Source organism: Nycticebus coucang, chromosome 14 (genome assembly GCF_027406575.1).
Source record: "Nycticebus coucang isolate mNycCou1 chromosome 14, mNycCou1.pri, whole genome shotgun sequence".
In the NCBI taxonomy this organism is placed as follows: Eukaryota; Metazoa; Chordata; class Mammalia; order Primates; family Lorisidae; genus Nycticebus; species Nycticebus coucang.
This window is the reverse complement of record NC_069793.1, coordinates 9847036-9971841: the sequence shown is the minus strand read 5'-3', so window position 1 is coordinate 9971841 and position 124806 is coordinate 9847036. Positions and strand designations below refer to the sequence as shown.

Genomic DNA, 124806 nt, shown 5'->3' with positions numbered 1-124806 from the left:
ATGAAGGGGCTGTCCTGCAGTTCCTGATTTTGGGCTAAACTGCTCATTGCAGCTGCCTTAGAAGGTTTCTATGAGTTGGGGGACTCCAACAGTGTCCAGTGGCTGGTATTGAATACCAGGTAGGTGAATCTCTCATTAGCTTGACTGCTATCTGGGCACTGCCATTATGGGAAGACCATGTGGGGAAAAAACAGTCCCCAGGGTCCTAGTGCACAGCTGGTTTTGGTGAACTTGTTGAGCTCAGGCAACCACCCTTGATGAGCTAAGTGGCCATGGGAATTGTCAGGGAGCACTGTGTGATATGCATCCTAGAAAGTAGCAATAACAGATTAGATCATGGAGAAGAAAGAATCTCAGAGCTAAAGGAAAAGGCTCTCAAGATAACCTAGGTAGTTAAAGAGGCAGAAAAGAGAGACAAAGCAGAACATTCACTCAGATAATCATGGTATTTAATGAAGAATTCAAATACAAATTTTAGGTATCCTTGAAGGGGAAGGAAAACATCCCAAAGGAATGGAAGCCCTAGTGGAGTATATCATAAATAAAAATTTCCCAAGTTTTGTTAAAGATTCCAAAACACTCCTTTTTGAGGAATATTGAACACTGGGGTCATCTCAACACAAACATAGGCTCTCCAAGACACATTGTAATGAACCTATCCAAAGTCAAGACAAAAGAGAAAATTCTACAAGCAGCCAGGAGTAAGCAACAATTCACCTACAAGGGCAGATCCTTTAAAGTGATAGTAGACTTTTCAGGTGAAACTTTTCAAGCCAGAAGAGAATGATCATCTAATTGTAATGCTCCTAAACAAACTTTTCAGCCCAGAATCTCTCTCCTGCTAAACTAAGCTTCAAAATTGATGGAGAAATCACATCTGTTGGTGATATGCAAACACTGAGGAAATTTGCCACAAGGAGACCATCCCTCTCAAAAATTCTTAGACTTATTCTACACAATGACCATCACAATGGACCACCAGCAAACTAAATACCCAGAAACTAAAGAACAAAACCTAGCTCCCACAATGGCACAAAGGATAAAACTAAACAATTGACATTCATAAAATAAGATAAATAGAACTCTATCACACTTTTCAATCCTCTCAATAAATGTTAATGGCTTGAATTCCCCACTAAAGAGGCACAGGATGGCTGATTGGCTAAAAAAAAGCACAAGCCATTCATAAGCAATCTCCAGGAAACATGCCTAACTTTGTAGGATAAATCAAGACTCAGGGTAAAGGGACGGAAAACATAATTTCAAGCACATGGAAATCAGAAGAAAGGAGGGGTTGCAATTTTATTTTCAGATACAAGTGGACTTAAAGCAACCGAAGTCAAAAAGGACAAGATGGTCATTACATACTGGTCAAGGGAACAATACAAGAAGAGGACATTGCAATTATAAATATATACACACAACTTAAATGCCCCAGATTTACAAAACAGACCTTAATTGGTTTGAGCAGTATGGTATTCTATAATACCATAACAGCTGGGGGCTTTAACACCCCTCTGACAAAACTGGACAGATCCTCTAAACAGAAACTAAACAAAGATACAAGGGACGTCAATGCAACCCTAGAACAAATGGGCTTAATAGACATACAGAAAACACACCATCCAAAAGCTGAGGAATATATATTCTTCTTGTCACCCCAAGAAACATTCTCCAAAATAAATTATATCCAAGGACACAAATGAAACCTCAACAAAATTTGAAAAAATTGAAATTATACCTTGTATCTTCTCAAACCACAAGACAATAAAGGTGAAACTAAACTCTAACACAAAGGCATGAAAATTAAACAACCTTATGCTGAATGATAGTTGGGTCAAAAAAGAGGTAAGTGAGGAAATTATTAAATTTCTCTAACATAACAACAATGAAGCTACAAAGTACTAAAACTGTGGGATACCACAAAAGCAGTCATTACACAGAAATTCATTGCATTAGATACCTACAGCCAAAAACCAGAAAGTGAACACATCAACAACCTAATAAATCATCTCAAGAAAATGGAAAAGGAAGAACAATCCCAAACCTAGTGGAAGAAAAGAAATAACCAAAACTAGATCAGAAATAAATGAAATTAAAAACAGAAGAATCATTCAGAAAATCATTCAAACAGAGCTTGGTTCTTCAAAAAGATAAATAACATCAATAAAAGTTTGGCCAGAGTAACAAGATACAGAAAGGTAAAATCTCTAATAACCTCAAATGGAAATGAAAAAGGGGAAATAATAACAGACACCACAGAGAAGAGATTATCTCTGACTACTATAAGAATCTCTTTGCCCAGAAATTTGACAATGTGGAGCAATTGGACCTATACCTGCAATGACACCATCTTCCTAGACTTAACTAGGAAGAAATAGATCTCTTAAACAGACCAGTATCAAGCATTGAGATTGAAGAAACAATAAAAAATATTCCAACAACAACAACAAAAAATCTCTGGACCAGGAGGCTTCACACAAGAATTATATCAAACTTTCAAAGAAGAGCTTGTACCTGTACTGAAGAATCTATTCCAAAACATTGACAAGAAACAAACCTTCAGACAGAGATAAAGGAAGATAAATGAAAAGAAGAAAACAGTAAAGAAGGAAACTAATAATGAGATAGAAATGAAAGAAAAATATACATAGCTGAAGTTAATGTAATCCTGTTTGGTGCTCTAGAAGTGATAATGAAAGTAAAAGAGAAGAAAAGCAAAGAATAAAATCAATTTAAAATGTAATCTTTACATAGGGTGTGTAGCACAGTATGGGGAAGACTTCCGTGGCAATTGCAACAACAACAAAAATAAACAAATGGGACTAAATGAAACTGAAAAGCTTCTGTACAGCTAAGAAGACAATAACAAAAGCAAATAGACAATCTACACATTGGGAAAGGATATTTGCGTATTTTAAATAAGACAAAAGCTTGATAACTAGGATCTACAGGAAACTCAAATCAATCAACATAAAAAGAGCCAACAATCCCTTATATCGCTGGGCAAGAGACATGAATAGAACCTTTTCTAAAGAAAACAGATGAATGGCTAACAAACATATGAAAAAAATGTTCATCATCCCTAATTATTAAAGAAATGCAAATCAAAAACACCCTTACATCATCTAACCCCAGTGAGAATGACCCACATCACAAAATCTCAAAATTGCAGATGCTGGCATAGATGCAGAGAGAAGGGAACACTTTTACACTGCTGGTGGGACTGTAAATTGCAATCCCGTTACTGGGCATCTATCCAGAAGGAAAAAGAACCTTTTATCATAAGGACACTTGCACTAGATTGTTTATTGCAGCTCAATTGACAATCGCCAAAATGTGGAAACAGTCTACATGCCCTTCAACCCAGGAATGGATTAACAAGCTGTGGTATATGTATACCATGGAATACTATTCAGCCATTAAAAAAAAGGGAGACTTTACATCCTTTGTATTAACCTGGATGGAAGTGGTACACTTATTCTTAATAAAGCATCACAAGAATGGAGAAGCATGAATCCTATGTACTCAATTTTGGTATGAGGACAATTAATGAGAATTAATGACATGGTGGGGATGGGGGAAGGGGAGAGTAGAGAGAGAAAGGAGGAAGGGGGTGGGGGAAAGGAAGAGCAGAGAAAGGGAAGGAGGTAGGGGGGTGAGTTCTAAGTGTGTGACACTTCTTGTACCCTCAATGAATCCCCAACAATAAAAAAAAAATCAAGAGACCTTAGGAAAAAATAAAATAAAATAAAATAAAATATAAGATCCCCTCACCAAAAAACAGTAATAGTCAATACAACCTCTGATCACATTAATTCTAGCTAGAAATACCCTCAAATATGTATAAAAACATTAAATTTTTGGCACCAAATCACTTATATTTTGAAAAGTTATGCAATTATGTTATTAATTACCTCTTTGGAAATAGAATTAAAAATAAGATAATGATTTTCTTTTTATACTATAATTCTACTGTTTTTTTTCTTTGTATTCTTTCTGGCTTCACATTTTAAACTAAGATGAATCATTCAAAAATATTACAAATATTAAAGGAGAATTGGCATGACAAATGATTTCAACGTGTATATGTGTGTGTCAATATTTATCATTTGGATAAAATTAAACTTCAATACAAAAAAGGCCAAAGAGCAAGAACAAGTATTTCTCCAGGGCAAAAATCCACATAAACATATAAATATATAAAGTAAATGAAAAGATTTTTGCATTAAATGGTGATCATGGAAATATACAATATAGTGATAAAATCTTCTTTTGCCAAGGCAACAATGATTTTAAAATATATGTGTACTTTTTCATATGTCTGTAGTCTGTGTGCCTGTCTTCTTCAGAGAAGATTCTCTTCAAATCCCTTGCCCAGCCTGCGATGGGATCCCTTGTTCTTTTCTTGCTAATGCGTTTGAGTTCTCTGTGGATTCTGGTAATTAAACCTTTGTCGGAGACATAACCTGCAAATATCTTTTCCCATTCTGAGGGCAGTTTACTTGCTTTACTTACTGTGTTCTTGGCTGTGCAGAAGCTTTTTAGTTTGATCAGGTCCCAGTAGTGTATTTTTGAAGCTGCTTCAATTGCCCGGGGAGTCCTCCTCATAAAATATTCGCCCAGACCGATTTGTTCAAGGGTTTTCCCTGGACTCTCCTGTAGTATTTTTATAGTTTCATGTCTTAAGTTTAAATCTTTAATCCAATGAGAGTCTATCTTAGTTAATGGTGAAAGGTGTGGGTCCAGTTTCAGTCTTCTGCAGGTTGCCATCCAGTTCATCCAGCACCATTTGTTAAATAGGGAATCTTTTCCCCACTGAATGTTATTAATTGGCTTGTCAAAGATTAAATAATGGTAAGTAGCTGGATTCATCTCTTGTTTCTCTATTTAATTCCAGACATCTACTTCTCTGTTTTTGTGCCAATACCATGCTGTTTTGATCACTATCGATTTGTAGTAAAGTCTGAGGTCTGGTAGCGTGATTCCTCCTGCTTTGTTTTTATTTCTGAGTAATGTCTTGGCTATTTGAGTTTTTTTCTGATTCCGTATGAAATGAAGTATTATTTTTTCAAGATCTTTAAAGTATGACAGTGGAGCTTTAATAGGGATTGCGTTGAAATTATATATTGCTTTGGGTAGTATGGACATTTTAACGATGTTGATTCTTCCCAGCCATGAGCATGGTATGTTTTTCCATTTGTTAACATTTTCAGCTATTTCTTTTCTCAGAGTTTCATAGTTCTCTTTATAGAGATCTTTCACGTCCTTTGTTAGATAACATATGAAAAAAGGGTCACCATCTTTAATCATCAGAGAAATGCAAATCAAAACTACTTTGAGATATCATCTAACTCCAGTGAGACTAGCCTATATCACAAAATCTCAAGACCAGAGATGTTGGCGTGGATGTGGAGAAAAGGGAACACTTTTGCACTGCTTTTGGGAATGCAAATTAATACATACCTTTGGAAAGATATATGGAGAACACTTAGAGATCTAAAAATAGATCTGCCATTCAATCCTGTAATTCCTCTGCTGGGCATATACCCAGAAGACCAAAAATCACATCATAACAAAGGTATTTGTACCAGAATGTTTATTGCAGCCCTATTCATGATTGCTAAGTCTTGGAAAAAGCCCAAGTGCCCATCGATCCATGAATGGATTAACAAATTGTGGTATATGTACACCATGGAATATTATGCAGCCCTAAAGAAAGATGGAGACTTTACCTCTTTCATGTTTACATGGATGGAGCTGGAACATATCCTTCTTAGTAAAGTATTTCAAGAATGGAAGAAAAAATACCCAATGTACTCAGCCCTACTATGAAACTAATTTAGGGCTTTCACATGAAAACTATAAGCCAGTTACAACCCAAGAATAGGGGGAAGGGGGAAAGGAAGGGGAGGGAGGGGGCAGGTAGGGGGATTGGTGGGATTACACGTGTGGTGCATTTTACAAGGTTATATGCGAAACTTAGTAAATGTGGAATGTAAATGTCTCAGCACAATAATTAAGAAAATGCCAGGAAGGCTATGTTAACCATTCTGATAAAAATGTGTCAAACGGTCTATGAAACTAGTGTATGATGCCCCATGATCATATCAATGTACACAGCTATGATTTAATAAAAAATGTGGCTCAGTGAGTAGGGCGCCGGCCCCATATGCCGAGGGTGGTGGGTTCAAACCCAGCCCCGGCCAAACTGCAACAAAAAGATAGCCGGGCGTTGTGGCGGGCGCCTGTAGTCCCAGCTGCTCGGGAGGCTGAGGCAAGAGAATCGCGTAAGCCCAAGAGTTAGAGGTTGCTGTGAGCCGTGTGATGCCATGGCACTCTACCCGAGGGCAGTACAGTGAGACTCTGTCTCTACAAAAAAAATAAAAATAAAAATAAAAAAAATTTAGACATAGAAAATAAAAGATCAAAAAAGAAAATAAAAGATTATATAAATAATAACATAATAAAGTGAAAACATCATAATGTAACATACAACATTAAAATAACAAAATATAAAATAAAATAAAATATATGTGTACTATTCATTCTCAGTAAGACAGAGATATAGTAGCATAGGTATTCAGACAATGCTGGGGAATCAGGAAATAAAGCATGTTTTAAAGCTGCTAAAAAATCAATGTGCCAGACTTATGAAGAGTTTCAATTTAATTTTTATTCATTCATTAACCACTTACAGAGCTTGCACAACCAACTGTACTAGGGCTTGCTATGTACCAACAAACCCTCCTTTCCAACCCACATTCCTCCCTTTTTTGTTACCTACTTTGCTTTTATATATCTTAAATCAAAGTTCTAAGTGTGTCCTTCACCCAGAAAGTGTGTGATGTACCTGTTCAGTGTGAATTTACCCATCCCCATCCCACCTATTTGAATTCCATTGAGTTTTGCTTCCATATGTGCACATTAGTTCCGATTTTGTATTGAGTGCATTTGGTATTTGCTTTTCCATTCTTGTGATACTTAAAATGGTCTCCAATTCCATCCAAGTTGTTACAAAAAATACTAGATCACCATTTTTTTCTTTTTTTTGAGACAGGGTTTCGCTTTGTCACCTTGGTTGAGTGCTCTGGTGTCATAGCTCACAGCAACCTCCAACTCTTGGGCTCAAGTGTTTCCTCTTGCCTCAGCCTCCCAAGTAGCTGGGACTACAGGTGCCTGCCACAACACCCTGCTATTTTAGAGATGAGGTCTCACTCTGGCCTAGACTGGTCTTGAACCTGTGAGCTCAGGCATTCCACCCACCTCGGCCTCCCAAGTGCTGGGATTACAAGTGTGAGCTCCTGCACCCAGCCCTATCACCATATTTTTTATGGCTGAATATTACTCCATTGTTTACATATACCACATTTTATTAATTTATTCATAGATTGTTGGGCAATTGGGTTGTTTCCACATATTTGTGACTGTGAATTGTACTTTCAAGTGCAAGTGTCTTTATGATGAAATGTCTTTTTTCTCTTTGGGTAAATACTGTAGTGGAATTGCAGGATCAAAAGGTAGGTTTACTTTTAGTTTTTTGAGGTATCACCATTACACTTTCCATAGGTGTTGTACTAGTTTTCATTCCCACCAACAGTGTAAGAGTGTTCTGTATCCTCACCAGCATCTGTTGCTTTAGGACTTTTTGACATCCCCAACCCCCACTTTTTTTTTTTTTAACCTTGCCATATTGAACTGGTGAGAAACACAAGCACAGCATAGAACAGAAATGATGGGCTTGGCGTCTGTGGCTCAAGCAGCTAAGGTACCAGCCACCTACGCCTGAGCTGGCAGGTTCGAATCCAGCCTGGGCCCACCAAGCTGCAGTGATGGCTGCAACAAAAAATAGCTGGGTGTTGTGGCAGGCGCCTGTAGTCCCAGCTACTTGGGAGGTGGAGGCAGGAGACTTGCTTGAGCCCAGGAGTTAGAGGTTGCTGTAAACTGTGATGCCACAGCACTCTACCCAGGGCAACAGCTTGAGGCTCTGTCTAAAAAAAAGAAAAGAAAAAAGAATAGAAGTGATGAGGACAAAAATCCTTGCCTTATACTTGATCTTCGGTGGGGAAAATGTTAAGGATTTTGGTATTAACTATGATGCAATTGATAGGTGTTCTATAGATTTCCTTTGTCAGTTTGAAGAAATCTCCTTCAATCCTAAAATAGCTAAAGTTTTGTTAAGAACACATGTTGTAATTTATTTTTCTTTTTAATCTCTTAAACTAGGAAATTGTAGTGATTAATTTTCAAATGTTTAAGTGCTCTTTAATTACACAATACTGTCAAGTTGGTCATAATGTATTATTTTCAGACTATATGGATAGATTTTTGCCCTAGTCAGTTTGGGCTGCCATAACAGAATACCACGGATTATGTGGCTTAAATAGTAAACATCTATTTCTCACAATGCTGGAAGCTGTGAAGCCCGAGATCAACCTTGATGTTTCATGAAAACTTTTTTTCAGGTTTACAAACAGATGTTTTCTCCTTGTATCTTCAATGAAGGACACAGAGAGAGAGAAAGGTCTTCTGTCTCTTATAAGGATACTAACCCCAGGTGAGAGCCAAGCTCTCAGGATAAAGTTACTTCTCAAAGGTTACCCCAACCTATTGCCATCACATCAGGAGTTAGGGTTTTGACAGATGAATGTGGGTGACACACAAACATTAAGTCCATACCAGTTTTTTTCAAAGGATATTGACATTTTTTCATCTGTAGCACAGAGCTTTTGGTCTAGGGTGTCCTTTTTATTGCAATATTTTCATCTCATTTTTGTATCAGTAATTCTGGCCTCAAAGAATTAGTTTCAAAGGACTTTCTACCCTGAAAAATATGTATGTAAAATTGAAATTGTTTCTTCTTTAAATATTGTATAGAATTCACCAATGAATATATCTGGCCCTGTAGTTTATTGTATTGTTTTGTTTGTTATTTTTCCCCTTTCACTAAAAATTTCATTTCTTTAGTAGATATGTAAGGCTAGTTACCTATTTCTTCTTCAGTGATTATTCTCCTCTTTAGGGGTCATGTATTCCTGCTTATCCAAAGATTACATAACAAAATTTTATTGCAATTTTTATAGCTCAGAACCAAGAGAAGTCTCTCTGAATGAAAAGAACCATTCTATGTTGTAAAACAGAAAACAATTTGGAAATTAGTTTGTACTGTGGACTTTCTAATGTTTCTTGTGAGTTCCACTCAAAAGTGTAAGGTAAAAGATTACTTACAAGTGAATTTTACACTACTCTAATGTTACTCCCATGACAGCTAACATTCGTTGACTCAAAGTACTGTCAGCTGCTTTATATACTTCCTGTTCTGACAAATGCGACACAAGAAGCAAGAATATTAATAAAAAAAAAAGAAAAAAAGGTTATAAAATAAAAAGAACCCCAAACAAACAAACAAAAAAAAGAAGTCAGATTTCAAATATGCATGCTAGGAAAAAGTTCTTCACCAAGATAAATTTGAATAAAGTTAGTTTAAATGCAAAAAAAAAGAAGCAAGAACCATATTTTCACACTAACTCTCAGAAAATGTATTGTTCAACTTCAAATTTTAGCTAGGCATATGGGACAATTCAAAGACTTATATTCTGGAGCCTGGAGGTAGGCTCACCTCACCTAAGGCCACTAAGGGTCACCCCTGCACCCACGTCTGCTATAGTGGAGAACAAGCAATCCCTGCAGAGATTCAGGGCATCACCCATCATCAAGAAGCAGTTAAATGCTTCTTTTGAGGGGCTAGAGACAATTACAGGTACCAAAGAACAATTCTGCAATTCACTCTTTCCTACAAGCAACAATTCCTGCCAGGGGAAAAAAACTGTACAGCCTACTACACCTCTACTGACTTGATCAAACAAGATGTCAGTGATTCTTATTCACAAGCACCACCAACCATCTCAGAGATTAACGTGGATGATCCCAAAAAACAATTCATACAGCTGTGGGGGAGGAAGACCAGCAGAATAGAAGTAGTCCAAAGGGGAACTGCTTTGTATGAGAGGAACAAAAATTTCAGGTGCTAGAGGTTTGAGCATCTTTGCCACTGAAGACCTCTGGGCTGCTGAGAATTTGTTCAGAATCAGTACAGAGACATTGCACAAGAAGACAGGCCCTGCAGAGATCCAGGGGCTGCAAATCCATGATTTCTGCAGCCAGTGACATCATGATAGCCCTGGTGCTTGAGGTCAGCTCTGCTCAGGACCCAGCTTTCTAGCAGTAGCCTGCAGCTATTGTGAATGATGTTGAATCTTTGATTTGACACTCAGCTTGACTGTTACTGGTGTACAGAAGTGCTGCGGATTTATGTACCTTCATTTTGTATCCTGAGACTCTGATGAATTTATTTATCAATTCCTCAAGTCTATTTGTGGAGTCTTTGGGGTTTTCAAAATGGAAAATCACATCATCATCAAAAAGCAATAGTTTGACCTCTTCTCTCCCAATTTGGATTCCAGTACTATGTTTAATACACATGATACTGGGCATTCTTGTCTTATTCTAATCTTAGAAGCCCAATTTCTGGGTCATCCTGTCCACCAGACAGAAAGTCTGGAGTGAAATGAACAGAAATGGGAAACTCATAGGATACAGCCAGCTACTTGCAGTTGGGTGCTCCTTTCTGCAGAGTGCACATGATTCTGGGTGTGCAATCTGGTTAACAGTGAACCTGACTGCCTGAAAGACACCGGGGAGACAACTTCCTGCCACTTTACTTGAGTGACGTTAAGTGGTCACAAGGATGGTGTTAAGGCCCTGAAATGGTTAATGCCAGCTTGAGCCCAGCTTCCCCCTGCTTTCCAGGAACCAAAGTCAGGTCACAGGGCTAGCTTTGGTTCTGCCTCCCAGGCTTAGGCAGCCATCTTTGGGCTAGTTCCATAGCATCTCAGATCAGATCGGGGAGGTCCTACCTTCCCGTGATCCCCCTTTTAATCTCCAGGTAGCATTTGGATCACTGACACATGAGCTCAGAAAAACTACATAGTGCCCAGACTGATCACAGAACTGGGATACATTGCCCTGGAGCATTCAGTGTATTCCTCAGGCCTGTGACCACACCCCTCCCCAAGCATCAACACTCAGGCAGCAAACTTGGAAATCCAGACCTGATTTCCATTGCAACCAGCTGAAAAAAAACCACAATTACAAAATCCACCCAGACCATCTCATTTAGAAGTTTCCATCTCATCTAGTGGCTGTTTTTTCATGACACTAGTGCACCACCTAGTGTTCTTGCTAATTTTTTTTAATTAATTAATTAATTTTTTTATTGTTGAGGATTCATCAAGGGTACAAAGAACCAGGTTACATTGATTGCATTTGTTAGATAAAGACCCTTTTATACTTGTGTCCCTCCCCCAAAAGGTGTACCACACCCTGTGACCCCCCATTCCTTTTCCCTTTCTCTGCTTTCCATCCCCCCATCATGTACTAGGTCATTAATTGTCCTCATATCAGAACTGAGTACATAGGATTCTTGCTTCTCCATTCTTGTAATGTTTTACTAAGAATGTGTTTCACTTCCATTCAGGTTAATACAAAAGATGTAAAGTCTCCATCTTTTTAAATGGCTGAATAGTATTCCATGGTGTACATATACCACAGCTTGTTAATCCATTCTGGGGTTGGTGGGCATTTAGGCTGTTTCCACATTTTGGCGATTGTAAATTGAGCTGCAGTAAACAGTCTAGTGCAAGTGTCCTTATGGTAAAAAGATTTTTTTCTTCAGGGTAGATGCCCAGTAATGGGATTGCAGGATCAAATGGGAGGTCTAGCTTGAGTTCTTAGAGGATTCTCCATACTTCCTTCCAAAAAGTTTGTACTAGTTTGCAGTCCCACCAGCAGTGTAAAAGTGTTCCCTTCTCTCTGCATCTATGCCAGCATCTGCAATTTTGAGATTTTGTGATGTGGGTCATTCTCACTGGGGTTAGATGATGTAAGGGTGTTTTTGATTTGCATTTCAAAAAAAAAAAATGTTACCACATGTGACAGGCCTTCCCTATGCATTCTCCTTAAATATTAATCCAGACACTATCTCTCATGAACCATCTTTATATCTTGCTTATTTTTTTGCACACTACTTAGCACCACCAGCCATATATTTTTTTTTCTATTTCCTCACTATATAAATACAAGTCTAGTAAAGTAACACAGTCTTCTTTGTTCATGTGCTTCCTCGTGATCTTGAAGAATCCTTCGAAAATGTTTTTTTTTTTTTTATTAAACCATAGCTGTGTACATTAGTATGATCGTGGGGCACCATACACCTGGTTCATAGATCGTTTGACACATTTTCATCACATTAGTTAACATAGCTAAGTGCCAAATTAATAATAGTGGAACATTGAACAAAGAAACAGTGAACAGTCCAGTTAATTAGTGTCTAATGATAAAAACTACATGGTACTTCGTATTCAGCAGAGAGAATTTAATATGGGGAATTAAGTTACATAGGTTCAAACTAGTAATGATATGACAACTGAGACATCAGCAATAGCAAGAAGGTGTTACCACAAGAACTGAAGAATAAATCTAGGAATTGGTGCTACCTGTGCTCAGCTTCAGAGGCACCCAGAGGAATCTAGAAGGAATGGGCTAGATGGTGGGAGCTATAACAACAGAGGAGACACTGTCACTGAGGAAGGTGCTGCCTAAAGCTGTGGGGGCTTCTCCCATCTTCTGCTCCCCAATCTTCCATCATTTCCTTCCTATTGCTTGAATCTAGCCACAATCTACTTGGCAAGGGAATCTGGAAATACACAGCATGATGGTTAATTTATGTGTCAACTTGACCAGATTAAAGAAAACCTAGAAAGAGGGCATGTGTGGAAGAGATGAGTGCATGAGTCTGAAAGGACTAGATGAGGAAGATTTACCCTCAGTGTGGGTAGGGACCATCCAGTCAGCTGGGGTCCTGTTAGAACAAAAACAGAGAAAAGGCCCATTTCTCTCTCTCTATAGGAACTGGGGAACACTTTTCTTCTCTTGCCTTGGATGTCAGAACTCCAGAGTCTTTGGACATTGATCTCTGAAATTCATACCACAAGATCTCTTGGATCTCAGGCTTTCACCCTCAGATTGAGTGTAACACCCTGGTCTTCCCTGGCTCTGAGGCCTTTAGAATTGGACTGAGCAAGGACATTGCTGGTATTAAGAGCATAGTGTAGTTTAGGCCAGGCATTCCAAAGGGGCAAATCTTTGGCAAAGATTTTGGTTCTCTTTGGCAAAATCCAGGTTCCCTCAGACTTCCTTGTGCTGACACAATGCACATAGGCTAATTTTCGAGTTATGATAGATTCTTGATATCAGCCCTTTAGCAAATGTTTTGCAAATATTTTCTCCCATTCTACAGGCTGCCTGTTCACTCTGTTATTTCCTTTGCTGTACAGACGCTTTTTAATTTAGCAATTCAACTATTTATTTTTTATTGTTGTCATGTTTGTTTTTGGGGTTTTAGTCATAAATTTTTTGACTATGTCTGCTTCCGGAAGAGTTTTTGCTATGTTTTCTTCTAGAATTTTTTAGTTTGATGCTTTAGATTTAAATCTTTTATCCATCTTAAATTAGTTTTTGTAGAGATAGGTGTCCTGTTTTATTCTTCTACATGTGGCTATCCAATTTTCAGAGTGGCTTTCTTTTCCCACGGTATGTTTTTGTCTACTTAACCTGAGATCATTCAGTTGTAAGAAGATGGTATTATTTCTGGGGTCTCTATTCTGTTCCATTAGCCTATGTCTCTACTTTTAAACCAATCTCATGCTGGTTTTGGTTACCATAGCCTTGTAGTATAATTTGAAGTCAGGTAATGCAGTAATTCCAGATTTGTTCTTTTTGCTTTAGAATACTTTGGCTATTCAGGCTTATTTTAGGTTCCAGATGAAGCCTAGTGATAGGATGGCCCTCCTAATAAACTAATAGGAAATAATCAATTATCTAACATATAGTTTTTTAAGTAATGGCATGAACTAACTCTTTGTTTTAAGATTATTCACATGAGCAGAAGGAGGGGCAAGATGGCTGACTAGAGGCAGCTCTCATCACACTGTCCCTGCTAGAAGGAGGAATATTGGACTTAAGTGAACTGGGAGCAATTGAAATTGGGGGGTGAGGGTAAATCACAGGGAGAAGAAATAGACATTCAGCAACCCCACTGATAGAAACTATAAGGACCAAGATGAGAAAGAGGAAGAGAGAGAGCAGAGAAAAGTTATGGAGTGGATCAGATTTGGAAGAGCCCAGAGGTAAATAGAAGGGTAAAGGGGAGCCCTCCCTCCACTGGGAGCTTTCCATGAGCGCAAACAATAGGATCTCTAACTCCACAGATAAGTTCCATGAGGGACCAGAGACCCAGCTTTCCTACACCTTGGTGTTTCCTCCTCTGGAATCCCCTTCCTGCCTGGCAGAATAGAAAGACATTTGACTCCAACCAGCTTGCAGCCACAGCCCATCCCCCCTTTCCTTATAAACTAGAGTACCCCCTCCTTAGGCCTGCTTCCTTATCCACACATGTGTTGGGAACACTAGCCTGGCTCAGATAGCCTGGAGCTGCTCATAATCAGGACCCAGAGCATAAAAATTAAATATGGCATTATGCATGCCCAACTTTTGTAAAACCTATTGCAGTTCCAAATATGACTGTCACTTGCTTAGTGATCCAGGCAGGTCTCTGTCATTGACCCACACTATGCAGACCCACAGCCATCACCTAATCTAATTAAGTGGGTGCCCTGACCATACCAGCAGCTATTTTGGAGATGCTGCTGCAAAGAAGGGTGGGTAGTCACTGAAGCCAACTTTTCCATTTCTTTCTCATCTAAAACAATAGCATCCACTCCCAAGTTCCACAACCACAACATCCAGGCAGCTAGCTTCTCATTAGGCTTTTGTCTGAAGTGTTTCTCCAATCCCACCAATTCCATCTATGTATATAATATGGACAGAAGGAGAAAGATTCCACCTGAGGGGCAAAGTGGGGCATCCTCCCAGACCCTAGATTGATGGGTTTTCACCTTCTGGGTGACCACCAGTCACACCCCAAAATGCAGAACTTCATTTCCTTCCTCTTCTTTAGAGGCATCTACCATCAGGATAGCCAAAGATTCCACACAACTCCAGGTCTTGCTGCACCATTGCCATTTCAACTGTTCCCCAACCAAGAGGTGATTAGTCTCTTCCAGTACCAGATGGTGCTGTCACTCCTCCACCAATTCTTCTTAGAGCTCACAAACATGAGCTGCCTCATGGAGAGTTACTTCTGTCTCTGCTCACAGGGCTGTAAGAAACACCCGACCCACAGCCCCAACAGCCACATAGGCACTCTTTTTCTCAAAAATCTCCCCAAAGGTATGGAGAATTCAGATACCTACTATGGAGTCCCATCCATTTCAGTCCATTCCTGGAAGTGAAACCCAGGCAGACAATAGGTTCACCACTGAGTACCACACACTCAATGTAGGCCACCCTTCTATCTCACTCTTGGGAGTACAGAAAGCTTCATACTTGCCTGAGACATATACTGCTAACTACACCAATTGTAATGGAAGAGGTCAATACCTGGTAGGTCTGCACCATATGTATTAAAGCCAAAGAACTGAGGAGCCAAAGGCAGGTATAATTTACCTTGATATAGCTCTCTGCACTGCTGAGCAGGCATAGGACGTCTATGAAAGTGGAAAGTCCTGTACATTTGTATTTCCAAGGGAACAACAGTGGCAAAGCACCAAACAGTAGTTTGGCATCATTGACATCATTATGTAGTTATGGCTATATAAGGAAAACATAGGACCTTCTGGCAAAATCCTGTGTGAGGAAGCCTAAGGACTCTATCTTACCCCACAGCTATCTTCCTCTCACTCTAGCTGTTTGAATTGTTTTGGACCGTCCACTTTAATATCTGAGATGGTGGGTGTTGCCTGTAAGAATCAGTGACACTCCATTTGACTGAATAAGTAAATGGTACTATAATGGACTGTCCAGTTGTTCTCCCTGTCAGAAGTTGGTGTTTGCAGGAAAGAGCTAACTGCAGAGTTGTTCTTTTGTGCCTATAATAGGCTTTGGCTGGTCAGAAGACGCTCTTGACTGCCCTGGACAGTGTTGAGGGCCCCTGAAGTTCACAGGATAATGTTTGTTTTCCACTGCACAAATGAATGATTGGGGCAAAGCTGAGGAAGGCAGAAAAAGTGAACCTGCCTCCAGGCTCCAGAGACAGAAGTCACAGAACCATGTCAGTAAGGATCGCAGATCACCTCCAAGGCAGATGGAGAAAACCTTGGGGAAGGATGATAGAGAAGCCCTACAAAACCAGAAAGTCTGCTAGTAAGGAAGGGCCTATCTGCAAATTAGTGAATGATTATGGGAAGTGATTTTTGCCACCCTCTCACTTCCCCTGACTTTAGAGATTCCTTCCAGTGTCTGAATGTAAACGGGTTCCAGAATTTGCAGTGCTCAGCAGCAATGGGGCCCCTGGCTGGAAATTGCCTCACTCATGGACCAGCCACAGTCCCAAGGTGTGGTCTTCCGGCAGGAAGATGAGTACTCTACCAGCTCAATGCAACTCTGATCTACAGTGCACATTCTTGTCTGTTCTTCCTATGTGTGCCTCTCCACATCTCCAGTTTATCTCTCAATTCATTCCTTTTTGCCCTCAAGCAACCCCATTGAGTACTTGTGGAACAGGAGCCAACGCCCTGCCTGTCTCATTCTCTGGCGTTCCTAGGGAGTGTTAGAGGGCAAGAAACTTCCAGACCTAGCACCCATAGATCCACTGCAGGTCCTCAAGAGGAAATGTGTGACCCTTCTCTCTGTGGGAAACTCACACTGGATGGCACACCATACAAGTGCATGAGGCCACTTTTGAAAGTCTTGGCTCAAGGGCCCCTCTCACCTATAGTGGGCAGGAGAGGAGTTGGTAAGGAAAAGACCCTGAATTCAAAAAAAAGGTTATGCCATTTCTTCTGATCTCTCTCCCTAGAAAGAAGCCCAAATGAAATGTCTGAGCTCTGGGATCACACAAGCTATCTAAGCAGGAATAGGGAGCTGTCTGTGTACAAACAGGTGATGTGAAAACTGTAGGGCTGGAGCTCCCTGGGTGGACAGAGGGGTAATATAAGTGGGATGAACTATGAAAGTCCAGTGCTTTATTTTCAAGAGTGTCCCAAGTCAATGACTGCAGCTGAGTTGGAGCCTCAAGCAGTCCACTGAGAATTTGAAACAAAACCCCCAACTACTGCTTTCACTGGGTTCTGAGCTTCTCCAAGTTAGATTTCTGTCAATACCTTTTTTTCTTGTTGTTCAACTTTGCTATTCCTTTCCCTGAAGTCACCAGCAGGCTCCAGAATCTTTCTCCCCTGAACTAACACCAGAGCTGTTTCCATTTTCACCTCTCCTCTATAGGAAATTTTTTCTTCCCTCTGGTACAATATGGCAACTGATATCTGTAGTCAGTCATCTTCTGCAGCTCTCCATGTTTAATCTTTGAAATTGTCTTTTCAAACAGGCACGACCTACTAAATACTAATCTTAATTCAAAATTCTATGCATTGCTTAGAAAACAAAGTTGTATTACAGTGTTATCTTGATATTAGATGAGATGGAAGCTCTTCAATAGCACAATTCAAATATAGAAATCTTCTTTGTGTTCCATTGAGACATAAAAATGAGACAAGAAAAATGCCTCGGTGTAGTTAAAAAATATATCTGTAGGAAATTAATGTGGAAATGTGGTTTTTGCTTCTTACTTTTACATTTTTCAGAACAGGAAGTGTACAAACCAGCCTATAGTACTTCGATTCAACAAATGTTAGCTGTCATTGGATTGATTTTAGAGTGTGTGAGATTCACTTTTAAGTGATGTTTGACCTTAAAATTTTAGGTGGAACTCATAAAGAAACATTACCAAGTCCATAGCACAAGCTAATTTCTGAATCACAATAGGGAAGCTTAAAAAAAGAAGGGAATGTGGATTGGAAAGGAAGCTTTATTGGTAGATGACAGGAACTAGTACAGTAGGTTGTACAAGTTCTATATTTAGTGAATGAATAAAAATTAAATTTAAACTTTTGATAAATATGGCACATTGATTTTTTAACAGCTTTTTATCATGCTTTCTTTCATACTACCCCCAGCATTGTATGTATATCTTTGCCACTGCATCTTTGCCTTATGAGAATGAATAGAACATTTCAAAATCACTGTTGCTTTGACAAATGAAAATTGGTATTTCACTTTAGTATATATTATTTTGCTCACCATTAAATATGAATATACTTTCATTTTCTTATATATTTATTATTTATGTGGTTTTTGCCCCTGAAACATACTTGTTCTTGCTCTTTGCCCATTTTTGTATTGAAGTATAATTTTCTATGATTAATATGTATTAAATAGGCACACAAATCTATGTATACATTTAGAAATCATTTAACATGTCAATTGTCCTTTAATATTTTATATTTATACTTTTAAATGATTTGTATTAGTTTAAAATATGAAGTCAGAAATAACATGAAGAAAAAAACATAATTTTGCCCTTAACAGAAAACCATTCTCATAAACTTTTTATTTCCAAAGAGATAATTAATAATGTTAATTGTATAATCTATCATGATATATAAGTAATTCTTGGTGCCAAAACTTTGATAAATAAATGTTTATACATACTTATGTGTGTTTCTGGAATGGCTATAATTGGAGGATGTATTGGCTTTTACTGTTTAGGTGACTGTAGTTTTATAATAGCATCCAGCATATGCTTCACCATACCTGAGTCAGCCCCATCATCACTCCACGATGCTCTTTTTTCATAAATCATCTTGGTTTTTAATAATATCTAGATGAATTTTGAAATTTGAAACTTCTTACTGAAAGCAAACTATCACTTAGTGGAATTACTATCCATTATATTTTAGAATAGTTACGTAGATTTATATTAGTTATCTTGATTTTTCCTCCTTATTTTTCTCTGCTTTGGATCAAGTCTTGAGAGCTCCTTAAAATTGTGTAATCTTCATGTAAGTGTCTTCCTGCTCTACATTTCTTGTTTCTTTTCTGCTGAAAAATAAAAAGCCAAAATAAAAATCAAGAAACAAAAAAGAAAGAATAAGTATATACATCCTGCATGCCTAAGAACAAACTAAAACTCTATCCACCAACTTTGTAACGCAAAACCTTCTGGATTTTGACACTATTCTGCTGGAAAAGACTCTGACACCCCTTGGTGTATGTCACACTTTATGGGGACAAGACATGATTGCAAGAGGGACTTTACCTAACAATTGCAATCAGTGTAACCTGGCTTATTGTACCCTCAATGAATCCCCAACAATAAAAAAATAAATAAATAAAATAAAAATAAAAAATAAAAAAAGAAAAGACTCTGACACCAGGGCACACTTGAATATTGCTTTTCTCACCATTGTCTCTTTAGACTTATGAACAGTAACATTTTTTGGAAATCAAAGTATGAAGTAAAATTCTTAAAGCTATTTTCTTATTTTTCTACACTTTTAATTGTTTTCTTCTTTTCTTAATTACTCTCTCCTTGAAATTTCTATTGCCTGTGGCACCAAATTTGACAAAAGTCTCTCATTTATCTCTCAATTTTCCCAACAAGAGCTACACCCTCTTGATACATTGTTTTCTTTGCATAGAAGATCTTGCTGCATGCTCCAGTGCCACAATTCTTCCTTCACTGAAGCAATAATCTATGGTTATCTATGAAGCAATCCCAACAATATATCCACCACCTACTGGGACAATGTGTAATAAAATCAGAGGATGAGAATGAGGCATTTATGTTAGCAGATTTATGAAAAAGCCAATAGGACTGTGTGCTTCCCATAAGGGCAAGAGTATGTGCCATTAAACAATAGGGCTATCTTAGACCTTTTTACCACTAAAGCTGATTGTGTGAAATGGTCTGTGAGCCTCAAGGGGAGCCAGCCATGTGGATAGGGATGAGGCTGCCACTGAACTAAAGGGTATGGGTCCAAATATAAAACAGCCAGGTTTGAGCCTATATGGACAGAGGGCCCCAAATGATCCTGACCTTCATTATCACAGAACTATAGCACACAGCCACTCCCCACTCAGATTACAGGTGAAGGATTTACTCACTCATTTTCCACATCTTCTATGGTGTTAGGAAGAGGCAAGTTCCTGGTTTCTGGGAGGAGGAGGACAATGAGGCCAGCAACAATAGGGAAGACTCCATAGGTAATCCAGGGTAGGTGGGGAGAATACCTCATTAGGATCATCAGCAAAGGAGACAGTGCTGCCCCAATTCTACTGAACACTATACTGATCCCTCCAACTGTTGACCTTCGGTTGAAAATAAAAGACAAAAAGATCTTCTGCACATCTGTACACATAAATTTGTCATCTTTAGTCACTATGGGAGCAATACAACACAGTAATTAAACACATGGGCTTTAACAATGAGCTCTTAATTGTGACATTCAACTTTATTGGTCTCAACTGTTTAAAGGTACTATGTTGGTAACTACTCTAACCCCCCATTTCATCATTATTGAAATAGAGATACCCATAGCACCAATTCAGTGGTGGTTAAGATTAAATGAGATGATGCAGGCTTGGTGCAAATGGCACAGGGGTTATGAAGCCAGCCACATACACCAACACCGGCAGGTTCGAACCTGGCCCGGGCCAGTTAAACAACAATGACAACTGCAATAAAAAAATAGCCGGGTGTTGTGGTGGACACCTGTAGTCTCAGCTTTTTAGGAGGCTGAGGCAAGAGAATTGCTTAAGCCCAAGAATTTGAGGCTGCTGTGAGCTGTAGTACCACAGCACTCTACCAAGGGCAATATAGTGAGACTCTGTCTCAAAAAAAAAAAAAAAAAAAAATGAGATGATGTAGTAAAGGACTTGGTATATAGCGAGGAATGAACTTAGTTTTAAGTATTGCTGGTTATTGGTTGCTATCTTTATTTCTTTTATAATTCATTCCTTTGACATCTAAATCATGTCAGTTTTTCTCTACAGTAAATGTTAATGTGTTCACAAAGTGCTGTTTTGAAACCAGACTGTTGCTCTTGTACCTGACTATGGTGGGGATGAGCTCACAGCTGTGGACACCAAAGCTGGTAAGAGCAGCAGAAAGAGTACCAGCTCCCAAAGTCCCTAGAGCCACACGTAGCATCTGCATTTCTACAGAGAGAAAGACATTAAGAGTCAGGAGATCTTGGCTGAAGATATCAACCCCTAAGTACTTACAGAAAGATTCTGTTGCAGGACTTTGCAAGTGTGGAATATGTGGAAGACAAACTGCAACATACCTGAGTTGGGGGTGGTGGATAAAGTAAGAATTGCAGGCTGTAGAATTCTAGAGCTTAAACATTACATGAGAATCTCTAAATCAGTTGCTTCAACTACCCCTGCATATTTGAGTATTGCTAATGAAGATGGGCATATGAGTTGTGAAGTATTTGTTTTCTTTTTCTGGATAATACTTTCTCTGCACTTTCTATACAGCCTAGAACAAAACATGTATTATAAGGGAAAATTTTATAAGGCACATGTGGGAAGAAATTATGATATAGGACAGATATTGCACCTTATAGAAACAAAAGGATGGGGTGGATTTGGGAATGAACAAGGTGAACAGACAGAAGTTCTAGAGTGATGAGTCAGGATTACCAACCTAATAATTCTCCTAGTTGGAAGCAATGTCATATTGAGAACCACTGACAGTGATAATTCCAAAAGGCACTCAAATAATAATAATAATAACCAAAATAGGATTAAAACAAAGGAAAGGGCTTCCTTATAAGGCAACAACATTGCATAAGAACTAGTAGAGCCCACCAGTCTGGGGTCCTACAAAATATGTCCCAGCTTCCCATGGGAGATAGGTAGAGCATGGTAACCACTGAAGTTTCTGTTATCACTGAATAAGGTCATTCTATTAGTTTGGGAAAACAAATTGTAGGAGAGGCTGGATCAGTTACTTAATCTGATTCTTGTTTAGGGACATACTATAAAAAAGATTAAGACACGTATTAAGATGAGACTCATCCCTTGTTCCTTCCATACACTTCTTTTCTGCTTGAGAACAAGGGATTTTCATTTCATGGAAGTCAAGAATCCTCTTCTACAAGTTCACAGCCCCTAGTTCAGTGAGTAGGGTGCAGCCACATACACCAAGGCTGGTGGATTCAAGCCCGGCTCCAGCCTGCTAAACAACAATGACAACAGCAACCAAAAATATCCAGGCATTGTGGCAGGCACCTGTAGTTCCAGCTACTTGGGAGGCTGAGGCAAGAGAATCGCTTAAGCCCAAGAGTTGGAGGTGGCTGTGAGCTGTGACACCACGGCACTCTACTGAGGGCAACATAATGAGATAGTATCTCAAATAAAGAAAAAAAGGAATCCTCTTCTACAAAAGCATTACCTTTATGGTGATTTCATATAAAACCCAAAAGTGAAAACATGGGAATGAGAAATGGACAAGTTAGGAAGGCCTTAAAAATTGCAAAAAGTCCAAAGATAGAAGAGGTAAGAGCATCATGTTTCTACTCTGGGATACAATCACAGTGCCTAGCTCCTCCATGGTTGTTGGTAAAATGATGAGTAGACGAACACTATGTGTTTAGTTATTCTTGTAAAGAAATTGTTAAGCATAATTGGAGCTGATACCTAGAATCATCTTGGATGAAGTTAACCCTGTGTGTGAACCACTCCTTGCTGATGTTGGTTCAGTGAGAGCCCATGTCCTACCAACGACTTGTCAGATTCAGTTCCACACCCTCATTTTAACTTCAGGGGACATTTTGGCTTTCAATGGCATGGCCATTGTTTTGGCATCAGGTAATTAAGACCAATGCAACTCCTGAGGACCAGGGAAACACACTCCTTCTCCAAATCCCCGTCTCTCTTACCTTGAGACAAAAAGGTGTTGACCAGAATGGACAGTCCTACTAGGAACATAAGCAACATCTGGCTTAGTCGACGACCCATATGATTTAGTGTCCAAAGGGCAAAAAATCTGCCTATGAGTGTGACAGCACCAAAGAGAACCTGGAACAGGTAGACATTTCTTCCCAAGTGCTCCACATTGAGTATCAGGCCATAATAGGGCACAATCGTCATCAAACTGAAGGAGTAAAGGCATATTTAATGAGATTTAGCCTAAAAACCGCTTGCAAGACCTTGAAAGTAATTCCTACATTCACTATTATTACCAATTGATGATAATATTGGCCAAGGTGACATTTGATCAGTGTTGAAGAAATAGGTTTATTCTGTATCAGACAATATTTCTTTTTAAGACAATGACTTTAAATTCACATAAAATTACTGTGAAACAATGTTAAAATGGACTGTTCATTGTCATGATCTTTTCCTGAGGCTCTGAGAAAGAGTTTACAAATACATACATACTCTAGTGAAAGTTACACACACAGCCTTGTAGAATAAGTAATATGAAATCTGAGTTCATCACTTCCCTGAAGAATTGGACATAGGATTAGATTATACCAATCTATAATCTAAATCTAATTTTGTGTAGCAGTTCAGCACTGTGTGGGTCTTTTTTCTCAGCTCCTGTTTTGAAACTTCATCTTAATCCTAGTGAGTGAGACTGCCAGGACAGACACTAACAGGGAAGAGTTTGCCATGTGTTTTCTGGATTTGAGTATAGTAGTGGCCTAACATTTTTTAAGTACTCTAAGAGCAAGAAGCAGTTAGTTATTTGCCTGAATCATAGGAGTTGAAATAATGAAACTGGCAACCGAGTATACCTCCAGAAATACAAGGCAAGGATTCATGGATATATTTATAATATATGCTCTTGAAGAGAGAGGTGATCTGGATTCACTTTAATTCCTCTTTGGAAAGAGGGAAGGAGAAAATAAGGTTGGGGAGAGAAAAGTGGCCAAAATTAGGGCAATATACAAACAAATGTGCAAGTTCTGGATGGAAAATGCCTGCAGGAGCTAGAAGAAATGCAAAAATAGAGTGAGAGGCAAAAGGATTCCAGTAAAAATAGAGTGAGAGGCAAAAGGATTCCAGTAAAGCCTCCAGAGGATTTACACAGAAGCACCCAGGGAAAGGAGCCTGCTTTTTCAACTACACGTCCAGCTTCCTCATTTACCAAGGCTCAGACCTTCCCATCCAGTTAGGTCTTCTCCTTCCCCTACTCTGAGTGTGTAGAATCTGGAAACCTAAAAAAAAAAAGAATCTGGAAACCTGGCCCACAGCCTAGAGGAGTGAAGACGAAGCACAACCTGACCAGATGGAGGAACAGCCCACAATACCTTCTTGCTTTATCCACCCCCAGTGCTTCCAAGATCAGCTCAAACTAGGGACACAGAGAAGCTCCAACTCTGAATGAAGATCTGAGGTATAATTTTTTTACTTAACTGAAATATATTCATCACTAAATGAGGCTATTCTTGTGTGTGCAAAGATGGGAGGTTTTTTTTACTGACAAGGAAAGTATATGTTTGTGGCTTGTTAGAGGTTTCACCTGGGGATAGGGAACGAACCACAGCACAGGTTCAATAGAAGGGTGAGAAGGGCTGAGGAAAGTTTTTTCTTCTTTTATGATCAGACCCCATGTGCTCTCATTATTCAATGTTAATTATTCTGATAAAGCTGACAGAAAAAAGAAAATTCATATTTTAAACAAATATGCAAGAATTGCCAAATCCTCCCAGAAGGAAGGAGGGGTTTCAGATAGGGGAGAGGAGAAATAGGAAGAGCGAAGGTGTAGTTCAGTGGGGAAAGGTGCTGGAGGACAGAAACATAATTTGGATAAGCTCATAGACCAATGTAGGTGATAGACAGGTGTTCTATTTATCCTTCTCATTCTCCTCTGGTGGCTGGTGGGCTGCCAAGCTGCTCAGTACCTTACAAAGCCCCATAAGCCCAAATGCACCTGCAACCAATGATCAGTGGTCCACTTGAAAATAAAGCATCATGCATCCAACACTGGGGTTTGAGCCATGTTTCCACAGCCATGAGCAAAGAGATAGGATATCATACTGCATCCCATCCATACCACTCTTCTCTCCACCCCAAGGAGCTCTCGCCCTGTAATTTTCACATCGCTTGTTCCCACAAAGATGCTTTCCAACTCAGATTGTATTGAACCCCAGAGAACTTGTATATCCCAGAGTTTGGACATTTTGTGGGGGATTCCTTCCAGGGAAAACGACTGGGATAACTGGAGTGCCATTTTTCTTCCATTTCAACTCTTCTTCTCCTGCTCTCCCACTCAGTGAAGCTAAGAGGAGCCATTGAACCAAAACTTTCAAGCAGCCATGTGCAGCCCGCTGGTGCACCCTCAGTGTGAGATTTCCACAGAGAAAGTGGCCCACACCTTTCCCCTTGAGGATCTGTAGTGGACCTAAGGGTGGCAGGTCTGGGAGTTCCCTTCCCACCAACACTCCCCAGAGACACCTGGCAGCAAGCTATACATAGGGATAGATCCTTTTCCCCCAAGACTCAATGGGGATTCTTGTGAGAACCTTAGGGAAAATTGAGAGCTAAACTCAAGAGACAGAGGGACCCACATGGGCAGAACAAACTGGGGAAATCACTGTATGTTCCAGCTGCAACAAACTGGTGGAGCACCCATCCCCTAGAGGAAAACCATACCTTTGAACTGAGGTAGGTCCATGCACAAGGATGTTCCCAGCCTGATGTTCCATTGCTGGTGAGCATGGCGAATGTGTGTGCCTATTTACAACCAAGTACAGCAGGAGTCTCTCCAAGTAGGGGAAGAATGAAGGAAGCATAAATCACTCCTAGAACCAGTCAGTGATTGGCAATGGCCCCTTCCTCACTAGAAGACTTTCAGGTGGATGGGGCTGCTATATGCCCCTCCCCTGAAGCCTTCTCCAGAGGCCTGAGAGCTGAATTTTCATCTTTGCCAGACAGTTCTAAGACTTATGTCTGTGGACCCTGGAGGCAGACTTGCCTGATCTACCCCACTCAGGATCACCCCACCACCCACCTCTTTTGTAGTGGAGAACAAGTTATCACTTGGGAGCTTCAGGGCCCCACTCACTGCCTGGGGCATTCAAGTCCTTCTTCTGAGAGGCTAATGCCTAATTATATGCACCAAAGAACAGCTCTATAGTTGTCTCTTTCCTGCAAGCAAGAACTAACAGGAAGAACAACTGTACAGCCCATTGCACCATCAACTGACCCAATCAAAGAGGGTGTCACTGATTCTTACACACAAGCACCAATTACCATCTCAGATGTTAAGTTGTGGGTCCCAACATAATTCACACAGCTGGAGGGAAAGGAAGACAGCAGCATAGAAGCAGCCCAAGGGGCACTACCTTGCAGGAAAAGAATAAAAGTTGCCGGTGGCTCAAGTTTCAGAGGAAACTTAATGATAAAGAAGAGAGCGGTCACCTGTCTTTACTCTTCTCAAACAACTTTCAGCCTAAAATTATGTCTCCTGTTAAATTAAATTTCATATTTGATGGTGAAATCAAATCATTTTCTGACAAGAAAACATTGAGGAAATTTGCCACTACAAGACCAGCAGAAAGCCCTCAGAACCATACTACACATAGATCATCACAATTGACCACTATCACAGAAAACACCCCTGGACACTAAAGGATAAAGCCTATCTACCACAGTACCCAAATGATAAAACTAGGCAACAGACCTCCACAAAACAAGATGAACAGAATCCAATCATACCTGTCAGTTCTCTCAATGAATGGGAATGGCTTGAATTCCCTATTGAATAGGCACAAGTTGGCTGACTGGTTAAAAAGGCACAAACCAAGTATATTCTGTCTTCAGGAAACACATTTAACCTTGAAAGACAAGACTCAGGGTGAAGAATTGGAAAACAATATTTCAGACAAATGAAAATCAGAAGAAACCAGGAGTCACAATCCTATTTGCAGATACAATTGATTTAAAGCAGCAAAAGTAAAGAAAGACAAAGGTAGATACTATATACTGGTCAAGGGAACAATACAACAAAAAGACATTTCAATCCTAATATTTATGCAACCAACTTAAATGCTCCTAGATGTGTAAAATGAACACCAGTATGAACCATATGATATCCTACAGTAGATAATAGCCTAGGACTTCAAAACCCCACTAACAGAAGTGGACAAATACTCCAAACAGAAACTAAACAAAGAAATAGTGGAGTTAAACAATGACTCTAGAACAAATGGGCTTAACAAGCATATACAGAACATTCCACCCCAAGAATACTGAACATATGTCCTTTTTGTCTGCTCGTGGATCATACTCCAAAGTTGATCATATCCTAGGATACAAATCAAACCTCAACAAATATAAAAGAATAAGAACTAAAACATAGAGGAAATAGACCAACACTTAGAATCACACTACCTTCCTACACTTAATCAGGAAGAAATAGAACTTTTAAACAGACCAATATCAAGCACCAAATTTGCAACAAAAAGCTTTCCAACAAAAAAAGTCCTGGACCTGTTTTATACTAGAAATGTACCAATCTCTCAAAGCGGAGCTATATTGCAGAACCTATTTCAAAACATTGAGAAAAAAGGAACCCTCTTCCTCCATAGAAACAGGAAACTCTTTCTATAAAGCAAATATCACCCTGATACCAAAACCAGGAAAGGAGCCAACAAAAAAAGGAAAAGTACACATCAATTTAATGAATGAATATAGACACATAAGTATTCAATAAAATCCTAGTCCACAGAATATGGGTACCCATTTTAAAAATTATACATCATGATCAGGTGGGCTTCATTTGGTATGTGAGCCTGGTTAAACATATACAAACCATACATGTAAATTAACCACATAAGTGGAAACAGAAACAAAGACCATATGATCCTTTCGATAGATGCAGAAAAAGCATTTGACAAAATTCAACATCCTTTTCTCATAAGAACACTTAAGAAAATAGGCATAAATGGGACATTTCTTAAACTGATAAAAAACTATCTATAACAAACCCACACCCAATATCATACTGAATGGAGTAAAACTGAAAGCTTTCTCACTAGAACTGGAACCAGATAAGGATGCCCACTATTGCACTACTATCCAACATGCTGCTCAAAGTTCTAGCCGGTGCAATCAGACAAGAGAATAATATGAAAGGCATCCAAATGGGGGCAGAGGAAGTCAAACTTTTGCTCTATGCCAATTTTATGATCTTATACTTAGAAAACCCCAGGGAATTCAACCATAAGACTCCTGGAAGTGATCAAGAAATAGAGTAACATCCCAAGATATAAATTCAATGCCCACAAATCAGTAGTCTTCATATACGCCAACAACAGTCAAGCTGAGACTCAAATCAAAGACATAATACCCTTCTCAGTAGCTTGAAAGAAACTGATATACCTTAGAACATACTTAGCAAAGGATGTGAAGAATCTCTGCAGAAAGAACTATGAAACCCTGAGAAAAGAAATAGCAGATGTTAACATATGGAAGAACATAACCAGCTCATGGGGAAGAATCAACATTGGTAAAATGTCTGGACTGCCCAAAGCAACCTACAGATTTAATGCAGTTCCCATAAAAACACCACCATCATGCTTTGAAGAATGTGAAAAAATAGTTCTTTGATTCATATGGAATCAAAAAAAAACCAAATACCCAGTGCAATTCTAAGAAATAAAAACCAATCTTGAGGCATCATATTACCAGACTTGGGGTTATACTACAAGGCTTTAGTAATCAAAACAGCATGGTACTGGCATAAAAATAGAGACATAGATCTATGCAGCAGAATCGAGAACCTACAGATGCAATCAGCTTCCTATCACCATCTTGTCTTCAACAAACTAAACAAAAGTTTACACTAGGGAAAAAGAATCCCTATTTAATAAATGATGCTGAGAGAACTGGGTACCACATGTAAAAGGCTAACACTGGACCTGCCACTTTAAAAATTAACTCTCTCTGGATACAAGATTTAAATCTAGTATATGAAATGCTAAAAACCCTAGAGGAATGTGTGAGCTCTTAACAATATCAACCTTGGAAAAGAATTCATGAAGAAGACTCCATTAACAAATGCAGCAACAACAAAAATATATAAATGAGACCCGACCAAGTTAAAATACTTCATGCAATGAAGGACACAATAAATAAAACAAATAGACAACCTCCAGAATAGGAGAAAGTAATCATATGTGACAAATCTAACAAAGGACTAGTGACCAGAATAGAAAAACTCAAGCAAATCAATAAGAAAAGAGCAAGCAATCCCATCAATCAATGGCAAGAGATGTGAATGGAACCTTTCCCAAGAAGACTGAGAAATACATGAAACACTGCTCATCATCCCATCATTCCTAATCATAAGTGAGTTACAAATTAAAACCACTTTGAGATTTCACCTAACCCCAGTGAGAGTAACCTACATCACAAGATCCCCAAGCTACAGGTGGTAACAAGGGTGTAGAGAGAGGGGTACACTGATGCACTATTGGTCAGATTACAAACTAGTGCAGACTTTGGGGAAAAAATATGGAGAATCCTTAAAGAACTTAAAGTAGACCTCCCCTTTGATCCCACAATCCCATTACTAGGTGTCTACCCAGAAGAAAATAAAATCATCATATCATAAGGACATTTGTACTGAAATATTTATAGCAGCTCAGTTCACTATTGCAAAGATGCAGAAGTAACCCAAGTGCCCCTCAACCCATGAATAGATTAATAACCTGTGGTATGTGTATACCATGGAACACTATTCAAGTGTAAAACATGATGAAGACCTTGAATCTTTTGTATTTACCTGGATGGATTTGGAGAGCATTCTCCTAAGTAAAGTATCTCATGAATTGGAAAGAAAGCATCCCCTGTACTTGTACTAATCTGAAAACAGTAGACCAATAACTACACTCCATAGGAGAAGAAAAAAAAAACAAATACAAGAAGAGGGATGTGGAAAGTGAGTTCAGTAACTTCTTACCTATTGGGTACAATGTAGAAGTACATGGCCCACCTCCTGGGTGAAGACTAAACTACAACTCAGACTTTGGACTTTCCCTTACAAATGCAAATAATGTAACCTAATTGAATGTACCCTCATATCAACCCAATATAAAAAATAAAGGAAGAAATAATTTTTAAAAAGAAATCACAGAGGAGCAAGACGGCAGCCGAGTAACAGCTTCTTTGCAACCAGGCGTGGTAAGATTGGGGAGAGAAGACTCCGGGCACCTCTGGCTTGTGGGCTCTGCCCAGAAACATCCCTCTGGGGACACAAGGAGATAGCAAGAGACTTCTGGACCCTAGGGGGAGAACAAAAGCAATGGAGAAGTGGCAAGTGGTTGCGTTTGGTCTGAGGCTGTGTGTGCAGCTGCCACAACAATAGCTATAACAGCAGTGAGATTGCAGACAGGGAGGGCCTTCCCTATGGGTTATGTTTTTTTTTTTTTTTGGACTTGGGCACTCGGTTGAATTACCTTAGGAGACCTTGGGTGAGAGTGCCGGCAACTTTAATCATGCTCCAGGGTCCAGGACTGAGCCACTGGGCCAGAACAGAGCCATCATTATTTGGCTGTGGGTCACACGCAGTCATTGTGGGACAGCTGCCCTGCAGGCTCCACCCTCAGAGTCCCAGAGTGAGACCCAGGCTGGGAGACCTCAGGTGAGTGATCTAGTGACTGTGAACAGCGCCAAAAGCAGGGACTGAGACAGATTCAATGCCATTCCTATTAAAATACCAACATCAAAAAATTAATTAATTAAAAAATAAATTACCAACATTGTTCTTTCAAGTCTTGGAAAAAATAATTCTTCATTTTGTATGGAACCAGAAAAAACTCATATAGCTAAGGCAGTTCTTAGTAATAAAAACAAAGCTGGCGGCATCAGCATAGCAGACTTTAGGCTGTACTACAAGGCTATAGTGGTCAAAACAGCATGGTACCGGCACAAAAATAGAGATACAGATATTTGGAATAGAATAGAAAATCAGGAAATGAAACTGATATTTTACAGCCACCTAATCTTCAATAAACCAGACAAGAACATACACTGGGGGAGAGAATCCCTATTCAATAAATGGTGCTGAGAGGGTGGCACCTGTGGCTCAGGGAGTAGGGCACTGGCCCCATATACCAAGGGTGGTGGGTTCCAACCCCAGCCCCAGCCAAACTGCAACAAAAAAATAGCCTGGTGTTGTGGCAAGAGCCTGTAGTCCCAGCTATTCAGGAGGCTACGGCAAGAGAATCACCTAAGCCCAAGAGCTGGAGGTTGCTGTGAGCTGTGATGCCACCGGCACTCTACGAAAGGCAACAAAGTGAGACTCTGTCTCTAAAAAGAATTAAATAAATGGTGCTGGGAGAACTGGATAACCATATGTAAGAGAATGAAACTGGACCCATACCTTCTCCACTCACAAAAATTGATTCAAGATGGATAAAAGACCTAAATTTAAGGTGTGAAATGATAAAAATCCTTCAAGAAAGCATAGGAAAAACACTTGAGATATAGGCCTGGGGAAAGACTTTATGAAGAAGATGTCCATGGCAATTGCAACATCAACAAAAATAAATAAATGGGACTTCATTAAACTGAAAAGCTTCTGTACAGCTAAGGAGACAATAACCAAAGTAAACAGACCACCTACACAATGGGAAAGGATATTTGCATATTTTCAATCAGACAAAAGCGTGATAACCAGGACCTATATACAATTCAAATTAATCCACATGAAAAAAGCCAACAATCCCATATATCAATGGGCAAAAGAGATGAATAGAACCTTCTCTAAAGAAGACAGACGAATAGCTAGCAAACATGAAAAAATGTTCATCATCCCTAATTATTAGAAAAATGCAAATCCAAACCACCCTGAGATACCATCTAACCCCAGCAAGAATGGCTGACATCACAAAATCTCAAAACTGCAGATGCTGGTGTGGATGTGGAGAGAAGGGAACACTTTTACACTGCTGGTGGGACTGCAAACTAATACAACCTTTTTGGAAGGAAATATAGAGAACCCTCCAAGAACTGAAGCTAGACCTCCCATTTGATCCTGCAATCCCATTCCTGGGCATTTACCCAGAAGAAAAAAAATGCTTTTATCATAAGGACACTTATACTAGACTGTTTATTGCAGCTTAATTTACAATTGCCAAAATGTGGAAACAGCCTAAATGCCCACCAACCCAGGAATGGATTAACACGGTGTGGTATATGTATACCATGGAATACTATTCAGCCATTAAAAAAAATGGAGACTTTACATCCTTTGTATTAACCTGGATGGAAGTGGAAGACATTATTCTTAGTAAAGCATCACAAGAATGGAGACGCATGAATCCTATGTACTCAATTATGATCTGAGGACAATTAATGACAATTAAGGTCATGGTGGGGGTGGTGGAAGGGGACAGCAGAGAGAGAAAGAAGGAGGGGGGGTGGGGAAAGGAAGAGCAGAGAGAGGGAAGGAGGGAGGGGATAGGGCCTTGGTGCGTGCCACAGCTTTGGGGGGCAAGACACGACTGCAAGAGGGACTTTACCTAACAAATGCAATCAGTGTAACCTGGCTTATTGTACCCTCAATGAATCCCCAACAATAAAAAAAAAAAAAAGAAGTAGTTCAAAAACAACTGATGCTGATGTTGATGCAGAGAGAAGGGAATACCTCTAAGATTCCAAATTCTTACCACCTCTATGCAAAACAGTTTAGAAATTACTCAAAGACCTAAAATAGACCTACCATTCATTCCACCAATCCCACTACTGGGCTTCTAGCCAAAGGAAAAAAAGTAATTTTATTAAAAAGTCTCATGCACTGGAATATTTATCACAACATTTCACAATTGCAAAGATGTGAAATCAATCCGAGTACAAATCAGTTCATGAGTGGATTAACAAAATGTGTTATCTGTGTACTTCAGAGCACTACTCAGCCCTAAGAAAAGGATAAACTTATGCTTTTTTCAGAAAATTGGAATGAAACTGGAGACAATTATCCTTCTGAAGTGTCCCCAAAATGAAAAGGATCTTCATTCAAAGTATCCCTCAAAATGGAAAAACAAACTGCACATATATTTGCTATTAAACTGGAACTAACTGAAGAGCATACATGTGCACAGGGGAATATAAAACTTAGTGGTCTTACTAAAGACTTGCAGCCAAGATTGGCTGGCAAGAGGACAGTAGTCACTACCAAGATGCTGCTTTTCTTTCCATGAAAACAAAAGGGGCGTAGAGGAAGTGGGGGGGACATCATGTACAGAGAGGAGGGCGACAGGGCCTTTTGGTGGCCCTTCAAGGCTGCTGAAGTGGTGGCATTTGGAGGAGAAGAAAAACCAGGGCAGCGGCAGGTGGAACTGCCAGGGCAATTCCTCAGAACAACCTGACTCCCTCAGAGGGAGAAGCCCTCTGCATGTTGCCATGCTTTTTAGCTATTTAATTGCTATTAGCTTAAAGCTTACAGGGTATATTTAATTGCCATTAGCTTAAATGTCAAAACATTTTCCAAGGGATTTTCTAATAATTAAAATACCAGCTAGATTGCTAGCTCCCGCCTAAAGTGTATGAAGAGAAACATGTTGCTCTTTGTTGGAAGCTCACTGTAAGTTCAACAAAACCAATTACCATATTCCAGGGTATTATTTTGATACTGATACTGTTCTTGCTTTCTAAAGTTACACTTTTAACACATAAAAATAAATAAAAGAATTAAAAGCATTTATATGTTTATGGAATTAGTACTACCCATGTATAATACACATTCTTATTATTCCCTCAAAAATTGGGGCAAAAAGGTTTGCATTACACATGGCAAAATATGATAACTAGATTGTCCACAGGTATTTGGAAATGAACAAGAATATTTATAATAAACCAATGAGTCATACAGGATCCAAATCATAAATTAGAAATTATTTTGAACTGATTTAGATTTAAGATACAGTATCTCAAAACACATGGGAATGGTTAACTGTATGAGTTGATGGATATGTGCATTTGTTTTACTATAATAACTATTTATCTTTTAATGTACCTCAGAACATCATGTTATATGCCTTAAATATACATAATAAAATTTATTTAAATATAAAGGATACAGGTTTGTTAATGCTAACAGGGAACTTTATATTTCCTTCATACTTACAAGTATTTATCACAAAAGATCATAGCTTGAAAAGAAGTGAATTAAGCTCTTTTACCTGAAAGACACACAACACACGCCGCTATGCACACAGAAACTCGAGTAAATTGAAACAAAAGAAATAATAAAGACCAGAAATCAATGAAATACAAAGAATACAACAGTGTATATAAAGTTATTTCTTTGAAAAGATTATTGAATTTCAGAAACTTCTAGCAAGACAAATCCATAAAAATATGTAAACATGGCTCGGCGCCTATAGCTCAAGCAACTAAGGTGCCAGCCACATACACCAGAGTTGTTGGGTTTGAATCCAGCCCGGGCGCACCAAACAACAATGACAACGACAACCAAAGAAATAGCCAGGCATTGTGGTGAGCACCTGTAGTCCCAGCTACTTGGGAGGCTGAGGCAAGAGGATCACTTAAGCCCAAGAGTTTCAGATTGCTATGAGCTGTGACGCCACAGCACTCTACCCGGGGTGACAGCTTGAGACTTTGTCTCCAAAAACAAACAAACAAACAAAAATATATATATATGTAAACATTAGTTATCTATATCAGTTTTAAGAAAGAGAAACTGCTTTATATTTCACAATCACCTAATAAAGAGAATATTGTGAATAATATTATGCTAAAAATGTTAGACAAGTTAGAAGAAGTGGGCAATTTTCTGGAAAACAACTTGGAAAAACACAAATAGAAGTAGAAATTCTCAGTAGTCCTACATCTAGTATAGAAACTGAATATATAATTAACAATTTTTCCCCTGAAATTTTCAGACCTAAATACATTTTCTCTTAAACAACTAAAACATTTCAGGCAAAAATAGAAATAAAGAGAACAGAAAGTCCAAAAGTATATATATTCATATACAGTTGGCTGGTTAATAACAACATTACCTCTGAAACCAAATAGGGAAACGATGGTCTTTCACTAACTGGTGGTGAGCAAATTAACAATGCATCTGAAAAATAAAAACCTTGACCCCAATCTCAAACCCTCTGCAAAAAATTAATTTGACATAGGTCATTGACAGCACAAACATGATAGATGAATAAATGTTTAAGAAGAAAACAAGAAAATATCTTTATACATGTGGTGTAGCAAAGATTTCTGAAATAGGATACCTGAATTACTCATCTTAAAAGAAAAAATACTGATTGGTAAACTTCATGAAAATTGAGAAATAGTTCATCAAAACACAACATCAAGCATTATGTAAAGAAGACATGAATAAAAAAGTGACAATCTAATAAAAATGGGCAAAGTCCAGTCAAGACAGGAAAGTCTGCATCATCAGTCATCAGGAAAATGCAAATTTATATCTTCTTCTATTAGTATATACAGACTGTGCTAATATGTGCCAGTATGAGATGACCAAAGCTCTTATACTTGATAATGGGAGTGTATAATTGTACAACCATTTTGGAATATTCTTTGGTAGGTTACTATAGAGAAGATACATACTCATGCCTTAATCCCAGGAATTCATAATTGTCTCCATGTAAGAAGTCCATACTCATCAGAAATACTAGATAAATAAATTTTGGTATATTTATATAAAGGAAAATAACCTATACTCAAAAAATAAAATTAAAGCTATACAAAACAAAATTTGTGAATTTCTTATATATAAAAGGTATATAAATAGTATGATTCAGACGGGCAGAGCAAGATGGCAGCCGAGTAACAGCTTCCTTGCATCTGGGCACCGTGAGTCTGGGGAGATAGGACTCCAGGCATCTCTGGCTGGTGGGAACTGCCTATCATGACTCCTATGAGGATACAGGGAGTCAGCGAGAGACTTCTGGACCCCAAGAGGAGGACTAAAACAGTGGAAAACCGGCAAGTGGTCGCGTGTGTTCAATCCGTCTAAACCCGCCCACAACTGTAAGTTCAGTAGCAGCGAGACTGCAAACCAGAAAGGCCTTACCTGTGAACTGTTTTGATGTCCTTGGACTTGGCACTGAGTTGAACTGCCTTGGGGAAGGCCTGAGCGGGAGTGCGGAGAACTTTGGCCGTTGTCTAGGGCCCCAGTCTGAGCCGCTGAGCCAGACGGAGCTAATAGGGTTTGGCGGTGGGTCACACGGAACCATTGTCAGTGATCTGCCCCAGCAAGCTCCGCCCTCAGGGTCGCAGAGCTAGAAACGGGTGGGAGCTTGTAAATCAGCAACCAAGTAGCCTAAGGGTGGGGACTGAGCCGCCTTGCAGCCCTAACCCTCAGGGGCAGAGTGAGACCGGTTTTGGCACACTGGGTAAGTGGATAGCCACTTCAGCAGTGATTCCAGCGAGAAAGCTGGGAAAGCTTCTGCTCAGCAAGTTTACAAGTTCAAAGTGCCTTTGAAGTGGGCTGAAGAGAGATTTAGGGTGTCTATCTGCTGGGGTTTGAGAAATCAGCAGCCTCCAGTCGTATCAGAACTGTGACTAACATCTCATATCCCAGAAGACCACGTGTTGCCCAGACAATATTCAATAACATATACAAACTGCTTTGTTTTTGGCTGTGTATTTTTTTCTTTTTTTTTTGTTTGGTTGTTTTTTTTTGTTTGTTTATTTTGACGTTGTTGATGTTCTTTTGTTTTTTAATTTCAATCTTTTCCATACAGATCCCTTTTTCTTTCTCAATTTTTCTAGTTTAATTATAATTTCCCATTGCTGCCTTTTTTAATAACTACAACTTCATTTTTGCTAGTGTTTCTACCGCTATCATTTGGTTTTTCACCCAATTTTATCCCCATAAAGTTTTCTGTTTGCTTGTTTTGGTTTGATTTATAGCATTTTTGTCTTTCCTCTCTACTTGGTGGAGGTGGGGTACTGTGTCTGATCAGGTTAGCAAAGAGCTGCTGACCTCAAGGAAACCACCCAACTGGGCACCCCCAGAAGGTGGGGTTTTTTAAGGTTGTGTCAAAGTACCCTACTGTACACCTATATTGCCCTGTCTCCCTCTTTCTGTGCCTCTCTTCTTTTTGTCAATATTCCTTATCCCCACCCCCTCTCCTTTCTCTATCTTTCTTTTTTTTCTTATCACTCGGTCCTCCTTTCGTTCATCCCTTTTTTGCTCTTCAACCTTCTCACCCTTCTGGTCCTGTAAACCTTAGTCCACAGGCACAAGAACTTAAAGAGCAAGAGGAAGTGAAAGGAAAATTAGGGCAAGGAAACAGATAAAAGAAATCACTCATGAGGAAGAATCAGCAGAAAACTCCAGGCAACATGAAGAACCAGTCCAGAACAACCCCGCCAAGGGACCATGAGGTAGCTACTGCAGAGGATTCCACCTATACAGAAATGTTAGGAATGACAGAAAGGGAATTTAGAATACACATGTTGAAAACAATGAAAGAAATGATGGAAACAATGAAGGAAACTGCTAATAAAGTGGAAAATAACCAAAAGGAAATCCAAAAACAGAATCAAATCAGAGATGAACGATATGAAGAATATAAAAAGGATATAGCAGAGCTGAAGGAAATGAAACAGTCAATTAGGGAACTTAAAGATGCAATGGAAAGTATCAGCAACAGGTTAGACCATGCAGAAGAAAGAATTTCAGAGGTAGAAGACAAAGTTTTTGAGATAACTCAGATAGTAAAAGAGGCAGAAAAGAAGAGAGAGAAAGCAGAACGTTCACTGTGAGAATTATGGGACTTTATGCAGCGTTCCAACATACGAGTTATAGGAATTCCAGAAGGGGAAGAAGAATGCCCCAGAGGAATGGAAGCCATACTAGAGAATATTATAAAAGAAAATTTCCCAAACATCACCAAAGATTCTGACACACTGCTTTCAGAGGGCTATCGGACCCCAGGTTGCCTCAACTCTAACCAAGCTTCTCCAAGACACATTGTGATGAACCTGTCCAAATCAAGACAAAAGAAAAGATTCTGCAAGCTGCCAGGAGTAAGCGCCAGTTGACCTACAGGGGCAAATCCATCAGAGTGACTGCAGACTTCTCTAATGAAACTTTCCAAGCAAGAAGACAATGGTCATCTATCTTTAATCTACTTAAACAGAACAATTTCCAGCCCAGAATTCTGTACCCTGCTAAGCTAAGCTTCAAAATTGATGGAGAAATCAAATCATTTACGGATATACAAACATTGAGGAAATTCGCCACAACAAGACCAGCTCTACAGGAAATACTTCAACCTGTTCTGCACACTGACCACCACAATGGATCAGCAGCAAAGTAAGAACTCAAAAATTAAAGGACAGAACCAAACCTCCACACTGATGCAAAAGATAAAACTAAGCAATGGGCTCTCACAAAATAAGACAAATAGAATACTACCACACTTATCAATTATCTCAATAAATGTTAATGGCTTGAATTCCCCACTGAAGAGACATAGATTGGTTGACTGGATTAAAAAACACAAGCCATCCATTTGCTGTCTGCAAGAAACACACCTGGCTTCAAAAGACAAATTAAAGCTCCGAGTCAAGGGTTGGAAGACAATTTTTCAGGCAAATGGAATTCAGAAGAAAAGAGGAGTTGCAATCTTATTTTCAGATACATGTGGATTTAAAGCAACTAAAGTCAAAAAAGACAAAGATGGTCACTTTATATTGGTCAAGAGAAAACTACAAGAAGACATTTCAATTCTAAATATTTATGCACCCAATTTAAATGTTCCCAGATTCTTGAAGCAGACCTTACTCAGTCTGAGCAATATGATATCTGATAATACCATCATAACAAGGGACTTTAACACACCTCTTACAGAGCTGGACAGATCCTCTAAACAGAAATTAAACAAAGATATAAGAGATTTAAATGAGACCCTAGAACAACTATGCTTGATAGATGCATATACAACACTCCACCCCAAAGATAAAGAATATACATTCTTCTCATCACCCCATGGAACGTTCTCCAAAATTGATCATATCCTGGGACACAAAACAAATATCAACAGAATCAAAAGAATTGAAATTTTACCTTGTATCTTTTCAGACCATAAGGCACTAAAGGTGGAACTCAACTCTAACAAAAATGCTCGACCCCACCCAAAAGCATGGAAATTAAACAATCTTCTGTTGAATAACAGATGGGTGCAGGAAGAAATAAAACAGGAAATCATTAACTTCCTTGAGCATAACAACAATGAAGACACAAGCTACCAAAACCTGTGGGATACTGCAAAAGCAGTTTTGAGAGGAAAATTCATCGCTTTAGATGCCTACATTCGAAAAACAGAAAGAGAGCACATCAACAATCTCACAAGAGATCTTATGGAATTGGAAAAAGAAGAACAATCTAAGCCTAAACTCAGTAGAAGAAAAGAAATATCCAAAATCAAATCAGAGATCAATGAAATTGAAAACAAAAGAATCATTCAGAAAATTAATGAAACAAGGAGTTGGTTTTTTGAAAAAATAAATAAAATAGATAAACCATTGGCCAGACTAACTAGAAATAGAAAAGTAAAATCTCTAGTAACCTCAATCAGAAACGATAAAGGGGAAATAACAACTGATCCCACAGAGATACAAGAGATCATCTCTGAATACTACCAGAAACTCTATGCCCAGAAATTTGACAATGTGAAGGAAATGGATCAATATTTGGAATCACACCCTCTCCCTAGACTTAGCCAGGAAGAAATAGACCTCCTGAATAGACCAATTTCAAGTACTGAGATCAAAGAAACAATAAAAAAGCTTCCAACTAAAAAATGCCCTGGTCCAGATGGCTTCACTCCAGAATTCTATCAAACATTCAAGGAAGAGCTTATTCCTGTACTGCAGAAATTATTCCAAAAAACTGAGGAAGAAGGAATCTTCCCCAACACATTCTAGGAAGCAAACATCACCCTGATACCAAAACCAGGAAAAGACCCAAACAAAAAGGAGAATTTCAGACCAATCTCACTCATGAATATAGATGGAAAAATTCTCAACAAAATCCTAGCCAATAGATTACAGCTTATCATCAAAAAAAGTCATTCATCATGATCAAGTAGGCTTCATCCCAGGGATGCAAGCCTGATTTAACATATGCAAGTCCATAAACGTTATCCACCATATTAACAGAGGCAAAAATAAAGATCACATGATCCTCTCAATAGATGCAGAAAAAGCATTTGATAAAATCCAGCATCCTTTTCTAATTAGAACACTGAAGAGTATAGGCATAGGTGGCACATTTCTAAAACTGATTGAAATTATCTATGACAAACCCACAGCCAATATTTTACTGAATGGAATAAAACTGAAAGCTTTTCCTCTTAGAACTGGAACCAGACAAGGTTGTCCTCTGTCACCTTTACTATTCAACATAGTGCTGGAAGTTCTAGCCAATACAATTAGGCAAGACAAGGAAATAAAGGGAATCCAAATGGGAGCAGAGGAGGTCAAACTCTCCCTCTTTGCTGACGACATGATCTTATACTTAGAGAACCCCAAAGACTCAACCACAAGACTCCTAGAAGTCATCAAAAAATACAGTAATGTTTCAGGATATAAAATCAATGTCCACAAGTCAGTAGCCTTTGTATACACCAATAACAGTCAAGATGAGAAGCTAATTAAGGACACAACTCCCTTCACCATAGTTTCAAAGAAAATGAAATACCTAGGAATATACCTAACGAAGGAGGTGAAGGACCTCTATAAAGAAAACTATGAAATCCTCAGAAAGGAAATAGCAGAGGATATTAACAAATGGAAGAACATACCATGCTCATGGATGGGAAGAATCAACATTGTTAAAATGTCTATACTTCCCAAAGCAATTTACCTATTCAATGCCATTCCTATCAAAGTACCTACATCGTACTTTCAAGATTTGGAAAAAATGATTCTGCGTTTTGTATGGAACCGGAAAAAACCCCGTATAGCTAAGGCAGTTCTCTGTAACAAAAATAAAGCTGGGGGCATCAGCATACCAGATTTTAGTCTGTACTACAAAGCCATAGTGGTCAAGACAGCATGGTACTGGCACAAAAACAGAGACATAGACACTTGGAATCGAATTGAACACCAAGAAATGAACCTAACAGCTTACAACCACCTAATCTTCGATAAACCAAACAAGAACTTATCCTGGGGGAAAGACTCCCTATTCAATAAATGGTGTTGGGAGAATTGGATGTCTACATGTAAAAGACTGAAACTGGACCCACACCTTTCCCCACTCACAAAAATTGATTCAAGATGGATAAAGGACTTAAATTTAAGGCATGAAACAATAAAAATCCTCAAAGAAAGCATAGGAAAAACACTGGAAGATATTGGCCTGGGGGAAGACTTCATGAAGAAGACTGCCATGGCAATTGCAACAACAACAAAAATAAACAAATGGGACTTCATTAAACTGAAAAGCTTCTGTACAGCTAAGGAGACAATAACCAAAGCAAAGAGACAACCCACACAATGGGAAAGGATATTTGCATATTTTCAATCAGACAAAAGCTTGATAACCAGGGTCTATAGAGAACTCAAATTAATCCACATGAAAAAAGCCAACAATCCCTTATATCAATGGGCAAGAGACATGAATAGAACTTTCTCTAAGGACGACAGACGAATGGCTAACAAACACATGAAAAAATGTTCATCATCTCTATATATTAGAGAAATGCAAATCAAAACATCCCTGAGATATCATCTAACCCCAGTGAGAAGGGCCCACATCACAAAATCTCAAAACTGCAGATGCTGGCGTGGATGTGGAGAGAAGGGAACACTTCTACACTGCTGGTGGGACTGCAAACTAGTACAACCTTTCTGGAAGGAAGTATGGAGAAACCTCAAAGCACTCAACCTAGACCTCCCATTCGATCCTGCAATCCCATTACTGGGCATCTACCCAGAAGGAAAAAAATCCTTTTATCATAAGGACACTTGTACTAGACTGTTTATTGCAGCTCAATTTACAATCACCAAAATGTGGAAACAGCCTAAATGCCCACCAACCCAGGAATGGATTAACAAGCTGTGGTATATGTATACCATGGAATACTATTCAGCCATTTAAAAAAAATGGAGACTTTACATCCTTCGTATTAACCTGGATGGAAGTGGAAGACATTATTCTTAGTAAAGCATCACAAGAATGGAGAAGCATGAATCCTATGTACTCAATCTTGATATGAGGACAATTAATGACAATTAAGGTTATGGGGGGGGAAGCAGAAAGAGGGATGGAGGGAGGGGGGTGGGGCCTTAGTGTGTGTCACACTTTATGGGGGCAAGACATGATTGCAAGAGGGACTTTACCTAACAACTGCAATCAGTGTAACTGGCTTATTGTACCCTCAATGAATCCCCAACAATAAAAAAAAAAAAAATTGCAAAAAAAAAATAGTATGATTCAATTTATACAAAATTTAAGAACAGGCAAATGTAATCTGTAGGAATGAGGGTAAAAATAGTTGGTACTTTTGGACAAGAATAAACTTGGGAGAGACACGAGAGATAATTCAGGAATGCTAAAAGGCACTTGTCTGGGTAATGGGTACATCATTTTGTAGGTTTGTAATTGATCCAAATAAACACAAGTGCATTTGTAATTAAGTCCCACTGAGTCTTCAGATATTATTAGGGTATCCTAAAATGTGGCACTTAAAGAAACACTTTGATATCATTTGTTGTTCTCTTATGTGTTAATCATCCCTCCACAATGGGCTGTAAATTTTTTTAAAGAAGGAATGGATTTAAATAACGAATATTTTTAAATTAATCATCAGCAAATAGAACTTACCTCACAAAAGATAGGTAGAGGACTCTCATTCGCAGTTTAGGTGCATGGAACAAGAAAGAAACGGATGCTTTGATCTGGGCTCTATCCAACTCCTCCTGCATGGTGGAGCTCAGAAACTTCAACAACAAAAATAACAAGCATTTATGAAAAGTCAACAAATTTCCAGGCTTAGTGCTAACTACAAGAGGATGAGCTAGACATACTATCCACTATCTTCAAGGAAATTTCTGTCTAGCTGGGAATATGACATCCTTGTCCTTATTTAATATCTGGCAATTTCAGGAATTTGAAAACCAGGCTTCCTTGCTGCAAGCCAGAGAAATTCTGTGGGGCAACCCCAGGTTCAGAGTTTCCCGCAAGATCCTCTGGGACCTCTGTTGCAAATGCATGGCGTTTTGACTTTTATTAATTTTTTTTTTTGTCTATACTCTTGTCCTATACTCTTACTCCTAAGAGATGATGTTCCTGTAAACCAGTGGTTCTCATTCTCAACCTTCCTAATGCCATGATATATTTTCATTTTTACAAAGGGGTCATGACCCACAGGTTGAGAACCACTGCAACACTCCCCAATGAAGCTCTTACATGCAAATCTATGATTTCCCAGTTCCCAAGGAACTGGGGTTTCAGCCATTGTTGCAGGAAAAGATTTTGATGTCACAATGAGATTTGGAACTCAATCATCCAATGAATACCTCATAACTGGCATGCGTTAGAGCATGTAGTTGTATATAAGTATTAAAAATTTCACTGATGGTGTTATATATATGGATGTATAAGATCTCAAGATTGTGAAGGCTTCAAGAAAAATAATAATTAAAAAGGCTTTGGAATTGGATGGGTATTGTAAGGGGCCTTCAATGTATTAAAGAAAGATAATGGAAGACTGGTGGTGGTTGACTATGAATACAAAGTGAATTGTGAAATCCAGGGGGTGCACTTAAGGAGCTGCCGATAAAGGTATCTTCATCTCCCACATGTAGAGGGTAGAAAAATGAAGATAAACACCAGGACTTAATTTTAAGAGTACCTCAAAAGTCTGAACCTTGGCTCGTCTCCTTTGCTAAGTTCATGGCCCTGACTGAGAGGAAATAGAACTTATGGGATGGGCATATCTGCATTTTATCATTTTGAATCTCCACATTCCCTGTACTACTTGGGCTGAATGAATAGATCACTTCTCCCTGTTAAAAGTTAGTGTTCCTTGTGTATAATCTCTTCTTCCTGAGTATAGGTTAGATATAGTGACTTGCTGCCAATAAATAGAATACCACAAAAGCGATGAACTACTCCTTCCATGGGTAAATTATAAAGATACTAACTTCCAACTTGCTGGATGCTGGCTCTAGATGTACACTTTAAAGAGAACCTCTTTCATGTTGGAGAGATCCATGTGACAGCAAATGAGGTCCTTAGTCCAAATATCTGAGGGGAACTTTATCTTTCTAACAAGTGAGTAAGCTTGAATGTGTATCTTTCTCTAGTGGAAACTTCAGCTGATATCAAAGCAGCAATAAATACCTTGACTGCAAAAGTAGATAGACTTTCAAGCAGGGAACCCATGAAACCTGGCACAAATTCCTGCTGTATGCCACGCTGTTTGGGGGTAATTTGTTCTACAGCAATGGATAACTCATTCTAATGTTAGTACTTGCCATACAGAGCTACTGTAACAAATGGCTAAAAATTTGGTAGGAGATTTCAATTGGGGTTAGGTGGAGCCTAAGAGGATTTTGGGAAACTATGATAGAGAAAGCCCACACAGGCCTGAACAATTGTAGTAAAAATCTAAACTTTGAGCAGGCTGCATTTGAGGGTCCAATAAGGAGTCAGAAACATGTTATTGAAAACTGGAAAATGAGGAGTCCTTGTTATGTAGTGGTAGAAACTTAATGATATGATCATGCGCATTAATGTGGAAAATAGGACATGTACTTAATAAACTTGATTATCAAGCTAAGCTGATTTCCAATCATAGTATTGACAATGCCTCCTGTTATTTTTCTTTTCTTTTTTTTTTTTTTTTTGAGACAGAGTCTCAAGCTGTTGCCCTGGGTAGAGTGCTGTGGTGTCACAGCTCACAGCAACCTCCAACTCTTGGGCTTAAGCGATTCTCTTGCCTCAGCCTCCCAAGTAGCTGGGACTACAGGTGCCTATCTAAACACCCAGTTATTTCTTTATTGTTGCAGTTGTCATTGTAGTTTTAGCAGGCCCAGGCCGGGTTCAAATCCACCAGCCTTGGTGTATGTGGCCAACACCCTACCCACTGAACTATGGGCGCCGCCTGATTTCTTCATTGAAAAGCAAGAGGAAAAAGTTAAAGAGGAAACTTTTTAATCAAAAAAGAAAGCAATTCTTAGTATATCCAAACTGCAAATGGTGCTGACATTAAGAAATGGCTTTGGAGCAAGGTTTGGAAAACATGGTATAGAGATAAAGCTTAGTAAAAATAAAGTATGGCATGTGACTACACAAAGCTTCTTAAGATCTCAGGAAGATCAAGGCCTAAGTGTGTTTTTCAAAAAAAGGCCCTTTGGCTCAGCGCCCATAGCTCAGCGGTTAGGGCACCAGCCACAGACATGGGACTGGCAAGTTCGAACCCCGCCCGGGCCTGCTAATCAACAATAACAATTACAACAACAAAAAAATAGCCGGACATTGTGGTAGGCATTGTCCCAGCTACTTGGAAGGCTGAGGCAAGAGAATCATTTAAGCCCACAAGTTTGCAGTTGCTGTGGGCTGTGATACCACACCACTCTACCCAGGGCAAAATAGTGAGACTCTGTCTAAAAAAAAAAAAAAAACCCTTTAAAGAGATTAAGGATGTGCCTCTCAATCAAACTACAGGGCCTCTAGGATGCTTAGGTACAGTGTCTCTCCATCATCTCAGCAGGAGCCCAAGACAGAGAAAAGCTAATGTCAAGGATGTTTTTTGTTGTGAATTGTGGATTTTGTCTAATAAAATAAACCACAGTGACATTCACAGAAATCTACAATGTTTTAAAGAAATCTTTATCAGAAAAAAACAGTGAATTGAGAAAAACTATGCAGTCCCCAAAATGCTACTGGTAAAATATGGCTGAGAATCTTACTCAACTGCAAACATGTTCTATCTTTGATGAGAGAGTAAAGATAACTCAGAGGTTGGATCCAGGAGGCAGGATGCTAAAACTGGAACCAGGCTTGCTTTCCTTTTCCATGCCCTGATATCTAGTTAAGGAACTCCTAACACTTGCCTGGCTGGATTTTTTAATTGCTCTGAACTCCTCGTGCCTCACATCTCCCCACTTTTGAATGTGAATGACTAAATAATTATTCCATTTCTATATCTCCATTGCATGTTGTATGTATTGGGAACAGGTATCTTGACTCTTCAGTTTCACACATCTACAAAAATAACAGGTGCTGTATTTAGAGAACTACACACAAGTAGTCTCATCCACACTCAAACCTTATTTTAATGTAAGATTGTAGATGTTGAGCATATTCTCTAATAAAATAATACTTTTATGCACACTGGGCATGTGTCATTTATTCAGCAAGTCAGAGGGGTGGAATCTCTGGGGCCACAGGGTAAGGCTTGTGTTATCCTTTATTAAAATTTTCTTCTATAGGGCATTTGCTCCTTCTCAGGACTGACACAGGCCGTCTATCAGTAATGCCTTCCGTAACCAGTTCATGTGAAACCTGAAAAGGCTCTCCTCTCTTTTTTACCAGCTACACCCTAATCCTTTTCTGGCTCATTAAAGCTAGAATGGATACTTCCCTGTGTTCTCTCAAAAATATTCTGCATATAACCCTGTCATAGCACCTAATCTGTATTATAATGGTCTTTTAATTTTTATACTCTATAGTACAATGTATGTTCCTTGAGGGCAGAGTATCGGACTTATTCTCTTAATAATATCTATCCCTAGACTGGCACACAGTAGGTGTATAAGTATTTTTAAACAATGGAGGGAGAGAACTTAAATGAACCATGTCAGTATCTGACTTCCAGTCATGTGGAGAGAAACTTCAAAAAAGAAAATCCGAGAAGTTTTCCTACCCACAATATTAGTACCCTCTAATGAGGACAATATAATTGCCCAGAAAAGGACATTTATCCAATTTACTGCTACATCATATCCACATTGTGTAGAAGAGATTGTCACTGACATTTTATTCTCAATACATATTTAGTGAATTGTTGAATCTTTGCATATAATTAAGATCAAACTTTTAAATCTATCTTGTGCATGGATAAGTTTCATTTTCATTACTGCCTTTCTTATTTCTCTGAGAAGGAACCATAGTTAATGAAATACTGAGAAATGAATTATTTATTGATTTCTTTCCCCTGCATGCTAGGATAAGAGCATGAAAAGAGCATGAAAACCTGATGACCAATTTATTCCAACAATTATGTGCATTTTCACCAATGAATATGTTCAGAAGTGCACAGAAGTGAATTATGTGTATATCTATAATATCTATGCCCAAATCCTTGCAAAACACAAAAGGAATTATTATTTTTTTCAACAACTTCCCAACCCCAGTGATGAACCAGAACAGAAATAGAAGGCCCCACTCAAAGAATTCTAATTCTGGAAGTGCAGTCACCCCAGGAACCTAGACTAGTGTGCTTTATTTTGTGCTCATGACCAGCTCCCCTTTCCAGATCACCTCAGTGGTCAAGATCTCTCCAGAAACCATTTTTCCATTTATGTGTGCAACTCTTCTAAGTTCCTTTAAGCCCTCATCTAGTTGATGGTTGATAATCAGCCACCGGGCAGACTCCACCATCCACCTGATAAAAGAAGACAATGTAAGTACAATAAATAATTGTTTATTTGTCAGATGACCTATAACCTGAGTTTCCTTTCCCCAATCATTTAATGCAGACTTTATAAATTGCAGTAGAGTCATTTCTGACCAAGTCATCTTCCCGCACTGGACTCCTAAGGGGAAGTGTGTATGTGGCCTTCAATAACTGTTTATAAAGTATTTATAATAAAATGTGAATAATAAACATATCATATAAGTCATTCACCTACATTCCAACTTTTAAATATTCATATATAATTTATATACCATAAAATTAACCTTTCTTTAATGGGTACAATTAGTGTATATATACAATTAGTATATATAATTTATATACCATAAAATTAACCCATTCTTTAATGGGTACAATTTAGTGATTTTTAACATGATCACAAAGTTTTTCAGACATCACCACTACGTAATCCCAGAATATTTTCATCACCATAAAAAAATTCCATAGCCTCCACCCTCCATTGCTTCCTTCTCCCAGTTCATAGTAACCATTTATCTACTTTCTGTTTTTTATGGATTTTTTTCCACACTAAATACTTCATTAAAAATGGTATTATTTACAGTGTGACCTTCTCTGGCATTTTATGAGGTCAGAATGACCCTGAAAAAAAGCCAGATAAAAAGACAATAAGAAAATTATAAAACCATATTCCTTATAAACTTTGATGGAAAAATCCACAAGGAAACAGTAACAAACCAATGCTGTGGCATATTGAGGGGATCATATACCATACTCTGGTGGAATTCACTGTTGATTGTAATAATGTTTTAAGACACAAAAATTCATCACTACAATATACCACATTCACATTATAAATAAAAAACCTTATATGATTAAGAAGATGATCAAGAAGATGATCAGAAAAAGCAAATTTAACATCTTTTTATAATTAAAAAAACACTCAAAAACTAGAAATACAAGAAAACTACCTCAAAATAATAAATATCATATTTGAAAATCCACAGTAAACCCAATACTCAGTGATGAAATACTGATACCCTGTTTCCCTGAAAATAAGACAGTGTCTTATTTTAAGGTGTGCTCCCAAAGATGCGCTAGGTCTTATTTTCAGGGGACGTCTTATCTTTCCTGTAAGTAGGTCTTATTTTCGGAGGATGTCTTATTTTCGAGAAAACAGGGTAGCTTTCACTCTGGGATCAGGAATAAGTCCTTTCATTTCTTCTACTCGACATCATATGGGAAATTCTTACCAGAGTGATTAGTCCAGGAAAATAAAAGATATCTACCTTGGAAAAAAAGCAGTAAAATTATTTCTATTTGCAGATATTATGAATTCATATGGAAGGAATTCCAAAGATTCCACCACTAACAAATGAATTTGTCAAAGTAGCAGAATATAAACCCATTGTGCAAAAATAGTTGCATCTCTATTTACTAACATTAACCAATCTGAAAAGAAAATTACAGAAATAAGTTTATTTATAATAGTATAAATGAGAATAAAATACTTATAAATTAACTTAACCAAGGAGTTTGTAAACTGGCAGGATTAAAGTTACAAAGCACCACTGAAAGAAATCAAAGAATTAAAAAAACAAATAGAAGTATATTTTACATTTCTGGATTGAAAGACTTAATATTGACATTTTAATATTAAGATGTCAATAGTATTCAAAGCAATCTACACATCCAAGCTCTTTGGAAAGTCTGACTTTTTTCTGAAACACTCACCCTAAATTCATATGGAATCTCAAGAGACCACAAATAGCCAAAACAATCTTTAAAAAAAACAATGGCAGAGGAAAGGAAGCCAGAAGGGAGTAGGCACTGGTCTTTAATTTTAAACAAAGCAACTTTCAGTCCAGGATTCTGTATCCTGCTAAACTAAGTTTCATATTTTGTAGAGAAATAAAATCTCTTAGGGACAAGCAAACATTGTGGAAATTTGCCACAAGACCAGCTCTGAAAAAAGTACTAAGACCTGTACTATACAAAGACCATCACAACAGACCACCAGCAAAGTAAAGACCCTTGGAAACTAAAGGTCAAAGCCTAGCTTCCATAACGGTCCAAGTGATAAAACTAAGCAACAGATCTCCACAAAACAAGATCAGCTGAACTTCACCATACTAATCAGTTTTCTCATTAAATGAGAATGGCTTGAATTCCTCACTGAAGAGCCACAGGATGACTGGCTGAATAAAAAGACAAAAGCCAAGTACGTTTGTCTTCAGGAAGCACATCTGACTTCCAAGGACAAAACAAGACTGAGGGTGAAGGGTTGGAAAACAATAATTCAGGCAAATGGAAACTATAAGAAGGCAAAAATTGCAATCCTATTTGCAGATACATTGAACTTTAAAGCAGCAAAAGTAAACAAAGGCAAAGATGGACACTATATACTAGTCAAGGGAACAATACAATAGGAAGACATTTCGATCCTAAATATCTATGTACCCAACTTAAATGTTCCCAGATATGTAAAAGAATCCCCAACCAGTTTGAACAATATGATATACTGCAAAACCATAATGGCCAGGGATTTCAACATCCCACTTAAAGAACTAGACATATCCTCCAAGCAAAAACTAAGTAAACCAATGACAAACTTAAACACAAGTCTAGAATAAATGAGTTTAACAGACATATACAGAACATTCCATCCCCAAAATATTGAGCATATATATTCTTCTCATCAGCTCATGTGTCATTCTCCAAAATTGATCATGTCCTAGGATCAATTCAACTCTCAACAAATTTAAAATAATAGAAGTTATACCTCATATATTTTTGAACCATGATGGAATACAAAAAGAATTCAATTCCAACAAAAACCTTCATCCCCACACAAAATATGGAAACTAAACAACCTTATGCTGAATAACACCTAAGTCGAGAAGGAGATAAAGAAGGAAATCAGTAGATTCCTCAAAGAAAATGACGTTAAAGGAACAAGCTATAAAACTTGTGGGATACTGCAATAGCAATACTAAGGAAAATTGATCAATTTAAATGATCACATCAAAAAAACAGGAAGAACAAAAATCCACAGCCTAATGAATCATCACAAGGAATTTTACATGGAAGAGCAAACCCAAACCTAGCAGAAAAAAAGAAATAACCAAAATTAGATCAGAATTAAACTAAACTGAGAACAAAAAAAATATTCATAAGATGAACAAAAACAAGTTGGTTACTTGAAAAGGTAAATAAAATCAATAAACCTTTGGCCAGATTAACTAGCAACAGAAAAGTAAGATCTCTAATAATCTCAATCGGAAATAAAAACATATACCAGAGATACAAAAGATCATCACTGATTACTACAAAATACTCTTTGCCCAGAAATTTGAAATCATGGAGGAAATGGATCAATACCTGGAATCACACCATCTCCCTTGACTTGACCAGAAAAAAATTACAACTCTTGAACAGACCAATATCAAGTACCAAAATTGCAACAAGAATAAAAAATCTTCCAACAAAAAAAGTCCTGGACCAGATGGAGTTTTACACTAGAATTCTACCAAACCTTCAAAGAAAAGCTTGTACCTATGTTGAAAAACCTATTCCAAAACAATGAGAAGGAAGCAACCCTTCTATGAAGCAAATGTCACCTGATACCAAAACCAGGAAAGGATCCAACAACAACAACAAAAAAAAACCTACAGACCAATATTAATAATGAATATAGACACAAAAATACTCAATAAAATCCTAGCAAATAGAACAGAGATACACATTTTAAAAATTATACATCATGATCAGGTAAGGCTTTATCCTAGGAATGCTGGCTGTTTCAACAAACACAAACCCCCATAAACAGAAGCAAAAACAAGAACCATATGATTCTCTCAACAGATGCAGAAAAAGCCTTCAACAAAATTCAGCATCCTTTTCTCATAAGAACACTTAAGAAAATAGGCACAGATGGGATATTTTTTAAACTGATAGAAGCCATCTTTGACAAACCCACAGCCAATATCATACTGAATGGAGTAAAACTGAAAGCACTGCCACTCAGAACTGAAAACAGACAAGGATGTCCACCATTGCCACTACTTTTCAACATACTGTTAGAAATTCTAGACAATGAAATCAAACAAGAGATGGATATTAAGTGCATTCAAATGGGAGGCCTTTTGGGGTACTTGGGTGCATTTGGGTACTTCACCTGATGTCAAGGTGATTCATGAGACATTCACTAGTGCCTGGGTATGTCACAGGACTACATTGGCGGTGGGGTGTGTCATGCAACCTTGGTGGGTGCCTGTCCAGTTTGCAAGACCTTGAGAAACACCTGGAGAGGTATGGGGCCTTGTAAAGTGCCTGCACACTGGCACAGGACAATAGCCAGTTGCGGATTTGCTTCCTTAGCTGTAGTGGCTGGGTGAAATCTGGGAGGTTTGCTGTGCCCTACAGAGGAGTTGTAGTGGCTGGGGCTCTCATCCTACCCAGGTGGGCCTCTGATAGCTGCTCTGGTGCTACTCAGGTGGCAACAACAGCACAGTGGATTTGGTTAGTCTATAGCAGCAGACATAGAAGGTTGGTGAATGCCTTCTCTGCCCAGATCCTTGGTAGGATACCAGTGGGATGGTTGGGGGACTGTGAGACCACTCAGTCACAGTGACTGTGAGAGCACCTGCCTTCCCTGCTTCATTGGTCCGGAAGTAGTTCTGGTGGGCAGCAGTGGAGCTGACCCCTCTTTAGGGTGGGTATTCTGGGGCTGAGAGTTCAGAGTGGCATCTATTGTAGCAACACCTGAGATCAGAAGTTGGCAGGACCCCACTGTGTCCACTCTCTAGTCAATGTTGTTGCACAGTCTCCAAGCAGCTCCCTGATCAGTTCTGAGGCCTGCTGTGCTGGGGAAGCCCCTCCAAAGCTTGGGTTGCACTGTCTGCTAGGGGAGTATGGAGCCCCAGGTCTTTCCCTTAACCTTTCACCATTTGTAGATGCTTCCCCAAGATGCCTTCCAATACAGCCAAGCTGATCATCCTGCCTCTTTCTCCCCAACAGTGGGCATTCCCAGTTGCTCCTCTGATGATTCATAATGCTTTCTCCTCTAATATCCATCCTTGGGTGATGTATCCACAATCTTTAATCCTCTCCTTGACAACAGTGTGTGCAGACTATTTTAGTCTAACAACTTGGCCCACATTCTTCCCTTTCCTTTTACCCAAGCTCACTTACAATGACAAATATCCCAAAATAGTCTCTGACACATAATATTTCCAAAATCTAATCAATAATATGCTTTCTTCATGAATAAGTGGGTATCATTTTATAATATGAAAAATTAGTTCAGGAAAATTGTGTGTGCTATACAGTGAATGCAACATGCCAGCCTCCCAGGTAGTATGTGATTCTATTCTGTTTCTTGCTTTTCACATGCCATACTGGAAGCTAGTAGGGACCATGGTCAGGACCAGCCCACAGAGTGAAAAAATCTCAAGTGTCAGGTTTCTCCTCTCAGTTCCCACCATAGCTTTATTTACATGCAAAGAAAATGGAGATTATCCACACCTGGAGGACAAGAAGAAGACAAACACAGGTATAGACAATGTCAGTTTCAGTGTACGCCAGTCTCGAATGGCAAAGGCCAGTCCTCCCAGGACCATCTGCCCAACACTATAGGCACTTGATAGCAGTATTAAAGTCATAGATCGTGACTGGGGATTTGTCCACTCTACAGCTGGAAGAAAACACATAGTAATAGTAATTTCAGACAAAGGGGAATTCCAAGGTCAATTTAAGGGCATAAAGACAATAAAAAAAATTATTGACTTACCCAAAACATAGAGGTTTCCTAAAAGAGACATTATACAGAACCCTGCCAAGAAGCATAGTGAGCAGTAAATGAAAAAGTTGGGGGCAAAGGCTGCACAGGTGTCAGAGATGGCCAGCTGAAGGAGACAACATCTGCATATGATCTTCCGTCCAAACCTAAGAAATATTGAACCAGGTAAGATTATTTACGAACAAAAATATGTGGAAACTATACAGTGGACACATTGAAACTTAGGATTAATGCTTCACAAGTAGAACAAACCACTTGATACCTTGTGTAATAAATTTATTAGTCAGCAGCAGAAATCACAGATGTGACCTCTCTATTTGTCAATATAAGAGTGTTGTCAAAGCTCTGTCACCAGACTACCTCCGGGAGGACTTTAGTACCATGTGAAACTGTACAAAAGAAAATGAAATATGGGAAGTTGTAAAAAAATGTCTGTTATAGGCTCGGTGCCTATAGCACAGTGGTTACTGTGCACATACGCCAAGGGTGGCGGATTCGAACCCGGCCCTTACCAGCTAAACAACAATGACAACAGCAAAAAAAAGCCACGCATTGTGGTGGATGCCTGTAGTCCCAGCTACTTCGGAGACTGAGGCATGAGAACTGCTTAAGCCCAGGAGTTTGAGGTTGCAGTGAGCTGTAACGCCACAGCACTCTACTGAGGGTGACATAGTGAGACTCTATCTCAAAAAAAAAAAAAAAAAAGTCTGTTATAAAATCACGCACATTTAGGATAGTGCCTTTGCATCCTGTGTTTAGAGCACTGAGATTTGAAAGCAAGAAATCCATACTTAGGCCTCTGTACTCTCAAGGTAAAGAGTATACTTATTTGAATAATCAAGTAGAAAGACAGTAAATAAAACTTGCAGATAGACCCATGCAACAGCTCTTGGCTGTTTCTCAATTTTAGATCCTAGGAAATGAGTTTCAGCTCAAACAGAATACAATTAGACACTATTTCCCTTAGTGCAGGAACTGACAGGAAGTTTACGAAGGACAGAATGGGGTGGCAAAAAGCATAAGGAACAAAGAATGGAAAGATAAACAAAATGAAAGGTAATTATTAATATATGTGTCACAGTTAGCAGGATAGGTACCAAATCTGAAGTCAACTTTGATTAAACTACCTGGGTTGATTCAGAATTCTTGGTACTATTAACACATAAACAAATGTTAATTTTAGACACCTGTCCTGTGCCATTTGTTACTTTATATTTGAGTCATTAGAATTCTTATTGAATATGTAACTTTCTAAGTGTACAAAGTATGTTTTATTACTAAAGTTTTATGATACAACTCAAAGTAGAATGAAATGCTTTTTTTTAATAACTAAGAAAATGTAAAGGCTATGTTAATCAGTTTGATGAAAATATTTCTTTTTTTAATTTTATTATTTTTTTATTAATATTAAATCATAGCTGTGTACATTAATACGATCATGGGGCACCATACACTGGTTTTATAATTGTCTTAACACAATAACTAAGAAAATACCAGGAAAGCTATGTTAACCAGTGTGATGAAAATGTTTGACACATTTCCTGGCATTTTCTTAGTTATTGTGTTAAGACAATTATATTCTACATTTACTAAGTTTCATAGGGAAAAACCCCCAGTGTCCATCGATCCACGAATGGATTAATAAATTGTGGTATATGTACACCATGGAATATTATGCAGCCTTAAAGAAAGATGGAGACTTTACCTCTTTCATGTTTACATGGATGGAGCTGGAACATATTCTTCTTAGTAAAGTATCTCAAGAATGAAAGAAAAAGTATCCAGTGTACTCAGCCCTACTAGAAAACTAATTTATGGCTTTCATATGAAAGCTATAACCCAGTTATAACCTAAGAATACAGAGAAGGGGGAGAGAAAGGGGAGGGAGGGGGGAGGATGGGCAGAGGGAGGGTGATTGGTGAGATTACACCTGTGGTGCATCTTACAAGGGTACATCTGAAATGCTTTTTTAAAAAGATCTGTAGGGAGCAATAGATTTATGGAACAGAATAGAGAACCAAGAGATGAACCCAGCTACTCATCGCTATTTGATCTTTGACAAGCCTACCAAAAATATTTCAGTAGGGACCTAGGGAGCAAGATGGCGGCCGAGTAACAGCTTCCTTGCATCTGGGCACCGTGAGTCTGGGGAGATAGGACTCCAAGCATCTCTGGCTGGTGGGATCTGCCTATAATCATCCTTGTGAGGATACAGGGAGTCAGCGAGAGACTTCTGGACCCCAAGAGGAGGACTAAAACAGTGAAACACCGGCAAGTGGACGCGTGTGTTCAATTGGTCTAAACCTGCCAGCAACTGTAAGTAAGTTCAGTAGCAGCGAGACTGCAAACCGGAAAGGCCTTACCTGTGAACTGTCTTGGTGTCTTTGGACTTGGCACTCAATTGAACTGCCTTGGGGAGAGCCTGAGTGGGAGTGAGGAGAACTTTGGCGTTATCTAGGGCCCCAGTCTGAGCCACTGAGCCAGACGAAGCTAATAGTGTTTGGCTGTGGGCCACAGGGAGCCATTGTGAATGATCTGCCCCGGCAAGCTCCGCCCTCAGGGTCGCAGAGCAAGAATCGGGTGGGAGCTGGTAACCCAGCAACTGAGTAGCCTAAGGGCGGGGCCTGAGCCGCCTTACAGCCCTAACCCTCAGGGGCAGATTGAGATCAGTTTTGGCACACTGGGTAAGTGGATAGCCACTACAGCAGTGAGTCCAGCGACAAGCACTTTCCTGGGAAAGCTTCTACTCAGCAAGTTTACAAATTCAAAGTGCCTTTTAAGAGGGCTAAAGAGAGATTTAGGGTGTCTACCTGCTAGGGTTGGAGAAATCTGCAGCCTCCAGTCATATCAGCACTGATTAATGCTCATACCCCAGAAGACCACGTATTGCCCAGACAATATTCAACAACATATACATACTGCGTTGTTTTTGGTTGTGTTTTTTTTCTCTCTCTCTTTTTTTGGTTTGGTTGTTTCTCTGTTTATTTTCATATTGTTGATGTTGTTTCGTTTTTTAATTTCAACCTTTTCCGTACAGATTTTTTTTTCTTTCTCAATTTTTCTAGTGTAATTATACTTTCCCATTGCTGCCTTTTTCAATAACTAGAACTTCATTTTTTTCTAGTGTTTCTACCACTATTATTTGGTTTTTCACCCAATTTTATCCCATAAAGTTTTCTGTTTGCTTGTTTTGGTTTGATTTATAGCATTTTTGTCTTTCCTCTCTACTTGGTGGAGGTGGGGTACTGTGTCTGATCAGGTTAGCAAAGAGCTGCTGACTTCAAGGGAACCACCCAACGGGGCACCCCCAGAAGGTGGGGTTTTTTTAAGGTTGTGTCAAAGTACCCTACTGTACACCTATATTGCTCTGTCTCCCTTTTTCTGTGCCTCTCTTCTTTCTATCAATATTCCTTTTACCCACTCCCTCTCCTTTCTCTATTTTTTTTTCTTTTTGCTCGTTCCTCCTTTCTTCCATCCCTTTCTTGCTCTTCAACCTTCTCATCCTTCTGGTCCTGTACCAAAAGGACTCATTGAAACCTTAGTCCACAGGCATAAGAACTTAAAAAGCAAGAGGAAGTGAAAGGAAAATCAGGGCAAGGAAACAGATAAAAGAAATCACTCATGAGGAAGAATCAGCAGAAAATTCGAGGCAACATGAAGAGCCAGTCCAGAACAACCCCACCAAGGGACCATGAGGTAGCTACTGCAGAGGATTCCACCTATAAAGAAATGTTAGGAATGACAGAAAGGGAATTTAGAATACACATGATGAAAACATGAAAGAAATGATGGAAACACTAAAGGAAACTGCTAATAAAGTGGAAAATAACCAAAAGGAAATCCAAAAACAGAATCAAATAAGAGATGAACGATATGAAGAATATAGAAAGGATATAGCGGAGCTGAAGGAACTGAAACAGTCAATTAGGAAACTTAAAGATGCAATGGAAAGTACCAGCAACAGGTTAGACCATGCAGAAGAAAGAATTTCAGAGGTAGAAGACAAAGATCTTGAGATAACTCAGATAGTAAAAGAGGCAGAAAAGAAGAGAGAGAAAGCAGAACGTTCACTGTCAGAATTATGGGACTTTATGAAGCGTTCCAACATACAAGTTATAGGAATCCCAGAAGGGGAAGAAGAATGCCCCAGAGGAATGGAAGCCATACTAGAGAATATTATAAAAGAAAATTTCCCAAATATCACCAAAGATTCTGACACACTGCTTTCAGAGGGATATCGGACCCCAGGTCGCCTCAACTCTAACCGAGTTTCTCCAAGACACATTGTGATGAACCTGTCCAAAGTCAAAAGAAACAATTCCGCGAGCTGCCAGGAGTAAGCGCCAGTTGACCTACAGGGGCAAATCCATCAGAGTGACTGCAGACTTCTCTAATGAAACTTTCCAAGCAAGAAGACAATGGTCATCTACCTTTAATCTACTTAAACAGAACAATTTCCAGCCCAGAATTCTGTACCCTGCTAAGCTAAGCTTTAAAATTGATGGAGAAATCAAATCATTTATGGATATACAAACATTGAGGAAATTCGCCACAACAAGAACAGGTCTACAGGAAATACTTCAACCTGTTCTACACTCTGACCATCACAATGGATCAGCAGCAAAGTAAGAACTCAGAAATTAAAGGACAGAACCTAACCTCCACACTGATGCAAAAGATAAAGCTAAGCAATGGACTCACACAAAATAAGATGAATAGAATACTACCACACTTATCAACTATCTCAATAAATGTTAATGGCTTGAATTCCCCACTGAAGAGACATAGATTGGCTGACTGGATTAAAAAACACAAGCTATCCATCTGCTGTCTGCAAGAAACACACCTAGCTTCAAAAGACAAATTAAAACTCCGAGTCAAGGGTTGGAAAAAAATTTTTCAGGCAAATGGAATTCAGAAGAAAAGAGGAGTTGCAATCTTCTTTTCAGATACATGTGGATTTAAAGCAACTAAAGTCAAAAAAGACAAAGATGGTCACTTTATATTGGTCAAGGGAAAACTACAACAAGAAGACATTTCAATTCTAAATATTTATGCACCCAATTTAAATGCTCCCAGATTCTTGAAACAGACCTTACTCAGTCTGAGCAATATGATATCTGATAATACCATAATAAGAGGGGACCTTAACACTCCTCTTACAGAGCTGGACAGATCCTCTAAACAGAAATTAAACAAGGATATAAGAGATTTAAATGAGACCCTAGAACAACTGTGCTTGATAGACGCATATAGAACATTCCATCCCAATGTATAAGATAAAGAATATACATTCTTCTCATCACCACATGGAACATTCTCCAAAATTGATCATATCCTGGGACACAAAACAAATATCAACAGAATCAAAAGAATTGAAATTTTACCTTGTATCTTCTCAGACCATAAGGCACTAAAGGCGGAACTCAACTCTAACAAAAATGCTCAACCCCACCCAAAGGCATGGAAATTAAACAATCTGTTGAATAACAGATGGGTGCAGGAAGAAATAAAACAGGAAATCATTAACTTCCTTGAGCATAACAACAATGAAGACACAAGCTACCAAAACCTGTGGGATACTGCAAAAGCAGTTTTGAGAGGAAAATTCATCACTTTAGATGCCCACATTCGAAAAACAGAAAGAGAGCACGTCAACAATCTCACAAGAGATCTTATGGAATTGGAAAAAGAAGAACAATCTAAGCCTAAACTCAGTAGAAGAAAAGAAATATCCAAAATCAAATCAAAGATCAATGAAATTGAAAACAAAAGAATCATTCAGAAAATTAATGAAACAAGGAGTTGGTTTCTTGAAAAAATAAATAACATAGATAAACCATTGGCCAGACTAACGAGGAATAGAAAAGTAAAATCTCTAGTAACCTCAATCAGAAATGACAAAGGGGAAAAACAACTGATCCCACAGAGATACAAGAGATCATCTCTGAATACTACCAGAAACTCTATGCCCAGAAATTTGACAATGTGAAGGAAACGGATAAATATTTGGAATCACACCCTCTCCCTAGACTTAGCCAGGAAGAAATAGAGCTCCTGAACAGACCAATTTCAAGCACCGAGATTAAAGAAACAATAAAAAATCTTCCAACCAAAAAATGCCCTGGTCCAGATGGCTTCAGACCAGAATTCTATCAAACCTTCAAGGAAGAGCTTATTCCTGTACTGCAGAAATTATTCCAAAAAATTGAGGAAGAAGGAATCTTCCCCAACACATTCTATGAAGCAAACATCACCCTGATACCAAAACCAGGAAAAGACCCAAACAAAAAGGAGAATTTCAGACCAATCTCACTCATGAATATAGATGCAAAAATCCTCAACAAAATCCTAGCCAATAGATTACAGCTTATCATCAAAAAAGTCATTCATCATGATCAAGTAGGCTTCATCCCAGGGATGCAAGGCTGGTTTAACATACGCAAGTCCATAAACGTTATCCACCATATTAACAGAGACAAAAATAAAGATCACATGATCCTCTCAATAGATGCAGAAAAAGCATTTGATAAAATCCAGCATCCTTTTCTAATTAGAACACTGAAGAGTATAGGCATAGGTGGCACATTTCTAAAACTGATTGAAGATATCTATGACAAACCCACAGCCAATATTTTACTGAATGGAGTAAAACTCAAAGCTTTTCCTCTTAGAACTGGAACCAGACAAGGTTGTCCTCTGTCACCTTTACTATTCAACATAGTGCTTGCTGGAAGTTCTAGCCAATACAATTAGGCAAGACAAGGAAATAAAGGGAATCCAAATGGGAGCAGAGGAGGTCAAACTCTCCCTCTTTGCTGACGACGTGATCTTATACTTAGAGAACCCCAAAGACTCAACCACAAGACTCCTAGAAGTCATCAAAAAATACAGTAAAGTTTCAGGATATAAAATCAATGTCCACTAGTCAGTAGCCTGTGTATACACCAATAACAGTCAAGATGAGAAGCTAATTAAGGACACAACTCCCTTCACCATAGTCTCAAAGAAAATGAAATACCTAGGAATATACCTAACGAAGGAGGTGAAGGACTTCTATAAAGAAAACTATGAAATCCTCAGAAAGGAAATAGCAGAGGATATTAACAAATGGAAGAACATACCATGCTCATGGATGGGAAGAATCAACATTGTTAAAATGTCTCTACTTCCCAAAGCAATCTACCTATTCAATGCCATTCCTATCAAAATACCAACATCGTACTTTCAAGATTTGGAAAAAATGATTCTGCGTTTTGTATGGAACCGGAAAAAACCCCGTATAGCTAAGGCAGTTCTCTGTAACAAAAATAAAGCTGAGGGCATCAGCATACCAGATTTTAGTCTGTACTACAAAGCCATAGTGCTCAAGACAGCATGGTACTGGCACAAAAACAGAGACATAGACACTTGGAATCGAATTGAAAACCAAGAAATGAAAGTAACATCTTACAACCACCTAATCTTTGATAAACCAAACAAGAACATACCTTGGGGGAAAGACTCCCTATTCAATAAATGGTGTTGGGAGAACTGGATGTCTACATGTAAAAGACTGAAACTGGACCCACACCTTTCCCCACTCACAAAAACTGATTCAAGATGGATAAAGGATTTAAATTTAAGGCATGAAACAATAAAAATCCTCAAAGAAAGCATAGGAAAAACACTGGAAGATATTGGCCTGGGGAAAGACTTCATGAAGAAGACTGCCATGGCAATTGCAACAACAACAAAAATAAACAAATGGGACTTCATTAAACTGAAAAGTTTCTGTACAGCTAAGGAGACAATAACCAAAGCAAAGAGACAACCTACACAATGGGAAAGGATATTTGCATATTTTCAATCAGACAAAAGATTGATAACTAGGATCTATAGAGAACTCAAATTAATCCACATGAAAAAAGCCAACAATCCCATATATCAATGGGCAAGAGACATGAATAGAACTTTCTCTAAAGATGACAGACGAATGGCTAACAAACACATGAAAAAATGTTCATCATCTCTATATATTAGAGAAATGCAAATCAAAACAACCCTGAGATATCATCTAACCCCAGTGAGAAGGGCCCACATCACAAAATCTCAAAACTGCAGATGCTGGCATGGATGTGGAGAGAAGGGAACACTTTTACACTGCTGGTGGGACTGCAAACTAGTACAACCTTTTTGGAAGGAAGTATGCAGAAACCTCAAAGCACTCAACCTGGACCTCCCATTTGATCCTGCAATCCCATTACTGGGCATCTACCCAGAAGGAAAAAAATCCTTTTATCATAAGGACACTTGTACTAGACTGTTTATTGCAGCTCAATTTACAATTGCCAAAATGTGGAAACGGCCTAAATGCCCACCAACCCAGGAATGGATTAACAAGCTGTGGTATATGTATACCATGGAATACTATTCAGCCATTAAAAAAAATGGAGACTTTACATCCTTCGTATTAACCTGGATGGAAGTGGAAGACATTATTCTTAGTAAAGCATCACAAGAATGGAGAAGCATGAATCCTATGTACTCAAAACCCCATATAGCTAAGGCAATACCCCGTATAGCTAATTGTCCTCAATTTTGATATGAGGACAATTAATGACAATTAAGGTTATGGGGGGGAAGCAGAAAGAGGGATGGAGGGAGGGGCGTGGGGCCTTGGTGTGTGTCACACTTTATGGGGGCAAGACATGATTGCAAGAGGGACTTTACCTAACAATTGCAGTCAGTGTAACCTAGCTTATTGTACCCTCAATGAATCCCCAACAATAAAAATAAATAAATAAATAAATAAAAGAAGACCGACGCAAAATCTACAAACACATGAAAAAAAGCTCATCATCCTTAATCATCAGAGAAATGCCAATCAAAACTACTCTGACATATCACCTAACCCCAGTAAGAGTAGCCCACATAACAAAATCCCAAAACCAGAAATGTTGGCGTGGATGTGGAGGAAAGGGCACACTTCTACACTGCTGGTGGGAATGCCCGCTAATACGTTCCTTCCGGAAGGATGTTTGGAGAATACTTAGAGACCTAAAAATAGACCTGCCATTCGATCCTATAATTCCTTTACTAGGTTTATACCCAGAAGACCAAAAGTCACAATATAACAAAGACATCTGTACCAGAATGTTTATTGCAGCCCAATTCATAATTGCTAAGTCATGGAAGAAGCCCGAGTGCCCATCGACCCACGAATGGACTAGCAAATTGTGGCACATGTATACCATGGAATACTATGCAGCCTTAAAGAAAGATGGAGACTTTACCTCTTTCATGTTTACATGGATGGAGCTGGAACATATTTTTCTTAGCAAAGTATCTCAGGAATGGAAGAAAAAGTATCCAATGTACTCAGCCCTACTATGAAGCTAAATTATAGCTTTCACATGAAGACTATAACCCAACTATAGCACAAGACTATGGGGAAAGGGCCAAGGAAAGGGAATGGAGGGGGGAGGTTTTGGTGGAGAGAGGGTAATGGGTGGGGCCACATCTATGGTGCATCTTAGAATGGGTACAGGCGATTGCACTAATGTACACAGCTATGATTTAACAATAAAAATAAATAAAGAAAGAAAGAAAAGAAAAGAAATGGGATAAATTGCACCATGCCTTTTATGTAAATTAAAATACCTTCATACCTAAGGAAAATCAACATTTTGCAGCATGTACAAAGAAAGAGAGTAATAGTAAACTCATGAAAAAAGTTCTTTGTGGTGATGGATGGGAGTGGAGACAAATGGGCATATATATGACCAGTTACAAGTATGAGAAACAGGCCTTCCCCAAACAAATGGACTATGGGAACACTGCATCATAAATTACAACAGTGAGTAATCAAATCTTTTTGGCTCATTAAACATACAGTTTGTGCAGAGTCTGACTAAATGCCAACCTCCCTTTCCTTCTTTTAGGGGCTACAAGAAGACAATATTTCTCATAATTCATTGTAGGTTACCATGGGGACTTATAACTGGTTAATTGGATGTGGCCAGTGATAATATGACAATTCCCGTTCTAACCATAAAAGGTCCACTGAGTTCATACACTCTCTGTCTCAGATGTTAGAATCTTTCAACAAATGGCCTTGGTTCCCTGAGTCACTGGCTAAAAGATGGGTGCCCAGAGGGTCACCCTACCATATCTGTCTGAAACATCCATGAGAATTATCCCTATACTATGGTAAATGATTGAGATTTGGGGCAGCTAAAGTTTATGACTAATATGGTAGGTCTTTGATGAATATAGGTAAGTAGAGAAATTTTTTATTAGAAGAGGAGAAAGAGGAAGAGAGGAGAATATCTAGGATCAAATATTTGTGTCAGTCTTTATTTGAATTTATATGAGACTTTCAGTTAGAGTGAGAGTAAAATTGAATGAGTGCAGAGATGGTTTCCATATGGTACATAATAAATAAAATTTGGTAGATCTGAATCTGAAAGAAAGAATATCAAGGCTGTTGGTGAGGTAAAATGTTTACTACGTTGAGAGATTTACTTTAGACATGGTTAAATCCATTAGATATCACTGGTCTATATTTACATTCTTTCCTGAGTTATCACTCCCACTTTCATAACTATGAAAATATTTATATGCCATGAAATTCCAAGTTATTATCTCTGGCCTTGACCTTTTTGGTGACCAGATATCAGTATATGGAACTTCCTGCCTATAACTCTATATGTATATAAAAGAGGCCAATGCAATTTAGCAAGTCTTGACTTTCTTCCACAAATTTACTTTTCTCCATAGTCCTCTCCAATTTTATATAGTGGCATCAAAATGTACTAGTTATTTGTGCCCCCAAAAGAAAGAATCCCCTGGATTCTGCTATTTCCCTCCCTAGCAATCCTTCAGTAGTGGAAAGGAATATAAGTTATAAGCAAATCTTATGTGTCTACCTCTAAAACATCTCCCAAATCCACTACATCTTATTGTCTCCATGGGTTCCCTTTAACTTACACTCCTATGATCTCGCCCCTGGACTACTTCAATAGCCTCCTAAATGGGCCTCATAACCACCTCATAGGGTATGACACTTAAGAGGCTGTTATAAAATTGCTGTTAAGAATAAAGTCTGAGAAATGAAATGACAGTAACTTCAGTGAAGGCGTGGCTAGATAGGGAGTCAGGGAAGAGATAGTTGAGTGGGTGATATTAGAATTTGAGTAATTAGAAGTAGATTGAACAATGTGTAGGGAAAAGAATATAATGGCCAAAACAACAGTAAGTGTAAATGCTCTTTGGGGAAATCAGCTTGTTGTTTTGAAGACTAGTAGGGACTAAAGGAGTAGATTAGTTGAGAAAGTGACACCTGGGCCATATCAGAGAGCTGGTGAGACATGAAAAAAACTTGAGTTTTATTTAAAGTGCAGTGTAATACCACCAAGTCTCACCTGGGGGAAGAAATAGTGAAACAAATTTCAAAGTTGAGAAAGCAGAGATAAACTTGGTATATGGAAGAAATGTGTGATATCAACAACAATTAAATGCTACTAGATGATTGCTGTAAAGGAGTGCATGACCCACAGAAACAGAAACTTGATGGTTATTTCTCAGCAATGCAGAGGTTCCTTTGTTTCACAGGGAATTGAACTTGAAAAACTCTAAAGTTCCATCACAGTTTTCTAAAGTGTCCCTTTACTATGGTAGATCTTATGGGGCCACTGTAGAAATCTGAGCTGTGGTCACTGAAATCAATCCTTTTACAGCTGGTCTCCTGGCTACCACTATTAGCTCCTGCTGAACAATCTCTCTACCCCAACTATTTCTTCCCACTCATTGTTACGTTTTGTTTTGAACATTTAATTGAAGTCTAATCGGTATGTGTACACAAAGAGTACACATATCAAATTTCTACAACTTTAATGATTTCCACAAGACAAATGTACCAATTTAACCAGTCTTGGGTAAGAAATAGAACTTCACTCTCAATGAAAAATTCCATATTGTACCCTCTCCTAGTCTACTCCCACAAAGGATATCAAATATTATCTTAACACCATAGATTATTTTAAGTACTACTGATCTTTATAAAACATGGCACCACACAATCTGTAATCCTGTGTCACATAACATTTCCTTCTTGCTGTTGCATGTGACAGTAGTTTGTTCTGCCCATTGCTGAACAAATTGATATGAGTATGCCACAATTTATTTCTCCATTCTATTATTGATAGATATTAACCAAGATCTGAGCTCTAACAAAACAATTCCTTCACATTTTCATTAGTCTGCTTCAATCATTCATTTAATCATTCATTCTTGCATTTGAATTAGTGGTACAGAGGCCTGAACACTGAGAGGAAATGAGGCTACATCATTTGCAAACAAGAACAATTTGGGTTCTTCATTTCCAGTTTGGATGTCCTTTCTTTCTTTCTCTTATCTAATTGCTCTGGCTAGGACTAATACTAGGACTGCTAGTATTACGTTGACTAAAGCAGTGAAAATGAGCATCTGTGTTTTGTTCCAGTTCTCAGAGGAAAGGCTTGTTTTCCCCTATTGAGAATGATATTAATTGTGGGTTTGTTGTACATGACTGATATCATGTTAAAATACGTTCTTTCTATAGCCATTTTTGTCAGAATTTTTTTTATCATGAAAGTTGCAGAATTATTAAATGCTTTTTTTGGCATCTGTATGGTAAATGCTTAAGGTGATGGATAGCCCAACTACCCTGATTTTACCATTGCACACTGTGTGCCTGTATCAAAACATCACATATCCCATGAATATGTATAATTAAAAATAAAAAATAAAGGAATGAAATTAAATGCCTGACTCTGAAATCTATGCAGGATATATGAAACTGTCAAATAGGGTCAGTTTATTTAACTTGAAATAAATAATTTAAATAATTATTAATTAACTTTAAATAATTTTAGTTAATTATTAATTAACTATTAAATAATTTAAAGGTCAAATATTTAACTAAGATCACTTGATGGCCTTGAGCTTCTAAGGTGAACTCAGTAACTTCATGGGAGACATGCTGTGGTTGACTACAACCTCCAAAAAAAACACCTTCATGGGTCAGGAAGCCCCAAACCTCTCATGTCCAATCCATGTCTTCCTAGGTTCTAAATATTATGCTTCTTTTTTGGGCATACAAAATTACTTATTAAAGGCATTTCGCAAAGATCAGCACTCAGGTTACAGATGCAATGAGTTACACACTGTCAGCACCACCCTGCTGCACAACGCACAGATTATGTACCAGTGACTCACTGTACAGGAGCACCTACACTATAGACATGAAATGATGACCAGTCTAAAAGTATCCATAATCATTTACCTCACAAGTCTAAGTGGTTCATAATGTTGCCAAGATTACAGCAACATCAAAAATAAATAAATTGGACATGATCAAATAAAAAGCTTCTTTCTGCACATCTCAGGACAGGTACCATAACTAAAGCAAATCGACAGCCTTTGGAATGGGAGAAGATATTTGCATGCTACAAATCTGACAAAGGACTGATAATTAGAATCTACAGAGAACTCAATTTAATCAACAAGAAAAGAGCAAACAACCCCATTTATAAGTGGGCAAAAGACTTGAACACTGGTCTATATTCAGAAACTTCTCTGAAGATGACAGATGAATAGCCAATAAATACATGAAAAAATGTTCATCATCCCTATTTATCTTTTGTTGTTGTTGTTGTTGTTGTTGCAATTTGGCCAGAGCCGGGTTCAAACCCGCCACCCTCGGTATCTGGGGCCAGCGCCCTACTCACTGAGCCACAGGCACTGCCTCATCATCCCTAATTATCAGAGAAATACAAATCAAGACTGCTCTAAGACATCACTTAACTACAGTGGGATTAGCCCAGATTAAAACGTACTGAATCTTCAGTTGCTGGTCATAGAGTGAAGGGAACACTTTTGCACTGCTGAAGGTATTGCAAACTAATACAACCTTTATGGAAAGAAATACGGAGAATTCTCAAAGAACTAAAGGCAACCTTCTATTTGATCCTGCAATCCCATTACTAGGTATTAACCCAGAAGAACAAAAATCATTTTACCACAAGGACATCTGCACCAGAAGGTTTACTGCAGCTCAATTCACAAATACCAAGATGCCTAAACACCCATGTGCCCATCAACCCATAAATGGATTAACAAACTGTGGTATATGTATACCATGGAGTACTATTCAGTCATAAGAAAAGATGGGGACTTTACATCTTCTGTGTTTACCTGGATGAAGTTGAAACACATTCTTCTGAGTAAAGTATCTCAAGAATGGAAAAAAAGGATCCAATGTATTCAATACTAATATGAAACCAATAGATAACCAAGTATTCACCCACTTAAAAGAAAAAACACAAGTGTAGTCTCCAAGGTGGAGGGGAGAGGGGATGGGAGACGAGGGAGTGTGATTGGCAGGAACTCATCTAATGTTCACAATATGAGGTGTTCAGCACACCCTCTAGGTGAAGGGCTCAACTACAACTTGAACTTTACTTTAGAAATGAAAGTTGGATCTATCAGGTGTAGAATACAAATGTCTTAACAATGTAATTGGGTAAATGAGGTGAAGGCTATGTTAATTAATAGGATGTAAACACTCCCATTTGTATAATCAACACATTGAATCCCATAATGGCATAAATGTATTCATGATCTATGTACAAATGACTTAATAAAAAAAAGAAATGAAAACCTAAATATTTATAGTCTCATATTAATCTGAAATTTATAAAAATGAATGTTGCCAAGGGCATAACAATGCTTCACAATTTGTGTTTTAACAGACAGCTATCTTCTCCCTCAAAACCTCTTCCTATCCCTGTATTGAACTAACTCCTACTCATAAACTGAAAATTCTGTAATCTGCTCTGAAAATCACTTCTCAAAACTTCCTTGAATCTGTTTTACAATTTTCGTCTTGCTTTATGCACTACAATAAATAGATTTCTGATACGAAACTATAATTTCTAATTCAAATATCTAACACTATTATTCACTTGCAGCTCCATGGGACACAGAAATAAAGATCAGCACATAGCACAATGCAAGGTACACGCCGTTCAGTAAATACATTTAAAATAAAGTAAAGAATATATCATCTGATAACCATTCCAAAGCAAATGAGGGGACTCAGAAATAAAGATCAGCACATAGCACAATGCAAGGTACACGCCGTTCGGTAATTACATTTAAAATAAGGTAAAGAATATATCATCTGATAACCATTCCAAAGCAAATGAGGGGACTCAGAAATAAAGATCAGCACATAGCACAATGCAAGGTACACGCCGTTCAGTAAATACATTTAAAATAAGGTAAAGAATATATCATCTGATAACCATTCCAAAGCAAATGAGGGGACTCACCTGTCTGCAAGATAGCCATATACCAGACCCCCCCAGCAGTGAACCAGCCATAAGTAGGAATTGAGCCACTGATTTCTGTAACTGAGATTCACACACCAGGTCCCACTGGAAAAGAAGGAAAGCAGCACAAGGGAGCCAAAGAAGACATCGAGCCCTTTAGAAGATACTGACTCCAAACTCCTACACAGGATGAGTATGACCCTCAGATGTGATTGTCCTGCCTCCCTCTCCAGCATCATCTACAGACGCTGTCCCCTGGTAGCCCGCACTCTGAAAATACTGACCTAATTTCAATGCTTCAATTGCAGCTGACTTTTTCTCTGACCTCAGAACCTTCCAACAGCCTTTATGCATGTGTCTATGTCTCTATTCATTTTATCTTCACACTACCAACTTCCTTTACTGTATCAACTCACATACATTCTATCTGCATATTCGTTAAAAACACACACGAACCAGAAATAAAAAATTCCTTTACCAAAATTTTAAAAACCACATGCAAAAACCCTATTTTCCAGGATGGCCACCTTAAGCATGTAGGTAACATAAGGACCCTGCCTTTGGCCTCACATGGCTGTGATTTCAACTATTATAATAACTCTCGCCTTTGGTCATAGGTTGAATCATTCAAAAAGCTTCAGAAATACTGGTGCCTCTATGACCAGAGATTCTGGTTTATTTGCTCTGTATTAGTTTAGCAATGAATAATGATATCCTTTGATATACCATGACGTTTGTCTACATCAAAAATTATCTGTCTTATAATTTTTTCTCACTAAATTATGTTTAGTTTTTTCAATTCATAGCCTTAATACTGATACACTTGACTGCATCATAGGGCAGATAAGAAACTGCTACCTGCTGAAGGAATGAGGAAAGTGCTGACTGCAGCACCCATCTGAAAACTAAATGTGTAAACCAATTTCATCCTTGGTGTTGTCTCAAACCCCCACCCCCACCAATAACATAAAGAGAACGTGAAGCGGGCGGCGCCTGTGGCTCAGTCGGTAAGGCGCCGGCCCCATATACCGAGGGTGGCGGGTTCAAACCCGGCCCCGGCCAAACTGCAACCAAAAAATAGCCAGGCGTTGTGGCGGGTGCCTGTAGTCCCAGCTACTCGGGAGGCTGAGGCAAGAGAATCGCTTAAGCCCAAGAGTTGGAGTTTCCTGTGAGCTGTGTGAGGCCACGGCACTCTACCGAGGGTGGTACAGTGAGACTCTGTCTCTACAAAAAAAAAAAAAAAAAAAAAGAGAACGTGAAGCTTCATACCTCAGTCACGATGGTGGAGAAGAAGAAGCTTCGGTCATACACCCAGCCGTCCACACAGGGCTCTGTGTCTAGCTCACTCATATTTGAGAAGCTCTCATTTGGGTAAAGGAGCTGCCACTGCGGATGGACAAAGCGACGACACTTCTCTGGCCTCAGGTTGGAGTCCAGTGGGATGGAGACTCTCAGGAGGGCATCTTGGCCAAGAGTCCCAGTGTCATTATTGGAGACAGTGTCATTGTCGAGGATGTGGACCCAGCAGCGATGATCAGGGATGGCTGCAGTAAAGTTCTCCAGTAAAATACGAGGGTACAGGAGGACGATGCTGATAAAAAAGAAAGCCAACTGAAGGATCTGGAATCTCCCCAGGCTTCCAACTTGATCCAGGAGCACTTCAAAAGCCATCAAGGCTTAACAGGCAATCCCCAAGAGTTAGCAAAGTTACCTTATGGAGATCAGTTCAGAAGAAGAAAAGGTTTTCTTCCGCTAAGGCACAGGAATCCTGTGTTGATCCAGACACCACCTTCTCCTCAATGGGCCTGATCACACCACTATAGCAGAGCAGTGTAAGGAGTTTCCTGAAGTCCTTTAAGTCTACAGAGCTGGAGCATTTCAGTAAAGTCACAGATATAATTATCTGGCAAAAAGCCCTGTAGCCCTTGACAACTGAACCTGCTTAAAGGACTACTCACTGAAGGATCCTGAGCTCCGAGCTTCCTGAGAAGTTAATGATGGACTTTCAGGTGGGTGTAATCTCCACATGACCTGAAATACACCTTTTCAGTGGCCTGCCATTCTTTTCAGAAAAGAGATAATAGAGACATTATAGCAAATTGCTTTATGGTATTTTTGAGCAAAGAAGAGAGAGCAGAGATTTTTCTTGGTTAGGGTTGAAGTTTCAACAAAAAGTTAATAAAAACTAGATAGTTAAAGTAAAATGAAGTGGCATGTTGTATACAAAGGCTGAGTTTTTGTACATTAAGTTTTGCTTCAGTCAAATCATACAAGTTATAGTGATTTTAAAATTATCGAAGAGGCAAAATTAATGTAATAGGCTGAGAGGATAGAAATAGTGCATTTTTACAGAGATGGGGTCTCACTCTGTTCTCCAGTCTCTCATCCATCATGGAGTGCAGTGACACCATAATACTTCACTGTAACTCAAACTCCCAGACTCCAGTGACCGTCCTGCCTTGCAGCACTCTGAATAGCTAGGACTAGAGGTACAAGGTAACATTTCTGGCTATGTCAACAACCCCACAGATAGATATTTACCCAAAGGAAAAAAAGACATTTTATCAAAAAGACATTTTCACTCAAATGTTTATAGCAGCACTATTCACAACTGCAAATATTGTAAGTACCCATCAATACACAAGTGGATTAACAAAAAGTGGTGTATGTACACCGTGGAGTATTACTCAGTCATATAAAATGGTGATACAGTATTTTTTTGTAAGAATTGGGATGGAACTGGAAATCATTCTTCTAAATGAAGTATCACAAGAATGTAAAAAGAAACACCACATATACCCAATACTAATTTGAAACTAGCCAATAAACTCTTTTATGTGCATATGTGGAAGTTAAACTCAACAGAAATCAAGTAGTTTCAAGATGGAGGAAGGGTTGTGGAAATTCACACTTAACCAGGGAAGGAGGGCAAAGCAGATCTCCAAATCTACCTTTTTAATGGAATATAGAGAGAGTGAGGGAGATTCCTCTAAACTCTTAAAAAAAAACCCAACCATCCTGAGAGTCCACTGGGGGCTGGAAGCTGGGTAATGATGAGGCAAAGCAAATTCCCAAGTTTTGTCAGATGGCTATACAGACAGCACATGTGATTCTCAGTTTTCTAGTATCCAATTATTAGGTATCTTAACTTTAGTAAAGTTTGGGGATGCAAAGTAATCCATGTTAATTCTGGATAGTCTTGTCCATTTAGAAAAGAATGATAACAAATTGGAGTGAAAGGTCCTGGGAGGTGATGGCCATAAATTAAAGGGCTATCAACTCCAACTTCTCTTATGAAAGTTTGATGTGCTACATTTTCTATTTGAGAGGTTCCATGATATATATAATTCATATATCACTGAGGTTTGAAAGGGACACAGTCAGTAGGCTTGTCAAATAGCCATTTCAAGGCACAGTGGTAAATTCTTCAGTTAAAAAGGACCAATTTTTTTTATTAAATCATAACTGTGTACATTAATGCATTTATTGGATGGTTTCATATGCAATTTGAAATACTTTCATCAAACTGGTTAACATAGCCTTCACCACACTTTCTTTTTTTTTTTTATTAGTATTAGATCATAGCTGTGTACATTAATGCGATCATGGGGCACCATGCACTGGTTTTATAAACAGTTCGACACATTTTCATCACACTGGTTAACATAGCATTCCTGGCATTTTCTTAGTTATTGTGTTAAGACAATCATATTCTGCATTCACTAAGTTTCACATGTACCCTTGTAAGACGCACCGCAAGTGTAATCCCACCAATCACCCTCCCTCTGCCCAACCTTTCCCCTCTTTTCCCCTTCCCCAAATTCTTAGGTTATAACTGGGTTATAGCTTTCATATGAAAGCCATAAATTAGTTTCATAGTAGGGCTGAGTACATTGGATACCTTTTCTTCCATTCTCAAGATACTTTACTAAGAATATGTTCCAGCTCCATCCATGTAAACATGAAAGAGGTAAAGTCTCCATCTTTCTTTAAAGCTGCGTAATATTCCATGGTGTACATATACCACAATTTATTGATCCATTCATGGATCGATGGGCACCTGGGCTTTTTCCATGACTTAGCAATTGTGAATTGGGCTGCAATAAACATTCTGGTACAAATACCTTTGTTATAATGTGATTTTTGATCTTCTGGGTATATACCTAGTAGAGGAATTATAGGATTGAATGGCAGATCTATTTTTAGATCTCTAAGTGTCACCACACTTTCTTAATTATTGTGCCTTTGCGTTAACTTGTGCCAGCCACTTTTGTATATTGCTGTTTATCTCACGGTCAGGAGTTGCAATCCCATATGTGACCTGCAGGCGGCAGCTACGTACCGCCATTTAATTTTCTGTCTTTTGCAAGGGGAGGCTCAGGATCCCCCAACAAGATTGGAGAAAATAGGGAGGCTCTAATACATGATTCCAATAGACACGTACAGATGCTCTTACCTGAGGAATGAATGTAATGAAAAGGAAAAAGAACCATACCTTCTTAGAGCGTAAAGTGTTGGAGGTTAAACTGCCATTAAAGCTAAAAGAAGGGTTTCAGTGTTGGCGTTAGTTGTGTTGAGGGCTTCCTCAGCCTGAGATGCTGAGATTTTCAGGGTTCTCCAGGTGTTATAGGAGGAGGATGGTTCTTGGGCTGTACTTGTCTCAGCTGTCCTTGGGGCTGTCTCCACAAGAGGAGCTGATGGACACCTTCCCCGCCTGCAGTAATACTTCTGAGTGGGATATCATTTCAGGGATGGGCTCCTCCCTGAGGCATCTGTTAGGTAGAGATTTTTCATCTCTCGAACTGGATTCGCCCTTTCCATCAGTTGCTGGCTCATGGTAAGGCTTTGTCAGATGTACTGATATTTATCACCAGCATGTCTGATAAAGCCACCAGAATGCAGAGAGGATCTGTTGGTGATAAAACAGCAGCTTAACCTCACCCCCTGCCAAAAGGTCCTAGCCATTTGGGGCTTCCCAGAGGTTCTTGGTATAACACCAGAGGCTTGGGGTCTTTGCTTAGGGGGGTAAAATGTCTTTCAGCAACAGTAAGGCCATTTGTGGAGTAATTTTTAAAAATAAGGGTAAATATTTTATGTACTTGTTCTTGTGGGGCAAGCTTATCCTTTATACTTCCCTCGCTTTGTTCTCTTTGTTTTTGTGGTCAATTTTTTTGAACCACAAGCACTGCTCCTTAAGTTCCTTTTTTTCTTTTTTTTTTGTTCTTGTTATTGTTGCAGTTTTTAGCTGAGGCTGGGTTTGCACCCGCCACCTCCAGTATATGGGGCCAGCACCCTACTCCTTGAGTGTGGTTGATTTTTTTAACATTCTGTGAGGACATTCAATAATAGCTTGTCCAGAGGCATTGTGGGGGATGCCAGTAGTGTGTTTAATAATCCGGTGTTGACAAAATAGGGCAAAAGATTTGGAGGTGTAAGCAGGCCCAATATTTTAGGAAAGATAGAGGGCTGATATTGTGGAAAGTAAATGATGTTTAACATGTTCTGTGGTTTCCCTGGTTGGACAAGCTGTGTAAAGCATTCCTAAATAAGTATCAATGCAAACATGAACATACTTGATTTACCAAAGGGTGGATATGAGTGAATTCCATTTGCCATAAGATATTTATGCGGAGACCTTGGGGATTAACTCCCATGGAGAGAGATGTGGGTATTTGCTGACATTCAGGGAAGGCACAGACAGTGTCATGAGCTTGGCAAACTGTAATGGAAAGGGAGTAAACTGGCTTCTTGATGGAAAAATTGATGTGAATAGATACCAGCAGAATGGAGTTAAACATTACTAGAGTCTGCTATGGCACTGCTTTGTGTAATAGGGCCTGAGAGATTAGAATGAGAACAATACATGGGTGACTAATTCAGTTGGAAAGAAAAAAAAAGAATGTAAAATAGGGGGGAAAAAACAGTCTCTTCAATAAATGCTTCTAGGAAAACTGGATAACCATATGCAGAAGAATGAAACTAGACCCCATCTCTCACCATATATAAAAATCAAGTCAAAATGGATTAAAAACTTAAATGTAACCCTGAAACTATGGAACTACTAAAAGAAGACATTGGGAAATACTCCAGGACACTGGTCTGGACAAAAAATTGAGGGTTAAGGCTCAAAAGCATAGGCAAAACATAGTAAAAGTAGACAATTAGGATTACATTAAGCTAAAATGCTTCTACACTGCAGAGGAAATAATCATCAAAGTAAAGAAACAACACACACAATGGTAAAAAAATATTTGCAAACAATCCATCTAACAAGGGATTAATAACTAGAATATATAAGAAGCACAAACAACAGCAAAAAAATCAAGTAATCCAATTCTAAAAGGGTCAAAAGATCTGAATAGACATTTCTCAAAAGAAAACATAACAATTGGCTAAGTACGTGAAAAATGCTCACTATTACTAATAATCAAAGAAATGCAAATCAAATCACAACGTCGCCCTCAGTAGGGTGCTGTGGTGTCACAGCTCACAACAACCTCAAACTCTTGGGCATAAGCGTTCTCTTGCCTCAGCCTCCCAAATAGCTGGGACTACAGGCGCCTGCCACAATGCCCAACTTTTTTTTTGTTGTAGTTGTCATTGTTGTTTAGCAGTCCCAGGCAGGGTTCAAACTAAAGGAGTGGAATTGGAATGTTCATAACACACACAAAAAAAGATAAATATAATTTAAAATATTTTTAATTTTAAAAAGGAATTATAATTTTTAATTGGGAAAGCTACCCTCATATTATTGGTTATCTTCCTTGATTTCTTTCGATTTTCTATATTAGCAGTACTCTTGTTGGCAGCCCATCCATTTTGCAACATAGTGAGAGTCTGTCTCAAAAAAATAAATAAATTGCTAAATTTAAACCTGAAATGACTGAGTTTACCAATGCCATCTGCCATCGGGCAAGATTGGGAATCTAAATAGAGGTGACGTTATATTTTTCTAAGTTATATTTTCGCACATCCTAGCTGTCATTTTTTTAATCCTGTCTACTACATTTACTTTGGTGAGTAAAATCCAAAACCTCAAAAAAGGAGACTGTTTTTCATATTTCCCTATAGGACTGTATTGATAATATAAGCGAAGGACAGCCAGTACTGTGGTTTTCTCTTTTGTGTGTGTCTCCTCTGCAGTGGTTCTCAACCTTCCTAATGCCGCAATGTATTTTCATTGTTAAAAAGGGGTTGCGACCACACCTGTGGTGCACCTTACAAGGGTACATGTGAAACTTACTAAATGTAGAATATAAGTATCTTAGCATAATAACTAAGAAAATGCCACGAAGGCTATGTTAACCAGTTTGATGAAAATATTTCAAATTCTATATAAAACCAGCACATTGTACTCCATGATCGCATTAATGTACACAGCTATGATTTAATTAAAAAAAAAAAAAAGAACACAGTAGGCTTTAAATTTTATAAAAAGGGGGGGGGGAGGTTGCGACCCACAGGTTCAGAAGCACTGCTCTAGAGCCTAAATTTCTCAAGAGTCTGTTTTCTTACCATTAAATCCCCAGAAATTAACACAGTGCTCAGAAAACAGTAGGTGTAGTGGATACTGTTGTAGGCTCTCTACAAATGTAGTGAGCTTCCTGTTCCCCACTGCCTTCAGTACTGAAGAAAGAGTTCTTCCAGCTACCAAAAGGGTTGATGGAGGACAGCTCCAATGGAGGACTTCTCCAGGAGGCTCATTCCCCTCATCATTGGCAACCTGCATCCACAGACTAGTAAATGGAGGAGTGTAAAAACTGGCACTCTTGCCTCCATGCAGGACAACTCTGTAAGTCCATCTGTAAGCAGTGGTTCTCAACCTTCCTGATGCCATGACCCTTTAATACAGTTCCTCATGTTGTGGTGACCCCCAACCATAAAATTATCTTCGTTGCTACTTCATAACTGTAATTTTGCTACTGTTATGAATCATAGTATAAATATCTGATATGCAGGATGGTCTTAAGCGACTCCTGTGAAAGGGTCGTTCAACCCCCAAAGGGATCGCAACCCACAGGTTGAGAACTGCTGCTCTAGAGGCTTTTGCTCTGACTACATAGTTCAGCTTCTCCCTCTGCCCAATCCTGTTCCTACACGTCCCCTAGTAAACTTCATGCCCACAAACCACAGCCTCAGAGTCTGTTTCCTAGGGATCCTGATCCACAGGGGTAAATTCTTTATAAGGCTGGATTGAAGTGAAACCACAGAAACTACAAACCCCAAAATATGTATTTCCCCCTAACAAGTACCATCCATGTGTCTCATGAATATGAAGCTTCTCTAAGGAATCCTAGCCATGAATCTGGACAGGAGGACCAACTTTTGTGTATCAGAGGATATTCCAGGTCCTGTTGAAAGCAAGCAAGCAAAGAACTAAGATCCCGAGATGTACTGTGGTCATAAGCTGTTTCCATCTCCCCAACACCTTCACTTCTTTGTTCACAATAATCACACGGTTCTGGAGAGAACCAACCCACCACACTATTCTGAAGCCAATATCATGAAGGTCTAAATCCAAATGTACAGATTTCTGCTCCAGAATTTGACAATCATTTAAACCAGGAAGTTCCTTGCTTTTCTAGCGCTATTTTTCTTGAGTTTTCTGTCCCTCACAACTGAGTCCTAACACAGGTCTGTTTGTGGCTCTGGGAATGCCTAGAGAGCTGAGACTAATGAAGTCTCCAACAGGTTGTTTTTCTCATATTTGAAGACTGACAGATCAACAATGCCATGTGCTCCTTTTCTTTCTTCACTTTTCTTAACACCATACATCTGTCAGGCTGCTTGTGTTTGGAGTCTGGGTATGCTCTTGATGTACAAGCCTCAATGAGCCTTTCCCTGCTCCCTTCCTGAGCCCAGCCTTGCAGTCCTGAGCATGAGCTCCATAAAAGGTCATTTCGTCAATAACCTATAAGCTGTTATTAGAGCACTGATTTTCTATTGCCCTGTGAAGTCCCAGGGCTTTGGGGGGGCTATTCAGGGCTGCCCTGTGTACTCACCCACAGGGTACAGTGGTATGGAATAAAAGAACTCTTAGCATCTGAATTTGAGCAAAATTTAAAGGAAGTTCTTGCCATATTCCCCTGAGTTGAGACAGTAGTAAAGCCTGCTCCTGCTATAGTTGTGCCAGAACTAGGGTCCCTAAAGCTGCCCTCCTGATAGATTTCACCATCCAGGCAAGCTCTGCCATAGCCACAGTGGGTATCTGTGATATATCAATTGAGAAAGACTGATTAGAACTGAAGAGGTTCTGATGTTCCATGCTCCCAAGTTCCTCCCTGGATTGAGTTCTCACCCCATCACACAAAGAGGACGCAACTTGTTGCTGTAGCTCTTATGAGCAGGTGCTAAATGTGGGTACTCACAACTCAATGTCTGTACCCTCCAGAGACCTCTCATCCCAGAAATGCCAAACACCAGTTTTGAAAGTTTATCCTACTCACAAATATACACTACAACTCAACTAACAGCCAAGGCCTAACAGTGGGATTATATCCAATTAGTTCTGTGCCTGCTGATGAGCCCTTTGCCTCTGCCCAAATTGCCACTACCGTGATGCATCTTTGGCCTTAACAACCCTCTTCCCTATTTATCTCTCATTTTGTTGTAAATCAACTCTTTGTTTTAATTTTCTTATTTTGCTCAGTGGAGACATTACTGTTGTAAATGTTTACTCAGGTAAAGCATTGGACAAAGCTGGTTCAGTTGGGCAGTCTCTTTGGGGTTGGGGTGACAAAGTCTATCATGGAAATAATGAACACATTGTGATGGGTTAAATGAAGTAGGTCCTCATAGAGATGTTCCTAAAGTGCACAGAACAGTTCCCAGAACAGAGTGAACACTCTGTGAATGTCACTATTGTTGTTATTATCTTAGTCCCATTAAGTGGGCAGAGCACATCATCCAGGCTAGCAGATGCCTCTCTGGCTTTCTGCATGAAGCTATGGGGCCTGTTTTGGCCAGAGCTGCTCCATTTTATTGTCCTTTTTTACGAGGGGCAGCTCAGTGATATTATGTCTAAAGAGAAGATGGGTCTGCTGGAAACTGTGGAAGCCACTACTCTGGAAAATCAACAAAGGCCGTGGGTTCCTTGTGTTTTCGACTCAGAACTCACAGCCAGCCTGACCACTGCTCACAGGTTCAGGCAAAGGTTGGGATAGCGACCTTTCATCAACACATAAAGACAACAAACCTGTGGCTTCCACTGATTTTTTGAAGCACAACTGGAAGTACCAAAAATTAATCATTTAATAAAACATCTCCCTCCACAATATTATAAACTCAGATACGCTTTAACTCTGAAGGTGAACTTTAAGCAATCTTTTTCAAAATAAACATTAATCTTTTTATATTTCACCTAGCAAACTAAATAATCTGAGTCACCAAAAATACTTTAAAAAAAAAATAACCACCACCACAATCTAGCAAAAAAAAAATTTGCTTTGTACCAAGCAGCAGCATGAGGTTCATAAATATTTAATAGTTGGCTTCCCATTAAAGATTCTTTCCAGCTGAAAACTGCATTCAAAAACAGTGGGAAAAAAAAGAAAAAACTTAGAACAGAACTTTTTTTGGCTCAAATGGCCTTCTTACAGTTTGTATAACCACTAATTTTTCTGCTAACGTGATAAAAAGTTTCAACAAGCGTGGGGATCAAAAGGGTCTACGATCACCAGAATGCTGTGTATCCAGCTCCCACTCTCCTGATGCTGTGCTTGTCTATGTGTGGCACAAGCACCCAAGCCCTACAGATTAAGAAATCATCCTCCTCTTTAAAATCTTACTTTTTTGACCAACCTCCCCTCCTCTTGCAAGAAATCCAGTTCTGTGCCAGAGTATTCCAGAGAATAAACAATGCCTGCATTTTTAACCAACATGGAACCTCCCTGGTCCGCTTGCTTCCTCTGGACCACCACTGGGGGGCCCCTCGCCTCCTCTCTCCACACACAGCGGCAACACTTCTGAGTACAACAAACCATGGACACTGACGCTTTCCTTCATTCCCAAAGCACAGGTGATAACAAAGCTTGCTGATAACAAAAGGTGATTATAAGACAAAGACTTAAAACTGGGGAACTGGAGAGCACCTTATCTCTACTCCTGGAATCACAGAAGACTCCCCTCCAGCCCTTTCTCCTGCAGCCTCTGGCCTGCTGCCCCTATGGAGGGGTCCATTGCCCTCTTTTTCTTTTGGTGCCCCTGACTGACACATTCCCCACTCCTAGCCAACAAAACCAGATTCCTTGATAGCCATATGATGATCTCTGTGGAGACATTTGTTTCATAAAGTCAGCCTTTCCATTATTGAGCAAAATGCCTAGACTGCATGTAGGACCTGCTGGCTCCTGCATCCCTGGCACCAGGCCTCAGGCCTCCTACCATGTAGGAACACAGCACTTTGAAGTTCTCTGTCCACATGACATGGCAAGTGACCAAATTCCACCACTGCCTCACTCACCCACCCCCCTGTAAGGGAAAAATAAGTATACAAACCAGAGACCAATGTTCAACCATTCTCAGAAACATCTGCATTCAGATTAGTTTACCTTATGATTTCCCCTCCCTACCCCATTAACAGTGGGCATAGGCCTTGTATCACCCAACTGATCCCACTCAAAGTAGAGATTTCAATTTCTACCTTAAAATCCAAAAATTGCCACAGGTTTAAAAAAAGAAAAAACACTTTAAGAAACCCTCCTCTCCTCATCTTCAAAGTATAGGGTGTGCATTCCAGAGCTCTCATCCTGACAGACAGCTTGGAAGTGGAAGGGATCAACAAGCGAACTTGCCCCAAGGTTCATTGTGCCTTATGTCCTCCCAACTGACTCAGAACTTTTCACAGCAAACCATGACCACTGCTCATAGGCTCAGGCAAGGGTGGGGACAGGTAGGACTTGGCACCTGGGAGACACTCAAAAATGTTTTTTGGATGAGTGAGTAAACACGAATCCTGATTTGCTCTGGTGTCTGCCCTACTGGGTTCAAATAGGAAAGAAGACAGAAAAGTGTCTTTCTGTCCCAAATATACGCAAGAGATGGATAAGTCCTATGTTTAGAAGGTACTAAACACTCTTTCGTACAGGTAATTGTTAGTCAAACAATATCCACTTTGTTTGACTAAAGTTTAATATGGTCCATGAGTTCAAAGTCGTCTTCAGATTAAAGGGTTCACTGAAACATGGCTGAGTTAGTTTAAAAGCTAAAAGGAATATACTTTTATAAAATATAAATTCCTAGTTCCTGAGTTCTACTTCAAAGGAAATCTCAATCCAGAACATATGATGGGTAGAGATTGAAGGGAGAGGTACTGGGAACTCAACTCATTTTCAGGGACCGGGAAGAGGACAGTGATTTGGGAAGAGGAACTAGAGGTTTCATCCTACTCGTGACTCACAGAAATGAGGGGAAAAGGAGACAAAGCCAGGCACCCAGCCTATAGCATCTAGGAAACAGGAAGAGACAGTCAAGTTTAAATGGCCAGGTCAAAAAGTTGAAAGAGTTTCATTGAGAGTCCATTTTCTCCGAGAGAAAAGCTCATGGGAGATCCACAGATCTTAAACACTTGGGGGGCTCCATCTTATCCTCTTCCACATTTTTCATGTTTTCTAGGTATCTCCAGAGCCATAAGCAAACCCTTCTTTAGCATTCTTTGGTGGCCTCAGCTCTCAACAGGCACTATAATTCTCAGCCATAATTACAGATCTGTTGCCGTGTCAACATTCTTCAAAACATAAAAACCACTCCTTAACCAGGCATGGTGATTCATGCCTATAATCCCTGCACTTTGGGAAACTGAGGCAGGAGGATCCCTTGAGCTCAGGGATGAGACCAACCTTGAGCAACAGTGAGACACTGTCTCTACTAAAATTAGAAAAAATTAGTCAGGCATCATGGCGCGTGCTTATAGTCCCAGCTACTCAGAAGGCTGAAGCAGAAGGATGGCTTGAACCCAGGAATTTGAAGTTGCTGTGAGCTAGGCTCATGTCATGGCACTCTAGCCTGGGGCAACAGAGTGAGATTCTGTCAAAAAAAAAAAAAAAAAAAATTGGGCAGCACCCATAGCTCAGCTCAGTAGGTAGGGCACCAGCCACATACACCGAGGCTCTGGGGTTCGAAACCAGCCTGGGCCAGCTAAAACAATGACAACTCCAACAAAAAAAACAGCTGGGCATTGTGGCAGGTGTCTGTAGTCCCAGCTACTCAAGGGGCTGAGGCAAGAGAATTGCTTGAGCCCAAGAGTTTGCAGTTGCTGTGAGCTGTGACGCCATGCCACTCCACCCAGGGTGACAGCCTGAGACTCTGGCTCAAAAAAAAAAATTTTTTTTAAACCACTCCTTGCTCTCCCTCATTCATATGGAAAAGGTCGGTTGATTATTTTAAATATTCATCTGAAATCATTGAGAATAGAAATTTTAAATATTTTGGTAATTATAATGTAGAAAACCAAGATGGATGGTTTTATCAATGATACTTGAAACAATAAAGAATAAATTTGATGTATAATTCTTAAAAGAAAACATTTCTTAGGGAATGTGTTTCTGGGTTCAGTAGTATTCACTCCTGAATACTAACTGACTCGGTTTTTCTTAAAGTCCTCTCCCCACCCCCTACCCAACCCCCAAACTACACCACAGGTCCAAAAAGGCAGAATTAAGTTAAATGGAAAGAAACTAGACACATTTGAGTTCAATGAAAAGAACTCTGGGAAGAGTTCTTCATTATCTGGAAATGTTCAAGCAGAGTTTTCTGGGGTGTTTCTGGTGGCATTTGAGCATCATAGACCAAAGTCAGCCTAAGAAACAGGCAAGGCTCCTTCCTACAAAGAGAACAAAATCAGATAAGTATATGAAATGCCTAGCACAGTGCCTGGGACATAACAGACACAAAATAGATATGAGTTCTTCCCATCCTCAGAGTCCTTGAGTCTGTGATCCCATATAGGGAATGTATTTCCAGAGGGGTAATTGGATACATCTAGATTCTTCCAGAAGCTTACAATTTTCTTAATCAGGATCATTTGACAGAAAAAAGCAAGCGGAGGGAAGGAGGCATGTTCTCTTTGCTGTGTCAGTGGCTCTTCAGGCAGTTACTGGTTTGGGCTTTATGCTATCCACTACAGCTGAAATAACTGCTCCTGCAGCCTTTGCACCTTCCATTAGGACATGTTCTACCTGCAAAGCACAAGAGTTTAGGGACAGTCAGTACCAGTCCCAGGCTTGCACCCTCCCCTACCTCTACCCCACCATTCCCATTCAGGAACAAGCCTGCCTGGAGTTTTTTCCTAAAAGAGGAAGCAAGCTATTCTATCCTGTATTTCCAAAAGTCCTAGAGCTGCAAGAGACCAGGGCAATCCAAGATTGCTGGAGATAGACTGTAGGAGGCACTTGTGAGAAATACATTGGCAAATAAGGGATTGAGGAAGGGATTTAACATCATTGGCTCTCGTTAGTGAGACACACGAGAGCACAAAAGTACGTATATCATCGGTTAGCAGTCATCACACTGGTGGCACAGGTGGCCACGGGATTACTTCTACAAATAGCTTTGGAAGAAGTTAGCCTGGGGTCCTCCCTTGGCTCCATTTCTTGCTCGGAGGACACCTGATCAGCGCACCCCTACTAAGACTGCTGCTGAGATGCTCACTCCTACTAATATTGACTGTGACTTCTAAGGTGCTTTGACTTTTTTTTAATTAAATCTTTTGTACATAGATCATAAATACATTTATGCCCATTTCAGTGTGTTGATTATTTGTACAAATTTGAGTGTTTCATCATATTAATCAGCATAGCTTTCATCTCATTTACCCAATTATAGCATTAGGACATTTGTGTTCTACACATGATAGATCCAACTTGTACTTGCAATGTGCTCCATAGTTATGGTCCCCCTACTATCCCTCCCACCCCCTTCCCATCCCTAGCCCTCCCCTTCCCTCCTTCATCATTGCCTGAAGTTGTGTTTGATTTTTCATATGCAAGTGTGAGTTATTATAAATTGGTTTCACAGTAGTACTGAGTACATTGGATACTTTTTTTTTCCATTCCTGAGATACTTTACTAAGAAGAGTATTTTCCAGCTCCATCCATGTAAACATAAAGGAGGTAAAGTCTCTATTATTTAACTGCTGCATAATATTCCATGGTATACATATACCACAATTTATTAATCCATTCATGGGCCGATGGGCACTTGGGCTTCTTCCATGACTTGGCAATTATGAATTGAGTTGCAATGAACAATCTGGTGCAAATATCTTTATTGCCAAATGATTTTTGGTCCTTTGGATATACACCTAGAAGAGGAATTGCAGGATCAAATGGCAGGTCTACATTAGATCCCTGAGGGTTCTCCAAACTTCCTTCCAAAAGGAACGTATTAGCTTGCATCCCCACCAGCAGTGCAGAAGTGTTCCCTTTTCTCCACATCCACGCCAACATCTGTAGTTTTGGGATTTTGTGATGTGGGCTACTCTTACTGGAGTTAGATGGTATCTCAGAGTGGTTTTAGGTTGCATTTCTCTGATGATTAAAAATGATGAGCATTTTTTCATGTGTCAGTAGGCCATGTGCCTGTCTTCTTCAGAGAATCTTCTGTTCACGTCTCTTGCCCACAATGAAATGAGATCACTTGTTTTTTGCTTAGTAATAAGTTTGAGTTCTCTGTGGATTCTGGTTATTAGACCTTTGTTGGTAGTATAACTTCCAAAAATCCTCTCCCATTCTGAGGGCTGTCTATTTGCTTTACTAAGTGTGTTCTTGGCAGTGCAGAAGCTTTTTAATTTGATCAGATCCCAGTAATGTATTTTTGATGTTGCTTCAATTGCCTGGGGTGTCTTCCTCATGAAGTATTCTCAGGCCAATTTTCTCAAGTGTTTCCCTGCACCCTCTCTAAGAATTTTTATAGTTTCATGTCTTAAGTTTAAGTCCTTTAACCAGTGAGAGTCAATTTTTGTTAGAGGAGAAAGGTGTGGGTCTAGTTTGTCTTACAAGTTGCCAGCCCAATTCATCCAGCACCATTTATTGAATAGGGAATCTTTCTCCCAATTCATATTTTTAATACACTTATTGAAAATCAAATGATGATAAGTGTCTGGTTTCACCTCTTGGTCTTCAATTCTGTTCCATACATCTACCTCTCTATTTTTGTGCCATGACCATGCTGTTTTGGTCACTATCGATTTATAATATAGCCTGAAGTCTGGAAGCGTGATTCCTCCCGATTTGTTTTTATTTCCGAGTAATGTCTTGGCTATTCGAGGCTTTTTCTGTTTCCATATAAAACAAAGTACTAATTTTTCCAGGTCTTTAAAATATGAGAGGGGTGCTTTAATAGGATTGCATTAAATCTGTAAATTGCTTTAGGTAGTATAGACATTTTAATGTCGATTCTTCCCAGCCATGAGCATGGTATATTTTTCCACTTGTTAACATCTTTAGCTATTTCTTTTCTCAGAGTTTCATAGTTCTCTTTATAGAGATCTTTCATGTCCTTAGTTACACTCCCAGATATTTCATCTTCTTTGGCACTATTGTAAAAGGAATAGAATCTTTGATTGTTTTTTCCCCTTGACTATTGTTGGTGTATATAAACACTACAGATTTATGAGTGTTAATTTTGTATCATGAGATGTTACTATATTCTTTGATCACTTCTGGGAGTTTTGTAGTTGATTCCTTGGGGTTTTCCAATATATAATCTATCATCTGCGAAGAGTGACAATTTGATCTCCTCTGGTCCTATTTGGATCCCCTTGATTGCCTTCTCTTGCCTGATTGCGGTGGCTAAGACTTCCATTACAATGTTAAAAAGCAATGGGGACTGTGGGCATCCTTGCCTGGTTCCTGATCTGAGTGGAAATGATTTCAATTTTACTCCATTCACTATGATAATGGCTGTGGGTTTGCTGTAGATGGCCTCTATCAGTTTAAAAAATGTTCCTTCTGTACCTATTTTCTTAAGCGTTCTGATCAAGAAAGGATGCTGGATATTGTCAAAAGCTTTTTCTGCATCAATTGAGAGAATCATATGGTATTTGTTTTTTAATTTGTTTATGTGATGTATTATATTTATGGATTTATGTATATTGAACCATCCTTGGGACCCTGGGATGAAACCCACCTGGTCATGGTGTATAATTTGTTTGATGTGTTGTTGGATTCTGTTTGCTAGGATCTTATTGAATATTTTTGCATCAATACTCATTAGAGATATTGGTCTATAATTTTCTTTTCTTGTTGGGTCTTTTCCTGGTTTGGGTATCAGGGTGATATTTGCTTCATAGAATGAGTTAGGAAGTATTCCTTCTTTTTCTATGTTTTGGAAAAGATTAATATAAGTACTAGTTCCTCTGTAAAGGTTTGGTAGAATTCTGATGTGAAGCCCTCTGGTCCCGGGCTTTGCTTTTGGGGGAGATTTCTTATAGTTGATGCTATTTCAGAGCTTGTTATAGGCTTGTTCAACATTTCCACTTCTTTCTGGCTAAGTCTGGGAGGGTGACATGTTTCTAAGTATTGATTGATTTCCTTCAGATTTTCATACTTCTGAGAGTAGAGTTTTATGTAGTATTCATTAAGGATTTGCTGAATTTCTGAGGATTCCATTGTTATTTGGCCTTTATCATTTCTGATTAATGAAATTAGAGATTTTACTCTTCTACTTCTGGTTAGGTTAGCCAACAATTTATCTATTTTATTGACCTTTTCAAAAAACCAACTCTTTGTTTGGTTGATCTGTTGTATGATTCTTTTGTTTTCAATTTCATTAAGTTCTGCTCTAATTTTAGTTATTTCTTTTCTTCTTCTGGGTTTAGGGTTGGAAAGTTCTTCCTTTTCCAGTTGCTTGAGATGACCCATTAAGTTATTGACTTCCTCTCCTTCCATTCTCTTGAGGAAGGCTTGCAATGCTATTCATTTTCCTCTTAGGACTGCCTTTGCTGTATCCCAGAGGTTCTGATAGTTTGTTTCTTCATTATTGTTTTGTTCAAAAAATTTGGTGATTTCCTTCTTAATCTCATCTATGACCCAGCCATCATTCAGCATGAGGTTATTTAGTTTCCATGTTTTTGTGTGCATGTAGAGATTCCTGTTGTTACTGAATTCAACTTTTATTCCGTGGTGGTCCAAGAAAATACAAGGAATGATTTCTATTCTTTTAAATTTGCTGAGGTTAGACTGTGACCTAAGATGCAATCAATTTGGGAGGATGATCCATGGGCTGATGAGAAGAATGTGTATTTGGTTTTGTTAGGATGAAATGTTCTATAGATGTCTATTAGATACAAATGCTGAATGCTTAAGTTTAATTCTAAAATTTCTTTGCTTAGCTTCTTTTTTGAGGATCTATCCAACACTGCCGGAGGAGCGTTAAAGTCGCCAACAATTATGGTGCTGGGGGGAATCAAATTGCTCATGTCAGTTACAGTTTCTCTTATAAATTGAGGCACATTCTGGCTGGGTGCATAGATGTTGATAATTGACATCTCATCAGGTTGAGTGTTGCCCTTAACAAATAAGAAGTGACCATCATTGTCTTTTCTTACTTCAAAGTATCTGTGAATAAAATTGCAACACCTGCTTTTTTCTGATTTCCATTTGCCTGAATTATATATGCACATCCCTTCACCCTGAGTCTATGCTTATATTTTATGGTAAGGTGAGATTCCTGAATGCAGCAGATGTCTAGCCTGAGTTTTTGTATCCAGTCAGCCAACCTGTGTCTCTTTAGAGGGCAATTTAAGCCATTCACATTAATTGAGAGTAATGATAAACCTGACAGAGTGTTGGGTATTGAGTTTTTCAAAAGTCCAGTAGACATTTTTAATCCTTTTGCCACTATGGATGTTAGAATTTGATCAAAAGTTTCTGAGTGAGGTGAGAGTAAGATGGTGGTTGAGTTACAGCTTCCCTGCAACTGGGCACCGTGAGGATATTAACAAATGGAAGAACATACCATGCTCATGGATTGGAAGAATCAACATTGTTAAAATATCTATACTTCCCAAAGCAATCAACCTATTCAATGCCATTCCTATTAAAATACCAACATCGTACTTTCAAGATTGGGAAAAAATGATTCTGCGTTTTGTATGGAACCAGAAAAAACCCCGTACAGCTAAGGCAGTTCTTAGTAATAAAAACAAAGCTGTGAGCATCACCATGCTAGATTTTAGGCTGTACTACAAAGCCATAGTGGTCAAGATAGCATGGTACTGGCACAAAAACAGAGACATAGACACTTGAAATTGAATAGAAAACCAAGAAATGAAACTAACATCTTACAACCACCTAATCTTTGATAAACCAAACAAGAATATACCTTGGGCGAAAGACTCTTTATTCAATAAATGGTGTTGGGAGAACTGGATATCCACATGTAAAAAACTGAAACTAGACCCACACCTTTCTCCACTCACAAAAATTGATTCAAGATGGATAAAGGACTTAAATTTAAGGCATGAAACAATAAAAATCCTTAAAGAAAGCATAGGAAAAACACTGGAAGATATTGGCCTGGGGAAAGACTTCATGAAGAAGACTGCCATGGCAATTGCAACAACAACAAAAATAAACAAATGGGACTTCATTAAACTGAAAAGCTTCTGTACAGCTAAGGAAATAACAATCAAAGCAAATAGAAAACCTACACAATGGGAAAGGATGTTTGCATATTTTCAATCAGACAAAAGCTTGATAACTAGGATCTATAGAGAACTCAAATTAATCCACATGAAAAAAGCCAACAATCCCATATATCAATGGGCAAGAGACATGAATAGAACCTTCTCTAAAGAAGACAAATAGCTAATAAACATATGAAAAAATGTTCATCATCCCTATCAGAGAAATGCAAATCAAAACCACCCTGAGATACCATCTAACCCCAGCAAGAATGGCCCACATCACAAAATCTCAAAACTGCAGATGCTGGCGTGGATGTGGAGAGAAGGGAACACTTTTACACTGCTGGTGGGACTGCAAACTAGTACAACCTTTCTGGAAGGAAGTATGGAGAAACCTCAAAGCACTCAAGCTAGACTTCCCATTTGATCATCCCATATATTGGGCATCTACCCAGAAGGAAAAAAGTCCTTTTATCACAAGGACACTTGTACTAGACTGTTTATTGCAGCTCAATTTACAATCGCCAAAATGTGGAAACAGCCTAAATGCCCACCAACCCAGGAATGGATTAACAAGTTTTGGTATACGTATACCATGGAATACTATTCAGCTATTAAAAGAAATGGAGACTTTACATCCTTCGTATTAATCTGGATGGAAGTGGAAGACATTATTCTTAGTAAAACATCACAAGAATGGAGACGCATGAATCCTATGTACTCAATTATGATCTGAGGACAATTAATGACAATTAAGGTCATGGTGGGGGTGGGGGAAGGGGAGAGCAAAGAGAGAAAGAAGGAGAGAGAGGTAGGGAAAAGAAGAACAGAGAGAGGGAAGGAGGGAGGGGCGTGGGGCCTTGATGTGCGCCACACCTTCTGGGGGCAAGACACAATTGCAAGAGGGACTTTACCTAACAAATGCAATCAGTGTAACCTGGCTTATTGTACCCTCAATGAATCCCCAACAATAAAAGAAAAAAAAAGAGTTTCTGAGTGATTTTACTTTGGTGGTGGAGGATTGTGTTGTTCATTATGGAGGATAGGTCTGAAAATATCCTGAAGAGCTGGTTTAGTTATGGCAAATTTCTTCAACATGTGAATGTCATTAAAGTATTTAATTTCTCCATCATAGATGAAACTCGGTTTAGCTGGATACAGGATCCTGGGTTGAAAGTTATTTTAAGGAGATTAAAGGTCGATGACCACCCTCTTCTAGCTTGAAAGGTTTCAGTGGAGAGATCTGCAGTCATTCTAATGTTCTTCCCCTTGTATGTAATGGTGTTCTTACATCTTACAACTTTTAGAATTTTCTCCTCCATATTAACTTTAGCAAAATTAATTATAATGTGTCTATCAGAATTTTTATTTGGGTTGAGTCATGCTGGTGCTGTGAAACTGTCTGCTATCTGAATTTCAGAATCTCTGGGCATGTCTAGAAAATTCTCTTTAATTATTTCATGAAGCAAAGCATCTGTATCCTTCGCAGCAACCTCATCATTTTCAGGTATTCCTATAAGGCAAATGTTAGACCTCTTTGAATTATCCTAGAGCTCTCTGAGAGAATGATCCACTTTTGTTCTCCACTTTTTTTCCTCTTTGAGTGTTTGGGAGCATTCAAAAGCTTTGTCTTCAATTTTGGAGATCCTTTCTTCTGCCTGCTCCATTCTGTTACTGAGGGATTCTACTATATTTTTTAGATCTTTGAGGGCTGCAAATTCTTGCTTTAATGTGTCAAAAATCTTTGGTCATGTTGTCTTTAAATTTGTTAAATTCTTGAGACATCTTTTGAATTTCTACTTTAAATTCTAATTTCATCATTTCCTCCATTTTGTTGATCCTATTTGCTATCCAAATTCTGAACTCGATTTCTGACATCTCAGCCGTTTGTTTTGTGAATAGGATCTTGTGCTGTGTCTGCTTTATCGTTTCTTGGGGAAGATGATCTACTCTGATTGTTCATGTTGCCAGAGATTTTCCGCTGATTTCGCCTCATGATTGTTTTTCACTGTTGGCTAGGTGGTCTGGTAAGGTGAGATTGGGTTGGGGGTTTCTGGGGTTGTGGTTAACCAGCCCTTTGTTAAGGATCTGGGACTGATGACTGCAGCTTCTTCTCCTTTAGCTTTGCAAAAGACCTGTACAGTATTATAGTCTGAGGCTGAGGAAATCTACTTGGTGTGGTGGGGTTAGGTGGCTCAGTCTTGTATTCAACTGGTTCTTGTCCAATCCTGGTGGATCAGTGACTCTGGTCAAGTCTTAGCTGTGAAGAAATACAAGCAATTAAGAAACCCCACCTCCCTGGACAACAACTGGAATGGGAAAATTGACCCTTCCTGTTACTACACAACCAGCGTATCACCCGAGAGGATCCTTGGGTTATTGTCCCAAGTTAGGGGTTCTGAACCAATTGACCCTGTCAGTATGAATTCTGAGGTGGGAGAGTTTGAAAGGTCTCTGGCAGCTAGATAGCAGAGGTCTACTGGTTGCTCGTATTTGGCTCACTTCGGTGCTCTACGGAGTCAGAAAGGCCCACCTGGTAGCACAGTAGGACCAGGAGGCTGAGTCTCTTTCTCTGCTTTGTTCCTTTTTCATGCCCAATCACTGGTGACCCCACAGGGCTACAGTCCTATTCCCTTCAATAATGTGAAGTGCCAGGGCTTAGCGCCTGTCAGAGTCAAAGGAAGGTCCATGCCCCCGAGGCCCAGCCACTGCCCTTGGCTACCAGCCAGCTGGAGGAGCTGAGGCCTGCCTGCCTCGGGTGTTCAATATCCACTGGCAAGTGTTCCACTTGGGCTCAGTCTAGTCCTGAGGGTACCAGGCCTGCAAATGCTTATCTCCCTCAGCCACCGCGCCTTTGCCCCTGCTGCTCTGCAGCACCAGTATCCCTATAGTGACTTCTGGTTTCCTCTGGCAGTGCACAGAGTTGCGGGGGGTGTTTCTCTAAGATTAGATCCCAGAGTGATCACTCTATTGTTGCTGGATCTTTGTGGGAAGTGCCCCTGCACAGCTCCACTGACACTGCCAAAGCCAGAGAATTCTGGCTGTAGGAGTGTGCTGCACATGGATCTGGCAGCAGGGCGGGGTATGCTGCACATGATTCTGGCAGTATCCAGCACCCGGTGACTTCAGCAAGGAGAACACTACTCCACTGGCAATTCTGGTCGGGCAGGGGCCTCACGCACAGGCAGGGCAGGCATAGCTTCAGCAGTCTCCAGGTGGGTGGGGCGCGGTGCAGAGGCAGGGAGGGCACAGGGGGCATGGTGAGGCTTGGAGACAGGGAGGGGAGGGAGCAGGGGACCAACCGGGTGGGGGCAGGGCACTCCTTCAGGCAGGCTGGGAAGGGGGAGTGCTGCTCATGAGCCTCCTCCCTCAGTCTCTGCAGGGGTTAGGGATCTGGTTTATCCGGTTAGGGGGGAAGGGTGGACTGAAAGTTCAGAATGGCAGGGAAAATGTAAGTTCAATTTTTCTGCCTGGTAAGAGAATGTTCAGAGTCACCGCCGGGTCCCTCTGGAGGAAGTAGTCCCCACTTCTTACTGCTCTCACCCGTGAGTTGAGACAAGAGATCCTCAGTTCACTACTTGCCAGTAGAAATCCCACAGGAGCAAACGAAGAGCGAAAGGAAAAGGAAAAAAGAACCCGCAGTTTTCTTGGGGGAGGGGTCAGGCATTTTTCCTTTCGGTTGAGTTCTGTACCTGGAAATTGTTGGCTTGGAATTGCAGCTTGCCTCAGCAAGGGTGACCTATAGTTATCTCTCTTCTCTCTCGGCTTGGCTTCCTGTCTTCAGCTCAATTGGATACCCTCTGGACATTATCCTTCTCTCTGGACAGAAGCCTATGTCGGAGGCTGCATCCAGTCGGCCATCTTGCCCCTCCAACTTCCCTTTCTTTGGCTTCCCACCGCCAGGGGAAGACACAATCCCCACAATTCCAGGCAGCCGCAGCAACAACCAGCTCCTCATGTGCAAATGCGGCAGAGACCTTCCGAAGTCATAAGAGCCTGCTTTGACTTCTGAACGAGACCAACCCCCAGGAAGGTGGCACAGCAGCCCATGTCCGGACAGTTGAGTGGGTTGGGGCTGGAGACCTAGCATCCCGGCTCCAACAAGGCCCTGGGTGGAGGCCAGAGACAGCATCCTGGGCCCCAACACAGACATATTCCTTCTCCCTTGGAGCCATTTGGCCCATTGTCTGCCTTCAGCAAGGGCAACTCACTTGCACGGAGCCGCCCAGTGAATCTGTGTCCAAGCTCAGCTCATGGACTTGAGCCTCATGACTCCTGGGCCCAGGGTTCTTCAGACGGCTTCCTATAATGGCTACAATCCTTACAGTCACCTTTTCATGCACAAAGGTGCATTCATGCACAAATGCTCATGGAATGGGAGATTCCTCACATCAGAGATCACCAAGCCCTGACCCTGGAGTAAGGCCTCACAAGAATAGAATACAGGCTAGGAAAAGACACAGAAAGCAAAAGGGCAGGAGGCCACCAGTGCCCACTGACAGATGGGATAGTAAGAGCAAAGAGACTAATATTGGGATTTGAGCCCAGACTGTTCAGAGAACATTAAGAAACATAGGGGGGAAAATAGAGCAATTATTTTCTGCCTTGGTTCTTTTTCATCTATTTAAAAGGAGACAATAACTACTTCCACTGTTCATTTCATGGGGTTTTAGTAGGGATTACCTATTAACAAAAGCAGCCCAGATGATTGCAGATACTTAAGCTGTAAAAGCTCTTTTGTCTGTAATATACCACATTGAATTTATCACTACCCTCAGGGTTGCGGGGGGGGCGGGGGGGGCTGTCACAGAGCCACAGCATGGCCCCACAAGGTGTCAGAGAACAGGAATGCCAGCCCAATAGCCTGATCAATTGGCTGTTCAAAAAGAATCTAGATCCTTTTGTGTAAAATTTACATATTTTCAAATGCTGACAAGAAATTCAAATTTAAAAATCATACAAATACAAAACATGACCTCTAGGTTTCTAGTTTGCAACTTTAGTATCAACCTCAATCTATCCCTGTTTTGTAAAAGAAGAAACAGTCACAGAAATAAAGTGACTTAACCAAGGAGACCCAACCCTTAATAGCTGAGCTGGGGGCTCCAACCAGGTAAGTCTTACTATTAGCCAGTGCCTTCTCAGCTCCTTCAGGGGTTAATAGAGGAAAAAATATCTCCTGAACCACAAAGCCCTATAGAAATAAGGCCCTACCAGTACATCAAATTATATGATGAAACTGCTGATTGCCATTCTGGTCACTGACATAATCCAAGAAAATCCAATGACCCACAGGTTAAGAACTGCTGCTCTAGGGAAAACCACCATCAGGGCAAATGGGGCCCCACCTGCTGGCTCCTGGGCACGCCATATCTGAGGTCGTTGACAAAGTGTTCACAGTTCCCTTCAATCAGGCTGTACTGCACTATCTTGTTGACCATCTTTTTTGTACGCCTCATGATCTTGTCCACGGGCAGGGGCAGGTACGTCCCATCTAGCTTGTTGTTGATCTTCCAGGAGCAGCCATGCAGTACGTCCTGCAGGCGGCTGTATTTCACCACAGCCCGGTTACTAAAAATTGAAGTGATGCTGCCGACCTCAAATTCCTCACCTAGTGGCCAAAGACAAACAAAAGTTGGAAAGTGCAACAAGTAGCACCAGCCCAGTCTGAGACTCCAGTAAGACTCTCCCATGTCTGTTGGAGCCCAGTCCCCACCATCAACAAAAGGCGTGGCAGAGGAGGGGGAGCTGAGCTAAATAACCAACCTTTCCAAGAAGCCATTTGCCCTTCATTGCACCCCCCACTCTCAACCCCCACAGGAGTCTCTTTCCTATTAAATGCTACAAGTACCTTGCCGTGTGGCCCCAGGCTATGTTGCCCAAGCCCTAGAATTTGAGTCTTTTTTCCTAACCGGATTTCAGTGATCTTCACAAATGTGCAATGATCACCCTCTATGTAAGTTTTAGCTCCTGTGTAAGGGGCTATCACGTACGTGACCATAGTGGTTCCATGACACACTCCCTCTGTGGCCACTATAGGGGCACAGGTGAAGCAGGCAGATAAGACTCTGAATGGTACACCAGCTTCCATCTATGACAGTGTTTTTCAACCTTTTTTATCTTACAGCACACTTAAATTATGTTGATCCAAAAAAAGAGTAAAAAAAAAGAATATACTCACTGTGCTTTGAACTTCTTTCGAAAATGATTTAATTAATGATCTTTAAAATTTTTCATGGCACACTGGTTAAAAATCTCTTGTCATAATCTCTACTCACACATGGGGATTCTTAGCAGGGCATGGTTGCTCATGCCTGTAATCCTCTGGGAGGCCAAAGTGGGATGATCCCTTTAGCTCAAGAGTTTGAGACCAGCCTGAGCAAAGCAAGACCCCCCATCTCGACTAAAAATAGAAAAATTATCCAGGTGTGGTAGCAAGTGCTTGTAGTCCCAGCTACTCAGGAGGCTGAGACAGGAGAATTGCTTGAGCCCAGGGTTTTGAAGTTGCTGTGAGATAAGCTGAGGCCATAGCACTCTAGACCAGGCAACAGAGTTAGAGTCTGTCTCAAAGATAAAAAAGATACTAGATCACATGTCTAGATCACCATGTTTATTTATGGCTGAGTAATACTCCACACTGTGCATATACCACATGTTATTAATACATTCATATATTGATGGGCATTTGTGTTATTTCCACATCTTTGTACCTGGGTGGAACTAGAAAACATTCTTTGGGTGATACTTCACAGGAATGGAGAAACACACATATGTACTCAATACCAGGTTGGAAATGATCGATCAACAGTTAAGTGCACATATGGAGGTAAATCTCAAAGATCAAATTAGGAGAGGGAGGAGGAGGGAATAGGTAAATTTACACCTATTAAGTATGGTGCACACTATTTGGGTAAGGGGCACGCTTATAACCTTGACTTGATTTGTACAAAAAACAAAGTATATAAACAAAACACATGTACCCCCTAATATTCTGAAATTTTAAAAAAATGGGGATTCTTTTTAAGGGTTTGTTTGAAAATAGAGTTCTACAGATTTTTAATGTTTAAAACCTGCTACATTACTGCCTTTAGTCCTTACAAGAGACAGAGACTCTCAGAGTGTCTCTGGGGCTGAGGGGCAGTCATTTAAAATCAGGACAATTTTTCTGCTACAACCATATGGATATGCAAATGTGTATACCCTCTCCCTTTATGAGTTGTCCAAGAATAGGAAATATTCCTTGTTCTTTTCCTATGTACTTGAAGAAAATGTGCTGATTTTATAAAAGCTAGGCATAGAAAATTCAGCATTCAGGAGCACAGATGGCAGAATTCATTCTTAAAGATCTTTTTCTCTGCATCCATACCAGTATCTATGGAAAACAAAGAACTAGAAGTAGACTTACCACTCAATCTAGCAATTCCACTATTTGGTATCTACCCAAAGGAAAAGAAGACTTTTTGTCAAAAAGACAACCTGCACTCAAATGTTTATTGCAGCACAATTCACAATTGCAAAGAATTGGAATTATCCCAAGTGCCCATCGATTCAAGAGTATATTAATAAAATGTGATATATGTATGCCATACAGTACTACTCAGCCATAAAAAAAATGAATTTTAATACCTTTTACAACAATCTGGATGGAATTGGAGGCCATTCTCCTAAGTGAAGTATCTCAAGAATGGAAAAACAAACACCACAACGACTCATTATTAAACTGGAACTAACTGATGAGCACACACGTGCACAGAGGGAAGTACAACTCAGTAGAAATCAAGAAGACAGAATGGAGAAGGGGACAGACAAAAGCCTCTGCAGTGAGTAAAATGAGCACATTTGTGTGATGAGTACACTGTGATGAGTACACGGACTTAAGCATTACAAAAGTAATCTGCGTAACCTAATACATTTGTACCCCTTAACATTTTGAAATATCTATAATGAGGGAAGAACATAATTGTTGAAAGTCTCATTGGTTATAGGAGAGGGACACTCCTGGACTTTCTTGGAGATTGAATTTTTATATTCCTTGAGTAGACCCCAGACAGAAAAGTGGGAAGGGTGTGAGCGGATGGAACAGAGAAGAGAAGCAGTGAGAACAGGACTCTTCTCTGTGGGATGATTCTGGCAAAGTGAGAGGCTGGAACAGAGGAGAAGGACAAAATACAGGAATAACAGCTGTAAACAAGTTGTGGCTAAAGGCCTTCGGTACAGTGCCCCTCTTTAATTTTGAATGAGCAATACTTTCACAGGATACAAAAGTCTAAAGATATCAAAGAATATGCAATGGAATCCCGCTCCCTCCCTATCTCCCTACTGCCCCACCTACCAGGTTCCATCTCCTGGGGCAATCACTGATCAGTGGTCCTGGATATCCGATTTAAAGTTGTTTCCCATGATGCTGTAATCATCTGCTATTATTACCTCCTCCTCCCCATCAAACCTCCCCTAAAATTTAATTAACCACAAGTTTAATCTCAGTCTTTTGTTATCGCTGCCTTGAGAAATCAAAGGAGAACTATTTCCACATTTAAAGTGAAGCAGCCTGGAGCACACCAAACAGAAGGGAGACAAGCTGAGGATGAAGGTGCTGAAGGTGAACAGGAAGCCCGAAGGAGCATTTGGGGACAACAGAAAACAAGTGACAATTACAACATGTAAGCATCTGCAGCCTTCCCGGGGAATCCGTGGAAATATGAAGCAAGATGCAGAACAGTTGTCAATACAAAATGAAGACTCACATACTAAAATTTGCATTTTCAAAGAAAGGGTGTTCTAGGAGGTCAGGGCACATGGGGGACATTGTTTATACGTGTATCACTCTCAGGACTGGACACTCAGTGGTTATTGGTGACAAAGATCCACACAGTAAAACAATGTTTCAGAGGGCTTCCCTGCTAAAGAAAGGCAGCAGCTGAGGAACATAATCGTTTTCCATAACTACGCTTCCATTTACTTTGCTAACTTAAATATCAATAATTCAATCGAGTATCCACTCTTACTCGGGGGAGCCAGATGGACCACACAATCATCTTCCACATAGATAGCCCAGTGCTCATAGCCAATGCGAAAAATCTCAATCAGGTCTCCAGGTCTGGGTCTTGGTTTGCTCTATAATGAGAAAAAAATACATGTATCCATTTTTTGTACATTAATCTTATAGCAACCTTGCTGAACATATTTATGAATTCTAATAGTTCTGTAAATATAGGTATATCTTATTTTATTAAACTTTTGCTTTATTGTACTTCACAGATATATTTTTTAAAATACTGAAGGTTTTGACTCCATGTCAAAAATGTCTATTAGCACTGTGTTGCCAACAGCATGTGTTCACTTCAGTAGCAGTTTTTAGCAATAAACTATTTTTAAATTAAAGTATGTACATTTTTAGACATAATGCTATTGCACACTAATAGACCACAGTTATAGTATAAACATAACTGTTATATGTGCTAGGAAACCACAAAAATTGTATGACTTGCTTTATTGCAGTATTTGCTTCATTTCTGTGGTCTGGAACCAAACCCACAATATTTCTGAGATGCACCTGTATAGGTTGATAGATTTTCTAGATTTGTACACATTGAAAAGACACAAAAACAGTAGACCCCCTTACTTGGCTCCTAATTTAGGCTTTCACCATTAAATATGTTAGTTTTAGGGTTTTAAATGGTGCCCTTTTTCAAGTTAAGAAACTCCCTTTGCTTTGTAGTATTTTAACAGAATTTTTATCATGAATGATGGGTTTTGGCAAATGCTTTTTCCTGAAGTATTAGATGATAATGTGATTTCTGTCTTTCACCCTATTAACATAGTTTATTTCATTAAGTGATTTGGCGGTGTTATATCAAACTCGTATTCCTGGGATAAATCTCAGTCATCATGCACAATTATTTTCAAATGCTGCTACATTTAAAGTTTGGTAGCATTGGGCAGCGCCTGTGGCTCAAACGAGTAGGGCACTGGCCCCATATGCCAGAGGTGGTGGATTCAAATCCAGCCCCAGCCAAAAAAAAAAAGTTTGGTAGCATTCGTCTGAGAATTTTTACATCTAAATTCATAAAAGATATTATTCTTTAGTTTTCTTGAGATATCTTGGTCTGGCTTTGGTATCAGGGTAATACTGGCCTCACAGAAAGATCTGGGAAGCATTCTTTTCTCTACTTTCAGAGTTTATGAAAGACTGATCATTTTTCTTTTTTAAATGTATGGTAGATTTCCCAGGTGAGTTTTTGTTTCAGAAAGATTTTTATTTACTAATTCAATTTAGATTTTCTAGTTCTTCTTGAGCCAGTTTTACAATTTGTGTCGTTCTAGGAATCTTCCCATTTCATCTCAATTGTGTAATTTGTTACCATAAAGTTTTTCATTGTATTCTCTTTTAATGTCTATAAGATTAAGAGTCAGAACTTCAATACTCTTTATTTTCTCTGTCAGGATAGCTAAAGGTTTGTCGATTTTGTTTATCTTTTCAGAGAACCAACATTTGGCCTCATTTATTTTCTCTATTGCTTTCTGTTTTCTATTTCATTGATTTCTGCTTTAATAGTTATTATTTTCTTATTTCCACTTGCTTTGTATTTAGTTTGCTTTTCTCTGTATTTTCTTAAGGTATGAACTTACAATCTTGACTTAAGATCTTTTTTCTTTTCTAATATAGGCTTTCACAGCTATAAAGTTTCATCTAAGTATTACTTAAGCTACATCTCAAAATGTGATATGTTCTGTTTGCATTTTCACTCCGATCAAGGTATTTTCTAATTTCTTAGTTTCTATATTGACCGTGGCATGTTTATAAGCATGTTGTTTCATTTCTAAATTCCTATACTTGTGAATTTCCCAAAATATCTGTTATTAATTTCTAATTTAATTTCATGTGATCAAAGAAAATCTTTGTATGGTTTCAATCCCTTCAAATATACTGAGACTTTATGGCCTATAATATGGTCTATTCTGAGAAATAGTCATGTATGCTAGAGAAAAATGTTTCTCCTGCTATTACTGAGTGAAATGTTTGATAAATGTCAGTTAAGTTGATCAATTATGTTGTTCACATCTTCTGTACACCACTGATTTTCTTTCTAGTTATCCCACCTATCATGAAGGGGTATTAAAGTCTCCCAACTATTATTTCCAAATTTCCAATTCCTCCCTTCAATTCTATAAGTTTTTGCTTCATATATTATGTTATTGGATGTATATGTTTAAATTGTTGTATCTTCATGAAGAATTAACCTTTCTAACCTTAACAAAATGTCTCTATTTTTTCTAATAATATTTCCTCTCTGAAAGTCTATTTTGTCTGATGTTAATACAACCACTCCTGCTATGGTTACTGTTTACATCAACCTATTTGTGACTTTGGATCTAAAGTGCATCCCTTGTAAATAGCACATAACTGGATGTAGGACTATTAAGTCAGGTTATCTCTGCCTTTTTCTGGTATGTTGAGTTCATTCACACTTAACGTTACTATTAACGATGTTGAATTTATATCCATTCTTTGTTCTCAATTTTCTATATATTATGCATCTTCTTTTGTTCCTATGCTCCTCTTTTGCCACCTTCTTTTGTACCAAATATATACTTTCTCATGTATTATTTTAGTTTAATTTTTTTGTTAACTTTTTAACAATATTTTTTAACTATCTTCTTACTGGTTGCCCTATGTATTACAATATGCATCTTAACATATCACTACCTACCTCATATTAACACTAGCTTAACTCCAATAAAATACAGAAACTTTACTCCAATTCAGCTCCATTCTCTCTCCCCTCCTTTATGCTATTATTGCCAAATATATTATATCAATATATAATGTTATAAGCTCAAAATGGTGTCATAAGGGCGGTGCCTGTGGCTCAAAGGAGTAGGGCGATGGCCCCATATACCAGAGGTGATGGGTTCAAACCCAGCCCTGGCCAAAAACGATGTCATGAATATTGCTTTATACAAACTTATGTCTTTTAAATTAGTTAAAAGACAAAGGAAAAAAATAATTATAGTCTCTTATATTAACCACATTTTTACCATGTCTAGCACTCTCCATTTCTTTCTATTGATTCAAGTTACTGTCTGGTGTCATATTCTTCATACAATATAACTTCATTTCATCCTCTGTCCTGTGTGCTATTATTATCATATTTATTACGTATTTTCATGTTATAAGACCAAGAATAGAACTTGTAATTATTGTTTTATTCAATCGCCTTTAAGATTAGTTAGAATAAAATATAAAATTCATGTTTATACTCTTCTTTATAATAACCTATGTAATTACCCTTACTGATGCTTTGTATTTTTCATGCACATTACAATAACCATCTGGTGTGACTTCCTTTCTGCCCGAAGAATTTTCTTTGCTATTTCCTGTAAGGCAAGTCTGCTGGACATAAATTTTATCAGTCTTCATTTATCTGGAACGATCTTTATTTCACCTTTAGTTCTGAAAAATGGTTTGCTGGATATAAGATTTGGGGTTAACAGTTCTTTTTTTTTTTTTTTTCAGAACATCTAAAATTCCCTTTCACTGCCTTTTGACCTCCAGTGTTTCTAATGAAAAGTCAGCTATTATTTTTATCGTAGTTTCCTTGTTCCTTTAAATGTAGTTCTCTTGTTCCTTTTATCATAGTTCTCTTGCTCCTTTAAAGATTTTCTCACTTTGGTTTTCAGCCATTTGACTATGATACGTCTAGGTGTTCATGGAACTTCTTGGGTGTGTAAATAAATGTTGTTCATCAAATATGCAAAGTATTCAGTCATTATTTCTTTTTTTTTTCTGAGACAGAGGCTTGCTCTATTGCCCAGGTAGAGTATAGTACCATCATCATAACTTATTGCAACCTCAAACTTCTGGCTGGAAAGATCCTCCTGTCTCAGCCTCCCATGTAGCTGGGGACTACAGGCACCCAGCACAACACCCAGCTAATTTTTCTATTTTTAGTAGAGATGAAGTCTTGCTCTACCTCAGGCTGGTCTTGAACTCCTGAGCTCAAGCAATCCTCCTGCCTCAGCCTCCCAGAATGCTAGAATTACAGGCATGAGCCACCACACCTGGCTTTTTTTTTTTTTTTTTTTTTGCAGTTTTTGGCTGGGGCTGGGTTTGAACCCACCACCTCTGGCATATGGGGCCGGTGCCCTACCCCTCTGAACCACAGACACAGCCCTCATTATTTTTTTAGACAGGGATCTGTTTTCTGCCTTTTTATCTCCTCTCCTTCTGCAAATCTCATTATTCAATTGTTGGTTTACTCAATGATGTCTCACAGGCCTCTGAAGCTCTGAGCATTTTTCTTTATCCCCCCCCCCCAACTCTTCACATTAGATAATCTCTATTGATCCATCTTCAAATTTGCTGATTCTTACTTTCTTTTCAGCAACTCAAATTTGCTGTTGAATCACTCCAGCCATTATACCATACTACTTAACCTCAGGATTTCCATTTGGTGCTTTTTTTATAATTTCTGCCTTCTTGTTGATACTCTCTATTTGATCAATCATTGTCATTCTACTTTCCTTTAACTCTGTAAACCTGATTTTAATTACTTTTTAAATATATTCATAATAGCTACTTAGAATATTTGCTGTATCTGTGGGCCCACTAGGAAATAGTCTCTAAACACTTTTGTCTTGTATATGGGTCATTCTGTCCTGTTTCTTTGTATAGCTCATAATTTGTTACTGAAAACTGGACATTTAAGGTAATTGTATTATAGGTATTTTAGGTATTGTATTATTGCGCGTCTGTATTCTGATCTGCCCCCTAACCAGTGCTGATATTTGTTTCTGGCTGTTGTTTGTTTAGACTTACCTGGACTAATTCTGCGATGTCTGTTTCCCTCACAGCATGCAACCACTAAGATATCTGCTTAGGGATTTTTTTTTCTTGTTTTTATTTTTAATCCTGGTTTCCTGCAATAATATAGCTTAATGGGCAGCCAGTGACTGGCCAGAGTTTGAACTACACCTTGAGCTAGAAAAGCTTCATGCTTTGCTGTTAGATCTCTCTATATGGTTTAAAAAATTCATTCAAAGTTCCAGATTTTTACCAGTCTATCCCAGCTTTTACTTTATGCATTCAAAAAGCCTCAAAAGAAATGAGAGATTCACTCAGCCCCCTCCAGTCACTCCTGAATATGCACAGGTTTGTGTGCACCTTCCAGACCACCACATAGATATACTTGGCAGCTTTTCAAGACCTTCATTAGCTGTGCCATTGCCTTATTTCTCTGTGAAATTTCTAGTTGATCTTTTGGCCTACTGCTTGTCCCAACCAGTACTGAAACCTCAAACTAATAGCAATTTTGTCCTTCGATAATTGTTTGCCAGTGAGATAACTATTGTTTTCAACATGCCTGGGCATGGAATTTTCCCTATTTTGCTCCAAATGAAGTCAGTTTTTGTCTCCTATCACTGCCAGTCTGCTCACTGCCCAAGATAGCTTCTGGGGTTGGAGCAGCACTAAAACACTACACACTTCCACTGTTCTGTCTGAGATCCCAACCCCCAGTAGACCCTCTTAAATTAACACTTCTCAATTTGTTGCATGTCTTTTTTTTTTCTTTCTTTTCTCTCTTTTTTTTGAGACAGAGTGCCACTGTATCGCTCTCAGTAGAGTGCTGTTGCGTCACAGCTCACAGCCACCTCAAACTCTTGGGCTTAAGCAATTCTCTTGCCTCATCCTCCCAAGTAGCTGGGACTACAGGCGCCTGCCACAACACCTGGCTATTTTGTTGTTCTTGTTGTTGTCATTGTTGTTTAGCAGGCCCAGGCCAGGTTCAAACCCACCAGCCCCAGTGATATGGCCAGCACCCTAACCACTGACTTACAGTAACCAAACCTGCTGCGTGTCTTTGGTTAAATTTCCAGTCTTTAAATGGCTGTCTTTGGCAATGTTGTCCCACTTTATCTTTGCTGGCGGGGAGAGGATTTACTGAGATCTGCACTTAGGCATTCAAAAAGTTCCACCCATTTGCAGGAATGAGTTTTTATGGGCAAAAATCAAACCGTATATACTGCAACATTTCATGGAAGAAACTGAGGCCAAGAGAGATGAAGGGCTTTATCCAAAGTCCCACTGCAAGTTCATGACAGAGGTAGGAGCAGAAGGGCTCCACCCCAACTCTCTTCTTCAGCTCTGAAGTGAAAATGCAGTGGCAGGCAAACATCCACTAGAGGGCTCCCCAAACCAGATTCTCAGAAAGCAGAAATACATTGAGAGAGATTTAAAACTGAACTTCGTTTTCTTTCACCACACGCCCAAGGAAAGAGATATGGATATACCCCTCCTAAAAGCTGGAGACTGTTAGTACACTCAAGAGGGTGAAAGCTAAGGGTTGAATGACAGCATGTAAACGATGGCACAGATCACACACAATATAGAAAAAGGGGGGCTTAGGAGCAGCTGAGAAAGGGAAAGGGTGGGGGGACAATTACCAAATTAATAGGATTCTCTTGATGATTGAAATATTAATAAGAATATATCACTCTAAGTAAATGCCTCTCTTTTTAAATGACATAGGGATCAGAGAGCAATATTTTAAAATGTCCATAAGAAAATCTGAATTTCAAACATTTTGAAATTCATTTTTAAAAATTAAGGCAGGTTCAACATTTACACATACTGATGGGGATAAATAGTCAGTTACCTTTAATTTATAATTTTAGTATATGCCAAACTTCCTACTTATTTTTCCCTTTTGGACATAGGTAAATGAGAGAAGAAGAGAACTTACCAAGTCCAGTATCTTTAAATGGACATATGCACAAACCATTTCTGCTATTCTTCACATATGACACAGGAAAGCCTATTGGCTCATCCTGACACAGTAGCCTAGGGACCATTAATATCTAAGACCTGACACTAGGCAGGAAGTAAAAAGAAAGGCCTGTGAACAAAGGATGAATAATAAGCACAGATGCCAGTACAGGAGCTCAAACCAATCCAATTCAAGCTATTTCTAGCATTGATCAGAGTTGAGAGGTGGTAGCAATGGTATGGTGATAGGGCAGGTTTTGCTGAGTCAGTCCAGAGGGACACTCAGGTGAGATGCTATGAGATCCTTGAACCAACCCCCTGACTTCACCTCACTCTACCAGATCACAAACCCCAGAGTATCTGGATGGAAGCTAGGGCTCCTAGAGTCCGCCCAGCTAGACAGACAGTCACACCCATTTTTCCTAGGAACTAGTAGAACTACCCCTACCCTCACAAACCTATTTCCCCTACAAACCAAATAACCAATTACTTCCCACTCAATCTGACTGGGTCATTCCCAGGATTATCATATACAAGGAATCAATCAAAATCCTTGTTACTAGAATAACTGCCAGTAAGAGGACAGCCCAATTCATTGTGTTAGCAGTCTAATCAAGAAGAAAACTTCATGAAATCCAAGTTCAGGTCAACTGAAGATGCTAAACAGCTTTGTAGGGGGGTGGGAGAGACTCAGGGATTACTGAAAAGGAAGGGAAGGAATTTTAGAATGTTAAGGATTTGTCTTTTGTTCTTTAATATTCTCTCACAGTACTGCCACTAGATGGGGGTAGGAAGGCACAAAACTGAATGGAATTCACTGTCATCTAGAGTTAACCATTCCCTTGCTAAATTTCCTCCCACTATAAGTTGATTATATTGGGCACTGGCTCACAGCCTTGGTTCTAAATAGAAATCACCTGCAGAACTTTTAAAAGTTCAGTTTGGTCGTAGTGGGTGCCTGAGCCTGGGTGCCCCAGCTTTAAGAGCTCCACAGGTGACTCTACAGAGCAACCAAGGTTGCACTTCTATCACAGGCTTTTCTGTGGTCCCTTCCCTCCATCTTCCTTTGCCTTACAGTCCCCCCAGCAACTCCTGAAACACAAGGAACCCATCTGTATCCTACAGAGCAGACTCCAATTATCCCAGCTGATGCTGTCACCTTCAATTCCAGGTCAAGGCTTTTCTGCTCTTTTTGTCCCTTGGGAATAAGCTGTCACTTCAAGGCCCTGCATTCATCTGCACAGGCTGGAGACCCAGCTCTAGCCCTTCTCCTAAAGACAGACACCCATTTAGAAAAACTGGTCTTTCATAACGTCCCCCTGGATAATCGCAGGTTCAGAAAGTATCATAAATCTAATAAAGTCTTAGAATGGGTACAGGCGATTGCACTAATGTACACAGCTATGATTTAACAATAAAAAAAGAAAAAAACAAAAAAAAGGAAAAAAACAAACAAAATAAATAAATAAATAAATCTAATAAAGAAATGCCATTACTCAGAAATCCATGAAAAGCTGTTCAATGCCATTAGTCATTAGGGAAATGCAAATTAAAACCACATACTTATTAAAATAGCTAAAATTTAAAAGACCAACCTTGCCAAATGTTGATGAGATATGGAGGAACCAGAAGTCTCATACACTACTGGTGGGGATGAGAAATGACATGACCACTTCAGAAAACTCTAAGTAAAATATACACCTACCATATAACCTAGCCATTTCATTTCCTAGGTATTCACCCAAGAGAAAATATATATGTCTGTACAAAGACTTGTACACAAATGTTCGAACATCTTTATTTTTACTAGTCAAAAACTACAAGCAACCCAAATGTTCATGAATAGTTGATTGGATAAACAAATAGTGGAATATCCATGCAATAAAATACTGCTCAGTAGTGAAAAGGAATGAACTCTTGATAACAAGCAATAACATGGATGTAACTCACGGGTGCAACTCATGGATGGGAAAGGAAACAGATAAAAAATGGCACATATGATTTGATTTCATTTATACAACTCTCTAGAAAATGCAAACTAATCTATAGTGACAAAAAGCAGATCAATTATTGCCTGGGGATAGGCATTGGCGGGGAGAGGGAGGCATTACAAAGAGACATAAAGAAACTTTTGTACACCAGGGAGATGTTCACTGTCTTCATTGTGGCAATGGTTTCAGGAGTATAGACATACGCCAAAAAATATCAAATTGTGTATTTTTAATACGTGGAGTTTACTGTATATTAGTTATACCTTTATAAAGCTATTTAAAAGAAACAATATAACCAACATCCCAAATCAATATGGGTGTTTATTAGACAAATCTAAATAAAGCGAAATGTCTAAATTTAAACACAGTCTAAATAAAGTAAAATATTAGAGAAGTGGCCAGAAAATGAAAGATAAGAATTCTTATAATACCTACCTCAGTTGCTTCCTTTATTAACTTGCCTTCACTCTCAGGCTTGGGTGTTGAATTCAACTCTGCTTTCTTCTGGATGGGTGTGGTCTCCAAATTAACTACAGGCTTCTCCCTAAATGATTTTGCAATTACACAGTTAACAAATAACACTATTTCACAATTATTGGAAAATCTGTATTACAAATCATGTAAGATTTGTGATTTTAAGATTACCTTTCAGTTTTGAGATCGTAGGGGACATTTCCCCTGAGCTGGTTTCTATGAAGCCATTAACTTCACAGAAAATAAACTGCTGTTTACTGGTTTTCTGGGCAATTATTTAAAATTCTAATGATTAGCTCCATGCCCATAGATCAGTGAGTAGGGCGCCAGACACATACAGGTTCAAGCCCCATCGGGGCCTGCTAAACAACAATGACAACTGCAACTAAAAAACAGCTGGGCGTTGTGGTGGGCACCTGTAGTCCCAGCTACTTGGGAGGCTGAGGCAAGAGAATCACTTAAGCCCAGGAATTTGAGGTTGCTGTGAGCTGTGATGCCACAGCACTCTACCAAGGGTGACATAGTGAGACTCTGTCTCAAAAAAAATAAATAAAAATAAAATTCTAATGATTGTAAGGAGTAGCTTTTAGGGTTTTTTTTTCCCAATAATCTTTTTCAAATGTCTATCAAAGTGACACTTGCATGTAGATTTTTTAAAAAGGGAACAGTACATAAGAGCTATAATGAAATGCAGAAGCCTCTGCCCCTAACCTTCTTACCATATCCTACTGCCCAGAGGCAAGCTCCTTGAACTCCTGAGCTGTTTCTTCCAATATTTAGCTATATATTTCTGAGAAAGCTAGTTAAGCCGCAACACTGTAACTGCAATATGAATGAAATCAGTATGGTTTATCCCTTGAAACATAATGCTATGCTACAGAAGACTGAAATGAAATGCAAGAATATGCTTTTGAGGTAGTAAAGTGAAATATTAATACTTTGAGCCAAAACTATCTGGATTTGAAGCTCTGACGCTTGCTGTCCAAATTAATCTGTCTGAACTTCAGTTTGATTATCTTTAAAACAGTGGTATAATATTTGTCTCATAGGCTTGTCAAGAGGGTAAAGTCAGAGGGCTTACTACAGCACATCTGGTACACCACCAACTTAGAAATGGCTTTTTATCTTTTCCCATGCTTTTAACTCTTCTCCAAACTTTCAGCCCCTCAATTTTTTTTTCCCCTCAGAATTTTTAAGGGGCAACCACCATGTTTTTAATGAAAGTGAGTTAAGGAAATCTGCAAGAAGGTCACATCATTCCTTGGTGAGACCAACCGTCAATATCCTCACACTACTAAAGTGTTTAATTCTCGGCGGGGGAGCGGCGCGGTCTGGAGGATGGCCGTTTGGCTAAGGACTCCTGGTAGGGCGCTCCTGCAGCTGGCTTCAAGTCTAGTACCGTCCTTTATTGCCCAGCAGCACACCAGCCTTCCCGCCTGCCGGTTCTCACAAAAACCACCAGTATTTGTTTTGCAGAACTGCCGTCCAAGTCAGCTCTTCAAAAAGCTTCTCCCACCCAAAGACCCAGGTCTTAACACACAATCTTACCCTTGCTGGATGCTTTCGCCTGGTTCTAGGGTCCCCTGCTGGAACTGCTGGGGCTGGGGCTGGAGCTGGACCAAAGCTTGGGATCCCACGCATTCTTCTAATTCTTGAGGGGGGGGGAAGCTATTTAAACCACAATTGCCTTCTTTAGGGGGAAATCTGTGAAAGAACAGTTTAAGCAAGCGAGCACCTAGAGGGATATGCAAAAGTAGCTAGGAGCTCTAGTTTAGAACCGTGCCTGGCTCCCTCAACAAATTTCTGGATGAAAGGGACTAGGTGTAGGAGTGGGTTCAGTTCCTCTGTGAAAGAAAGACTGGAATTCCCTGAGATCAGGAAAGGATGAAAACAGGCGAGCTGCCTCTGTCCCAGATCGCAGGAGTCTGGGAGCTAAGCCCCAAGGTAGAGCCGTTCTTAACTGTACCTTCTGGGAGTTAGTATCACTGCCCCACTTCCACCTGAAATACAGTGAGAAGGAGGGACTCACTGGATGCCCAGCTTGCTTTGATTAGTAACAAATGGTCGTTCTCCAATATTCACTCATGGTTAACAGGCATAGACAAAGTCTAGGAGGCGCCTTGGCAGTAACGGCCTGCTGGATCCCAGCGAACCCCCCGAGAGGGCTTCACAGCCCGGGCGCGCCGGCCCCGTGGGGAGGGGCCCGTTCCCGGCCAACCTGAGGGAGCCGCAGTTGAACATCCGGGAGCCAGCTGATCGTCATTTGGCCGAGTGAGGGCGGTTTTTAAGGCTTGTTTGGGACGGGACGGGGGCGCCCTACGGAGACGAAGCCTGTACTCCCCACCGTCGGCCGGACTCAGGCCCATGCCACTGTTGCGGCCTCGCCAGCCCCGGGGGCCTAGCAAGGGACAAAGAGCCTGGCGAGTTCTCAGTTGGCGCGGCCCCGGGTCTGCAGAGCCGCGTGATCGCCAGCGCTTGGGGCGGCTCAGGTAGGAACTGCGGTGAGAGCGCCTGCGCGGAGGGGGTTGCGCGGCAAACGCGGACGCGGGCGCGCGCGGGCGGGTGCTGCGGGCGCGTCCGGGAACCCAAAGCGGTGAAAGTGCCGGATGGAGCTTGAAGGCGGGAAGCCTAGGGATCTTCCAGAGGAAAGGCGGGACAAAGGAGTGTAGGAGGTTTCTTGTGGGGTAGAAGGTAACGCAAAACAATGTGCACAAAGATTCAGAAGCGCATAATGGGGCTGGAGAAGCTGAATGTTTTAGAGCAGAGGAGCCATAATACATGGAGGGAGGGTGAGGTTGACACCAGTTTGGGAACCCTTGGGAGGTGCGCTCAGAAGTTAAATTCTCGAGCGATTCCAATGTACTCAGTACTATTATGAAACCAATTTATAATCACTCACACTTTCATATGAAAGATAAATCACAACCATAGCCCAGGATGAAGGAGGGAAGAGCAGGGGGTTGGGAGGGGAGGGGGGAGATTTAATGGAGTGAAGGTAAACGGTGGGACCACACCTATGGTGCATATTGCAAGGGTACATGTCATATCTATTAAGCGTAGAGTATAAATGTCTTAACACAATAATTTAGTAAATAAGGTGAAAGCTATATATATAACTAGTTTGATATAAGCATTCCAAATTGTATTTAAAATCAGCACATTGTACGCCATAAATGCATTAATGTATACATAATCTATGTGTTTATGACTTAATGAAAAAATAAATATAAATTTATATAAAATGCAATGCATACATAAATGTAGTAAGCAGTATATAGAAAGAATATGTGGTATATTACATACAGGTAGTTGTGAAACATGGTAATAAAATTACTACCCTCTCTCGAATACACCATCCTACTTAAGAACTGCAACATAAGACTGGGCTCACACCTGTAATCCCAGCACTCTGGGAGGCTGAGGCTGGTGGATTGCTTGAGCTCAAGAGTTCCAGACCAACCTGAACAAGAAACCCTGACTCTACTAAATATAGAAAAAAATAGCTGGGGGTGGTGGTAGATGCCTATGACCCCAGCTGACTGAGGAGTCTGAGGCAAGAGGATCCCTTGAGCCCAGGAGTCTGCGGTTGCTGTGAGCTATGATGCCATGGCACTTTAGCCTGGGACAACAGAGAGAGTGTGTCTGTCGTAAGCTCCTACATGTGCCTTCCTCTCTTATCCCATTTCCCCCGTTCCCACCAGAGGTAACCTCTATCTTTGCTATTTGATTTGATTTTTTGAGACACAGTCTCACTATGTCAACCTCAGTAAAGTACCATGGTGTCACAACTCAGAACAACCTCCAACTCTTGGGCTTAAGCGATTCTCTTGCCTCAGCCTCCCAAGTAGCCAGTACTACAGGTGCCCACCACAACGCCCAGCTACTTTTGTTGCTGTTGTTGTTGTTGTTGCTGTGTAGCAGGCCCTGGCCGGGTTCAAACCTGCCAGCCCCAGTGTATGTGTCTGGAGCTGTAACCACTGAGCTACGGGCGCTGAGCCTATCTTTGCTTTTTCTTTTTTTTCCAGTGACCTCTGAACTCTTTATTGGCATAAGGGCACGCTGCTCTACTGCCTCAGTGTCTCAGAACTTTGGTGGTGTTGGTCTCAGACACCACTTTGCCGTCCACTATCCTGCAGGTGGTGGTCTTTTGGATGGTTTGCATGGAGTTGCTGCTGTCCAGGGCATCACCAAGGTTGAAGTCCTCCCCATCTTCCAGCAGGTGGCAGAAGGTGGCGATCTCAGCCTCTAGCTTGACCTTGATGTTCACCAGTGCCTCATACTCCTGGGCCTGGCACTGCCCCTCTGCCTGGGTCTGTGCCAGCTCTGACTCCAAATGCAGCAAGACCCCATTGAGTTGCTCCATCTGCAAGGCATAGCGGGCCTCCACCTCCCTCAAGCTGTCCTCCAACCTGGACTTCTGATTTCTCATGGAGTCCAGTTTGATCTCCAAGGACTGTACTGTACTCATCAGCTCTGTGAGCATTGTCATAGCAATTCTGACCTCAGCAAAAAGAGAGGTGACCACTGAGGTGCTGTCCTCAATCTGCTGGGACCAGGTCTTGGCCAGCTCTTCTGGGCCTGCATGTCCGCCATGATCTTGCTCAGGTCCTGGGATTTGGGAGCATCTAGCTCCACAGCCTACCCAGAGCTGGCAATACGGGCTGGTTGGACTTTTACTTCCTCCTCATGGTTCTTCATGAAGAGCAGCTCCTCCTTGAGAGCCTCAATCTCTGATTCCAGCTGTAGTCAAGTGATATTGGGGTCATCAATGACCTTGTGGAACCCATGGATGTCGCTCTCCACAGATTGGCGCATGGCCAGTTCTGTCTCACACTTGACTCTAAAGTCATCAGCAGCAAGATGGGCATTGTCAATCTGCAGAATGATCCAGGCATTGTCCACAGAATTTGCAAAGATCTGAGACCTCAGGTCCTCAATGATCTTGAAATAATGCACCCAGTCTCTGACCTGGGGCCCCTTCTCTAGGTGTTCCCGGATTTTGCTCTCCAGCCTCCGATTATGGGTCTCCAGGTTCCTCACTCTGTCCAGGTAGGAGGCCAGGTGGTCGTTCAGTTCTTGCATGGTCTCCTTCCCTGTCTGGATGCCCCCTATTCCTGCTAGACCCCCAGCCATCCCCGTGGCCAGGCCTCCAGACCCCCAGCTACCCCAGAAGCTGGTGGAGCAGGACACGGAGATCCGGGAGCCCGAGCCCCCGGTGCCTGCATAGATGCTGGCTACGCTGCTGGCAGGCGGGACCAGTAATTGCTGGAGAAAGTGGTGGAACGAGTAGTGAAGGACGTGATGTCTGAAGAGGAGAGGACAAGACTCGGGCAAGCTCCCTGTCTTTGCTTTTTATAATACTTTTTTTGTTTTTTGTTGTTGTTTTTTTTTTTTTTTCTTGAGACAGAATCTCAAGCTGTCGCCCTGGGTAGAGTACCGTGGCATCGTAGCTGACAGCAACTGCAAACTCTTGGGTTCAAGCAATCCTCTTGCCTCAGTTGTTCTATTTTTAGTAGAGACAGGGAGTCACTTTTTGCTCAGGCTGGTCTGAAACCCATGAGCTCAAGCTATCCATCCACCTCAGCCTCCCAAAGTGCTAGGATTACAGGTGTGAGCCATCCCGCCTGGAGATACATATATGGTTTGTTTGTTTGTTTTTTTAGATACAGTCTCATATAATACATTTAAAATTGCTTCTTTGTGTCTCTAATGCATTGCTTTGTCTTGCCTATTTGAAACTTTAAAAATGTTACTATGGTCTGGATGTTTATGTCCTCTCCCCCCCCTCCCGCCCCCGCAAAAGTCTGAAATCATAACCCCCAAGATGAGGGAGTTAGGAGGCAGAGCCTTTGGGAGATGATGTGGTTATGGAGGGGAGCCCACATGAAAGGGATTTACAAGTGTCCTTATAAAGGAGGTGCTGAGAGCTAGCCAAGCACTTTCACCGTGTGAGAACACAGCAGCTGTCGTCTGTTAACCAGAAAGCAGGCCTCACCAGATGGAGTCTGCTGGTGCCTGGACAAATGGCATTATGCCGTATATTCTCTTCTGCAACTTTATGCTTTCAAAGTTGTTTCTTTGATACATATACATTGCTCTACAGACATATGATTAATTTTTAATGCTGTAAAATATTTTGCTATGTGAATATACCACATTTATTGATGTAATGATAAAGCCAGTTTGTCTTCCCCTCCCCAGTTTAGGGTTGGAAACAATTAATAAAAACCCAACTCTTAAGCCCAAGAGTTGGATATGTGTACATGGGATTTAGACCTCTGCCATAGATAGACCCATCCATGGGCATTATACAGAGTCAGTAATGCAACAAAACAGAATGCTGTTTTACAAGTTGTGTTTTTTCAGTCTTTTCTTTAAGGGAAACTAAATGATTTAGTTGGAGCAAAAAAAAAAACCCAAATTGTGTCCTGGTGTAGAGGATATGCAAGAGGGTATGCGATGTTCAACTTTACAATAAAACAATAGAACCTTTTCCCAATTGGCACGACCATTTCACTTTCACCAACAATGTGTGTGAATTCTTACTGATTTACATCTTCATCAACACTTAGTATCTTGATTTTTTTCAGGTGAGTGGATGTAAAATAGTATTTCACTGATGTTTTATAATAATTTGTATTTCCCTGATCACTATAAAGCTCAAATTCCCTCTTTAAAAGAGTATTCATGGGCTCGGTGCCCATAGCACAGTGGTTACAGTGCCAGCCACATACACCAAGGGTGGCGGATTCAAACCTGGCCCAGGCCAGCTAAACAAATGCAACAAAAAAATAGCCAGGCACTGTGGTGGGCATCTGTAGTCCTAGCTACTTGGGAGGCTGAGGCAAGAGAATCACTTAAGCCCAAGAGTTGGAGGTTGCCGTGAGCTATGACATCACAGCACTCTACCAAGGGTGACATAACAAAACAATGTCTCAAAAAAAAGAGTGTTCATGAACAGAACCTTCTCTGAAGAAGACAGATAACTGACTAACAAACATATGAAAAAATAAAGGCTCATCATCCCTAATCATCAGAAAAATGCAAATCAAAACCACCCTCAGATATCACCTAACTCTAAGGAGAATAACCCACATCATAAAGTCACAAAGCTGCAGATGCTGGTACAGATGTGGAGAGAAAGGAACACTTTTTCACTGTTGATAGGACTGTAAACTAATACAGCCTCTTTGGAAAGAAGTATGTGGAATGTTCAAAGAACTCAAAATAGACCTTCCATTTGATTCCACAGTCCCATCACTAGGCATCTACCCAATATCATTATATTATAAGGACATTTGCACTAGATTGTTTTTCGCAGCTCAATTTACAATTGCCAAGATAGGGAAACAACCTAAATGCCCATCAACCCAGGAGTGGCTTAATGAACTGTGTTATTATGTGTACCATGTTATACTATGCAGTCATAAAAAAGATGGGGACTTTACATCTTTTATATTAAGCTGGATGGAAATGAAACATTCTTCTTAGTAAAGTATCATAAGAATGGAAAAGCAGGTATCCAATGTACTCAATACTGTATGGAGCCAGTAAATGATCTAAAACATGCTCACATGAGAGAAAAACTCAATTCAATTCAAGATAAGGGGAGGTTGAATGAGGGAAGAGTGAGGGGAGGTGGGAGGGGGATCAGTGTGCTCCCACTTGGCACAATGTAAGGGTATATGGCATACTTCCGGGTGTGGGACACAATTACAATAGGGACCCTACATAACAAATGCAAACATTGTAACCTAATTCTACCTTCACATTAATTTGCAATTTAAAAAAAGAAAAAATTTAAAAAAGAAAATTCTCATATGAGATTTTGATTCTTTTCAGATTTATGATTCTGTCAAAGTCCTTGAACACCACCCTATTACCAAGAGTCTCTAGAAGAACTGTCTGCCCCGACTTATAGACACAATGCGGGTTTTTTGCACCCCACGCGGTTGGCATGATGAAAAAACTGGGGGAGCCAAGTCTGAGCATTGAGGACACCCAGACAGCCCTGGTGGAGACACTTGGGGAATGGCCGGTGTCACCTCATAAAGGCCAAGAGAGGCTCCCACTGCTGCTAGCCATCTATTCCTTGTTCCCTTACCCCATGTGTCAGGATCACAAAGTTGGGACAATGGAAAGCCACACCTTCATCTGGATGAATCTCAAGAAGATAATGTTGAACAAAAGGAGCAAATCACAGAGTATACACAAGGTGATTTTATGTCAGGTTCAAAAATAAACCTCTCAAGAGTGTTTAAGGAAACATGTGTCTAGGAAGTAGAACAAAGATGCATAAGATTCAGGAGAGGCCTGCTGGGAGCTGCTCCTTCCCCTGGGTGATATTCCTTAATCACACATGGCCTTTGTACTCTTTTGCATAATACATGTCACAACAAAATGAATTTTGAAAGAAGTCTGTAACCAACCTGATTTCAGTTTTTCTTTTGTAGGAGACAGCTTTTCCTGCTTAAATGCCTATGAGATGTGTCTATTGCCCTTGAAATTCAGTGACTTCTTTTTTAATGATACACTGATGTTTTTTGAATTTACATCAGGCCTTTTTATTTTAGGGAAGTTTACTTACTTTCTGCTTTCAAGGTCTTTTTTTTTTTTTTTTTTTGCAGTTTTTGGCCAGGGCTGGGTTTGAACCCGCCACCTCCAGCATATGGGGCTGTTGCCTTACTCCGTTGAGCCACAGGCGCCACCCTTTCAAGGTCTTTTTTTCTTTTGCTTTGTTCTATTTTTCATCAACCTCAGCCTTTGGCAAATGTCACCTCTCAGGTTGCCTTCTTTGTTTCCTCTTTCTCTCTCAACATCACTGTCTCTTCACTTATTTGCATTTTCTCATGTGATTTTAGCCTCCTAAATCTGTCTTTTAGGTGGAGGTCTTCACTAAGACTTATTCCACACTTTTCTCTCTCTTTTTTTTTTTTTTTGTTTTTTTTTTGAGACAGAGCCTTACTATGTTGCCTTTAGTAGAATGCTGTGGCATCACAGCTCACAGCAACCTCCAGCTCTTGGGCTTCAGTGATTCTCCTGCCTCAGCCTCCCAAGTAGCAGGGACTACAGGCGCCCACCACAACGCCTGGCTATTTTTTGGTTGCAGTTATCATTGTCGTTTAGCAGGCCCAGGCTGGGCTCCAACCTGCCAGCCTTGGTGTATGTGGCCGGAGCCCTAACCACTGAGCTACGGGCGCCAAGCCACACACTATTTCTCTTATCTACCGTTTTTTGTTTTTTGGTATGTTTTTTTTCATTTTTCAAGTTTTTTTTTCTCTCCTGTCGTTTATTCATGCTTTTGTCAAGATTTCATATCAGTTTATATTCTCTCTAATTTCTGGAAACTGCTAATATCTAATTCCTTTTCCCCTTTTTCCTCCACTTGTCCTGTAACTGCCTGAGTCTCATTTTGGAACCTCTTGGACTGGTACTCATTTCATTCTTCTGGGCTATGGAGGATTGAGCTAAAACAATCAGAAAAAAAAAACAGCAAAACATAACAATACAATGGTAAAAATATTACACATAAAAATACAGTATAATTGGGCGGCGCCTATGGCTCAAGGAGTAGGGCGCCGGTCCCATATGCCGGAGGTGGCGGGTTCAAAACTAGCCCCAGCCAAAAACCAGAAAAAAAAAAAAAAATACAGTATAATTGCTGGGTACCTTAGCTCAGGCTCTGCATACCAGGGGCAGTGAATTCAAACCATGCCCAGTCCTGCTTAACAAAAAATTTAAAAAAATTAAAAAATACAGTATACAACTATTTTTAAGCATTTATATTGTACTAGATATTATAACTCATCTAGAGATAACATATGGGAGGATGTGCATAGATTATACACGAATAGTACACCATTTTATATCAGGGACTTGAGCTTCCGAGGATTTTGTCATCTGCAGGGGTCCTGAAACAAATCCTCTAAAGATACTGGGGGGTGACCGTATGTACTATATCTGTCTATAGCCGTATCTATCTATGTATCTATTTACCATATTTGATATAGTACCACTTATCAGAAAACTCTTTAAATATTGGGAAGCTATTATAGTCAAAGTAGGGGACAAGTGTTTTTCAAAATTCTAATTTTCACTTGAAAGCCCAACTGGTATTTGTTAGGATAGGAACTAATAGTGTGGACTGAAAAAGAATTCTTGACACAAAGATTAGGATGGGCTTAGTAAAAAGATTTATTTTATTTCTCAAAGGAAGGGAAAGGCACAGCACAAAAGAAATAAAGGAGAAGAGCTGGCCTCAAGAGTAAGGGGTTCGGGGATTTTAGTGGGGATAAAGAAAAAAAAATGATTGCTGCAAACTGATGACAGAAGAAGCAGCTATTATATGGCTCTGTCTCTTTTTCCTTTTTTTTTTTTTTTTTTTCCTCTTCTCTGTGAAGCTGGATTTATCAGTGTCCTTAAAGAGTAGTCTGGCAGGAACTGGGACCCGGAGTTCACACCCCTGCTGTCTGCTCAGGGCTCTTCCCAACGTTCAAATAAAACAACATGTGATTAATCTTAAATACGATGAGTTGAGCCGTAGTGGTTAATCAAAGGGGCAGGGGCAGTTGTGGGCTATGATCTTTCTTTTCAAAGGGGTAATTATATGGTATGAGTTTATTCCTCTTTCTTTCTGTTAAATAGTTTATTATCAAGACCATACTTTCAGTATCATTGGCAACAAAAACTGCCAGTTGTTTTCTTTGGAATAACAAACTCACTTTGTTCATCAGTTATGGTTTCAAGTAAAAATAAAGAAGCACGGAATGAAGAGGCTGGTTCCGTTCTCAGCTGAAACAATTGCATGGTTCTTTAGCCTGAGGAAATCGTTGCACTGGGTTACACAGCGTATTACTTATACGCTTCTACAGAGTCACAGGGAACATGAAAAAGGCATGTCCTCAGGTCATATTTAATACAATTAACACTTTTTACTCTTTCATCAAGCATACTCCTAGGTAAAGATGGCTTTTTTAAAAACACTGCAAAGGCATAATGACAGCAAAGAATAAGATGACTAATGCCCTTACAGTTTTTCACCACTGCCTGGGTTCACATTAAGCACAAGTGGCCTTAAGGCATCATTGCTTTTGTACCCTCAGTAAAGATCTCAACATAGTTGCTCAAGAAGAAACCATGAAATTCAAAAGTTATTCACATTTTGAATATTTTACCACTTTTGTTTCTTGCCAGCCATTCCCACATAAGACTTTCTCCAATAGTCAGTAGGTGCTAACACTACAGCAATACCTGAAGTTCAGTAATGCCTGTAGATTTTTCCAAATGTAAGTGCAGAGGCTATATTAACTCAGTTTTCATGTTTGCAGCTAAATCTTTAACGTGATGAGTTATTGCGTCCTTGGAAAGTGGCAGTGCCAGGATTTCTTTCTGGGATTAACCTATCACCTACAGACATTCAGGAATTATCAACTTTTTGCATGAAGTAAAGTATTGAAATGAAGTAGAGTAGTTCACAGGGTGCGAATGGAGATACTTTCAGTGTATATTTGAAATGAATGAAGGGTCTTTAGTCAAAGTAAGTAGATTCTGAGACTAGCTCAGGATGGGAGACCAGTATATAGAGTTGCTATATTCAGTTTTCAATTAAAAATTATGAGACTTGCAAAGAAACAAGAAAGTATGATACATACACCAGAAGAAAAACAGCGAAGGCAGTGTTCACTCCAGGCTGCTTCTCCCAAACTCCTTGGCTTTCTTCTGTCTCCCTGGAAGTAAAGGAGTGAAGGGCACAAGAGAGAGTCCAGGGCCAAGAACAGACCTGAGGTTCTCAGTCTGAAAAGGGATTAAGGACCCTGAAAAACTTTTGTGGATGGGGAATAGACCTCTCCAATCTACTGTGTCAGCAGTTGTAACTCAGAAACTGTGTTAAAATTGTAACTGCTTCTGAAAGACAGTAACTTGCCCAGTCTATGTTAACGTGAAGTACACATGCTTTATAACAATTAACTGTTCTCTTTACAAAGGGACCTTAGTAAGATGAGCGTTCTTGCAAACTCCTTTGATGCTTGGCCTCATAGGCATGAGATGGACACTTGGAGCTGCTTGTGCTTTGAGTGGGAGGCTCTATCCCATGTTAAGAAGCCTCTGGAAACCTCCCTTCTTCCCTCATGAGCAGAGGAGCATGGGGATACAGGTGATGTGTGAGTATTCTCTGAAGATAATTTTCTCTCCTCCCCTGAAAGAGTCCCAGGGACCACATACCAAGAATATCTGCCCGAGGGTGATCCCCACCTAGAAGTACCTGAGTGGGTGGAGGCCCCCACCTGCCTCCATGAGCTCCCTCAGTATGTGCCCTGCAGGGTGAAGGGCTGTGGTTGGGCATCCTGGGAAGGGACCAGCAGGTGGTCACAACTGAGCTACTCCCACCTGGGGAAGCTGTTCCCCAGAACCACCCACCATGCCCTGGGTAGCCTTCTGCCCCCAAAAGGGCACTGGAGGCTTGGCCATCATAGGCCTTGCAGGGGCAGGGAGACCAATAGTGGTAACAAGGACAATAAGGAGAGCAGGTATTATCTGTGATTTCCTGCACCTCAATGTTGCTGTGGTTGCTCTGTGGATATGAAGCCAGGTTCTTTTATGGTTCTGTTAATGGGTCACATCATGACCCTCTTCAGCTTAAGCTAGAGGCCCCTTGATCCACTTGGTGGTGGCTATTCAATGGCCCCTACTCATTATGACACACGTGTTCCTCCCCACCACTCTGCTCCTTGGTTAGAGGTCATGTTTGGCCTTGTGTGACTCTGTCTCAGCCTGTTCCATTCCCTGGGGCTATTTGTCTATGTTGGACAGCACCACGCTCCATGGAGTTACTGCACCTTTATCACACACATCTGCTATGCTCGGGAAACCTGGTCCTCCTGCAGACAGCCAGAGAAGAAAAAGACCCATGGATACAGAGAATCAACGATAAGGATGAAGCATACTTCTTTTTTTTTTTTTTTTTAGAGACAGAGCCTCACTTTACCACCCTCGGTAGAATGCCATGACATCACACAGCTCACAGCAACCTCCATCTCTTGGGCTTACAATTCTCTTGCCTCAGGCTCCTGAGCATCTGGGACTACAGGCGCCCACCACAACGCCCAGCTATTTTTTTGTTGCAGTTTGGCCAGGGCCGGGTTTGAACCTGCCACCCTTAGTATATGGGACCGGCACCCTACTCACTGAGCCACAGGCGCTGCCTGAAGCACACTTCTTATTGGAATGATGCAAACTGTATGACAAGAAGGAATATTTTTCAGAGTATTAAAAGGAAAAAAATTGTCTTTCACAGATCTAGAAAAAACTTTCTACAGTTCGTATGGAACCAGAAAAGAACCCAAATAGCCAAAGCTATCTTAAACAAAAAGAACAAATAGGGAGGTCTCACTTTACCAGGCTATAGTAACTAAAGCAACATGGTACTGGCACAAGAACAGAGACATAAACCAATAATCCAGAACAGAAAAACAGAAATAAAGTCATCCTCATATTGCCATCTGATCTTTGACAAAGCAGACAATAACATACACTGGAGGAAAGAATTCCTTCTATTTAACAAATGGGAAAATCAAATTGCCACATGTAGCAGATTGAAATAGGATACTCACCTCTCACCATTCACAACAATTAATTCATGGTAGATAATAGACTTAAACCCAAGGCATAGCACTGTAAGAATCCTAGAAGAGGCTCAGCGCCTGTAGCTCAAGCACCTAAGGCGCCAGCCACATACACCAGAGCTGGCAGGTTCAAATGCAGCCCAGGCCGGCCAAACAACTACAACTATAACCAAAAAATATCCAGGCGTTGTGGTGGGCGCCTGTAGTCCCAGCTACTTGGGAGGCTGAGGCAAGAGAATCGCTTGAGCCCAGGAGTTGGAGGTTGCTGTAAGCAGTAATGCCACGGCACTCTACCCAGGTCGACAGCTTGAGGCTCTGTCTCAAAAATTATTATTATTATTATTATTATTTCTGTCGGGCTCTAATAATAGAAGGAGCTACACCCACAATAGGAGGAAGCGAGGAGACAGGGAGGCTGGCGAGAGGCGTGTCTGGGGGCTGCTGTGGAAGCCAGAGGGGTTCAGTATGGCCAAGACTACCAACAAGCACACAAGACACTTCTCTGCATTGTGAAGCCTCGTCCAAGGTTGCCAGTAGCAATAACAGAATGATAATAACTTGTTTTCTGCCTTCTTTTCCTACAAGTTCACCAAGTATATGACTTGCAGTTGTGAGACATTTACATTACAGGTACAGTCATACACTATTAATTCAACTCAAATACATGAATATCTACTTTTAAAGTACATATACTTTATGTACTTTAAAGTATATGTAGGTGGTGCCTGTGGCTCAGTGGGTAGGGCACCCATATACAGAGGGTGGCAGGTTCGAACCCAGCCCCGGCCAAACTACAACAAAAGAAATAGCCAGGCGTTGTGGCGGGTGCCTGTAGTCCCAGCTGCTCGGGAGGCTGAGGCAAGAGAATCACCTAAGCCCAGGAGTTGGAGGTTGCTGTGAGCTGTGATGCCACAGCACTCTACCAAGGGTGATAAAGTGAGACTCTGTCTCTACAAAAAAATAAAGTTCATATTGTATACCATGGGGCGACTACTGAAAAGGACAAAGTTGTTTAGCTTATAAGATAGAGATAGTGAAATATTCACACAAACACATCCAACTGACTTCCAACAAAGATGCAAAAAGCATTAGGGCCGGGACCAGATGTCAGGTCCCCCTGTGCCCAGGTTCTTGGTTCCCATTACTGTTGCCAGAATTTCTCTGTGGATTTTAGATCTCAAGGTTCAAAGAATGAAACCCCAGACCACTCCAGTAAGTAACAGGACAGAGTTTATTGGAAGATAAAAGAGAAAGAGAGAGAACAGAACCTCTGGCAGCCAATATGAGAGAACCCAAGTGGGAAGCCCCCTGTGTCTTCTGTCTAGTGCTGTAAATATGGCTTTCCTATCCTGTGGGCAGGAGTTTGGGGAAGTATGTCACAACTGGCCAAAGTCTGCAGGCAGAAAATCCTAAAATTAGCAAAGAAAGGCCAGTCATGGCAGTTCTTGCCGCAGCCAAAGGAGTAGGCTGTGTGCTCTCTCCAGAACCCATCAGGCTGCTTTTTTTTCATGGCTTTGCTTGGAGGCAGCCGGGAAGGGGCCTGTTTGTGCCTAGAGGCAGGGGTCTGTGATAAAACTGATTTCTGAACTCCCCCAGGCCTAGAAAATGGGGGTCACTGTCCAGCCCTGTATCAGTACCGAAGAAGGGTTACTGGTACCAAGTAGACAGAGTAAATGATCAGAGAAAGCAGGTGCAAGCAGGCAAAGTGCCAAAGTTTAAACAAGAGCCGCTCCTGGCTGCCTCACCGAAATGTTAGGGCTGTGTTACTGGAAGTTCTAGGTCATCACTGAGATAATAAGAGAACAAGAATGCGTGAAGTTTTAGCAAGAAAAGAAATGTTTGTTTTAATGGTTTAGACAGCAAACCAGGCCCCATCCTAGTAACTGCAACCCCTGAGGAAAGCACAGAGTCTAGATTTTATACACAACTTTTGTGGGGTGTCAACTGCTTTTTGGAACCTTTCCCTGGTCTTGGTCAACTCTAATCCCATAACGATTTGTATATATCTGTTCATGTCAAAAAGTCCCAGGGACATTAATCAGTCTGCTCAAAACAAACAGCTCCTAAAAACAACCCACCTGCAAGGCCTCAATTAGTGATCAACCCCATTCCCACAATAGCCCAGGTCAGCCTAACTCAAGCCAGTCTAAATTAGCCTAACCATATCTACCGTCCACCCTGCTCATGTCTTACCAATTGCCTAACCTAACAAAAGTAACTGAATGAGAAAGGATAGCTTTTTCAATGAATGGTGCTAGAAACATTAAATATGCATGGGCAAAAAAAATTAATCTCAACCTTGCCACTAAAAAATTACCCGAAAGCTCTTGGAAGGGTGCAGGTGAAGTTTACTAAGTGTAGAGTATAAGGGTTTGAACACAATAATTAAGAAAATGCCATGAAGGCTATGTTAACCAGTTCAGTGAAAATATTTCAGACTGTATATGGAACCAGCACATTGTACCTCATGATTGTATTATTGTACACAGCTATGATTTAATTTTAAAAAATTACCCAAAAGAAATCACAAACTTTAAAACTATTAGGCTGGGCACAGTGGCTCATGCCTGTAATCATAGCACTCTGAGAGGCTGAGGCAGGCAGATCCCTTGAGCTTAGGAGTTGGAGACCAACCTGAGCAAGAGCATGACACCATCTCTAGAAAACAGAAAAAACTAGCCAGGTGTGGTGGCAGGCTCCTATAGTCCCAGCTGCTTGGGAGGCTGAGGTAGGAGGATCACTTAAACCCAGGAATTTGAGGTTACTGTGAGCTAGGGTGATGCCATGGCACTCTAGCCTGGGCAATAGAGTGAGACTCTGTCTCAAAAATAAATAAATACATGAATAAATTAAGACTATTAATTTTTTAAAAAAAGAAACATAGGAGAAATTGCTCAGGACTTAAGATGAGGTAAAAAGTTTCTAGATTTGGCACAAAAGCACTTTCCATAGATGGGACTTCAAAACACTGGACCTCATAGAAATAGAAATACTTCCTTCTATAAAAGATCCTGTGAAGAGTATGAAAAACAAGCTACAGATTGAAAGAAGATATTTGCAAAGCACATGTCTAAGACTTTGTATCTAGAATATACACCTCTTATGCCCAGCAATTCAAAAAAAAAACCACATAATAAATCCAATCCAAAATTTGACAGAAGATGAGAACTGACATTTCACTGAAAAGGATATATGTACAGATGGCAAAATACATAAAAGGGTGTTCAAGATACCCATTAGTGAAGTGCACGTTGAAACCAAGCAAGCGTCACTACACACCTACCAAAATAACTAACATAAAAGACACCAATAACAGCAATACTGATGTAGATGCAGAGAAATTGGACCATTCACACCTTGCTGGTGAGAATGTAAAAGGATACAGCAACTTTGGAATAATGTTTAGCAATTTCTTACAAAACCAAGCACGTACTTACCATATGGCCCAGCATTTTTACTCTTGGGCATATCCCAGAGAAATAAGGACTTATGTACACACAAAATCCTGTTCACAAATATTCATAGAAGCTTCATTTTTAATAACCAAAAACAATACAACCTAAATGTCCCCCAATAGGTGAATGGTTTAACAAACCGGGGGACATCCATGAATTGGAAAAACACTCAGCAGTAAAGAGGAACAAGCTGTGAACGTGTGTAAAAACTTAGAAATTATTCTAAGAAGAACTCAACCCCCAAGATCACATCACATGTGGTCCATTTGTATACCATTCTTGAAATGACAAAATTTTAGAAAAGGAGGACAGATTAGTGTTCTCAGAGGTTGGAGGAGCTGAGTGTGGCTGTAACATGATCACAAGGGGAACCTTGAGATTGATCTCTCTGCACCTGCACCTGTGACAACATCAGGTAGACTCACACAACACACACACAGAGTTCATACTTATAAGCCACTGAATCTAAAAAAGGTGGATGGTTGGTACCAATGTCAGTTTCCTAGTTGTGAACTTGAACCACAAGTTAAGCAAGATGCTACCATTGGGAGCATTGGATAAATGTACAATTACCGTGAAATAAAAAGCTATATTGAAACTGAAAGCTACACTTCTGCCGTTTGCCAAGATAGAGTATGAGAGATTAGACTTATCCTCCTTCCTAAAACTATATAAAATACAGGATACGGTGTTTTCCATGACACTGGACATCAGGCAACTTAGGACAGGGATCCTTGAGGGACAGAAAACAAAAAAGTGAGCCCTATGACATCCACAGCTCACTGCCCGAGAGTTTCCAGGCCCAGGCATAGTAGACAGAGCTGAGGAGAGGTAGCTGGAGCCAGCGAAACCATGGCAGCCATAATTGTCCTGGTCATGGCTTCCAGAGTTGTCTTCCCCAGATCTCTGTAGAATCTACCGTCTATAGAGAGAGCAGGTTCTCCCCACTGATAAACTTCAGGAGACAAGTCTTTCCCATGGGTGCCAGTGCCTGGTATTTTGGGGAGTAAATTCAATTTCTGGGGAGAAAAGAGTATAAGTGAGTGCTTTGGGTGACACCAAACTGCTTCCCAGATCACTGAGGGAGTAATAAAGGTGCAATTAATGGGCATTGTTCTGATTCCTGAATTCATCTC

General features: G+C 39.8%; 2 protein-coding genes and 1 pseudogene across 4 annotated transcripts; all 3 read right to left on the bottom strand.

Annotated features, from left to right (window-relative positions):
• Window positions 1-18313: 18313 nt before the first annotated feature.
• On the bottom strand, window positions 18314-70849 carry LOC128565620 (steroid transmembrane transporter SLC22A24-like). The gene is given in 11 exon segments (XM_053562212.1): window positions 18314-19053; window positions 20119-20322; window positions 21063-21171; window positions 22902-23116; window positions 42806-42921; window positions 47471-47594; window positions 53109-53277; window positions 53374-53528; window positions 68739-68770; window positions 68772-68843; window positions 70008-70849. Coding segments are annotated over 11 exon segments (1659 nt in total). The 5' UTR covers window positions 70410-70849; the 3' UTR covers window positions 18314-18992.
• An 11792-nt stretch (window positions 70850-82641) lies between these two features.
• On the bottom strand, window positions 82642-109232 carry PLAAT5 (phospholipase A and acyltransferase 5). 3 transcript variants are annotated; one of them, XM_053562219.1, is made up of 6 exons: window positions 108812-109232; window positions 108142-108244; window positions 106555-106663; window positions 97362-97476; window positions 93711-93973; window positions 82642-82912 (listed from the first exon to the last, which is right to left on the bottom strand). In XM_053562219.1, exons 1-6 carry the CDS (start codon window positions 108957-108959, stop codon window positions 82820-82822), a joined length of 831 nt encoding a protein of 276 aa, XP_053418194.1. In that variant the 5' UTR covers window positions 108960-109232; the 3' UTR covers window positions 82642-82819. The 3 variants fall into 3 exon arrangements, with proteins under 3 accessions (XP_053418194.1, XP_053418195.1, XP_053418196.1); XM_053562220.1 differs by having other exon boundaries at window positions 97368-97476; XM_053562221.1 differs by having other exon boundaries at window positions 108142-108261; window positions 108812-108971.
• Window positions 109233-110648: 1416 nt separating this feature from the next.
• On the bottom strand, window positions 110649-112145 carry LOC128565623 (keratin, type I cytoskeletal 18-like; annotated as a pseudogene).
• Window positions 112146-124806: the final 12661 nt, after the last annotated feature.

Bases quoted from the DNA above. Each gene is read 5' to 3' on its own strand.
- PLAAT5 (XM_053562219.1), bottom strand. From the start codon at position 108,959: ATGGGCCTGAGTCCGGCCGACGGTGGGGAGTACAGGCTTCGTCTCCGT. The intron at 93,974-97,361 runs GTGGATACTCGA...TTTGGCCACTAG, and splicing joins TCTGGCTCCCCCGAGTAAGA to GTGAGGAATTTGAGGTCGGC. The intron at 82,913-93,710 runs GTGGGGCCCCAT...TGTGCTTTGCAG, and splicing joins GCGTGCCCAGGAGCCAGCAG to GTAGAACATGTCCTAATGGA.